General features: G+C 45.4%; 3 protein-coding genes across 3 annotated transcripts; 1 reads left to right on the plus strand and 2 right to left on the minus strand.

The window, feature by feature from the left end:
* Positions 1-281: 281 nt before the first annotated feature.
* Positions 282-15,128, plus strand: LOC311504606 (zinc finger CCHC domain-containing protein 24-like). Its single transcript, XM_084567798.1, has 4 exons — positions 282-681; positions 1,943-2,143; positions 12,627-12,791; positions 14,217-15,128. The coding sequence occupies exons 1-4, from the start codon at positions 475-477 to the stop codon at positions 14,328-14,330; spliced, it is 687 nt and encodes a 228-aa protein (XP_084423924.1). The 5' UTR covers positions 282-474; the 3' UTR covers positions 14,331-15,128.
* A 908-nt stretch (positions 15,129-16,036) lies between these two features.
* Positions 16,037-20,501, minus strand: LOC311504648 (peptidyl-prolyl cis-trans isomerase A-like). Its single transcript, XM_084567858.1, has 6 exons — positions 20,271-20,501; positions 20,039-20,069; positions 18,830-18,918; positions 18,644-18,740; positions 18,069-18,144; positions 16,037-16,469 (listed from the first exon to the last, which is right to left on the minus strand). Exons 1-6 carry the CDS (start codon positions 20,421-20,423, stop codon positions 16,334-16,336), a joined length of 582 nt encoding a protein of 193 aa, XP_084423984.1. The 5' UTR covers positions 20,424-20,501; the 3' UTR covers positions 16,037-16,333.
* Positions 20,502-22,049: 1,548 nt separating this feature from the next.
* Positions 22,050-80,124, minus strand: LOC311504134 (zinc finger MIZ domain-containing protein 1-like). Its single transcript, XM_084567131.1, has 22 exons — positions 79,745-80,124; positions 62,188-62,307; positions 57,059-57,172; positions 53,491-53,596; positions 32,446-32,581; positions 31,952-32,066; positions 31,307-31,524; positions 31,006-31,207; positions 30,483-30,758; positions 30,229-30,411; positions 30,061-30,138; positions 29,812-29,980; positions 29,583-29,724; positions 28,388-28,598; positions 28,064-28,169; positions 27,801-27,961; positions 27,648-27,715; positions 27,490-27,558; positions 27,160-27,404; positions 26,896-27,059; positions 25,894-26,178; positions 22,050-25,806 (listed from the first exon to the last, which is right to left on the minus strand). The coding sequence occupies exons 2-22, from the start codon at positions 62,254-62,256 to the stop codon at positions 25,699-25,701; spliced, it is 3,225 nt and encodes a 1,074-aa protein (XP_084423257.1). The 5' UTR covers positions 62,257-62,307; positions 79,745-80,124; the 3' UTR covers positions 22,050-25,698.
* Positions 80,125-144,179: the final 64,055 nt, after the last annotated feature.

The following is a 144,179-nucleotide window of genomic DNA, read 5'->3' on the forward strand; positions in this document are numbered from 1 at the left end:
TAAGAAAATATAACATAACAACACAAAACAACATTTTTAGTCTGAAAGTATTATTATTTGTTGATTTGTTTATTTATTAAGTAAAAATACAAGGAAGTGTGTGTCTTTTTTAAACTAATATTACTTTTAATTAATAAAACTGTACAGTAAAGGTCCCTGCTGTTAAGAAAAGGTAAGATCCAAACTCGTGTTGGACCTCCTTTTTGCTGTGACGCAACCCAGAGTCCTGGAGCGGTAGCGCCGCTTCACTTCTCCAAGTGGCAGTCAGGCGTGTGCGCTTCAACCTTCCACTGTTCCCTCCCCCGCTGACTGTTGTCCCGTTAGTGGGGTCCTCCAGGGCTCCCCAAGTGAAAGCAAGGATCACACCCAAACAGCCGGAGGCAGGGGGATGACTGGAAGAAGTTGGGTTATCCAGAAAACCCGGCGGTTCTGACGGTGCTGTTCCAAGAGGCGCAGCAGTCCAAAACGAACAATATGATGTCCGCTATAGAGGCTGGTGTGTACCCACCTGCACAGCTGCTCAGCTGGGTCTATATGTCTTTGCAGGACACACAGAACAGCGCCTTTGATGGCTTCAAAGTCGACTCGGACACTTCTCCTCAGGACACGATCAGCTCCAAGCGCAGCGCAGCTGATCTCAGCTCCAACTATCTCAACAACTTCTTCCATCTGGGCAGTGAGGTAGAGTGCATGTGATGTTACGCTATCACGTAACATCACGATACTATTAATGAATCACACTTTGCATGGCAGTTTGCAATATCAAAGAAACTTTATGATTAAGGTTTTTTTTTGTCAAACTCTCTTTCCCAAAACGAACTGCTAATATTAAACTCACACATTTCACCCCGATTTATTTCTGTTGCCCATACAGTAAACCTCACCTGCATGCCTTCATTGGGTCGCACTGTGGTGACTGGGTAGTATATGAATATGTGTTTTGTACCCTGGTATAGTGCCTGAGTGTGTGCAGACTGTTCTGGTGTCAGTGTGCAGCTGGAGGAGGAACGGCAGGTTGAGAAAGACCTCTCACAAGCTTTTAAATATGTTAGAGTTCACCCTGGCTGGCCCCTGCACGGTCAGGGGAGTATGCACCGTTAACTCAGCGTGGTTTTGGTGTTGCTTAATTTGATACCGACCCACTGAATAAAAGCAGGAGAACTGGAAAGAGTCTATGCACGTACAAACACTTCCTCATTTTAAAAATGTGGCAATCTGTTGATATACATCAGCATCACACATGAAGGATATTTGCAGTTTGATGTGTCATGTAGAAGAATTCCCCTCTGCAATGAGCATCTGATCACAATTCGTTTCTTGTGATGCCTTCGGAGTAATCACACAGTGTCTTGAGGCTGCTCCTCTTGCTCGCCCCGCGGTGCCATAGCACCCGTCTCCTCCAGAAGCACAATGATGCTGATTATGTCGTGCCAGCAGGACCGGCTGGAAGAATGCAACGACAAAGGCATTTTGTTCTGTCGAGGAAATGGACACTATTGGTTTCACACAGTAAAGACTGCACATCTGCGGGAATCAAATACCGCTGGCCACTGTCAGAGGGACAAACAGGAGAATCAATCAGGGTGATGGACTGACGCTCCGTGTGAAATGCTCCTTCATTGTAGTCGCAACAGTAAACCTTCTGTGTTGTTGTACAATGAGAGATATGCTTTTGTGGAGATGAAACTAATGAGTAATTTATTAGTCTGTTATCTGTGAGGCGAAAACACCAAACATATGCACTTTCTCTTTTTTAATATCACCGGAAATTGAATTTCTCTGGATTTTGGACACATCGGACTATTGGGGACATCACGTTGGCTAGTTTCAGACTTTTAATGAAAAATAATGGTTAGCCGCAGCCCTACGTTTGTGCATGACGGCCTCTGCTGTATCTCTCTCCCTCATTGTTCCATTGCCAGTGACTTATTTCCTCTGACAGGACTTGAACAACAACTTCTACAAGAGGTCCTCACCCTACGGATCCTTCAACAACATCGTGGACGGCCTGAGCTCACTGGCGGACCATTTCTCCGACCTCTCCCTCTCCCCCGAGGCGCGCAAGCCCAGCAAAAGGCCGCCTCCCAACTACCTGTGTCATCTCTGCTTCAACAAAGGACACTACATCAGAGACTGCCCTCAGGTGAGCCAGTCGGCGACGCTGCACGTCAGTCACGAACAGATCCACAACAGTATAAACCGAAGCAGCTGTGCAATATGTGGGCCATCTGAGCTGTCTGTCAAATGTAGGAAAGCTGTCTTAAAAAAAGATAAACTTGTAAAGTGAATAATTGATTGATTTGCTAAGATTTATCATCAAAACCACACGCTTTCTCACATTTTTGGCATTTAACTGAACTTAAACTTTTAATTCCAGGCTAGAATATTATGTTTGTATAATGTTTTTTTTTTCCAGTATGAAATAGATTCCTCAGCACATATTTGAATTAGATGTACCACCGCAGGCTGGTAATGAGCAGCAGATGCCAGATTGGATCATGGAGCTGGCCTTAATGAAAGATGATAGGTCTCTCTGGGGAACGAGGCATGGCCTCTACTCCAAACATGAAAGAAATATTGCCAGCGCTTTATGTGCAGCTGTGGTTCCCCGTTGATCACGTTCAGAGGGAAATGCCTGACATTTGTTAGGTGTAATGGAAATAATTAAATGACTGATGGGCAGGATGTGTCCGAGAAGAGAGGCAGCAGAGTGGAGGAATTCAAACTGGTCGGTCAAAGTCTTCCTGCTGCAAAACTGGAACATTCATAGATAATTTCAAAGATTATAAAGCTGTTTGATCAATCACTTTCCAGTCTTTGTCAAGTTGCAGTATAGAATATGTCAGGAAATCCAATCAAAGAGTGTCAAACTTCATCCAAGACATCGGTAGTTGTGGGTGCAAAAGATCAAGAGATCATCCTTATTTCTGATTTTAAGATTCCCAATCCAGGAGAAGATTGGTATAAATCTTGCATTTGGACTGTGCATAATGTAGCTGGAGCCAGCATCCTGCTAACATGCCTTAGCATAAAGCCTGGAATGGGAAGATAGTCAGTCCAGCACTGTCCAAAGATGCACAACTGACACAGTAATAGTTGCACTTAAAGTTTTGCAAGGATTAAATAAATTATCTATAATTTCTAAGATTTGCTACCTTTGGACAGAGGCGTGCTTGCTCTTTCCCATTTTGTCATGCTAAGCTAAAGCTCCTGGCTCTAGTTAGCCAATTTATTTTGGAAGTGATGTGAAACTTTTTGATCTGGGCAGAACAGCGAAAAAGCAAGTTTTCCCCAAAACCATTCATTTCACTCAAGAACACCGAGCGGCCTTTTCCTCCCCCTTCTTTTCCACATTTCCTCTGTTCTCGCCCCCTGAAAGCTCTTCACCTCCATCACTGGCAGAGCAGAGGAGATCGGGGCAGCTCAGCATAGAACACAGAGCGTGAAGGAATGTGAGGAATGTGGACAAAATATTCTCCCGTGAGCTTATAGCTCTTAACACTTTCACATCTGAGCGCACCTGGCAACTGCTGCAGAGACGTTAGGCGTGGCTTTTGCATCATTAGTTTCAGAAATGCATTCTGGATGAAAACGTACAAAAGAAGTCCTCAGGCATTTGGACGGCCAGCAAAGACAAGGACTCTGAAGGTGCCCTGTGGTATCTGCAATATTTCCTTTGAAGTTTATAAATTGCAAATTGGCAGTGAGATGTTTCGGCACATTCTCCAAAACTTTGTGGTGGACATTTAAGATTTTGTCCTTCCCAAGACCACTGCTGAAAGGCACTTATTAGTGTGTGTTAGTACGTTCCTGAACGATTCAGGAAGGAGTCCTTTTCATACACTCATGTTCACTTCCCCTACCCCGATTAGTTCTTTTTTGTTTTTTTTTTCTTCTCAAATCCTCAGTCTGACCCTGGACTGGGAATAGATCGATAGACTGATTGATAATTTGTCACGCAAGAGCCTAAGGACTGAGTGACCAAGTTGGTGAGTGACTCAATGGTGTATTTTGAGTGCCAATCTTTAAGCAGAGTCTATTTCATTTACACCAATCAGTAAGTGTTCTGCTGGGAAACTTTTGGACCTGGCATTCATTCATGTGGATGTTACTTAGACATGTAGCACCCACCTAGACCAGACCAGGCACCCCCAATGACGCTCCTTGATGGTAGCAGCCATCCCCAGCAGGATGCAGCCTGACACACAAAAACGGTTTAGGAACAACTCAAAAAAACATGAAGAACAGCACAAGGTGTTGGCCTGGCCTCCAAATTCACCAGATCCCAAACTGATAAAGCATCTTGGGATGATCCACAGATGCCCCTCCCCTCAACCCATAGTACCCAAAGGCCCCCACTAACAACATTTTGTTTGCCAGACACCGCAGGACACCCTCAGAAGGCCCATGTCCATTCTCTGATGAGTCACAACTGTTTTGGAGGCACAAGGGAGACCTACGCAATATTAGGAAGGTGGTCATAATGTTATGACTGATGGTGTATAATCATACCAAAGACAGCACATTGTTTTCACTTGTGATACAAGTCACAAGTGGATCTTATAAAGGCTCAAAGTAATGCACTGCAAAATGAAAGCTGCTTCTTACGGAGTGATATAACCTGTCTTATTACCAGAAACAAGTTCCTTTGGAGGCTGTCATAGCCGATTGGTTTTCTGTGAAGCTGCAGTGGACTGGAATCAAAGAAAGTCACAGCTCAGATAGATGAGAAAAGAAGCTCACAGGAAGTAGGGGCCTTTAACAGCATCCTTCTCTGAGCGTAATGGGGCCCACGTCAACTCTAAGAGTCCGATTTTCTGATAAAGAGACACTCGATACCGCAGTAGAGCCCTGACATGATGAAAAATAGTAAATCAGGAAAAGTACCAGACCTACGTAAAGATAAACTATCCACAGAGTTCTCAACATGTCAGAGAGTTGGGTTATTAGGAGCTTTAGATGTCAGTGGATTATTATATGATAGCTATGATTCTTTGCAGCCACACCCCTTAGAAATGTGCAAAATCTGGAAACCATTTATGCGCCTGGATCTTTTTAGAAAGATGATGTCAGATTTCATCATGTGTTGCTAATGTTTCAGACCCAAAGCAATGATGGCTACGAGCTGTCATCGCGACAAAAGGTCTCTTCAGCCGAAGCCGAGATGAACGCACTTCTGAAGCTGTAGCTAATGAACAAACTGCTTTTTGTTCTTGTTGGCAGGAATCTGAGGCATTTTTACACGGACAAGACAGCTGAAATTCATAAAATTCATACTTATGGTACACGTTTGATGTTGCTGAACAGAAAAGTGACTATTTTGGATTGAACAAGAGTGTTAAGCTGAAAAACTTTGCACTTTTTCAACCAAATATGTTGCATATGTTGCAAAGTTCAACACCTTTCACCTCTTAACCCCAACACTTTAATGACCCCTTGCCAATTAAGTAGCTGAACCCGGCTACTGTAAAGGGAATACACAAGTGCTGACAGTAACTGGGTGTATGGTAGGAAGGGCTTGGGATAAATAAGGAGAGCATTGTTTCTGCAGAAGGCCTGTGGAACCGAGGGTCAGGAAGTCAGCCTGTATTGTTCGAACAGCTCCGCTTGGCTGGAGTCATCTCTCGCTCTCTCAGCTTCCCTGTCTGTCTGTGCAGAGAAGCCACTATTTGAACGGCCAGTGAGCAGTTGCCCAGAGATGACTGCAGCCACAGCGTGTTTTTGGAAACGCTTGGTTGTACAGGAAGTGGGTGTATGTCTTTACAGTTACAGTTTAATCATGTCTGAATGGAGGGGAAAAGTCTGCTTTGATGATTACTTTTGGACAGGGGAACTTGGGATAGTGACCGGGATTACAGGAGGAATTCCTCAATTTTGATTTGGTCTTTAAAAGTAAACATCGATATTTTTAGTTTTTATAGTCTTGAGGTACCAAACCCTGCCCCTAAATTTTGGTTTGTTGTTTCTAAACATATTTGTTTTGTATAAATTAAACAGACAAGAAATAAATGGTTAATTGTGAGCTTCTGAAATGTTGGTAGGTAGATTTCTTTACCTTTGTGGAGGCAGGTTAGCCGTTTCCTCCTTTTTCTAGACTTTGTTTTGGGCTTAGTTAGCTGGTTGCTAGCTGGCTGCTAGCTGTAGCTTCATAAAAACATGAAAGGGATATCAGACAGTTCAGAAACAAGCGCTCAATAGTCATTTCCTGTCATGTTTCCAACCTACTAATTTTAGCCAAAACTACTTGACATTTGAGTTTAGTACCGCTAGCTGTAGCTTCATATTTTGCATAGAAACATGAAAGGCATGTCAGACAGTTCAGAAACAAGCATTCAGTAGTCATTTCCTGTCATGTTTCCTACCTACTAATGTCAGCTAGGTTATGTTTAAGATAATGTCAAGTAACAATTGTGAACACCTAACGTTTGTAGTTTGTTTTGAGTTTTGATAGCCGGCTGCTTGCTATAGCTTCATATTTTGCATAGAAACATGAAAGGCATGTCAGACAGTTCAGAAATAAGTGCTCAATAGTCATTTCCTGACATGTTTCCAACCTACTAATGTTAGCCAAAACTACCTGACATTTTAAGCTAATGTCAAGTAACAATTGTGAACACCTAACTTTTGTAGTTTGCGTTGAGTTTAGCTATCGTGCTGCTAGCTGTAGCTTCATAGTTTGCATAGAAACATGAAAGGCATGTCAGACAGTTCAGAAACAAGCGCTCAATAGTCATTTCCTGTCATGTTTCCTACCTGTTAATGTTAGCCAGGCTATGTTGACACTTTAAGCTAATGTCAAGTAACAATTGTGAACACCTTACTCTTGTAGTTTGTGTTGAGTTTAGCTAGCCGGCTGCTAGCTGTAGCTTCATAGTTTGCATAGAAGCATGAAAGGCATGTCAGACAGTTCAGAAACAAGCGCTCAATAGTCATTTCCTGACATGTTTCCTACCTGCTAATGTTAGCCAAAGCTACATTGACATTGTAAGCTAAGTAACATTTGCGAATGCCTAAACTCTGTAGTCATTTCCCAAAAGACCAGGCGTTGAGCGTAAAATAATTGAGCATTTCTGCAAATCTCTTTACTTTTTTTTTGCAGGTCAGAAACACAAAAAAATACATTTCTACAGTTTAAAGTTTTAAGTGAGTCTTTGAGCATTTTTGGAAATAAGCTGTGGTTGAGAAGATAAATGCCACTCACATACACATGAAGATACAGCAACAGTAGCTTAGCAGACAGGAATAGTGGTAGTGGTTAACAGCTTGCTTGCTCATAAAAGTGATCAACAGTCTACTTTCGCTAGAGATTAATTTGTTTGGCTGATGTTTGATTTCACGGCTTAGAAGTTTTTTTAACCTTATTATACTCCTGTCAAATAGTGCCATCTGCTTTGTTTTGGACTGAACACCGTACTTCCATTCAGGTGGAATATTTCACAGCCCAGCGTGTAACTGGAGAATCTCATGCAACACTATATGATCACTGTCACTCTGGTCCTTTTGTTTTCACTGCTGATAAGTGTCTTATCTGTCGACATTATGCTTGCCTGTTGCCTTTGGCTGAAACATCTGCAGAGGAGGACGAGCAAGATAGAGGAAACCCTGGAATGTGGAGCAGATAGACTCCCTCTGATAAGCAGCGTCTGTCATCTGCCCAGCGCTGATGAACATATAGGAAAGAATGCTGTAGGGCTTTTGCTAGGTTGCATGTTTAAAATATGAAATCACTTTTGTTTTTCCAGGAGGTTTGGGTCACGTTAGGTTACAGTTTTTCCGGCTCCTACGACATATGCTCGGAGGAAAATAGTTAGCCTTAACAAATAGCCTTAGTTGGACGTTACTCCATCCGAAGTTGGGAATATTTTGCTGTTCCACTTCTTGTTTGTCCGCCAGCCCACCTGCCCCTGTCATTCACTCTTTGTGAAACACAACACCAGTTTACAGCTGTTTATGTCGTCAGTTTCAGCTTAGAGCTCAGCCGGTCTCTGGATCGAGCAGACTTCTCACTGATAGATTATCCTCCTCCTATGAAAGCAGAACCGTGTGACAAATAGACGCAAAAAAAACAAAAGCATAACGTCTGTGAACGTGTGTGTGGGAGTCATCCTGCCAGTTTAAAGGCTCTGTGGGCTCAGTGGGAGTGATGGATCGGAAATCTGAAAAAGCCACGTAAGAAAAATATAAAAACAATCATCTGCTCTTTCGGCCTCCGCTTGTTTGTCTCTAATCACATTTATTTTGGAGTTAGGGGGAAAGCCAATCCACTCGGTGTTTCAGATGTGGAAGATTTGCAGGGAGGCTGCAAAGAAGAATCACAGCTTTGTGCTGTATCTGCATGAAGGAGTCATTTGATATCTGGATGGAGCATTTGGCCCTGATTTGTCCTGGAATAGAGGAAGCAGCATTGTGTAAAACATAGCTTCCAGGGAGCGTTTCGCATTTTGTTTCTTTTAAAAAACATCCCAGCTTTGCGGTTTTGTGCTTATCATTGTGGTGAAGCCAGTAGAGAAGTTCCATCTACACTTAAACACTCAAACAGAAATGCTGAGTTTAGCACAGTGAGAGCAGCCATGTGAGAACAAAATAGCAGCCCCTGCATTCATACAGAAGAATTGTGATTTGTCTAAACAGCATTAATACTTCAGATTGTGATGCAGAAGTTGAAATATTTTAAGGGAGGACTTGCTTGTATGTTGTAGAAGCAACAATTTACTTCATAAAAATCATTTTTATTTCCAGAACATGTTCAATTAAACTTGCTATTTGCTCCATTGCAGCTGTGTGCAAACCCAACATCCAGATTTACTCGTACGCTGTGATTCATTTCAAATTATGGCAAAGAACCCTAACTTTGAATTAGCAGATGCTTATTAAAGTCGAAACCAATTCACTCTAATGCGTTCAAGTAGCTTGTTTTCCCCAATAAACACCCCAAAAAGCAAATGAGTATTTTTTACAGTGATATAAAATATAAAATAGAGAAAAAAGCAAATTTTTGGTATTTTTACTGCACAAAATAATAAGTACCTAGTGCCGACGATTAACCAGCTACTCCTTTAACTCCTCTCCGCGTGCAGTGACAAAGCTCCTTCTAAACAAATCGAACGCTCTCTCTCTCTCTTTAAGGAGCATGTGTTGTTTTTAAACCCCGCTGGATGTAATTGAGTGCACGAGATAATGCAAACTCACTTAAGTCGCCATCGGAGTCTTTAAAAACACGGGGGAGCTGTTGCTGCGGACTTCAGTCCAGGCATTAATGTGTTGTTTTGCTTTGCTAACAGCTGGGCTTCTCCGTGAGGCCTGATACAAATTAAACCCAGGGAAGTAAAGAGAGAGGGAGAGAGAGAGCTGTGGGTTTGTTAGTGTGGAGTAATTGACCACATGGTGTCCAGTGGGTTTGGTGTTACTGTGTTCTCCACCATGAAGGTCTCATGGGGGGTATTGGAGCCGGGGGGGGGAATGCGGGAGAGAGAAAGGAGAGCCGGGGGTGAGGATTTGGAGCAGTCCATTGTTTATCCTGATGGTTTCCAGATGATGGCAGAGGGAGGCAGCCACCTCCTGGGCCTCACTCACCAGGCTACTAGGATCTGGGCCAAGCTTATCTGCTGCCTAAAACATCGCTCTGTGCTCTCCGGGTCTAAATCAAATTATAAAACCTAAGCAACAAGATTCGGATGGGTTAGGTTGCACCACACCTAATGAGTGATTTTAAAATCTACTTATCTTAAAACAAAACACTCTCGCTCGTAGTTTCAATCTGCAGAAAGTCAAACACAAATGTTGTGCTCAACAAGCAGCCCTTGACCAATTCCAAGACATCACAGCTTCATGTTACTGGAGCTTCATGCAAGGAATTGTTGGTGTGCATGGATTTTTAGACCGATGGATGTTATGTTTGGGGATTACATCCACGGTTCCTTGAGGATGCGCTCTAGCGATTTATAGCAATCCTCAGACATTTTCTCCTCATGTCATCGCATTTGTAAAACCGGCTTCCGGGCGAAAAGCTGGTAAGCCGTGTAAAATGTAAATACAAACAGAAAACAACGATTTGCAAATTATTTAAACCTTGTGTTTAATTGAAAAATGACACAGAGGGCAACATATAAAAAATTGAAACTCAACTCCGAACTGCAAGATTAGCAACCAGGCAGAAGTTGACCCTCCTTCAAAAAGTTAGCAACTGAATATCAGAACATGTTGCTATAAAACTTGTATATACCGTTCAGCTTTAATAGTTCAATCACAAGTTACCCACGCCATGTTCACTGATGTACCCCAGTACCGTCACACATGTTGGCTATGGACCCCTGTCTTGATCTCCTCTTTAACCACGAGGATGCAGGGTCTAGGGTTCCCTCGTTTCCTTAGCCCCATCTTACACAAACTCAGGTTGAGATCAAACCGCAGCATTTCAGGATCTGTGTATTTACTTTCTTTTCTTTGCACGGTGGAGCTTTAACTTTGCGGTGACAGACTGGCATCTTCACAAAGGATCGCGTCTGTTTTTAATGCAGAGGCGCCCGAGGGCCTGAAGATCACAACGATGCAGTTTGTCTCTGGCATCCAGAGATTTCTGCGGTTTTGTCTGAATCTTTTAATAATATTATTTATGTAGATAATGAAACTCACAAATTTGACGTCGACAAACATTATTGTTAAACTGCTGAACATTTCACACACAGTCTTTACTAATGAATGACTCTCTGGGACTGACAAATGTTGCCAGTGAGGTGTTCCAGCAGGTGATTTTTATTGCAATACGCAACTTTTCCAGTGCTTTTTTAAACCGGTAGCTGAAATCAAATTTAAAATGAGCATATATATTATTAAGAAGCAATAACCAATCTCAGTTTAAACATTTGTTTTGAAGTGTTTTCAAGGTTTTAAATTAGGATTACAACCAGTCTTATGCTTATGAGTCAACACCTGAACAGAAATCACCATCACTTTTAACACTAAACGCAAATGGCTGCATACTAAAACATACACAGTGGTGGTGAACAGGGTGAAAATAAGTAAATGGTAGCGTTTGGCTCAAAGAACTGCTGCGTGACTTGGCTGCACCTTATTAACTGGAGTAGCACAGACTATCTCAAGTTGCAGATGAAACACAGCTAATCCATGTTCAATTTTCACATATTGTTTTAGGATTGATTGGAAAAAATATTTGACATTCCCACGGTGTGTGTCCCACATACAGATGGGCCCGATGACGGATTTGCGCTTCATTTCTGCTTACACTCAAACTTTCCACCTTTCCCACAGAGCGTCCGTTCACCATCAGGTCAAAAGTGTGACTTTCATTTGTCGGTTGTCACGTCTTTGATGGCACCGATGGAAACTCACACAGCGCGCCGTGCCCCTCGCTGCCCCCGGTCGGGCTCCGGGCTTTTGAGCCGTTTGTTTTGCTTGCTCTGAAGAGTCAAAGCTGTTTCCGCCCTCAGGAAGACGATGATCTGTCTGCTCCTGCCCTATAGGCGCTTGACAAAGACGCTGCCGTCGCCAGTGACCTCCCACAGTGCCTCGCGGTGGCTAAGTGATGCTAACACAGGCCTCAAAGTGCTTTGCGATGGCCTCAAACAGTCTCTGGCGGGATCTCAAACATGCTTTGTTACACAGATGTAGCTCTGGAAGTGAATAAAATGATCTGTTAGCAGTTTGGATCCTGACATATGTTCCTCCTATGGAATCAAAACAAGGTTTGATGAGGACCACTCTCGTGGTGAAGGGAGATCCAGTCTTAACTTTAACTTGGCCTACTTTTCAAGGTGTTTCTAATTTAAACCACTCTCATTGAGATGATTTCTCTTTTTGTGTGTGTGTGTGTGTGATGGGTTTAGGATTTTGTCATGTTACACTAGTGCAGAGTTCATCTGGGTTTTATTTCCTCCCCGCTAAGATCTTTGTGTCCTGATTGGTAGGTTGGGGCCAGCTGGGAGGGATGACTGAGAGCCTGAGGTATTTGTCCTGTAGCAGTGAGGCCTCTCCCATTGCCCCCCCCCCCCCCCCCCCCAACACAACCCCCACCACCACCCCACAGGCTGGGGCCTCCTTTATGGTCCCCTGGGAACACAGCTGGAGTGAGGGAGTTCATTTATAACGGGAAAGCTGAGACTCCTTCTTCTCAAACAAATAAATTACACCAAAGAGTCGCCGTATATTCTAACATCCTAGGAGTTAAAAAGGTTGCTATAGCACCGAGGGTCTTCCTGCACCATCCCTCTACAACTAGTTTAGATAAGCTTAGTGTCATGTGAAGCTCACTCTTCCTGAATTGTCAGAATTTATCAAGCGTCAAAGCAAATGATTTGTTTTTCTATAGCTTGCATCGACAAACCGTAAGTAATCGTCCCACTCCTGAGACTTTTCTACTCCATAAACCCGACTCTTCTGGCCACCAACCGGGCTGCTATCACTTCCCGCACTAATCACACAGCTTTGAATTGGCCACCGTCCAAAGGAACCAAATAGGTCAGTCGGTCTGCTCCAGGTTAAAAGTGGTGAGAGGCAAAAGCCAAAATGTTTGCAGAGCTGTTGAGGTGCACGCATTCAGACATGTCTCACTCGGGCTCGCACACAAAGTCAGCGTATTAACTATCGGCGTGCTGTGAATTTCTGCCCAGGCTCGACCGAAAGGCGAAGGCCTGACCCCGTACCAGGGAAAGAAGAGGTGCTTCGGCGAATATAAGTGCCCCAAATGCAAGAGGAAGTGGATGAGCGGGAACTCCTGGGCCAACATGGGACAGGAATGCATCAAGTGCCACATCAACGTGTATCCTCACAAGCAGGTAACGGCACACCTGAAAAACAAAAAAGGCTGCTTCAGATCAAACCTCATCCTATGGAGGTTTTAAAACGTGGCTGCGCTCATTGTTTTAAAGCTACTCCTCATAGATAAACACTGCTTCACTGCACACAACGCTGCAGTTAACTAACTCGTGCATTCTGCATGCTCTAACAGCAGCGTCAACAACCACTTCGGCTTTGTATGACTGCAAAAGAGATATGCTGTTGTGCATAAAATGTTTCCTCGTGGACACAAAAAACAGCAGGAATTTTAATTTCAAGTCATCTTATTTGACGTCCCCTCATATTTAAATGCAGCTGGTTACAGAGCGTATTTGCTGTCAACCTATGAACACACCAACTTAGATGAAATGTCCACGTAACAGCTGGAACTCTTAGTGTTCTCTGCACATCTGTGGATTCAACAATGTCTTTCATTTCAGTTCAAATGACATTATTATTGACTGTGTTAACAGAAGGGTTGAAGTCAAAATATTGTGCAGCCGTGATGTAAACCAAGGGGCGTCAAACTCATCTTAGCTCAGGGGGGCCACACACAGCCCAGTTTGAGTTCAAGGGGGCCGGGCCAGTAACATCAGAGCACAATAACCTATAAATAACTACAACTCCAGATGTTTCCGTTTGTTTTAGTGCGAACAAGCACAAGTATAAAACACTGTAGAAAAAACCTGAAATATTTTAAGATCCATAGTTTAGTTCTGGGTCTCAGTGTCGTTAGTGCAACCACAAGTGGATAAATTAGGAATAGGTGACAATTCTTTATGAAAAACTGCAGTTAATGTCTTCTATATTCATCCCGCGGGACAGATTGGACCCTCTGGCTGGCCGGTTTTGACCCCACGGGCCTTATGTTTGACACCCCTGGCATACACCCTGTAAATTTTACCTCCCATGTACGGAGGACTGCAAATGCAGCAATCAGAAATAAATACACAAATACATAAATATGACATTAAAAGCAACAATATAATATTTTTTATATATAGACATTTAATAAGTATAATTTATAAAATGCACCATAAATAAATGTTTCTGTTTTTTCCTTGTGTATTTATTTAAATTTGTATTTCTTTCTTTCTTTCTTTTTTTTATTTTGCCACCTTTGGTCCTCCATATATTTAAATGTTTGATGTTCTCTGCAGGACCTGGAAAGTAATTCTTGTGGAAAAATACAGATCATGAATAAACAGAGTCAAGAACGTTAACCTCCTGATAACATTTCTTATTTATATCTATGTTTCTGTGTATTGTACTGTACTTTTATGGTATGAATTTGGCCGTTGGTTGCTGTTGCAAGTCAAATTGCCCAAATTGGGACAATAAAGACTTTCTAATCTAATCTAATCTAATCTGATCTGATCTCCACATGTGGCGCTGTGGGTTAATTCTCAGCTTCTTTGTTCCAGAGACCTCTGGAGAAACCAGACGGCCTGGATGTGTCCGACCAGAGCAAGGAGCATCCACAGCACCTCTGCGAAAAGTGCAAAGTCCTCGGCTACTACTGCCGCAGAGTGCAATAACACACTCTGGCATGCTCCTCCAAAGAGTATCAAAAACAAACAAACAAAAGGGACAGCTATATTTTAGATAAGAAACAGTTACTGTACTGTAATGCATCTAACCGTTTATTCTCATGAAGCATCCTCTCTTGACACTGTGACTCTCAGTAATAAGGAATGGACAAGGTCTCTGAGCTTTTCCATCTCTTCTAAGTTACTCAGTTATCAGTATGTGAATATTCATTTGAACCAAGTCTCTTACCAACTGTGAATTATTTGCTTTTTTTCGCTCCGTGTCCGTCTTCCCCTCCAGCACGTCGGACAACGAGGACTTTCCAGATGAAGATTTTACATGTTTGTATATTTCAGAAATAACTTAAATGTTTGTTGTTTTTTTTGTTTTGTCTGTATAAAATATGCAAAGTCTTTACTAAGAAGGTTATGCAGTATTAATGTGTACCTGCGTTATTATCAGTACAGGGCGGGTACAACATTTTTTTAAGAATATATTTTGTAAGCCATACTGTTTGCGTTGAATATTACACTTTGTGAAGGAAGGAATATATTAGACGACTAACATTTAATCTTTATATACGGTGTACTACAATTTGTTGTGAAAGTTTGTCATTCCAAAGGTTTTAGGTTTTATAATATGGTATTTTTTTTATATAACAGACTCACCAAAGTGCTTTTTTTATGGGTCATGATGTCTCGTATTTAACACGAGACAAGAAAATAAATGAAAATCTGAATGTACCAGGGTTCGTGAAGAATTAAGTGGAAGGTTGCGTGTTGATTTTGAAGGTATTTTCTTCACTGGGTCGCTTGCGAGGCCCTCAAGGCTTCTCTTTAAGACGAGTGAAATGCATATTAATGTGCCTTTATTCGAATAACCTAAATGGATCCCTTTCTCTTAAAATGTTTTTGCATTAAAATGCGTTTAAACAAGGTGTTGATGATTTTGTGTTGGCAGCATGGCAATCACAAATTTAAATAATCCAGACGTTAATCCACAACAGAAATAGTTACGTCTCTTGGTATCTTCTTATATATACTCTATGGATTTTACCGTTAACTCTGCCGCACACTGACCCCGTTCAGGAGCATTAGACCTCCCTTTGGATGGACTTCAGCAAAAATACACAAGACTCGGGTCATTAGTCAAACCAGGCTGATGAGGAAAGCAGGAGGAGACGGGAAATATGACCAACCGCCCATCTCATTCCACAGCTGCAGATAAAACATTTCCACTGTGGAGCAGTGATGGGAAGTTTACTGAGAGCCGGCTCTTTCGCCACAGCTCCTAAATAAGAGTCGGCTCTTTCGGCTCCCGAACGGCTCTTTATTTAGTTTATCGTTTATAGACTAAAATTTTAGCCCAACACAGCAAATACATATGTTTTATGTGTTGATAAGTCCTTTTGCATTCAATGTTTTTTGTGAGAATCGTAATATTTATCTCATTTGGTGCAGTTATTCTGTTAAAAAAGCATTCTTACTTCTAATCCACACAAGAAAAAACAGAATCAAACTCAATAAACAAACGGTACAAATGTCCTGTGATTGGCCACATGGCATGCCCATCGAAACAGAGTTCTGTAATACATCTAACCAAGTAAAAGGAAGAAATATAGTGGGGAACCGGCTCTCACTCGATATGAATCGGCTCTTTTGTGTATGTCACATCACTACAACACAGGCGAGAAAGAAAACACAAGAACAAGCTCTCATATTTAGAAAAACGTACTTTATTTTTTTGCAAATAAATGCCCCATTCACAATTTAATATTATTATTATTAGGACAACTTCACATTATCTAGCATATCACAGTTAAGTGCATTAGTTGAAACCTGATGCTTGTTTTGAAATGAAACTGAATTGGTGTATGGCTCTCAGATGATCTATCGTAACTAAAGAGAGGTAGCACTCTGCACCACGACTGAACAAAGAGCCTCTTTCAGCCTCGACTCTTTTACTGAAATTACAGCAGGAGATGAGACCGTGTCCACCCCGCTCCTCAGTCCTACTTGAGCTCTCCACAGTCTGTGACAGTGATCTTCTTGGAGGTCCGCCCAGTCCGTGAACCGAAAGACTCCACTCTCCTGATCACGTCCATTCCCTCCTTCACGCTGCCAAAGACAACATGCTTGCCATCCAGCCTAAATGAAAAGGAAGAAGAGGTTTGTTGTAATATCACTGCCTAAGAATGTGACATGATCCATGTTTGACTTACAACTTCTTCTTTTTCTTTTTTTTAACCGAGTGGTGCCACCATTTCGGATCCACTTCTGTTTTTTTTTTTTTAAGGCCCTTGACACAGTTCTGCTTTCACTTAAGAGTTTTTATTCCAAGCAAGAAGCACAAAAACAAGGAACATGGGGCATGAAATGGGACGCTATTAAAACAATAATTTTAAAATAATCTACACCGATCAGGCATAACATTATGACCACCTTCCGAAAAATGGTGCCCTTGTGCCTCTAAAACAGTTGTGACTCATCAGAGAATGGACATGGGCCTACTGAGGGTGTCCTGTGGTGTCTGGAAACAGAATGTTATTAGTGGGGGGTCTTTGAGGGGAGGGGCCTCTGTGGATCATCCCACAGATACTTGATCAGTTTGGGATCTAGTGAATTTGGAGGCCAGGTGCTGTTTTCCATGTTTTTTTTTTTTTAGTTGTTCCTAAAGTGTTTTTGTGTGCGTGTCTGTGTCAGGCTGCATCCTGCTGGGGATGGCTGCTGCCATCAAGGAGTGTCATTGCTATGGGGTGGGGGTGCCTGGTCTGGTCTAAGTGGGGGCTACATGTCTAAGTAACATCCACACATCACCACATATTAGTCGAAATCTGAAGTCATACAACCCAAAGTGGTCATAATGTTGTGGCTGATCGGTGTACATCAAAAGCACTACATTAAAAGGCAATAACACAGTTCACCTTGGACATTTATTTTTACTATAATGTTTATTTTGGTTGTAAAACTGAGGTGAGTGAGGAAACCTCTGTTGCACCTGGACCATAAAATTAAATTACTGCACATCCTGCACAATGGTCAAGTGAATATGCATCATAAAATGCATTAAGCTGTATTAATAGTACTTACTGCTTGAGTCTGACGCTGGAAAAATCAAATACTGTTGATAGCGCTTAACGTCCTTGGTGCAAAAAATGTCTTAAGTGTGCGACTTTTCAACTGATAAATAACGTTTAACTTCGAAACACAGCTAAACTCGTCAATGACGCGTTTCACCCAAAGAGCTGGTCGGCAACGGTGGAGGAGAAACAGATTCAGGCTGTTGCTGACAAGCTAATAAAAGGTCACCGTGTGTTCACAGTTTGTGAAATCGTGTAAGCAGAGATGTTGTCAGTTCTGTCAGACTCAAGTCGTATTTCTAATCTATAAGCTACGGTTTAGATAAAAACTTAAAACTGAGAGAAGCACTCTGAAAATGAAGTCACGGAGGCTCTGACTGCAAAAACAGCTGGAGCCAACCCTTATACTCCCACAGCCTTCATGTTTGCAAAGTCTAAACCGCAAACTGCTCCGAGCACGACTGAGGAAAAATCTTTAGTTATGTTTTCTTGTCCTTTTTGTACGGTAACTCATGTGTTACAGTTCTCTCTCTCCCTCCCTCCCTCCCTCTCTCTTTGGACATGTTTGCTTGTGAGACAGCCAATTAATACACAAATATATCAAGAGATGACTCGGTTCTGCGAAGAGGAACATTAACTCATGTTGGTGATGTCTGTCAGTACCTACCACTCTGTTTTGATGGTGCAGATGAAGAACTGGGATCCGTTGGTGTTGGGTCCAGCATTGGCCATAGACAAGATACCTGCAGTGCGACACATTCAGATTCACTTAGTTTAAACTAACAAGACATGAATGTAGAAAGATGTTTTAATGAGTCACACATCTACGCAGCTAAATTTGCAAATTCGAACATGTTGGCAAATGTTGGGGGAGGCTCGAAGCACATTTGCAAAATGCTGCCACCTGGTGGCAAAAAGCAAGCGAGACCAGTCGTCTTACATGCTGCATTGTGTTAGCTTACAAAAAAGATTATTCATAACCTTTACATGGTTCTTCAAAGAGCATAAAATATTTAGCTGACAGTATTTATGATGCAATTTGCTGAAACCCTGCCTGTCGGTAAATCTGACTTGACCTAAATTTATGGAGGAAAATCCATTCAGTAACATTCCTGTGACATTGTAGAACACTTTTATATCCTTGTCTGGACTAAACATCTGAAAATCCATGAGAAAAAATAAATAAACAACCAGTGCAGCATTGCTTTCTCTCTTCATAATGCACCAGAGGAGGGTATTTACCGGGTCCGGTGTGCTTCAGTTTGAAGTTCTCGTCGGGAAACATCCTTCCATAGATCGACTTCCCTCCAGTTCCGTTGTGGTTTGTGAAATCTCCACCCTGAAAAACACATCACTGGAGTGAAACAGGAGCTGGACGACGGAGCGATGAAACACAGAGAGGGAGAGGACGCAGAGAGGAAAGCCTACCTGGCACATGAACTGAGGGATCACCCTGTGGAAGATGGATCCCTTGTAACCGAAGCCGTTCTCCCCGGTGCACAGAGCTCTGAAGTTTTCTGCAGGGAAAGATTAAGTTTCAGTCCTTTTTTTTGTCTTTTGAACAACGTAAGGCTGCCTCCTACGCACCTAATTACTCTTCAAGTTACTTCTTGCTTTAGTTATTTTTTTTTTTAAATGTGTACTCTGAAAAGCCTTTAGGTACAGGATGGGGTGTATCTGTGGATGACTCATAACAGGTGTCACTCTGTGTTTTCTGCCTTTTATGCTAGTGGAGAAAGGCAGGAAGTAATGTGGCGAGAGTGAAGGTCCGAGCCACTGCAGCGAGGACCATAGCCTCAGTTTACAGGGTGTCCCGAGAGCTCACCTGTTTCAGGGGGTGCCCCATATTGGAGGAGGAGGAGAAGGAGGAGGAGTATTTACCAGATCCCGTGTGCTTCTGTTCAATTTATCGCATAATTGTCGGAGTCCTGTTTTTAACGTTAACAGCAGGCAGAAAAAAAGAAACGGCCCGTCAGAGGGTCCAATCTGGCCCCACGGGATGAATTCGCAAAAGAAGAGAAGAAGCAGGAGGAGAAGAAGGAAGGAGGAAGAGAGAAAAGAGGATGAGGAAAAGGAGATGGGGAAGTAAGAGTGGACAGAGGAGGAGGAGAAGAACGTGGAGGGGGAAGACGAAGATGAGAAAGAAGGAAAAAGGACAATGAGGAAGAGGAGGAAGTCTGAAAATTTAATTTTAAATAAAACTGGCATCTGTTGCTGATTGGTCCATAACACAAACCAGAGAGACTCAGAACTAAACTGTAGATGGCAGCAATTCTTAAAAAATGTCAGATTCTTCTTAAAATATTTTTTCAACATTTTCATAATGTTCTTCTTTGCACTAAAACAATTAAAAATATATGGAATAGTCATTATTTATAGGTTATTATATTTCTGTTATTGAGATAAACTGGGCTGTATGTGGCCCCTGAACTAAAACCAGTTTAACACGAATTAAGGCTCAAGATAATAGTATTTTACAGTTAAATAAGGAATTTATTGTCATTATTTAGTCAAAATGAATTCAGTGAACTACTCTCAGATGTATTAAAGTTGTTAGGTGTGATAAGATGAGCTGTTGTCTCAGCTTTTTTTTAAAAAAAATTTCCGGTGTCTGAAGAAAAAGAAAGAAAAACTCACCTGCGGTTTTTGGTACAGTTTCTGCGTCGAGCTGCAAAAGAAAAAGAAAAGAAAAGAAAAAGCCTGAGGGTCAAAGTTTGGAACAAGTTGTTCTCTGGATAAAATGACTCAACACCTGTCTAAACTAATGCATTTCTTCTCACTCATTAAAATGCAAATATTAATACACTGAAAATAAAAAACATGTGGATAGTTTCTTTATTATTATTATTATTATTATTTATCTTCTCACCTCAAAGGTGACTCTGCCGAGCGGCTCGCTGTCTGCAGCAATGTCAAAGTAAACCGTGGGGTTCTTGTTTGCTGCCGCGGGGCCGCTGCTGTACATACGAGCTGCTGTAAACGCTAGAGAACATAACTTAATCCTGTTTGTTAAAATTAACATCTTGACCGAACTACTGCTGCCTCTGTCACTCTCTGTATAGGTCAACAACCAGAGATAAACTCACGCTTACATACCACATGAAAACCAGGAAGTTGTTTTAAACAACCGGAAGTAGTTGTTCCGAGGTGCTCTCGCGAGATTACACGAGATTTCAAGAAACCGCATTCAGTCCGTTTAAAGATGTTTTTCTTCTCTTACTAGATTTTATAAATATATTTTCTAGATTAAGATTTTCTCTTAGAGTTGTTAAACTCTTTGTATTTTTTTTAATGCCGAAATCTCTCTAAATATGTTAATATATATTTATATTTATGTGTGATTTATTTGTGCTCCCACTGTTTACTTCTTCACAGCCATCATTTAATCAGTATTGGGACTTTTGTTCTTCATTAGTTTGACTTTACATCTATTTTGTCTCCATGTTTGCTTCTAATTTAGTTTCAGTTAGTTTGCTGAAACTGTCGTTGCAGAGGGGGATTGCTTGTTTGAAAAAGTTTAGTATGTATTAGTTTTATATCATGGGGCAAGACTTGAGATAAAGAGACCGTCCCTGATTGTATCCAAAAGTCACAAATTTAATCCCTTCATCTGAACCTACATGTTGGACGCTCATCATTTCTCTAGTTTGCTATGATGCAAACATTTCGCTCCATGGAGAGGTAGTGAAAAGAACACGCCTTGGTTGACAGGCTAGACATTGTGATATAAAGCTGTGGGAGTTACAGCTGTTTAAACTGTGTATGTGTCATAATCTGTCATAATCTGACTGAACTGGGTAGTGAAAGTCACTCCTCTTACCTCAATGGTGAAAGTGTGGAAACTGGATATTGTGGAGTATGTTTTGGCCTGTTTAGTTCACCTGTGTTTCATTCATCATCATTATAACCCAGAACCTTCTTGTTGTGAAGCAACAGTGCATAAAAACCACCAGACGTCATTCCAAAGAGCAATTTGATGTCTGGTTCTCAGTCATCCAGGTCATAGTTTAACCAAAAAAAAAAAAAGCTGAAAGAAAAGTAACTGGACTTGGTAGAGTTTCTTCATGATGTTTCATCCAAGCAGCTTCTGAAACTGGTGGAGAGTTGGGGTTTAAAACAGGAACATCTCCGGGTGTTACACATCTGAAACTCGAATGTATAGGGTTAGAGGTAGATACTGACCTGTATAGCTGGAGGAGACGGGTTCAGGGTCTAGTTGTGTGAGTTTCTGATGGGTAGCGCCCACAGATGTTCCTTTTAAACCCCAACTCCTCCACCAGTCCTTTAGAACTGAAGAGGCTACTTGGATGAAACGTTGTGCCCTTGTTTCAACATTCATTCATTCATCTTCTGTAACTCCTTGTCCTGTGAAGGGTCGCGGGGGTCCCTTCCCAGCTGTCATCAGGCAAGAGGCGGGGTCCACCCTGGACAGGTCTCCAGTCTATCTCAGGGCTAACACAGAGAGACAGACAACCATTCACACTCACACCTACGACCAATTTAGAATCACCAATGAACCTAACCAGCATGTCTTTGGACGGTGGGAGGAAGCTGGAGTACCTGGAGAGAACCCATGCAGACAGAGGGAGGCATCAGTGCTAACCACCACGCAACTGTGCCGCCCCGTTTCAGCTTTGCCTCGACATTTCAAAGTTTCATTTCTCCTTCTGCAGGAGTCATTGGCCTCGTCCTCACTGCGAGACTTCGACGCGAGCGCACAAAAGACAAAAAGCACGGTGACGTACAGGTATCATCTGAATACATATTTATTAGATAAATATTAGGTTGTCACATCGTCTAACTACATACAGTTCTGCAAGACTAAAAATCACAATTAGTTCCTTTATTTTCTGACCAGCTTAGAATATGAAATGATTGTACATACAATGTACAAACATAGAGACAATGGCCACATTGCATGAATCACCTTAGATTGTATCATGGTTTCCACCTGTTCATGATATCAAAAAAATTGTACAAACTATGGATTTGGTTACAATCTTACGGACCTCCCGCCGCCCTCCTTCCCTCCCTCCCTCCCTCTCTCCCTCCATCACCTCTGAGCGATTTTCTTTGTAACCTTTGTTATTTTTTGTTTTTCTTTCACCTTTTTTCTTTTTATTAAGCTTTAGCACCTCGGAGTATGCAGGTGACAGACTAGAACACTTAGGCTAAATATTACATGGAAAACATAGCTGTCCCAGTTCCCCCTAACAGAAGAGGTGAAAGTATATTACAGAAGGGAGGGAGGGAGGGAGGGAGATAAGGAGGGGGGGACGAAATGCTGAGAGATACCCACAGACACTAGCTAACGAGTTTCATTTTCCATATTCAGCCACTTCCAGTAGAGGGGTTGCAAGCTTTTTATTATTCTGAAGAAACAATGCACATTCCCAGGGAAAATGAATACATTTCTGTTCACATGTCTCTATATTAATTTACATATATACAGGCATCCTTGGGACGTTTCACCTAGCCTCACCCTCTACAACTTTTCCAGGCCAGACTGATGAACGAGCCCGTCCTCTCTGTGTTTTTTTAATTTCTTATTTTTCTTTATTTTTTTTTATTTTTATTATTATTATTATTTTTAAACAACATCCCCAAGAGAAATGGCCCTTTATTCTGATTGTGCAACTACAGATTTTGGGGGGAGGGGGTGCTGCCTTATACCTTATACGCCAAATTGTCTCTCTTGAAAGCAGAAACACGAAATGATAACGACTTCCATGGGATTGATGGAAAGTTTCAGTTCAGAAACAAAAGAAAATTAAAAAGAAATTGGAAAATGTGGCAGTGTGTTTTGATTGGATGTGACTTAATTACATGTCAGTGCTCTGGAAAGGAACAAAACGATTCCTTAGAATTAATGCGTACATAAAATCAGGGCGGTAAATTCAGCGCAGTGAAAGAAATTGGATTTCTAGCCTTACAGATTAATAATAAGAGAAGAAAAACAGTACAAAATAATTTACCCAAATAAAAACTAAAACAAAACAAAAAAAGGGGATAAAAATGTATATGGTCTCGTGCTTTTTCTTTTTTTTTTCTTTCTTTTTTTTAAAAAAGCCGCTTTTTTTCTTTAACAAAAATATAAACAATAGCATGAATTTCTTTAAAATACGGTTTGTGATACATCTTTAAAATACCACCGACGATTAGCAACGACTATGATATTCACACAGGTCACTGATCACACTGAAAGACGGATCGCAGATGAAATTAAAAATAATAAATTCATGAGTAGACAGCGTTGATCGTTCTCAATCGATGCAGCGATTCGGCGTGAGAGAAAGAAAGAAAGAAAGAAGGGTATTGCTTTAAACTGAAACCGTGTGTCACCTCGTGGCTGGTGTGAGGAAAAAGAAGAGAACAGAACAAAAAGAAAAGTGACCAGAGAGCACGACGACCTGCAAGGAAATAGCTTATGAGACGCTCGGTTCTCCCCCCGTCCCTCCCCTCCTGCTGCGGTGAGGAGGCGAGACAGCTGGTTACAAACAAAGTCAGTGGTCAGATGGGAGCTTGTGTGTGTGTGTGTGTGTGTGTGTGTTAGGTCGGACGACTAATGATATCGAAAGGACAAACATTATCGAGATGATACAAAAATATTCACAATGATATTTACAGTACAATAGGCATTTCTTAAAAAATAATACATTTGCATACTGAACAGCACTCTCCTCGAAAAACAGATGTGGCAAAAAAAACAAAAACAAAGTCTGCACCAATACTGCTTTAAAAACCACTTCTTCTTCTTGAACAGCAGTGATGAATAAACTGTTCCCTGTCCTCCCCGATATCTTTACACATGCACGCACACACACGCACACACACACACACACTCGCACTCTTGCACAGGACCAGGCAAACATTTCAAAATTCTTCCAACTTTGGTGAGCAGTTTCCCAAAAAAAAAAAGGTTTGTGTGATAGTTTAATTCTGCAGCAACGACGACAAAAACAAAAAGAAAATAAACATAATAAAACATAACACAGCATATCCGGCGGATGCAAAACGAACCGCCGGTTATCCCTTCACTGTTAGTGTTAAATAAAATCATACTAAATCTGACAGAACTCCAAAAAACATCTGTGGAAACAGCAACTGATAAAAACCACACTATCATCTTCTTCTTTTTTTTTTTTGTTTTTGTTGTTTTTTCTCCTCTAACCACTTGGAACAGCACTAGACGAGGGCTTGGCACACATGCACTTTGTAGACTACTTTAACAGCACATCATTTAACAGGGAGAGAGATGCAACTTTGCAAAAAAAGGGCCCCGACGCGAGCGACGCCAAGGCCCGTGCGGGTGCAGGTGGCGCGGAAGGAGGAAGTAGGAAGTAGGAAGGAAGGTGGGAAGCGATCGATGCAGCAGGATCGTCACGGGAACCGTCGCGTTGTACCTTTCGTTTGCCGTTAAAACCCCCTCGGTAACTAAACGATAACCAGAAGAACAGATACGCTCTTCTTGTTGCGCGGTATAAATGCGTTTTTTGTTGCGCTGGGGCCAAAATCGTCTCCGATTCAGCGGTCAACCCCGCCGTCTGAAAAGGGTCGACGTCTCTTTTTGACAAAAATATGTATATAGCACAATTGTAGACAAAGTGGAAGCCGATAATTCCTAAAAATCTTTTTTTTTGTTGTTAAAATCGAGGCAGAAGATGTTGTTTTTTTTATTTCTCTTATAAAAACAGACAAACTGATTTATTTCTTTTGACTGATTTTCTGTTTTTGCATCGCCAGAATCTCTTGTGCTTTTAAATGATGTGTGGTGGTGGAGGTGGTGGAGGTGGTGGTGGTGGACGTAACGGTGCGACTAACCGGACCAGTCGGGGGGAATGGAGCTGTGACACCAGGAAGCTGTGGCCTCTCAGACTGGAATAACACACAACTGGCCAGATAGCGCAGGTTTCTTCTCGAAAAAGGAAACAAAACACGGATAAAAAAAAAAATAATAATAATAACAATAAAATGCTACAACACGTTCCTAGTGAGCACACGTACATGTGTGTGGCGTAAAAAAAAACAAAACAAAAAACTGTATAGCTGCACAGTTCAAAGGTGGTGCCGCGGGGGTGAGGGGGGGGCGAGGCACCCGCGCCATCCCGCCGCGTCTTTTGAGTTTGAACCTCTTTCAGTCAATCTGCGCTGGCGAGTGAAAACTGTACAAGAGGAAGAAGAGAAAGGGAGTGCATCTTTGTGTTTATCAAGTACTGAGCGACCGGCCGCCTTGGGTTCTCGGGGAAAAACTGCGGGCAGTCGGGAAAAAAAAACAGTTTCTGTGTGTCTGAGTCTCCTCAGTTGTTTTCGAAGAGCGATAGAAGGTCGTCGTTGCTATTGCTGGGGAGGTCCGGGGGGTCCAGGTACGACAACAGTTCATCTGGGTTAGCCAGCTCTGGAAGAAGCTGCAAGACAGAAAGATATCACGGATAAGAATATGACGACTAGTTGTCACGTGTGTTACATGTTTGAATTCCTTTATCAGGACTTACGTCTAAAGACGGTTCGGGCATGTCCGACCCTGCTTGGGGGTCCAAACTGCTGGAGGGGTTGAAGGCCAGGTCGCTGTGGGGGTGGTTGTTGGGGCCAGGCTGCTGCTGCTGCTGTTGTTGCTGCTGCTGTTGCTGCTGCTGTTGAGGAGGTGGAACTTGTCTTGAGGGCTGAGGAGGCCCGCTGTGGTGTAGCTGCTGCCCTGATTGACTCCCAGGGTGCGGAGACGGATGTAAACTCTGCTGCAACGGCCCATGCGACTGGTCATTGCCGGCAGAATGAGGTATCTGTAGAGAGACGGGTAAAATATTAGGACGCAAGCTCTTAACTGTAGGAAAAAAGTGTTTATGCCAATTAATGCAACATCTTCTAGTTTCTTAAATGAATGGAGAAGATTGATATCACTCTCTCTATGTGACCCAGTAGTTAGTTCAGCTAAGCTAAACAGCTAGCAACCAGCAGAGACTGCAAACAGTTTGTTACCCACGTTTGGACAAAGCAAGGCTGTATATACACGATCAGGCATAACATTATGACCACCTTCCTAATATTGCGTGGGTCTCCAAAACAGTTGTGACTCATCAGAGAATGGACATGGGCCTTCTGAGGGTGTCCTGTGGTGTTTGGCAACAAAATGTTGTTATTTGGGGAGCCTTTGAGGGGAGGGGCCTCTGTGGATCATCCCACAGATACTTGATCAGTTTGGGATCTATTGAATTTCGAGGCCAGGTCAACACCTTGTGCTGTTCTTCATGTTTTTTTGAGTCGTTCCTTAAGTGTTTTTGTGTGTGCATCTTTATGGCAATGGCTGCTGCCATCAAAGAGTGTCATTGCTATGGGGTGGGGGTGTCTGGTCTGGTCTAGGTGGGTGCTACATGTCTAAGTAACATCCACCCTAATGAATGCCAGGTCCAAAAGTTTCCCAGCAGAACATTGGATTGTCACAAAAAAAGTGTCACAAAACCAAAAAGGACATTTTGAAATAACGCAACCAGAGAACTCACTGAGTCGGGCATGTTGTGGGACAGTGGCTTGTCTTGTGCCATCATGCTGTTGGGCATGTCGGGTGGATGAGACAGCTGGGGGCCGTGCATGAAATCATTCATCGACGTCCCACCGGGGGTGCTGTGAGGGAAGTCAAAGGTCCCGTGCCCCTGGTAACTGTTGCCTGGGCAAAGAAATAAAAACTTTCAATACGTGTGTACATCGCTCACAGTGATTTTACTTTTATTTTAAATGTTTATTCAGATGTTTGGACGGTTTACTACCTTGGCTGCCGTATTCGCTGCTGTTGCCCCCTTGCCCAGAAGGTAGCGACGGGTACGGCGACGGTCCCGGCCCGAGCTGTGCTATCATCTCCATCACGTTTGGCATGATCATCTGGCTGGGACTCATCGTCTTAAACCTCTTGGCCAGCGGTCCATCTGGATCCTCCTTGATGTGGATGTCAGACTTGATGGCCACAGGCCGCCAACTACACGTCGGGTCGATTGTGACCTCCTCAAATTCCGAGCTGGTGCAAATATGGATGAAATCGAATTGTTAAAATATGAGGAAATACATATGCATTTTAAATTATTTTGTTTTTCAATACTTACTTTTGAATGGCATTCAGGATTCCCCACATATACTGGTCCACTTCGAGTCCTTCTAATAATGCTGTTTTACTGCAGGAGGAGAGAGATTTAGCTTTAAAGGAAACAGCTTAAAAATGAAACAACAAAGTGGACTGCAGCCACAACTAGACTAGACTTACTTGCATACAGGACATCGCCACGTCCCCCGCTCACAGTTCAGTTGTAAATATGATTCCAAATCAAAACACTGCAAGGACAAGAAAATGAGTCAAACTTGTTATCCGGTGAGTGTTTTTAAAGGTTTTCTACGTGCAAAGGCTTTGGGTCGTCACCTGAACGTGTTTGCAGTCGTGGCCTCTTGCAGGAAGCTGTATTCGCCGGAAGGTGATCGGACATTTGAGGGAAACCTTGATGGCCGTCTGCTCCACTCCGTCCTCTCCGTTGAGCGTGGCGTTACCAGACGACGCCGCTACGCTGCTGAAGTTCCTCTTAACTGCAAGCGGAGGAGAAAGAGCCGGGGTGAGTGAGTGAGCAAGAACTCGGAGAACAAACAGTCGGCACGTCAGGGAGCATAACGTGACTCTTATGTGAATACCTTTGGTGATGCAGTGCTCTGCAGGCAGAAGCCTCTTCTTCAGTAATCCCTGGAGCACAGAGCGAACCGAGGGCCTGTGGACCAGCTGCAGCACAAACAAGTGCGACTGCAAGAAAAAAAACATCGCTGTCACAAACGTCATCCTCCTATCTGAATGCATTACGTACCGTTTCATCATGTGCACCGTGACACATCCTGCTTTTATTTCCCTACGAGCTTCAGCATTAAATCTGATCTGGAACCTTTTGCATACACATTTTATTTTTGTGTCTGGAGATTTGTGTAAACCTCTTTTCATTAGTTCAGGAGATTTGTGTTACTCACACAGCAGCAGGCGGTGACCGTGATCTGGATCGTGTTCCGTCCCGGCTGGCACACGTGTTTCAAGTGCAGGGGTTTGTGGGAGGTCTTGTTGTCGCCCCGCTCGATGGTGAGCGGCGTGGCATTCACGCTGACTTGCACCGACGCCGGCCAGTTGGTGTTCATCTGACGGTCTTCGTGGTGGTAGCACTTGAACTGCAGCTCCAGGTCCGACCTGCACGGACAAGCAAAGAGAGAACGTAAAGTGTTAAGGAGCTATGTTGAGTGGCTTCAGTCTTTCTTATGGTTTCAGACGTAAAAGAGATCTAGCGGCAGGAGGCTCAGTTTAGGACTTGGAAAAATCTCTTTATATTCTGGGATGCCGTAGGATGCCAGTGTCATGCTTGACCGAAGGAAATAATCTAAATCAGAATACGTATGCACTGATGACCTTCTCCGAGTTACCAGGGTAGAGAGCTTTGCAAAGATTAAAATGAACTCAAGAACTAAAGGAGTTTTAGGTGAAGCTGGATTCCACTGGGCCTGTTCAGACCCTGATCTGGGCTATCCGATCGCAAGTGACCGGCTTTAGGTACAGACCTGGCAGATCCAATCTCAGTTTTGCACTCTGTATACAAATAAACCCCGACGTCACTTGGGGCGCAGTGGAATATTTAAACAGCTGGTGGTTTTTTTCCTGAATGAATGAGTTAAACTCATTAATACGACTCAGCACGCCAAAAGACTGCGACCCGGACCACCTCCAAATGTGGTCAGAGATCGGATCTCTCCGGTGTGATCTCAATGTGTCCTGTCACACCTGTCTGTTACGTGACCATATCTGATTGTGGCTGAGAAAGACCATAAAGATATTAGTTATATCTGATGGGGTTCCTGGGATCAGTTAAACAAGGGTGTTAATGTCGAGGAAAATATTACTGTGGCGTTTTTGACCAAACAGAACCAAGAGAATCAACAGGAAAAGAAAGAATCTTTCTGGCACAAAACATCTACACTCCAATGTCTGAAACCATAAAAAAAGATCAATACGAGAAGCGCTTGGGTTCCTGGACAAGCTCCTGCTGGCTTAAAAAGCCACGGAGTGTATTATTTGTGGAGACCTGAACCACTTTCCAATGTGAAATTCCAGCTGCTTCGAGAGACCTGAAAGAAACTTTGAAAGTGATGCCTCAGGGGGGGTGAAAGAAAAATGTCTTACCTCCACATGAGTGTCTGGTGCACAGAGGGCCGTAAGTGGAAGACGTGGTTGCTGACAGCCAGGTTATGCTCTAGCCTGAAGGGCTCTAGGACTACGCCGTCCCGCACTGGGAAGGTCAGGCGCAGCTCCTCGTTGTGGTTGGCTACGTTAGGGAAGAAGAGACGATTAAAATCTTAAAAAGGTTTTGAAACTTACTATTGTTTTGTTTTTTGTTTTTTTAGGTGCTGACCTGGAGGTGGAGGGAGAGCTGTGATATTTGGTTTGATGTCAGGTGGGAAGGGTGGCTTCACGTCCTGGTTTGGCGACAGGTACGGAGGGATATTACTTCCTGGGGTCATTGGAGGGGTGGGGTTGCCTGGCACTGGGGAGTGAGGGTAGTTACCCACCGGTCTGGGAGGCTATAAATAGAAGACAAGCGGTTAGTAAATCAAACAATGTTCGCACCATAAACTGCACATTTATGAGCAAATCAACTTACCCCATTCATATTCCCCTGGTTGTACGGATATCCACTCCCAGAGAAGTTATTTGTTTGGCCATTAAAAGGTGGCTCTTGCTGTAATTTGATAAAACAAACTAAAATAAATATGCCACCCCTGCAATTAAGCATATTTATTATTTATAGTCGGCGGTTTTCACACTGCACCTTATAGTACTGGCCCATGGCACCACTGGGTGGCGGGTATTGGCCCTGCAGCTGCTGTCCTGGCATCCTCTGGCCGGGGTAGTTTGGTGACGGCAGCGGCCTGGAGGCATTGGGTGTGGGGTACTGCCCCTGCTGGTTAGGGAACTGGTTGTTTGGTCCATACTGCTGTCCGCCATAGTTTGGCTGTGAATGAAGAGTTTATATGTAACCTACAGCAAAGGAGCGACGAAGTGTTTGAACTGGTGACCACTCACCTCTCCTGGGTACGGTCTTTTAATGCCCTGCATGCCCATGCCCTGAGGCCGGGGCCCTGCGTAGCCTTGCTGCGGCATCCTTTGGCCGTGGGCCGCGAAAGGCGGCATGCCTTGTCCCCTGGGTTGGTTCATCCCCATCGGGGGCCCGCTCATGTTGGATGCGTTCATGCCTGTGCCCATGTTCCCAGGGAGCGATGGTGGGCCGCGGGGTCCCGACTGGTTCATGAACTGGCTGTTGTACGCCTGGTTTGGTCCCATCTGGAAAGAGGAACTCATCTGGAAGACAAAATGGGTTCAATCGGTCATCTCAGACATGACACTGAAATTAACCTTTTACAGATCACAAAAAAAAAAAAGGTTATAACATACAAAAAATTGTGGTGACTAATCATTCCCCCTTTACAATGATTTAGTAGTACTACGGTATTTGCCCATGGTATGCTTCTATGAACACAGAACTAACTCATAAGCTGTGTGTAACATGCACAGACGTTAAGTACACCAGTTGTTTGCCTCGTCTTACCGGTCCGTATTGGTTCATGTCTTTGTTCTGCGTTTCCTGCAGGGCCGCTACAGTTGCCGTGGCAGTTGCGGTCGCAGTGGCAGCAGCGGCAGCGACAGCGGCGGCGGCGGCAGCAGCGGCAGGCTGGGTGAAGTCCGAGGGAGGACGGGAGTGTGGAGGGATGCCCATTCCACCAGGTCCGGAGTTGGGTCCTCCGGGGTAACTAGAACAATAAGGAACGGGGAATTTAAATGACTGCACTGTAGGAGGAAGTAGCTTTTTACATTTTTTTCAACCATTTCAAAGACAGTGATCCACTTACTTGCCACCAAAGCCTCCTCCAGCGTGGTAGTTGTGTCGCCCGTACATGCCCTGCTGCATGTAGGCCTGATTGGAGTTGCCTTTGTTGGGGAACTGCTGCTGCGGGCCAGGGAACTGAGGAGAGTTCATACCCGGATTGTTACCGGACATCCCCGAGCCTATAGGGTTTCCCCCAGGGTTCATGGGATTGTTGTTGTTGGCCATGGGATTCCCCAACACCTGTTGGACGTGGACACGGAGAATCAGAATACAGGTCTCTGAGACGAGACTGAAAAAAGAAGGGTTTTCCAAGAACTGACAAAGGAAATATGTGACAAAATATCGCCACTTCAAATGCTGCTCACACTTTGCTAGACACCGATGACATGCTTTGTCACGCACACACAAGAACAAGCACGGACGGAACAAACACACAAAAAAAAACAAATTACATTAGTTTGCATTCTGATAAAAGTGTTTTCGTGGCAACAGATGCCAACGCTGTTAACGCATTCCTGAATTAAAATGTTCTTTCCACCGTTAAAGGTAAAGCAAAACATTTGACATACGGTTTCCTTTAGACGTTTTCCTTTAAAGGTATGGCTATCAATAAAACCCACCGACATAAATACACACTTTTTCTCCTCAGACAGGTAGGAGACCTCACCTGGCTCTGTGAAGTGTTGGTCACGCCCCACACGGTGGTCACCACTGACACTGAACCCGGAGGCTGATTGGTGTTTTGCTGCCAGGGAACTGAGTCGTAGGGAAAAGACCCATCTCTGCAGGCGAAGGACAAAAGCAAACGTATTGTTCCGAGAATACAGTCACAGAAAGTATATTTACTTTGGCTGAAAAATAAGGAAAGACTGGTTTCACTGATTATAAAAAGAAATGCATGTTCTTCCTCTTCCTTGAATTGCACACACTGTATTTATTAAGTCTATGTACAAAGGGCTGAGGCACTGTTTGTCACTATTGACTGTGCTACAAGCAGTTTGTCTGGCAGTTTGTCTAGCCGCTGATCCACAAGGAACACTGGGCTTCCCGTGGAGACGAAGGGCTTTCCCCAAGGGCCCGGCCTGTCTGTTCACACAACCCAACACACACACAAACACGCCTCGCGCGCAAGCCAAAAAGCACAGCAGTGCGAACACTGACCCGTGCGAGAGGCCGGGCTTCATGGAGCTCATGGGGGGCTGCATGGGCACTTTTCCCGGAGGCTCGTTCTGCCTGTTCTTCTGGTGACGGAGGAGGAGGAGTCGTCCCAGCTCCTCGCACCACGAGGACAGGAGGGCTGGAGAGAGAGAGAGAGAGAGAGAGAGAGAGCAGAGGAAGAGGAAGAGCAGAGGAGAGCTGTCAGACACCTGTAATAATAATAAAATGCAGAGGTAACCGAAATCCTACAAAAGCTGTTTATGTGAGAGGAAGAAGGCTGATATGAGACGACAAACAGGAACAGAAAACTCTGGAGCAAAACTGGACGTAAAATTGAAAAAGCAATGGCAAAACGAATGGTGCGTTAAAAAATAAATGTGCAGAACACCCCGTGAGAAAGTCCTGTGCAAGGTTCCTCCAAAACAGAACAACGTGCCACTCAATGTGTTAAAAAGAAATGCTTGCAACACTGCAAATCATGTTTTTGTTTAGAAGAAGAGTTTAAAGCTCGTTTTAATGTCTTCCCTTAGGATAAATGACTCATTTTATGGATTTGTTAACGATGCTGCTCACTTATAATCAAACATATTTCACATATAGAGACGAGGAACAGAACCGCGCCGGTTAAATGAACTGCGCAGCTTATTTTTATCCACACTTTCACTCATGCACACACAGTCACACCTGTACGTCACTGCGTAGATGGTCAAATTGCACGCATTTATCCTGCTATTTATATCTTTTTATTTCCCTAAATAGATTTTAAAGCTGAGATTCGAAGTGCAAACGAAAGGCCGGACCTTTATTCTGCAAGAGAACCTCAAACGTAAGACGTCAGTGCAGCTCACGGCCACTAGGGTTCAGTCTGGGCCTGCAGATGGACTCCCGAGTCCTTTCCCCTTCTCCCCCCCTTCCACCAACCCATCTACCTACCTACCAACCAGCCCTACCTACCGCTCAGTTAGGTAGCTACCACAGAGCGCGTTTGATCGAATCATATGCTTTTCATCTGCAGCGCATGTGTTTGCGCTGTGCCAACTACAAAAGGCTCGCTTTTCCCTTTTTCTCTCCCTCTCACTTCCTCCTGCCTCCTTGCAGCCTGTCTCTGCGGCGTCAGAAGGAGAAAGGGAATGTGGATTCAATCAAAGAGCAGGGCAGCCACCTCCTCTTATGATTCACAGCACTTCCAGGCTGAGCAAGGAGCGGGAGGGAGGGGGAGGGAGGGAGGGAGGGGTGGATGGGTGGGTGGGTAGAAACAGAGCGCGCTCGGTGATTTCAGCTGCGGTTTGTGCAAAAAAAAAGAAAAAAAAAGAAAAAAAAAGAAAAAGCCACGTCAATATGACAGCAGACAGTGCAGGCTGTCCTCGCAGGCAGATCCACCCTGCTGCCACATGCTAGGATGGGCCGCCACATATTACACACTCATACACACGCAAGGCAAGAGAGAGAGAGGGAGAGAGAGAGGGAGAGAGAAAGAGAGGGAGAGTGAGTCAGAGAGAGAGAGGAGACATCAGGCTAATGGGGCTGATAGGAGGGAGGAACAAACAAAAGCTCCCGATTCTCATCACACAACATGGCAACCGGAGATCTGACCACACATGGCTGCTTGCGGACAGAGTGCAAGCTTCCTGACACATGCACACAAACACACACACACACGAGGAAACACGGCGCGACCCGGCTTTGCAGGAACACACACACGCACGTATGACGTCCGCGCGGGTGGGGGGAAATAAATAGGACGCAACACGCCGAATTTCCGAGGACAAAACTGGATTTCTGCGTCGACACACAAACACACACCTTCTCCTCTCAGAGCACTGCACCCCAAAAGGCACCTCCTCTCCTTTCATTTGAACACTGAGCACACCAGCCTCGCTCTGTGTAAAGATGAGGGCTGGAATACAAAAGACATGTACAGATGGTGCCAGCAGTCTCCCTGCCTCTCCCTCTCCCTCTCCTCTCCCTCACCCCCCTCCCTCTCCTTTAAAAGCAGCACGGGGCTCAGGCACAGAGGCAGCTGGGTTTTTCCTCCTTCCCACCCGCTCTTGCTCCCTCTCTTTTTCTCTCCTCCTCCTCCCTCCTCCTCCTCCCCCCCGCTCTCTTCCTCCCTCCCTCCTGTTCTTGGCGAGGCAGGTGCCAGGAGACAGGCTGTGCTGTTCCTCCAGAGAATTGATCTGACTTCACCACGGCCGTGCTTTGCCTGGCAGAAAAGGCCGCTCAGGTGCACTTCCACCGAAAAAAACAATCCCACTCACAGGTAAATGTACAGATCTGTAAGCTACTTTTAATTAAATACAACGGGATCCGAGCGTGGCTAATAGGTTTACGAGTTCCACACCTACTGCTAGAATGTCCTGCAGTGTTTTAACAGATCCCTCCCTCTCCTCAGACCCCCTTCTGATGGAGAGAGTTTTCAATTCAAGGGCCTGGCGACCAGCCAGCATGTTACAGCTCAATTAGGTCCCATTATTCTCTTCCAACAAGGGGTAACTTGCACTTCTTCTATGTTGATAAACATGTCTCCGCAATTTATCCCCTAGCTGTGCCACCGCAAGGCCGCCTGGCTAATCGGGGACATCGGTATCCTCGTTTCACACCGATAGCAGCGGCCGCAGGACAAAAACAGCAACAGTGTCGAGCCGAGCAGGGAAATGGCAATGCACCGGCTATCTGAGAGAGAGAGAGAGAGAGAGAGAGAAAAATAGAGGGAAGCACCAGCGCTGCCACTTAGAGAAGAATTATAGCACCCCGTCATTAGATGGAGGGCTTATCGCCACTTAAAATTACCACCTCCACTGAGCACCGACCTGTTTAAGGAGAGGCCCTGTCATTGACTCAGAGGATAAACTTCAGGTTTCACATGACAGCAGGAGGGACGGCCAAACCCGTTACTACTCTGAGTCTCTAACTACTCCTGCACCCAAACACGTCTTGGGACGGTGCAGATGACAAACACAAAAGGGATTACTGTTTCTCTTCACCACTCCTCCCACAGACGGCCCTCCAATAGACTCATATGCTCGCAGAGAGGAGCCAAATCTGGAGATAATCGTCTCAGGTGTAGCACTTCCAAGTCTCAAAGAGCCTTCTGGAGTGAATCAAACTGTCGTTTTGTGCTGCACAGCATCTTTCTGCCATGTTTACATTGGTCTCCCCGAGCAGAGGAGGCTATCCTATTTGCCTTGTAGATAGCCCCAGGGGCCCGGTCTGAGCCTGAGCCGTATTGATATTCTGGTGCTCAGCTGCCCGGCCTGATGGTCAGCCACGGCGAGGGGCGGCGAATGCATCTGCTGGGACGAGATGGGTGGTTCAGGAGGAGCAGGGTCTGCAGCTTCCAGCTTCGCTCGCCGTCATAAAGCCCCCGGGAGACATGACAAATGACACGGACTGCATCCCTGACAGTTGTTCAATGCTCTTTCCAATGATAGTGCCCCCCACCCGCCCCCACCCTGCTTTCCACCACACATACAGACAGGCGGCGCAGAGATATACTGTCCTGATTAAAGAGTTTGTTTCAGTCTCTTTGTTTGCCATCCCAACAGAAAAAAACAAAACGATAAGGGTCAGCTGGAAGTGAGTGGAATTTCATTTGTGCTGCTCATAATGTAATTTATTAAATAAATTATTAATACTCCAGGGCATCTTTTAGTCAGATTCTAGTGGTTTCGCTGAAGAGTTTTCAATGGATTTACTGTCAACAAGCCGATAACAGCAGCCGTGTACGGCGTTACGCATATAGGCCGAGTAGCTGCACTGTAGCTGGCGTGCACCTCCTCAAAAAATGACTATCTGTCAGGGATGTGGAGAACTAAAGTGGAAGCAGCACATCTAAGAAAAAACCTCATTCAGAATCCGACCGCGGCTCATTTCATGTTTTTACTTTACTGGTTTTCTTATGAGCTAGAAAAAGCAATCGTGGCTCAACAGAAATAAGAAACTGCAATCACCACCACTGCAAATGTTCTGCAAAATAACACCACCTTACCCATTGTCACTCAAATCATAAAGTAACTCAAAGCAATGTAAACATGGTTATTGTGATGACCTGATGTGACTTCTTAAAGGGGAACTACTGTTTTTTACAACCAGGACCTTATTTTGGCATAAAATACAATCATTTACTCGCCCATAGAACTTTTGAATCATCGTTCGAGAGATATTTAGATCTGCGTATATCCATATAGTGGGAGTGACTGGGGCACCGAAACACAGCCTCTACTCTAAATAACCCGCGACGGTCGGCTTGTTTACCTGTAATTAGCTACTGCTATGGTTCGTTCACAACCACAGAACCTCAAAAAACTAGCAATAGCAAGTTACGGGTAAACAAGCCGACCGTCGCAGGTGCGCGGCGCTCAGAGATGACATCATCCAGGTCAGAAGACATCACCCGGGGCCTGTAGGTCTATCTACAGACCCCGGATGATGACAACAGGTAACTCCGGACTCCACGGGGAATAGCACTAGCGTATCATAACAAAATATTGGTGAAATGAACGAGTTTCACGGCAGATAATGCGTTATTTAGAGGCTGCGTTTCGGTGCCCCATTCACTCCCACTATATGGATATACGCAGATCTAAATATCTCCCGAACGACTACAAATATCACAAAAGTTATATGGGTGAGTGAACGATCGTATTTTATGCTAGAAATAAGGTCCAGGTTGTAAAAAATAGTAGTTCCCCTTTAATAAGAGGTCGGTGGTACAAATCCCATGCTGACTGCAGCTATCGACACCACACTCAACTCAACTTACCAAAGGATACAGTCTCTGCTAACTGAATTTTCTGCAGATTATCCAAAGACACAGGGAAAGTTTATCAAGAAAGACTGCAAAACTTTGAGCAGGACAAGGAACCGGGAATGAACCAAAACCACAATGAACAGGAACAAAGTATTACAGGAAGGGGAACAACCTTAGAAGTATTGACATGAATGGCTGCCACTACAAAGGTCACCCCTACGCTTGCTGCCTCCTCCAAAACATTTTCCTCTTCTCTTTGTCTTTTTTCCCCCCCATTCACTGGCAGAACACTGCAGGGGAGGCAGCAGGTAAGGCAGATGCCAAGAGCTCTTATGATCCTCGTTCCCCTTCCCTCCCTTCCTCCCCTCCCTCCCTCCCTCTCTCTCTGCTCTGCATCTAACAGACACCTGCTCCCTTGTCAACCCCGGGCTCCCACCTGGCATCGCCCTGCAACGCTTGGTCACCAACGTCCCGTCATCGCATCGCAGCCCCATCCTAGGCAGCACTCTTCCTCACTTATTCCCACACTAACTGTAACAACCAAGTCCAATTTTTTATTTTTTTTCCCCACTGTTAGCCCGTCGCGAAGAATCATGACCCCCAAACGGCTTGTTTGAAGACATTTAGCCAAAAGCGCTGAAAGGAGAACAAAGACCATGAGCAAACTAACAAGAACAGCTCTAGTGGGCTGCACTCTTTAGTTTCTGAGGGAGCTCTATTCACATTCGGCTCCCCCCACCTCTCCCTTTCCTCCCTCCTCTCTGTCTCTGCCCAGAAAGGTCTGAATGGACACAAGCCTCCTGCAGGCCAAAGTCAATTAAAATAAGAGAGAGTCTAGGGAGCCCCGGTATCCCTGGTTACTGAAAGCACCTAAAGAGGGGCCATGCAAAACATTTCGTTTTAGCCAAAGAATTCCTCCTTCTTAGGTTTCCTAGAACTGTAAAATTCAGGGGTTTCCCTCGTGATATATGGAAAAGCAGCCGCTGTGACATTGCTCATGAACGTCCAGTCGGTGCCAAGCGATCCAGGACGCACCGTAAATCATCTCCCACTAGGGCCCGACACGTACGCGGTCACCGCCGAGCCATGGGTGCCCGCCCGGCAGCCATCAGGCCTCTCTTTGTCTCCGCACAGATGCCACGAATTATTCATCGATGCCAATTTGATAATGAAATGGAGGCGACATGTCCGTCACGCAGGCTTTTTTCTTCTTTCTTTCAAACGTATAACAGGTTACGGACCTGTCAACTCGTGACATGTCAGAGTCGTGTTACCCGTTCATCCATGTCGGGATAATTAGGTGAAAAGCTCACAGGTGCACCGCCTTAAACACCCGGAGATGGAAGCAAATTCAAACTAGACGTTGTTAAAACTAAGTGTGAAAAGCCAACTTCATTTGAGGAGTTTCTCAGATTTTGAAGCTCAGTTTGGGAATGGGAAAGATGTGTGAAGTGGTTGTACATGAATGTCGTGGCAGCAAATGTGTAATATAAGCAGATAAGCAGCGATTTAATTTGGTGAAATGCATCTTTAGCTGAAAGACAAAAAAAAAACTAAAACAGAAAACACAATGAGAGTTTAGCAGTGCAACAGCAGCTGTATTGCAGATTGAAAGCATTAGTGCTAATAGTTATAAAACACCCCGTCCATTTAGGCCAGACAACAGCCTCCTGTCGGCACCTCATCTTTGTCTGCTGCTCTTTTTACATTATTTCCTCTGTTGCTCTCTCTCTCTCTCTCTCTCTCTCTCTCTGGGAAGTCAGTGATATTGGAGTCTTGTCAATGAGTACTTAGGCCCGTTGCCTCACGGGGAGCCAGACTTGCTGGCTAGGTTTTATGGCCCATTTCAGAGCGGCCCCGGCTTAAATACAGCCTCCTGCTGGCCACATGGCCACAATGTCGTGCCATGTCCATCCGGCGAAGAGAAGCGACCGGGCGGGAGGGGGAGGGGTGGGGAGGTTGGTTGGTTGGTCTTGCGCCAAAAAGGTTTTGCTGCAGCCACAAGCATATGTGGAGGCAAGCGGCACGAGGAGAAAAAGAAAATACCACAGATTTTATGTTTCTGGGTACATCCTGTGCATCCTTTAACTTCCCACCCATGCTGCTGCTGCTGTGACGACATCCACATAGTAAAAGTTCACAATGAAAATATCCAAGATGCAAATGTATACCTATATCCATGATAAATGCAGGAATCTTGCACTAAATCGATAGTGCCAAACACATTTATCTTCAGATAAAATCTGTGCAGCCAGATCTCGGATCAGGATTATATATTTTTTTTAAAAGAAGAAATCCATTTAGTACTAACTGAATGCCAACTGGAACAAGACACGTTATATGCTACAATCTCGAGATGATTTATGCAGATCTCATCACTGTGACTGTCACTTCATGGTTATGGTTACACAAGAGCCAACCTTCCTCTAAGCAGGCTAGTGTTTTAAAAAAAAAAAGATAATCCCTCTTGGCAGATGCAACAAATCTCTTCATTAAAAGCAGGCCATGCCATTCAGTGCCTCCGTAAGGTGGAAATCTATAGCATCTCGTCCCCCCCATGCTGAGAATTAATTCCTGGCGCATTAAAGCCAAACACATCCCCAGACCAACATTCAATCAACAGTCTGTTACTGTATGTCGAAGACATTAAGCTGATTGGGAACAAAACTCCTTCCAAAGCCTACATCTTTATGTCTTAGTTCAGGAGCTAAGGTCTGGTGGGTCAAAGTGTCTTGGGTCAAGTGCTTTATTTTGTGTCTTCACTAGAAATGATGCGTACTTCATTTCACAGCTTATGATTTTGCAAAACATGCCACTGAGTTTTAGTTCTGTATTTTTCCCCGTGCCAAGAAACCAGCCACTTCCATTCATTTAAAACTGTAAAAAGGATTGCAATCAAGAAAATGTACATATAAGTTTGTACTTTTTTAGTTTTTCTAAAAAAAACTTGTCTTGGTGTGATTAATATGAAAGAACTGAAGTGTCTAGACTGTACAGAAATGGGTGGAAATCAATGGAAATATACATATGCAAGAAACCTAAAATGATATACACCTAAAACAATGTATATATGATTTTTAAATTACAGATTTATACCTGTATTTCATAAGACAGGTATGACCCTTCAAAAATTAAAAAATTAAACACAATCTTCTACATTTGACAAAAGAAATCATCGCAGAAATTCAAAATTTTATGAGTACCGACCCCTTCCCCTGACCAAACGGCCCCAACGCACCACGTTCTTAACCATACACATCTCCGACCAGATTATCAGATGAGCCGACCTGCAAAGAAGCAGCTTACAGGAGCCAGACTGTTTCCCCAAGCAACAGGCTGCTATTAACAAAGGCCCGGCCCTAAGCCCCTCGTCTACAACGACACTAATTAGACGTGGAGCAGATGTGCCCGGAGAAGTGCCCACCTCGGGGTGCTGGGCAGGGCCGGTAGTGTCGCGGCTGCGTGCGCTGGCGGCTGATTCACCTGTGACCTTTTCACAGTGGGCCCGGGGTCAAAGCCTCTTTAGTTATACAGTAGAAAGAGACACTGGAGGAACCTGGGTCGTGTCCTGGCACCCCTCTAGGCTCATTAGAGGCATCCATATGTGCAGCAGCTCAGGATTTGAATAAACACTCCAAATATGGAAACAATGAAACTTGAACCTGATCCAAGCCGAGATTAATCTGATCCTGAACGTATCTTGAAGATAATGTGATTTCTTTCGTATCTGAGTTCATATCATTACCTTAAATTACATCCCTGAAGCAGACATTCTGTTTTAATATTTGAAGATGTATGTATTTGGTTTTACACACTCTAGTTTGCGTTTTGTTCACATACAGATAATTAAATCGACACCATATTCAAATAATATCTGCCGTTTTTTGTTGAAGTTTTCATTATATTAGCCTAATCTAAGCTACGTTCACAACTCCCACAAACTGCCGCTTAACAAAAGTGAGAAAGCAACGGTATAATTAACAAACAAGAGAGCAAGAGATAAACTGATGACTGGATTGCATGAGCAGCCGAAGGAATGTGAAAAGTGAATCATGAACGCAGGCAAGATGGTAAAACGACATGTGTGACATGCTTCGTACCGTAAAACTCTGGACAGACAACACAACAGCAGCCATGTAGCCATTTCCTAAATGACAAAAACTCAAAAAAAAAAAAAGCACATCTGATGATCAATCCACGTGAGATGGAGCATGACTGGTTGGTCGGTTGATTGGATTCAGCCAGTGTGTTATGAGTTTCCTGTGCAGCACTTGGACAAAACAGCGAGTACCTGAGTCAGACTGACACCTCCTGCAGCAGTTGGTTTCTGTAGGGTTCAAATTTTTACATTTTACTGTACTTTACAAACACTTCTATAGGATATGCATGAAATGACAGACATTTGAATCGCTCCCTCTTTCGAGCACAAACCTTTTGGGCGACTGGGATGTTGGAGAAACACCAGGTTGTAAGAGGAGGGAAGAAGATGAGGGGAAATCTACATTTGAAGTAAGCAAAATTATGGAGATTTCTGTCGCTCGCGCCGTCGCCATTCCGCACTACACACACTAAAAAGACACGTGCAGTCAAGAGTGTGTATGTGTGCAGAAGTGGCGGGAGATAATTCTTAATGAAGCTCCACTGATAGCTCTGCAGCACACAAAAAAGTCACAGATTAATGCCCCTTTAATGTGCTGCTCTTCTAATTTAATATTTGCTAATTGTCTCTAGACCAGTTACAGTACAAAATACTTTTATCCACGCTCTGAAAGGTATCCACTCACTCCGCTGAGAAGGAGAAAAGGCTTTTATTTCGTCTCTTTAGTATGTTACTCGTTCTGCTCTAGATACAGGTCAACTTTCCAAATCTCAGCACTCTTCAAGATTCAAGAGTCAAAGAGTTTATTGTCATGTGCACAGCATGGAAACACGTTTCCCTGCACAATGAAATTCTTCTTTGCCGTCCACACAAATGCCAAACAATAAAAAATCTTAAAACTAGAGTATAAAAATGTAGAATATGACTGAAAAAGACTGAAAAAGATAAAAAATTTCGACTGTAGGCCTGATCACAAGTTAAGATCAAATAACACTGGTTGTACTATTAGGTAAAAGAATAACAAGTGCAAATAAAATTAAGGGATTGCATCACAAGTAAAATGGGCTGTTGCAACTGCTGCAAGTCTATAAAGCAATTTTTTTTGTTTTTTTAATCCAAAAGTTGATCAGCTTTCGCAAACCTCATTTTACACTATCCTCAGGTAAATCAAAACATGCTATTTGGAGTTTATTAATATAAAAAATGAATCACTCGTGATCCAGTAGCAAGCAGCAACCTCAAATGCTGACAAATTCAAGTGACGTTAACGTGTAGTTCATCTAATGGCCACTAGAGGCCAAAAGCGAGTCAATTCCAATAGACCCCGTCCCACCAACAACCTAATTTTCTCATACATGGTAACCGTACAGCTGTTTAAATTATATCAGAGCATAAATGATGCATAATTAAGAGCGTGGTCACCTTGCATCAAGGTCAACTGATCACCTCAGCTTTACTAACACTACACCTCTTCTTTTTTTGTAGTTAAGCCTCATTTAAGGTAGTGCGGGACTAGATGCCGTAACCTACGCACAAAGTCTAAGCCGGTGTGAGCCATTAATACTTGTACGCTCATCAGTTGGACTCTCTGTAAAACTGAGACGTGTCTTTTTTGCCAGTCGGGTGAATTTATGTTTCTACTTCCTGCTTCACTTTCAACAATGGTGACTGAAACTTTTGCCAAAATTTCGACGGAGACGAGTCGTACAAATGTTTGTATGTCCACAACCTCTTCAGTTAATCTTTCCTTCATGTGTTCCATCTTTATTGATCCAAATTAATCAATTCGAAAATTGCGGAGATTGAGAAGCAGCCGGAAATACTAAAGCAGAAACACGCTACTACCAAGTAGACCAATGACAACTCTTGCAGTTTGCGTCGCCGCGATAGTTACATTTCTGGGGAGGTGAACGTCGGGCTACGGCGTTAGGGTCTGCGTAGGGTCTGGGCTGTCGCTGTAACTATAAACCACCTATTAATCAGAGTCACGTACTTCCAAGTTGGCGGCGGGCGGTGCCACGTGCAATGAGCTTCAAAACCTTCAGAAATTCTATGGGTGGCGTCACAAAGGGTTCATATACAGTAAAGATCCACCACTCTGACTGGTTGGTAGTATGTCGGCTCTGACACCTGTCATATTTAAACGCCAATTTTGCAGTCTGAAAACCAGATTGATATGCTTAGATTGATATGTTTGATACTCAACATGCTTATTATCTTAGTTGTGTCATAGAAAAGGAAGCTGGAAGCTGGTTGGTTTGTTCCAACAGTTCTTACATAATATCCCAAACTATAACAGCCGCTCTTTGTCTTCTCCTTATCTTCAACCACAATCCAGCGACTGATCTTCAGAGGATTCAGTTTATCAATGTGATCAAAGTCCCGTTTCGTGTTTGACTGGTCGATCACAATACAACAAGAGGCGTAAACAAGCTACACACCGCAATAACCAACAGTTGATGTTCTCTCGTTAAAGCAACACGAAAAAGTTATTTTGATTCGGGACTTTATCGAGAAACCTCAAAGAAAAAAGGTCAGTGCAATTTCACAGCTTGGCGAGGGGGAGAAAAAAAAAAACATGTTCGACACAGAGAACAAGAGATTCACTGAAGCTGACAAAACAACAGTAATGAATAGTTGGAACTGTGGAGTAGTGCTGCACAGCCAGCCAGACAAATCTCCACCAACACCGCCTGTTGCAAAAACCTCTTTTGTCTTAGCATGTTGGGAAACGTCCCATGGACACATTTTAGGAAAAATGATTTGACTAATTGCCCAAACCAGGACTTTACTGTACAGCAGCACAAAAGCCCTCCTTAGAGGAGAGAAAGCAGAGCGAACAATAAACAATGAAAGATCCCAGAATTTAATTCTCTGGTGGGGTCAATAGGAGAAATAATTACCAGCTGACTCTCTCTATTAACAGAAACTTAACTAAACTGGTGGCACAGAAGAAAAAAGTCATAAAAAATTATCTTTGGAAACACTAAAAACCATCTCTGATGTACACCGATCAGGCATAACATTATGACCACCTTCCTAATATTGTGTAGGTCTCCCTTGTGCCTCCAAAACAGTTGTGACTCATCAAGAGAATGGACATGGGCCTTCTGAGGGTGTCCTGTAGTGTCTGGCAACATAATGTTGTTAGTGGGGGGTCTTTGGGTCCTATGGGTTGGGGGGAGGGACCTCTGTGGATTGATCAGTTTGGGATCTAGTGAATTTGGAGGCCAGGTCAACACCTTGTGCTGTTCTTCATGTTTTTTTGAGTTGTTCCTAACAGTTTTTTTGTGGCTGCATCCTGCTGGGGATGGCTGCTGCCATCAAGGAGTGTCATTGCTATGGGGTTGGGTGGGGGTGCCTGGTCTGGTCTAGGTGGGTGCTACATGTCTACAAGTAACATGAGGCACCTGCTCCAGAAGTTTCCCAGCAGAACATTGTATTGTCACAAGAGGGCTCGATGTTATTTAGAGTTTCTTCTTTGCTATCTACTTCTCTTGTCAGTGGTCATAATGTTATGTTGTTATAATGTTATTATTCAAGGGTGGAGAGGAGGATTCTGGGAAGTTTCTTTGGAAACTTGGATGTCTTGTTTTAACAGACTGATAACCAGTGGAATCCACTAATGAAGGACAAGCCATAGTCTGATACACAAAAGACGGAAATCCTTCTTTGAGCTTAACCAAAACAGAGGCTTATTAGCTTCTAGTTGCGGTCTACTTCTACAACTGTTGCTTCTCTTTAAAACACAAAAAGCTTCATCTGGACGCACTGAATTCCTCCATGTCCATGGGTATCTGTGTGTCCCTGCAGTGAGCCTCGTCTGGTGGGCACCGAAGGGAGCGTGTGCGATAAACTGCCAAGTTGTCTTGTGGAAAAACGCAGCCTCAAGTAGGTCAAAGCAACTCAGAGAGAGATAATCAAGGCCACTTTGACCCCTTCTGTGTGAGCTATAAGTGGGTCAAACGCAGCAGTCAGCTGTTGCAACTCTATCATGAGGGGCGCTGCGAGGCACTCGTCATACTGTCAGAGCCCATTCCGTTAGTTTAAGACATGGCAGGGTGCCTGCCTTCACCCACCAATGCAGGAATCAGCGCTCTATCTGCCCCTCGAGGGGTGAAATAATGTGAAGTCCCTCTCAGCAGCAGCAGCAGCAGCAGCAGCAGATCCACCACCTTCTCTCTTGTCACTGAATACACCCCCTGCAAACACAGCCCCTCTTTATCTGTTGTCTCCTCCTTTTGACAGCTCACAGCTTTGCAGCCCTGTCCTATTCACTGTGGCAAAGACTCCTCCTCAGCCACAACACCCCCCCTTCCTCCTCCTTCCTCCTTCCTCCTTCCTCCTCCTCCTCCTCCCCTCCACGTCCAAAATGCCACCCGCATTTCAACCAACTCCGGCAATGTCCCTGCTCATTTCTCACTCTTCACTAAACAGAAAAAATGGAAACTCATGTGTCTCGAAAACACTTCTGAGCGCGAATCTGCAACAGCAGAACAAAGGCGATACAGGGCAGCCTTAATCTCTGCACTACTGAAGCCGGTAGCTATTTTAAAGCTCTTTCTGTGTCTCTCTCTCTCTCTCTCTCTCTCCATCCCTCCCACCTTTCTCCCTTCTCTATAACATTCTCTCCCCCCCCCCCCCCCACCCTCTTCGTTTTGCTCGGTGTCTTAGGGCAGCAGCTTCTCTCTGTTTTCCTCTCCTCTCTCCCTGCGTGTCCAGTGACTGACTGCACAATACACATCAATTATTCATGGCTGCTCTCTCTCTCTCTCTCTCCGTTTCGCAGGCAAAACCAATCACAGATGGAGTCATTGCTAATGGGCTCCTGCTGTACTTGCCACCGGCTTCTTTGCACTCAAGCAACAAATACCCCAGAGACAATGAGGAGGAAAAACAGGGATAAGCTGTTTAAAAAAAAAAAAAAAAAAGGAAACTTCACACAGCAGCAGCACAGCAACAGCCGGGAGGAGAAGAGGACGGCACACGGTTTGTGGTCAGAGAAGAAGAGGAGGAAGACAGGTAGGTATCGTCACAAATAATTTACCAAAACTAGGAGCCGGCTTCTGCTGCAGGAAGGGGTTAAAGACAGAGAGAGAGGGGGGAGAGAGGGGGGAGACAGAGAGCGAGAGAGAGAGAGAGAGAGAGCGAGAAGGGGGGGTGGGAGGACAGGCAGAGAAGGAGAGAGAGAGAGAGAGAACCAAATGCTTATCTCCTCACCTCGGATGTATGCAGCTGTTATTGATGTATCTTCTTTTTCTGTCTAGTGATCCATTGCTTGCTCTCCCAATACACACATCACACAGAAGCAGCCACAGCCACTTCGCCAGAAGGGAGAGAGAGGAGGGAGGGAGGGGAGGGGAGGGGAGGGGAGGCAAGGGGAGGGGAGGGGAGGAGAGGAGAGGGGGAAAAAAATGCAGGCAGCTCACATTTCAAACTTGCAAAGGGGGGTGGTGCCTAATGTGCTAGACAGCCTGTGTCTTGGCCCGGGTCCAGAGCAACGAGTTAAAGAAGCCTCAATCAATTCAGCTGAAGCGGCGTTCGTCACGAGCACTGCAACGTCCCGCCGCCGACAAGTGGCAAACAGGGGCGGTTCAGGTGGAGCACTGGATTCAGACCTCGTCTCCGCATACAGTCGACTTAATCCATCAAACTAGTCATTGTAATTAAGGGGCACCGGGGGAGGAGGAGGAGGAGGAGGAGGAGGAGGGGAGGAGGGTGTTGTGGCTTCCTGATGCGCAGAGGGTTGGCATCAGAGAGGGAGGGGCCAATTAGACCACATTTGTCTTTTAGCACACATGAGCCCCGGTAAGCTTTTGGATAAATAATTACACACCTATAAAACATGTAAACTGTGGGTGGACACGCCACCTGAGGCAGCGGCCTCTGCCGTCATCCGCAAATAAAAATACTTGCACTCACCGGCGGCGAACCGTTTCAGGTGTCACATTAGTGCGGCTGATCTGCGGCTAAAATACAACAATGAGCGCTTAATTGGAGGCGTAAGGGACAATGAAAATCAGCTTTAATATGCAAACAACCAGTTTTGCTGCACAGTAGATTACGGAGCCATATGGAGCGGCGCGAGATGCAACCAAATCGCCTCCTGCTGCCACAGACATAATAACTGCAACAGCTACAATGGAGGAAGGACAGAGACACTCAGCAGCTCTTATCTCTGCTCCGTATTTGCTCTTCTGGTATTTACTATCGGCTAAGTGAGCGGCGGGTGACTTACAGCCCTGCACCCCTGCTGCAAGTTAACACATCAATCATGGTTGGCCGGAAGACTTCATGTGGAGTGATCATAAAGAGTAAAAAAAACACACACACACACACACACACACACAAATTGCCCAGAGTGGATGGATTTATAGTTCCTGGGACACTATTTTTGAGAATAAGGTGCACATACTTTGACATGCACACTGAGGACTTCATGCAAAGTGGTGGTTTCATCTTAAATTCCTCCTGAGACTAAAAAAAGTTCCCAGAAAAACAGAACACTGATTTGGATTTTGGGGAGAAATGTGCAGAATAAAGTGAATGTTTAAATTCAGAGCAGCTTTAAATACATTAATACAAAAACTATAACTGCTAACTTCAATAAAATGGTGAAGAGAAGTAGAATAAAATCCACATTACTGTTTTTTAAAATTCCATCTGAGACTCAAACGTTCCCCAAGACACAGAAAGCTGAATTGCATTCTGTGTGAAATCCAACTAAATATTTACATTTTAATGTTCTGGCACAGCTTTGAATACATTAATAGAAAAGTAGTACAAAATTATCTCTGTGATTTCGGGGTGCGTTTTTACTTTTTCAAGACTTTTGTTTGATTTGCAGCACGTCCTTCATAATTATTAAGCGACAAGAGGCAGAAAAACTCTTCTGTAACCGCTTGTGCACCCTGGACAGGTCTCCAGTCTAGGCTAACACACACCTACGGGCAATTTACAATCACCAATGAACCTAACCAGCATGTCGTTGGACGGTGGGAGGAAGCCGGAGTACGTGGAGAGAACCCACACAGACACAAACTCCACACAGAAAGGCCCCAGCCGGCAGATGGATTCAAACCCGGAACCTTCTTGCTGGGAGGAATCAGCGCTAACCACCACACCACACCACTGTGCCGCCCCTCTCATCACATCATGTTTTTTGATGCCAAAAAGTGTAAAATGTCCACAGACATGCAGCGGAGTGAAGCAGAGAGTTGCAGAGACATAACCATGGATAGTAAATTTGAGTTTGCTTATCCCGTGCAAATGCGCCACATGAAACACAGACGTAGGGGAGGCATTTCTGAATCACATGACGTCCCCAGGTAAAACTAATCCCGTGCAAATAAGGCTTAAGAAAAAGTTTCCAATGATTTCCAATGATGAATATTAAATACGAGTTTACATGAGTCTTATTTAGACTCTGTTGGACTGAAATACTGGCTACATGAAGAACCATGTCTGTGTGTGGTGGCTTTCACAAATGAAGCTTCCAGTTCTGTCTTAAAACTACCTTTAAGTTTAATGTTCATTTCTTAAATATATTCTACAGCTGAGTCTTCTCAAACTCAAACAAGATCTCCAACGAGGATCTTAGCCTTCTGTGTTATTCTCTATTTAGGAAAAGCCGCAGCTAAACTATGTGTTGAAGTGAAGACACAGACGGAGAAAAAAAACAAAAACATTTTGGTGTGGGAAGCTCTGGAAGGTGAAATTATAGCCCATCACGGGCCTGTGTGTGTGTGTGTGTGTGTGTGTGTGTCCGACCTCTGTGCTGTGTGTATAAGACCTTTCCAAAGCTCACCGACAACACATCTGCCCTCTGTGTCTTCAAACGCTGCTTCACTGGAAGGCACCGTGAAAAGCTGCTGTGTATGATCTGCACTTGAAGCTACAGTTTAGAGGAATCTTACGATTTGAAATAACATTTAATTTCTAGCTCTCAGATAATTCTCCTCTTGCCATGAGATTAATATTTACTTAATAACGTGCATGTTGTATTCACATTTTGGGTCGTTTTAACAGAACTGTTGATAGCGATCCTAAACTCTAGATGCAGTATTAAGCAGATGGCCACACAGCCTCGTCTTCATCTATGCTCCCCTCCTACACTGGCCGCTGCTTCGTCATGCATGAACCGGTTATCAAACTGAGAGACCACCTCTCGAAGTCCCAACTTAAAAACACCCACATTAAAAAGCGACATCTCATCATAACTGTCTTTTTTTTCTGGCACAAGAATAAATCTCATCTTATTAGACTTATATTTGCTTCATGTTGTGTATTCTGACCTCACCTCTTAATTCTGTTTCATCATCATGCCGACTAGTCACTGATCACGTGACAATAACAACATGGACGCCTCCTAGACGACAGGTGAGGAGCCCAGCGGGTCGTTGCAGCAAACTAGCAGCGGTTCATCAAGTGTGTGGAAATACTTCAACTAAAGATGAAGCCCATTCTACCGTGACATGTCAGTCCTGAAAAAGTACTACTGCAATGCATCTGAAAAGGCTAATGCTAACGCTAGCAGAGGAATGGTCCAAATCCTCTGGACAGCAGTCAGTTAACAACTTCACCAAACGTCCCGTGGCAACAGAGAGAAGGAGGCTGCACATCAACTATTAGATAAAGTTGTTAGACCTTTAGCTGCAGAAAGACTTCGGAGAAATACCTATTAAATGCTATTGATGGTGCTGAGTTGCTGCCTGTTTTATACAGGCTATACATATCTGCAGCTCACAGTATGTAGTAGTGCATGAGCTGTCTGTTCAGGTCAAGAATCTAGATTTAATTGCTGCAAACCTTTACTTTTTACTGGGTTTTTATTAGTGACGTCATCAGAGACTGGTTGGTGTCGACTTGACTGTCATCACATAATAGTCGACTATAAAAAATCTGAAGTTGTGCACCCCGTACATGGCAATACAACAAACAAACAAACAAACTTCCGCTTCTTCGTACTTAAACTGGTTAGAAAACCAACAACCGATCTTACACTCAATCATGTTAACTCATTCGAGATCATTTTTGACAACTGAACTTCTTAAACTTAATATTTTGTACTCGCTCACTGTGATACGTCACTGTTTTTTCTGTCTGCACCTGTGGCATGTCTTTCTAGTTTTGGGCTGTTTTTTTTATAAAATTGCCTCCAAGTGGCTTCGACTACTGAAGGCGAAACATTTTTAGATGTATTAAGCAGATTTGCCGCACAGCCTTGTCTTTATCTACAGCAGCAAACACAACACAACGAAGCCTCCCACACTGGCTGCAGCTTCCTCATGCTCGCACTGGTTGGAAAAACCGAGAAACCACCTTTTGACGTCCCCCCCCCCCCCCCATGTTAAAAACGCCCACCTTCAAAACCAACAAAACAAGACGGAACAAAAGGAACAAAGTCTCATTTGTTTAGATATTTTGTGTCACGCCAACACCGGTAACTACAGCCCACAATGCCTCCTGATCATACTTGAAAACTGTGTAAAACGAGTGTGGCGACAAACCCGACCTGGCGAGAGCGGGGAGCCGAAGCCCCCCCTCCGGCTAATTATCTGGTGAATAGCTGGTTTACCGGGACGTTTGTTACATGAAAGAATGAACGGCTGGAGGAGTTGAAAAACTTCTCTCCACTTGTAAGCTGGTGCCTCATTTTGCTCTTTAGAGCAGAGGAATTCCAAGAGCTCGCTGAGGCGCAAACGATTGGGAATGTGCCACTTTGACCCTCTCGCGGGGGAAAAAAAAATCGTGATTAAGCATTTTGTCGACGCTCTCCGGGCCAGAGTGAACCACCTTAGTCGTGCGGGAGGGGGCTGACACAGATGAAACAGACCTAACGGGGGCTTGTAGTGTACGACGTGACGGCTAAGAGAGAGGCCCTGATGAGTTTATCCGCACCGAGCGAGTGATCTCCCGGCTTTGAAGTCGCCACCGCTACACGTGCGTAGCTTTGCCCCGCAGTAAGACAGTCCAAGTAATCACAGATTAATAGAGCAGGCTAATCCCATTCACAAAGAGGTCACTACGAGCAGACAGACGCCCCTCCCCCGGCTCTGCTCCACCATTGTGGGTCACTTGCAAAGAGGCAAAAAGGACGACAACTGCCCGACCCCATCCCCCGCCCTCCTCCTCGAGTACATCCATTAAAGAGATCAGTAGTACAACTCCATTTCCAGTCTTGTGCAGCAAGAACTTCTAAACTAACTGATAAAAGATGCATCTCGCTGCTGTCGTTAAGACCGAGGTCTATTTCTTTTTTCCCCCTGCGTGAAAAATGAACAAACTGACGCCTTAGATTGTTGGAGGCGTTGCATGATTAATCAATTTGTCAACGCTACAACCCCTTTCAGCTGTAAGTTGACTACGAACATTGATTTCCTACTGCTGCAATCAGCTCTGCCTCCAACCACCACTCCTCGGTTCAATTTTCCACCATGTTCAGAGGAAGGAATCGAGATGACATAACGGAAATGTAATAGCCTGACCACGCCGCGCGTCGGAGCCAAGACAAGTTAGGCCCGGTTAAAACGGGACGACAAATCTGATTTACTTATTAGCGCTCGTCCACTGATCTGATCCCTGCTGGGGCGGACGGCCTTTTAACAGATATTTCTGAGCAAATTGCAAAATTAGGCGGTGCCTGAGCGGGCCAGCAGTCATGAGATGAGGCTGGGACAATTATTGTTGCTTTGATAAGACTTGGGGTTTGGCCAGTAGAAGAAATGAGGAACATAACAATAAAAATCTTGTTATAATAAAGAGATTTGATCAAATTCTGGAAAAAGCAAATGGCAAAGGACACAAAATTCAATCCAACACAGACTTCACCTCTTCCCGTATCTGTTCTCTAGGCAGATATGATCTTTTCAGATTCCTTCTTCGCCCAAAAGTCTCCCCAGCTCACACTGACTCGCCTGTCTTCGGTTTTGGATGGCTGACCTGCTGCTGCCGCCATCCCGGCCCCATCATGTGACTCGCTCCCTTCCTCTGTCGCTCGGCAACGGCCCCGCTGGAAGTCAGGGAGCGGGCCCTGCCCCTGGGGCCCTGTGGGAGTGTCCTTTAAGAGTCATCTCCCTTGGCTGCCAGAGAGGGCTTTCTCTCCGCTTTAACAGCCTCCTCGACTGGGGCCTCCCCTTCTAAAGCTTCAGGGAGCGTTTGCAGGAGAATGCCTCTGCAATGGTTTCCACTCTCTCGCCCTCTCAATAGGCCTTTTCCTCTCGAAATACATGCATCTACAGGTACATAATTGTCCATGAAATGTACTTTGGGATGCTGCCTAGACTAGGAGTTCTTGTTGGTTTCCAAATGACTACTGTTGCAGGAAATTATTCAGACACAGAATCAATTGGCAATCTTATCTAAGCCCATAAAGAAGGCCCTGAGATTTGATTTAGCATTAAGTAGAATTAGAACATTTGGCGGCGCAAACTTAATTGCAGGCGGAGAACGACTCCACACCCATCGCTGACATAACAGCGGCATTGCATGATTTGAAGCCTCCCATAAAACCGTGGAAGCTGTAAATCAAAAAAAAAAAAAAAACACGAGTGAAAATTCAAACAATATGTGGCTCCGGCTTTCATGTCCTGGTCGACTTAAGAGAGCTCAGTGGAGTTGCCCGGTGCACAGAAGCAATTGCACAAGCCCGCTTTTCCTCATAACCCAAGACAGGTGGAAACCACAAATCACAAACTGCGAAAGAGCACAAAATACTTCTGTTATCTCCTGACGTCACTGACAGCCCGTACAACGTTTAACAGTCGACCCAGCAATCCATCACTCCGCCGCGATGATGGAGCCGCATGAAAACTAGTCATCGCTGATACTGTAGGCTTTATCCCCATGTGACAAATGGAATATTCTCCGTTGCGCAGTTTATCTAAAACCAGAGCGAAGAAAACAAATGGAGCAGTAGCACTCCGAGGAAGTTTGAAGAAAAGGGAGGTTAAACCGATATTATAGGGTAATGTTCCACTGGATTTAGGCTAATCCTCGTCTAATCATTGATAAATAATGATGTTATAACGTGGAATGTTCCCTAAAACACAGTTTTCTTAGAGTAGCTACAGTCTTTTGGCGGCGGGTGGTTATTCGGGCGGGGGAAAGCTGCCAAGAACGCGGACATAAACTTTGTGTCCGAGCAGGCCAGCATGGCCAGATGGCCCCGAGATGGCGGTTGAGAAAACTCTGGTCTTACCTGCTGATTTTGGAGTGAACTTGTCCCTGTTGGCAGCGCACACGGCCAGGAGCCGGTAGCCCAGGTCCAAGTCGAAGCCCTGCTGCGCTGCTACGCGGCTGACCACCTGAAACACAACGACAGCAAAGCGGCACAGAGTCAGGGCAATGTCAGACGGGTTGTTATATTACAGTTTATTTTTGCCCTTAAGCCTGGTAATGAATGAGGGCTTTACTGCAGAAATTGGTACTTCATTACATCTTTAACAGACAAAAACCCTTAGTCTACTCAATTGAGATGTTTACCATTTTAATTCCCAATTAAACAATTAAATAAAATTATATTATCAGCTTTATAACGTGGAAAAAAACTGCTGAGGCTACAGAAAAATATTTAAAATTGAAATTTACCATCTGCATCGTAGTTTTCTAACATAGATCAACATACCAACATACAAAAAATACCTTTTTTATTCACTTAAAGTGCAGTAGTTGATGAAAAAACATCCTGCTTCCTGACAAATAAAATATATTATCGCATCTATGCATCACTTTAAAAAATACCTACAGAATACCAGTAGATGAGTTGTTCAGAGGACTTTCCCACACGAGAGAACTTTGGCCTCCTCAACGATCGAGTTCAACATAAAGGCTAAACTCGCAACAAGTTTATCAGTTCCATATGAGTCGGTGGCCAGCGAGCTGTGGAGAAAATGAGGCCTCCAGTGCTGCGATGCCCACTGAGAGGAAACATTAAGAGAAACTTCAGCGTGCCACGGGAGGCGATGTAAATCACCCTTACGTCCCGCATGCTGCTTTGATTTACCATCGCCATTATCAGCTCAAAGAGAGAGCCGCTGAAATCATTTAGAGCTATAGGACACGCTAAGGCCTGTGTGGATAAACCGGCCCCAGCAGACCCAGATTCTCCTCCCTGCTTGGATTTTCATAGCCGCGAACCCGCTGTCACACTCCAAACTTCGAGACAAGCCCCGAGGTAGCACAGCTGAACACTGCTGCCTGCACCGTATCATTATCTTCCGTAAGTATAGTCTCGACGTGACACCAAAACGGAGTATGTATATGTGGCCTTTATTTATAGGAATCCCCCGTTAAGGAGAAGAAATATGAGCATACGCCGCCTAATTAGAATCTAAACTTGCGAGGGACACTTTGCTAAATGGTAATTTTAGCGTGAGGATTTACGAAAAGCAGTTCTAATTTCAGGGCTTTAATTGCACACAGTCACTGGGGCTGCGGTGCGGATCGTCTACCATGAGGCAAACACGTGTCTTCACATTCAACACATGTATTAGATCCAATCGTCTCGGCGCGCTTTTGCAAAACGCGGCGGGAAAATTACTACAAAACTGTAAAACAAAACAAGTTAACATAATTTAACAGTGTGGTGTTCACAATCAGTGGCCTCATCTTTTCATTACACCTTTGCGTTGTCTACATTATGTTACCTACTTCTTAGCTTGCTAAATTGTTAGCCTCTTTCTAAACATCAAGAGTTGCCTAGTAGCTGTGCAGCTGGGCAGGTTTGAGGATATACACACTGTAGGGATGAGCTAATGCTAATGGTAAGATGCTAACATGCCTAAATTAGGAATAAATAACAGAAGAAGTGAGGACTGTTCACCTGGAGGTTGTAACTCACACATTTTAAGACTGGACTGATTGAAGAGCCCAAGAAAATTAGCGTGCTAGAGTGAAAGCCTATTATAAAATCTACTTCAATCAGACTTGTTTTTGTATTAGGCTTATTGAAAAAAGAAAATCACAATCACTTACCTTGAAAGAAGTGTAACAACGCATGAAACACAGGGTCTCAATATTATTTATATTGAAATAATGAAAATAAATGAAATTGAATCATTAGAAAATTGTGATTGAATGATTTGAATTATTATTTTTTTTTTTTACGGTGTAAATACTGCATACAATTAAGCCTCCTGGTGAAACTCCAGGTATAATTAAACACTTATTAACTCATTAACTCAGATTAATTAAAAGTCAGCTTTGTTTTGAGGACACATTTAGTTATTTTAATGCTTTTAAAGTTGAATAAATAGTTGTGATTACTCCACCTGCGCCACTGCAAATTTCTTTAAAAGGACTGAACATCTTTACTGTCTGTAGAAGATAATTTTTTGCAGTGTATCACCTTAAAATGCCAGTGTTGAGGTACAAACATTCAGGCAATGGGGTGAAGTGTTTACCATTACAGTGTGAGACTGGGTAATTTCACAATCACATCAGATTCTCTGTGCTCTCTCCCCGCGTGGTTCACGCTAAGGTCTATACAACCCATAAACCAAAAGGAAAAGCCTTGAGATTTTCACGGCAGGAAACAAATTGAATTGGCGAAATGGAGGAAGAGGCACCTGCTGCTGCACATTAAAGCAGTAACACAAACAATCACTTGAATGGAGGGATGTGTCACAGCGGTTTCGCTGTGGTGCTCAAGAACAAATCTCTCGGGTTTCTTCACCCGCCGCAGCCTCGACTCGCTCGGCGAGGAAACAAATTGCACCAAACAGGAGCTATACGTGTCTCTTATCCAATGCTGGAGGCAAGTGTGTTAAAGCACAGTATGGCCCAGGGTGACAGGTGAGTGACACCTCCACAGTCCATCCATTGTTCTCTCTCACTGTCTGTTCTTCCTCTTGGCCCAAAATATGGAAAAGACAGACGGTGTTTCCTTATTTTTAATGGCATACACTGTAAAACATATGTCAAGTAAGCTACAAATAAACAAACCATTCAAAGATGGTTCATTAGCCTGGTATGTTACAAAGCACATATACAAAACAGGGTCAAATCAAGAGTCATATGTTCTTAGCATAATTAGCTATTTGTGTTTGTAGCATTTAACTTTGTTATCTTACATGCTAACCACCTTGGAGTCTATGTTTCAACTACGACATTTAACACAGGAACGTCTAAATGAACAGCTTCAATTAACGTAGCTAACCACATTTGCTAAATGGTTGAAGCTTTTCTTGCTAACAACAAACCAAACATATTAATTTCACCCGTTTTTGTTGAAAATGGAGAAAAGTGGAGAGGCTGATTAGTCGTGGTCTGAGTAGTTTGTTTGGATAGTTAGCTAGCTGCTAACCATTCAAGCTTAGGCTACATGGGTTAGCGTTTGATCCACCAAAGAGGCCAATGGTGGGATATTCCTTTAAATATACACTGAGCTTGATATTTACTTGGTGAATATTAATATGAAATAAATAAACTACCTGTAAACTACCTCCTGTGACACCATTTACTTTCTTGGGAGCACTGATTGCTTTGTGATTTGAGGACATTGGCTGCGCTGAGTTCATGAGGCCCACCACGAGCTGTAACTGAAATCACTGAAAGGAGGGCAAAATGCTTTTTTTATTTCCCAGTGACCTCAGTGAAGATCAGGCTGCTAAACACTACTTCTCTCGCACCCCCGAGGGAGTGACGCAAAGAGCCGACGCAGCAGTTGTTTTGGCGTCTCTTTCCTCGCCCTTGAACTTCTGAGCGCGAGACCGCGGAGGGGCGGGACAGGGGGACAGGGGGACGGGGGCTCGCGACTGGCGACTCACCGTTAGGCATCCCATCAGGCTTTGCTCGAAGGGGCGCTGGAAGGCTCGGGGATCGCCACACCAGTCCAGCAGCTCGGTCGCTGCGGTTTGGAAATTTGCTGGATTTTGTAAGTGCTGGAGAGAAAAACAGAAAAGATTGGAAAGGTGTTGAGATTAAATCAATACCCATTCATTTAAAATTAAAAAAAAAATAGCAATATTGTTGTAGATTATCCAAAATGAATGCATGCATGCACACAAAACAGAGACAATGCGCTGACATTTAAACTCTTCAAGCTGATGCTGTCATTATTAGCATTAGCATAAGTAATTCTAATGCATTTGCACATCTTTAATCTCTTGATTGTCTTTATTTATAAGATTTTGAATCAGATTTAATAAAACATTTAGTGACTTGAAAATAAAAGTTTATGCTTTTTATGAAATTCCCTAAATTTTGATGTGATTAATTATGTTGTTCTGTTTAAACTATCAACTTATATCCCAGTTAGATTCTCCCCACATTTCTGTGCCACTGGGTGCAATAAATCTCCCTGCACGGCTGCATGAATAGACGAGGAAGCCCTCGTTTTCACCTGCGGGCCCCGAGCCGTGCTTTGACTTTATCTGACAACGGGCTCCTTGACCTACAGGCGCCCCTTTATGGCTTTCATTCCCCCTACCGGAGCCAGCAGCCCGGCTCGCCAACCCTGCTGTCTGCCTTGCAACTGGAAAACTGGACCAGACTCTCAGACTGTCGGTCATCTCTCCTCTAAAAGCTTTCAAACCTCAATCCAAAATCACTTTATACAGAGTGGAGCAGACGCACCACCTTCCGCTCCCGCAGTAATCTGTTGCCTTTGGAGAGATTATGCACACGAGCCTTTGTAGTGCACTTGTACAAAACAGGAACAAATGGACTCCCACTCCACGGCATCAAAGGTAAATAGAGTGGTTTGTCAGCTTAAAGTGAATGGCTGCCTTCTTAATACGTCTGTGTGCTTTGATTTCACTGTCAGAGAGGGAAGAAGAAGAGGAAGTGACAGCGGTACAGTCGCTGCCTCTCACTGCTTTATTCTTGCTTGCTCTTTAGGGGGCAGCAGAGGTCAGGATTTGATAAGGCAGCTTTCATATCAATTTACAAAGCTGCCGTTTGACAAGGAGTGGATGAAGCCAGGCTTGTTTATTTCATACTCTGTCCAAGACTGTTCCCCGCTCATGTCTTTGTTGGGGGGGGGCGGGCAGGGACCAAAGCGAGACGTGTTGGGGTTGCAGAGCATGTGAATTCTGCGGGTGAATAAAGTCTCCTGGAGAAAACACATGCATCCACAGATGCTAAATTTAGATGAGTCTGGAAGCTAGACAGCACACGCAATCAGAGCACCAAGGATGGAAAGGGGGAGGAAAAGGGGGAGGGAGGTAGAATATGTAGAAAAAAAAAAAAAAAAAAAAACACCAGCGCCACTTGGGCTTGAAGTGATTACTGTTCTTTGCACTCAGAACAATTGGTCCCACCAGTGTGGCTGTCACACGGAGAGCTTGGCACTGCCACGCCACAGATGTTCCCCTTTCTCCGGCCAAAACCCACCAATCAAACCTAAACTAGTGGCCAAGAGACTCCTCACGCTCCCCTATCCCCCGTCCCCTGGGTGAGAACGGTCCTCCAACATTTACACTCTAGTTAAAGCTCGGCCACGTTCGAGGGGGAAACAAAGACAGACGGGGACGGGGAAAAAAGCTTCTCCTCAGACACTATCAGCCTCTGCGGTCCTGTCTACGAACGACTTGATCTGCACATCTGCAGCAAGACCGAAACGCGACGGCACGCGCAATCTGGCAACTCTCTCCCCCATTCAAAATCACACGCTTTTGGGTTTTTTTGACACCGCTGCTGTTCTACATTCGCCGGAGCCCCTGAGTCCTGAAAACATGTTAATGAAGACAATTAACCCTGGAAAGAAACACAGTGGCACAGACGACGCAAGAGCAGCAGCAGGAGAAACAGCAGCAGCAGTAAAGAGAGAGAGAGAGAGAGAGAGAGAGAGAGAGAGAGAGAGAGAGAGAGAGAGAGAGAGGGCTGTCCTCCAGTTTATCTTGAAATATTGATGCTTAAGAGTCTGAGGAAGTGCTCCTGCAGCGAGAGGACAGTTCATAGCTTCCGCCAAACCCCTGTATGTATCAATGAGAGGAGAGTCTGACAGCAAGCTGGCTTCCCCGCCGTGACTTGAAAATACTGCCTCGGAAACAGGCACCAGCTGAATCAGGAAACTCATCTTCCCCAAAAGTGTAACTCTAGGACAAACTGAGAAGCTATGTGGTGGTGGAGGTGGTGGGGGGAATCAGATAACTGGGTTTATATATCATTTTTTTAAGCATCCTTATCTGCTTTGAGGTTAAACAAGTGGCTTTTTTTGGCATTTTTGCTGAATCAATGGCTAAAATACTTGTTCACTTATCAGTTTAAAAGCACGGCTAAATTAATTTTGTAAGCTGAAACCAGAGTAACTATCCACTCGACAAGAACAAAGCCGCATTTAGAGTGATTTTATAAAGAAATAAAGCCATGTTTGGTGCAGATATCGCTCAAAAAAACAATTTTACAACATGCCAGTGATTCAAAAATTACCCCGGCAATGATTTTCTGATTTAACTTTCAACCCGCGATTCAATCAGGTTGACGGTTTCCAATTTCCTCCACTTTATCATCGGCAGCTCGGCAGTAATTCATCATTTGAGCAACAAAATCAATTTGTTCCCCTGTCCGCTCGCACTGGCTGGGAGTATTCACGCAGACATGTCGCATCTCCCGGAAAACAACAACACAATGGACGGGGCTTCATTTATATTCCCAGACTCCCGGGTTCCTCGCTCGCCTTTTTTTTTTTTTTTTTCGAGATGCCAAAAAATTTCAGCTTGCGCACACTTTCAATTAAAGCAAACAGCTGGATTGGTTTACAATATTTCCTTAATTATTTTAATAGCTTGGATATTGGACAATGGGGAGCAGGGGGAGAAGATAGTGAGTTAATTGTTCTGATCTCCCCTGATGATCATCTTTGTGTGCGGGGAGGAGAATAGACGGTCGGCTGAATGGGCTCGCTGCTAGTCTAATTGGCAGGACATAAATGGTATTTATTATGCGGGCCTTCCAAACCCTGATTGTCTGCGGCACAAAGCTGCCTCTATTAGCAGGGTGCTGGCTCTTACTGGTTGGTTTGAAATGACCCGACGCTTAACCATTTATTAGATGGACTGAAGGCCTCCTTGTATGCCATGGATCTCTCTAATTGGCATGTTTACCCATGTGCTGCTTCCCCGGGCGCTAACATTGGGACGTATTTGTTTTAATTTTTTTGCCTCGCGGGGGTTAATGCATTTAACCCCACAATATTTGAATTGCGCAAACTATTCTTTCACAGATGCAAGTTCTTTATTCCTGCCGTTCCTTGAACTTTCTTTGCAGAGCTGCTACTAGCAAGTTAGTGCATTAACAGAATCCACCTTCTCTTCCTTTACAACTAGAGGAGTGGATGTTGAATTATTTAACACCCTGCTGTGGAGAAGGTAACCAGACTGAAGAGCGAGAGTGTTTACCTCTCTCTACTTTATTACTTAAGAAGATCAAAGCTCGTCTATACGCGCCGGGGCTTCCCTCTATTCGCTCTTCAGCCCCGTGCCTCACCTTGTCTCTATCCCATACAAAGCTGAGAACACCCCATAACAATTTGCCACTTTTGTGTTGAAGGCCCGTGCATTGTCCCACGTTTGGCCTCGCGATGCACCTTTCAGGGAGGCGGACCTCAGCGCGGAGCCCGGAAACAAAAACAGGCCGTCAGCTCTAAGATGAGATCAAAAGGAGAGCCCCGGTAGCCCCAGGTTACGCAAGCATGTCTGTTTTAATTCTAGCAGGAGACTCGTCCCGCGGTAAACGTAAGTGGCGAGGGGGGGAGGACAAAAGGAGTCGCTCGGGAGTCAGCAGCGGTGGTGGAGAAAAGAAGACGGGCGACGGTGGTGGGGGGGAGGGAGGGGAGCTGTTGCTCTTTGACCCCGTAACCTGAGTCACACCAGAGGCCTGATAATAGAGCCGAAGCGATTAGTCACTTTACCGTGGCCAACAATGATTGTGAAGCTTGTGTTCAAACCCAGAAGAGGAACCGACCGAGAGCGTTGTTTTCTCAGTCAACAGCAAATAGACAAATATAGCCAGAAAACCAACAAACAGCTGGATGACCGTGTATTTTTCCTTCTTTCTTTCTTTCTTTCTTTCTGGAGCTGAGATAGTAAAAGTCATTATCTTGAAGGGCTGAATGTATATTTGTCTCAACTTGCAGCCAAGTGGGTTCTGTCTAAACTGTAGTTAAAGGGAGAAACTGTGGATTCCTGTGGTTTAGGACGGCTCAGGGTTGTCAACAACAAAAGAAAGAAAATCTCAAGCATGTACTCAAAATGACAATAAAATAGGAGTGCGAAATAACGAAACACACACACCGATCAAGTATAACATTATGACCACCGTCCTTCCTAATATTGTGTAGGTCTCCCTTGTCCCTCCAAAACAGTTCATCAGAGAATGGACATGGGCCTTCTGAGGGTGTCCTGTGGTGTTGTTAGTGGGGACATTTGAGGGGAGGGGCCTCTGTGGATCATCACACAGATACTTGATCAGTTTGGGAACTAGTGAATTTGGAGGCCAGGTCAACATCTTGCGCTGTTCTTCATGTTTTTTTCTTTTGAGTCGTTCCTAAAGTGTTTTTGGCTGCTGCCATCAAGAAGTGTCATTGCTATGGGGTGGGGGTGCCTGGTCTGGTCTGGTCTAGGTGGGTGCTACATGTCTAAGTAACATCCACATCAATGAATGCCAGGTCCAAAAGTTTACCAGCAGAACACTGCGTTGTCACAAGATGGTCAATGTTATTTACTTCTCCTGTCAGTGGTTTTAATGTTGTGGCTGTTCGGTGTATAACAGAATAGAATAGAATAGGATAGAATAGGAAAAGGGCATAACAACAAGACCATTTACCAAACATATAGAGGCAAAATATTTATATAAATCTACTGTTAATTTCCAAGAATAAACGTAATCCTGACATAAATCTGCAATATAACATCAAAGTTTAATCCGGCAACTATCTTAACCCAGTGTGTCTCACCTGTTTGATACACTGCAGACGGTCATTGGTCTGCTGTATGTGTCTGTCCATCGACGGAATCGAGTTCATGTTGATTGTCCCTCTCTGGCCTCTACCTGCCGGCCATTAAACTGGAGAGCTCTGCAACAGAAACACAGACAAGTGTGTTAAGGCTCACCTCTACAGCAAAGGAAGCTGCCAATCCCGTCACCGCCAGGATATTGCTGTGATGTGTGTGTGTGTGTGTGTGTGTGTGTGTGTGTGTGTGTGTGTGTGTGCACTGTGTGTGTGTGTGTGTGCTGTGAGCTAAGCAGGGAGATATTGATTTGGCAGGTGACAAGCACCTCAGAGAGCCCAAAGGATGACATTCCTCTCAGCTCCTGTGACACCCTTAACAAGCCCTGGCGGTCGCCCTGAACGCCGCCGCGCACCTTTGGAGAGGACACGCCGGACTGAGACAGGATGTCTGACCGTGTTTAAAGCACCTCGGGGTGAAAATGAACAGAGGTGGAGGGACACACACACACACACATACACACACACACGTGTTGTACAGAGCCTCTCAGTCTGTCAGCATTACCTCAGAGAGCTGCATGAAGCCCTTCCATCCTGGCCTGTGAGAACATTAACTTGGCATGTGGTTCGCTGTTTACATTACTTAGCCATTATGTAATCTTTGGTTAACAATTATCTGTACCCTGGGCCCAGACATGCTCCACATTTCATTCCCCCTCCTCCTCCTCCTCCTCCTCCTCCCTCCCTCCCTCCCTCCACTCTCCTGCTACATAAGAGTTCCTCTAACAAAACCCCTTACAGCGCACTATTGATTTTGGAGCAGCAGCTTATGGAAAACCTTTTTCTCTCCCTCTTTTTTTTTTTCCCCTATCTGAGAGAATAATTTTTCACAGACGGCAAACAATAGGGGCAGTGATTTGACGTACTACATAGCATTATCACAAGTTGAAAAGTATTACAAGCCGCATTAAAGGTTATCAATTTTGCCTCGGGGAGGGGTTGGTGGTGGGGGGGTTCTGATTTAATGTTGCATTCAGTGTCAAATAAATATTACAACACGGTTGTCGGCTATAACTCACAGTGACCTGCAGTTTGAAGCCGAGCGAATTAATAAGCATATTTATCTAAAAACCGCCCTCCCCCCCCACCTCCCCCCCCTTTATCTCCTCCCTGCCTCAATCATCCCTTCCTGCGACTGCTGGGGACGTCTCCTCCTGCGTCGCATCATCTCTCACTAAAACACCTCCCTCAGACCCGTCCCTCCCCACGCCATCTTTCTCCATTACCATCGCACAGTGAGAAATTTCACTGCACAAAGTACCTGTGAGATGAGGGAGAAGAGGGAGGGAGGGAGGGAGAAGAGAGAGAGAGAGAGGAGGCACAGCATCCTGCACCACACTGATAATGCTCACTTAGGGGTCTCTAGCTGGATTTAACGGCAGGGCCGGTAATCTACTCCACTAGACGGCTAAAGAGCTTTTATGCTACCTATTGGAGCTGCTCATGCCTGTACTTGAGAGGAGAGAAGGGCACGCTGGTGCATTCCTCTCCATAAATTAGAAAGCTCATAAAGAAAAAGAGACGTCCGAGGATTTTTATTTATTTATTTATGTTTTCTTCCCCCCGACCAACCGCTCCGGCTCTCTTTGCAGATGGAAAGCATTTGTTTGTTGACATTTCCGGCGTGTCTCACATGTGCGACTTCAGGGGAGGTCTGGGATCAGGAGTTTGAACACCTCTGTGAAGTGGCTGGCTCTCGGCTTCACGTATATATTATAAAGTCCACGGATGGATTTTAAATCTGAAAGGCATTTTTTTTTTTATGACCCTTATCATAATTGGGAGAAAAGCCTCTTCAGGTGATGACACATGTTCATGCATTAACTTTATATATCCTCCTAAATACCAGGCAAATTCACCAATCTTTGTAAGTTAATTGTAAGATATCATATAACCGATGGACGACATGTTCCTTAATGAGAAAGAGAAAGGTACCAAAGCCCCACCCCTTCACATTTGGTATCAGTGAAAAGCCCTAAATGTCCAAAAGGAGTCAACTCAGTAGTATGAGATATTCAGGTTCACAAATGTCCTGCACAGAGGACAAATTTGAACTACTGGTAGCCAGGAGGATATATATATATATATATATATATATACAGATATATGTCCTGTTCTCTGTGGATGGAGAGCTGATCCTCGGCCAGGGCGGCCCCCGGACCACCGTGCCCCTAAGCCACCAGCAGGTGTCTCCCTGGCCCTTCAAAGGCCTGGCTAGTGGCACAAAGGAGGCGGAGCGGTGTTGCTTTAAGCCTTTACAAGCTCTACAAATCCTCAGCTGCTGCTTCCTAACAGGGCCCACTCAGCCCGGCACTGCCTGTCTGACCTTGTGGTTATTGATGAGCGAGTCGACCTGCTCTCTCTCTCTCTCTCTCTCTCTTCCCTCGGCTCTCTCCCTCTCTCTCTCCCTCTCCCTTGTTCTCTCTCTATGTCATCTCTCTTACCTCCAACAGTGAGTTAAAATGAGGGGAAAGAAAAGGTTGGGCTGCCATTCACCGCCTCTGCTTCTTCTGTTAAACACACGTTGCAACAATGCCTCTCGCCTTCCCGCCCCGTGACGCCTGTGTCCACATATTTACATTTATTATTATTTATTATTTTTGCAAGTTAATTAATTAAAAAAAAAAAGGGAGCAATTTAGCTTTCAGATGTCCACATGTTCCAACTGAACACTGCTCCTTTCTAGCCGATTTGAAGACTGAAACCCATGATGCTGAGGAGATGCGACAACAAATGCAATTATGAGCATGCCCCCATTTACACGCCCTCCTCTATCGTACAGATGCTATCGTTTAGCATTTCCTCTGTGCCACTACCTTATGTGATCTTATTTGCCCTGATTCAGATACACCAGAGAACCCCCCGCCCTCGACGCTTTTGAGTGCGTGTGAGGAGGAGAGAGAGGTGGGGAGGGGGGGGACCGGTGCAGGGATGTGTCCTTAGTCGAGCTTAATTTACTGCAAATTGCACGGCAGGCGTTACACAACAAGTTGAGAGCTGTGGATTCCAGCACAACAAAAGACACACGGAGGGGAGGAGGGGGGTGGGGTGGAGAGGAGAGGAGAGGAGAGGGACCCGCTTTCCTTTCCTATTCAAGGGGGAGCTAAAATATATGTATTGAGTGGGAGCTGTAATAAAACGAAACGGGTGAGGAGATGCAGGCCCGGGAACAAATATGAAAGGCAGTGGAGTATGGCGGCAAGGCGATGGAGCACCACCGGAGGATTGGATGAAATTATCTCTTTATAATCAGGGGGCTTCTGCATGGCTGCCTCCTCCATTGCCCAGTGACAGATGAGGCCTACCTCTTCAAATGGGCTTTTCACAGTGCTATCAGCCCACCTCTAGGGTAAAACAATGTTTTTCTTCCCCTCTGCACCACTACTTTAAAGCTTTGTTTCCACGCCGCACCCCCGCGGAGAGACAGGGTTCACGTTTGTCCCGTTGTGTGATCGCGTTACATAAGTCCACCTCGAAAAGATTTAATTTGATGACTGGGAGAAGATGCTAAAGCGGAGCATTATCTCCGGTAACTAAGGCGGGTTTGCCTTTTTGAACTGTCACAGTTCGGAATCCAAACATTATTTCAGACACCCCCCCCCCCCCAAAAAAAAAAAAACACCCCACCAACCCCGCATCTTCAAAGAGAGTTTCCAGCCTGTTAACGCAACGCAGGCAACGCGCCTCCGCTCTGCAGGATGAAAACAGTCGGAGGGGGAGAAGAGTAGACAATGATTAGCTTTATCCCGCCATCACAGCAGAACAAATGGATCATGAACCCTTCTCCCGCTTTACACCGTCTCTCGGCTGAGCCGTCGAGGCGCAGGGAAGTGGTAAACAGATTTAATTTATTCATATAAATGGCTTGTGAACCAAAACAGCCTCGGCTACTCAGGGGCCAGGGCGCGGCGGCGTTGGTAAAGGATGTTATCGCACTTCTGAATTTTTGCAGTTTCGGCCTTCGCGTCTGATGAGTACCCGGAGGGATGGCCGGGATCTGGAAACAATGGCGGCGACGTCGCGAGAAAGTTTGACAAGAAAGAGAAATGAGACGGTTTCAAGGTTACTTAAAAACACCTGAAGGTAATAGAAATGTGTGCGCTGCATGAATTAAGAGTTTGCCTCCAAATAAGTTTCGCTGTACAAGATTTTCTTTCCTGCCACGTTTGAATGCACCGTAGACGGGGAGCGTGTCATGCTGGCCGCCGTCCCGACCACACACACACAGATCTTCCCACCTTCCCTTGAGTGCTGGACCGGCATCATGATACCATAACAACACCCTCAGTCACTCCTAATGTGCTTTACAACAACACTACAGGCAAGGTGTTACACCTCCGCAGAGCAGTGTGAAACACCCCCGTCAACCACACACACACACACACACACACACACTAATCGAAAGCTACTAAGCTAAGCACTGCTGACACTATTAAAACAGAACAAGGTGGCCCGAGTGAAGGAATCAGCATCGCTCTCGCGACTTATGGGGACGCCGCTCAAGGTGATCGCGTCCCCGCGAGTCATCTATTGTAGGTGAATTAGGCAATAAAGGACTAATCTGCGCCATCATTGACTAGGGCTCGGCTGTTTGCAGCACTTGCTTAGGGGTGATAAAGATGAGGGAGGAGGAGGAGGAGGAGGAGGAAGAGAAGGAGGAGGGGGGGAGGAAGCATCTCTTCACCCTCGTGATTTTAATGAGCTCTGATTCCAAGATATGTCTTGTTTTCTTCCGACTGTCGGCCGAGGCCCGGCGCAAAAAGCTCCCCTTTAATTATCTCAACATTGTAGAGACGTCGGCTTCTCGCTCCGATGGGATGGGGAGGGTGTGTGTGTGTGTGGGGGGGGGTGTTTTAGTTTGGAGAGGGCACCTCCAGGACTCCAGGTGTCTGCCTGGTCCTCCGCCTGGTAAGTGGCCAGGCAGGCAGCGAGGACAAAGCGGCGTTTGTTCGGCGGAGGGAAAAGCAGAGGGGATGGAAATGTGTACGAAACGGTGCAGCTTCCATTGTTGCTTTACAGAATGTGCCATAATCCCCGGCAGGCTCCATCCAGAGCTGGCACGGAGGATAATATGAGCTGCCTCCTGCCTGTCCCACCTCCCTTGCTCTACCTCCCCTCCCCTCAGCCCTTCACCAGCACCTCCCTCCTCCTCCTCCTCCTCCCTTCCCCCCGTTTCTCTGCTGCACACACATATGGACTCGCAGCCACTTGAGTGCACGCACGCTCTCACACCTCCCCACATGGCTCCTTAACAGGCTTGGGAATGGATTTCTTTTATTTAATGTGGTTTGGTCTGCAGCTCCAGAGGCAACCGTGAGCGAGGGCGGGCTCGCAGTTGTGCCACTCACTCTGTCGCACACACACACAGAAATCCGAAGGAGCCCTGCTGCGTTGGTCGCTGTTCACTGATCTCTCCTTCTTTCCCTCTGTCTTTCTTTCTCTAACTCACTGCACTCCCTCTCTCTCCCTCTCTCCCTCTCATGCAGACCCATATTCACGCTCTCCCTCCCTCTTTGCCCTCTCACTCCCTTTTTTTATTTTTTCACATAAGCAAGCCTCCTGGATTCCTGCGGGAGCCCCACGTTCAGTACACAGAAATTGTTCAGCCATCAGGCACATCTGCAGCATGATTAGAAAAGCAAAGGGAGCATGGTGGTGGTGTTGTTGGTGGAAGCCCCCTCCACCTCCCCTCCCCTCCCCTCCCCTCCCCTCCATCCCCAGAAGAAGAAAACAGAGGTTCGGGATCATAAAGGGGGCCTAAGCAATATCTCCTCTCTAACCAAGTGTAACGTTTCACCAAGTCTCTGAGACCGATCCCCGCCTGCGCTTTTAAAAAAAAAAAAAAAAAAAAGGACAAAGGCATATGAGGGCCAGGCTCTCCATCATCAAGCCCCCACCCACCCTCCAGCTTGCCCCGGCTCCAAGGAGAGGGGAGCCACATGCAAACATGAGGAGCATCACGGTGGTTTCTCTCCCTCTCGTTTGCCTTCCTCCAAACAGCCACTCTTTTAATTTCCTTCCACCCTCACGCTAATAGCAGAGAGAGCAGGGAGGAGGAGGAGGAGGAGGAGGAGGAGGTGGGGGTCAATTCCCCTGGGGCACTGGAGGCAGCACAGATGAGCCACATGACTGTGCGGGCCCCCCACCAAATGCAGAGCGGCGCGAGGCTAACAGCTAGCCGACTAGCCGCTCGCTCGCTCGCTCGCTGCCAAGCTCCAATCTTTCTCCTCCCGCAATCCTCCAGGAATTTTGAAAGGCGTGTGAAGATGATGATGATGATGAAACCGGTGAGCCGAAGTGTAAACCTGCAGCTATTGTTGCTGAGGTGCATTCGCTTTCACAGAGAAAAGAGGCTGCTGCCCTCACCCTGGGCCCCCCTGAAACATTTTGTCTTAAAAATTGCCTTTGATTACGAGCACAGAGGAAAAGTCAAAGAGGCATTTTATTTCCATTTCGGTGAGTGATATTGTTGCCGTGCACTGCTTCAGAACAATTTCAGCGAAAGACCACCCCCCCCCCCTCCTCCAGCCCCACCGCCCCACCACCACCTCTTCTCTTTTTCTATTCTCAGTTTTTTCCTCCCTGCCAGTCTCACGGTTTATTATGCATTCAGCTCATGTGTCCCTCCGGTGAGTGCCTGTTCATTTTCCACATACCATGCTTAATCCGGCCAGCTAAAACTTTGAAATAGCGGGAGCCGCAGACGCAGCCGCTACCCAAGAGGAGCCATTATGAGGTCTGGGGGGGGGGGGGGGGGGGGGGAGAGAGAGAGAGACTGATAGCGCTGGGGGGAGGAGTGACAGGCGAGAGGCAAGATACATGGGAAGGAATTCAAAGAAGGCTGAGAGCACAACACGAGGCTGTGCGTTAAGAGTAGTAGTGATAAGTTGTGTGCATTTGTTGGCTTGTGTGTGTTGGGTGGGGTGGGGTTGTTGGTGTAGGGGCAGGGGCAAGGGCGGTGGGGGGGGGGGGGAGGTGGAGAACCTTCTTGTCTCCATTGTGCAGGTGACCTTTGGCCTTTTTGTGACTTTGAGTGAATGGGAGGAGAGAAACAGGGAGAGTGAGAGGGTTTAAATAGTGCATGAGCTCAACCTGCGCCGACACTGATGGACAGCGGCAACGTGAGCTTCCTCCGTTTCACCGAGGAAGCACGTGAAGACACGCAACGCGCAACTGCCCCGACTCGTAACGACCTCAGGAACGTCTCCATTTAACCGTTTGACCTGCAGACTTTCTCCAAGTGAAGAAGATCAACGAGGCAAATCTAACGCGACTGATTTTTAATCTTTGTGAATCTTTATTTATCAGTTTAATAGAAGATATGCAGTGTTTCCCCTACCATTTCGTCCCCCTTGAAGTTCAAGTTAATTTTATTTTCTATATAGTGCCAGATAACAACAGAAGTAGAAAGATAGAAATAAGTACAGGTTCAAGATACAGGTGTACATCCTGTGACAGGCCATAAAAGATGAGAATATAAAATCCAAATATATAACACTTATAGGGAATACACATTATAAGAAATCCAGACCACAAAATAAAAGATGCAAGGTGCTGCATAAGTCTGCTTCGTGTAACTCCAAAAAAGTTCCTAAGAGCTCAAGCCGTCTTCCATTTTGCCTTTCAATCTACGGAGCATGGCTTCTTAGGATGCCGCCTCCACCACTGCATCCAACCACTCCCTCAGATTAGGAGATACGGCCGTTTTCCACCGTCTTAAAATCATTCCCGCCACGATAACAGAAAACGTTCTTTTATAGATACATTCGGTAATTGAGACCTGTCCCCTAGTGGACACATACCAGGGGTCAGGAGGACTGTTGAGCCAGACCATTCACTCAGGAAGTCCACAACTTTGACCCAACATGGAGCCACTAATGTACACTCCTGTTTTACATTTCCAACACTTATTGTTCAGCAGTTTCAGTCTATGTAATCTCACAGGGATATGGTAATATCTGTGTATAATCTTCCCTTACATACTTCCTGCAGCCTGCCAGCATATCCAGCCATTTCTCCTGTGCAATATTTGATCCTAGGTCCCTCTGCCACAACAGCTTCACATTGGTGGACTCCCCACTTTACTGAAAAATGTGTTAGTTTATAAAATTGTGAAGCTGCGTAGACATAAATTGTCCATTTTCGTATAGATCTCCTATGGTCTATACCTGTTATTAAAGAGCCCCGCCCCCTTAGAAGCCGCAAACCTATGGGAAACACTGATATGCAAGAAATCTATAACAGATATGATCCATGATTCATGTTCGAACTTTCAAATGTAAGCAACATCACCTGACCGGCTCATGAAAATCAATTATTTTCATACCCTCATATCCTGAATGGGCTGATCCTTGCGTTAACAGCTTGCTAGTATCTACAGCCACTGGTCCCTCCGGGGAGAAGCCTCTCATTCCACAAATGTGCTCAATTAAAAAGAGCAGAGTGCTTAGAGAGGGCCAGCGAGAGGCCATTCCCTGCGCCTGTTTGATCTGGATTTCCTAATTGGTCAATGACAACACATTACCAGACGGGACGGGCGGACGCTTGATCCGAAGAGAGGAGCTTTTGACTGCTGCGTTTTCGACCTCTATTCCCCTCCCTATCCCCCCCCTCCACCATTGCTATCCTACACGCCCCCTCCGTGACCAGGCGGAGTGCGTCCGAGTGTGTCTGTATGTTAAAGGGGGGGAGCGATGGGGGTCGGCCGTGCGGCGGGAGGGAGGGTTGGGGAGAGGGGGGTTGATTTAGAGGTTAGGCAGCGCTAAATCTGTGTCACAAATCTTGTCCACGGAGGGCACGCAAGCGGCGGCGGATCCCGTGCGAAACCTCCACCCCTCCGCCGCCGCCGCCGCCTCCCCTCCTCTGGCGCACGCACCTTGCCGCTCGCTCTGCTCTAATTTGCCAAAGATTGCAGGCTGCCATGTTTTGATTGCCTTTGTGTAAATGAATCGGGAAGCCTCTCATCTCACGTGCAGCTGTGAAGAATGCCAATGTGTCAGGGGGAGAAAGAGGAGATTCTCCAGCAGGAGGAGGGAGGGAGGGAAAGAGGGAGGGAGGGGGGTGGACTTAGTAGAGTCTTCAATCGAAGAAACGCTGGAGACATTTATTCTTCTTTCTCTCCCTGAACTATTCCACTCGGCGTACCTTATTTTTCACCCTCCCCTCCCTCCTTTTTTTTTTGTGTGTGTGTGTGGCCCTCTTTCAGTCATTAAAAAAAAACCAAGAGGAAGCCAGAGGGCATGAGAGTACGATGCGGATCACGTGTTTGCAGAACAGTATGTCTCATTTTATATAATCTTACAGAGTGCTATAAATAGCGTCAGATGAATATTGAATGCTGGGACAGGGGTGGCGGGTTGCAGGCATTACGCAATTCAGGACTTATGCCACACGAAGCGATTGCATTTCACACAAACATCACACATGATCTTTCAACGACAGCTCCGGCTAACAATCCCTACGATGTGAGGAATCGCCCATCCGAGGTTTATATCCTCATCCCGCCATAAATAAGCTTTGTCTGACCTTTCACCGAATGATTATTTAATTCATTATTAACAAGGAAGAATTTGGGGCATTTTAATCAGCATTTAGGTGACGGTGCAGCTTCCCGCTCAAAGACAGGCATATTGTTCCGGGGTGTAATTTAGCAACAGCCCCGTCTCTGGCTGCTGGCAAACAACGGAGCTCCACATCATCCGTCAGAGAAGTTGAGGTAGCCTGACAGGTGAACATAAACAAAGCTGCCTGCAGTAGCATTTCTAGGAGTGTATGGGACACACACACACAAATAGCTAAAGACAAACACACAAACAGACAGATAGAGCGAGAGAGAGGGAGGGAAGGAAGGTGAGAGAGGCTGCAACACACCCAGGGAGAGAAAGAGGCTGGATCAGAAAGGAGGGAGGAAATGAATGCCGCAAGAAGTGGAAAAAGCTGAGAAATTCTGTATCCTCCTGTTTCAGTCCCCGAAAACTGCTGAACCATCAGCAATTACAGGCTGGCTGGGTCATGAATCTATCTCTCTCTCTCTCTCTATCTGCAGCGGCGGCGTGCTCGCTCTCTCTGCTGGGTGATGCTGCAGAGATGTGCAGGCCCCGGTCACCTGGCCAAGCAGACCAGAAAAAAAACAAAACAACGACTATCATTAAGACGCGAATGTGCAAATCGCATCGACACTTTGCATCTCCCTTCTTCGCCGCGGCCGCCAAGTTCACGCTGTCGGCATCGAGGCCGATATGCAAAGCAGGTGTTTTCACAGACGCACAGGTGATCCACGAGCAGCAGACCAAACAGGCCGTCACGGGGGACACGGTGCAAGAAGCAGCCGTGGGACAAAGGAGAAGAGAGGGGTGGCAGTGGTCGTGGGGGCGCGGGAGGAGGTGGGGGGGGGGGCACATGCGCACACGTCGGGACACAAGTAAAAAGTGCTGAACATATAATTAGCTAATCCGGTGGAAAGCGCAGATAGGCAGTAGCTTAATTAAAATGATTAATTAAGAGCAATAAAAAAAAAAAAAAATTCTTTCCAAAACGGCTGTCTATAATTACAAGTGACTCCTCTTCCTCCTCCGTGTGGCAGTGGGCTTTTAATATGTAAGCACGTTTGCATGTGAATGCGTTTGTGTGTGTGCGCACACGTGATTGGCGTGTCCCAGCGAGAGGGAGGGAAGGAGGGAGGGAGGGAAGTCAGTTTCTGAGGCTCATTCAGCGTTAGGATCCTCGGCTAATGAGATTAGTCAATAATGGATTGAAAGCAAGCATGACACAATGGCCAGAGAGGCTGTCCTGTCAGCGACACATCCTCCACCGGTCGATAGTTGCACACACACACACACACACACACACACACACACACACACACTCACACTTAGAAACATATCCAAACAACAGGCCTCCCCCTTTTTAACATACAAATTGTGTTATAATATCGAGCGGCACCTTTTCCGAGACGGTGCTACGTGCCTCGCAGGCCGCGTACAATTCCCCGGGATTTAAATTCAAATTGGGTGCATATCTGGTCTTGATCTACAGAAAAATGGATATTGTGGACGTCACGCGGAGCCCTCCAAAAGCCCGAGATCTCTTTCATCACATGAATGAATGCTTCGCGGAGAACACAAGAGAGAAAAGAGTCCCGCTAGATCTACGACGGCGGAGAAGTCTGAGCCCCAGGAAGGACAAACAAGTCTTGAGAGTTGAGAACTCTTCTCTTCTCAGATAAACAAAGACATGAAACGGGCTTTAAAGGCCAGCTACAGCGCAAACAGAGCTCCTTTTCAAACGTGTGAACAACCTGTTTGCAAGGGTAAAATAAACCTCGCACAAACACGACACAGCGAGCGGCTGCAACTGTGCAGAACCTTGATGAATTAGCAATAGCGAGGCTTACGGAGGGGGGAAAAAAGGGGGGGGGGGGATTGAAAGTAACACTCAATCGCTTGTTTGTATTTGTGTTGACAATACGGATTCTGCTGTATTCAGAGCGGCTCTGAATGACACACAGCAGTCGATAAACATAATTCAGATGGAGGAGGGGGGTCTATTTTGTTGCGCTCCTTGACTTTTTTAGTTGCAGTCTACTTTACCCTGTAATAATCCATAGTACAAGGTTTTTGGAGCTTCATGCAGCCTGCAGACAGAACTGAGGGCTTACAAACTCATGCACGTGTTTAGAGCATAGACTGTATATAAAGGTGTACGGCGGAATAGCTGCTCAAAAGTGAAGCCAAAGCAAGTAGAGCTCCCCCTGGTGGCTGGCTGCAGTATGGATCATAAGCTCCACCCCCTCCATGTTAGTGGGCGGGACTTGGGCCAAACTAAAACACTAAAATACACTTCAAATATAGTTTTTAATGGATTGTTTCAGTCATTTTAGGTAGTTTATACAATACTGATGCATACTCAAGTCTTAATTTTTCTGATAGGTTTCATTTTTGTTAGTTATTTGACTCTATAGAAACAGGATGTGACATCATGATGACGACCAGGTGCCACGTCGACTGCTCCGTGAGAGTTTGAAAAAATAAATAAGCACAGTGTGTAATCCAACATTTCTTCTAGAGCAGAGCGTAGTATTAATTAAACGAAAACGCGAATGAGTCCGACGGAAGTGTGGGCGGGGCATCGATATCGCGGCTCCTCGTGGCGCCACTCTCGGACTATACTGCTCAGACTCTGTCTTCAAACTCGCAAGATGCCGCCCACCTGTATCCCCGGGAAAATAGCGTTAGCTTGGCCAATTCAAGGAAGTGGGCATGCATTGTCCATATTTATATACAGTCTATGCTTTAGACTTTTATTCATGGGTTATGTGTGTTTTTTTATGATTTTCTACATAAATACCAGAGCTGAACATTAAGGCAGTGAAGGATATTAATCTTTTGAGTCAATGTTATCTCTCATACTGGTGCATTAGAGCAATTTGCATCTCACAGAAGCAATTTGTTCGCAATCTGTAATCTGTTAAATCGACGTAATCATATATAAATGCAAGAAACAGTTATGAAAACAACATATACTTATGTTTGTTTATATCAGACCCTCTTGTATCCAGTGATATTAAGACTGGTTGTGTGGCACCGCGGTGTGTTGGTGCTCCTGTCAACCAGCCTCCCTGGCTGGAGTCAGCGCCGCACCACCAAAGGTCAACCCCCTGATAATTTGTTTTACCGCTGCCCCCATCACCGACCAAACACAGGGCGTCGTATCAGGTAAACCAATTATTATCTGACATGAATCGGAGAGCACAGAGGTCCCGCACGAGCACATCCTCTATTATTAGCGAAACGTCTCTCTGCAAAAAAAAAAGGCACCTTGTCCCCCGGATTCCCAGCGTGTCTTTGCCGCCACTTACCAGCTGCCAAGTGACTCATTTACCTGCAATGTGCAATCCTGTGTGGGATTTAAAGGTAATTTAACGTACATTCAGACAGGAAAATGAATTAAGTGCTGCCGTTTCCCCTCTCTCCCGTTTTACCTCCCTCTTTTTCTGTCTCAGAAGCATAAACAGGAGTCAAAACGGAGAGCTTTCTCCTGCTTAGTATTCAGCTGTAACTCTCCTGGGTGGACGGCATGCTGTGTAGACAATCTGCATTTTGATTGGTGTACACTGGAAGAATCCGCACGGCTCTTTAAAAGGCGATACGTCGGAAAACAACGCAGGACGGTCACTTATAAAAAACGGATTTCTAAGAATGTTTAGTGGACTATTCCGTGTAGTCGCAAATAATATGGTGAGATTTATCTTGTTTCATTAACTAGAACGGGAGCTGACACAAGGATATGATGTGAAACTGATCATTTGTTGCGCCGCCGTGACTGCGCCGGCCAACATGGAAATGCCAGCGATATATAACCCTCTCAGAGAGCCATTTGTACAATCTCTCCATTAGGAGCCACTTTGTTCCTGTAGCCCCTCTGGCCTCAAACCAGGCTTCAGCCTCCGATGGCTGTAGCCATGGCAACTGCCTTCATTGTACACTTGCAAATAATGAAGACAATGTGTTTTCCATTTAGATGAGTTTTTTTTTTTTTAGAGCACAAAGATATGGAGAGTCCATTCTGACTGTTTCATTAAGGGGGCTTAATAACATGATTCCTCGCGCTGGATGAAACTGTACGAGCTGAATCGCAGATTAAATTGGCCGGGTGGGACACGAGTCAATGCCGATGATCACAATTTGATATCATGTTTGGCAACCGAACTTGTAAAAGTTGTTTTGTTTTTTTTGTTATTTTTCTTCCGTAGCCTCGGCGGACTCGAGTGTTGTGGGGAGAAGCAACAGAAAGTGGAGAAGAGCCTCGGGCAGTGAATTTAGTATCTTGATCACACGGAGCAAAAACAAAGAGTACAAGAAAAGTCAAGCAAATGGAAAGAGAGGAGAGCTGGCTGGTGTTTAATACCCTTGTGATTCTATTTGACTTTTAACGGTTGTAGGTGTTTTGGAACGTCAACATGAGCAGCTGCTCAGCTACATGATACACAAATCAGCCACAACATTAAAACCACTGACACGTGAAGTAAATAACATTGATCATCTTGTGACAATTCAAAGTTCTGCTGGGAAACTTTTGGACCTGGCATTCATTCGACTTGTAGCACCCACCTAGACCAGACCAGACCAGACACCCCCACCCCATAGCAACGACACTCCTTGATGGCAGCAGCCAAAAACGATTTACGAACAACTCAAAAAAACATGAAGAACACTGCAAGGTGTTGACCTGGCCTCCAGATTCACTAGATCCCAAACTGATCAAGTATCTGTGGGATGATCCACGAAGGCCCCTCCCCTCAAAGCCCCCCTTCCACCACAGGACACCCTCAGAAGGCCCATGTCCATTCTCTGATGAGTCATAACCACAATATTAGGAAGGTGGTCATAATGTTATGCCTGATACATTTGTTCGTCAATTAAGAATTCAAAACATGGTAATTGCTGTAATTTCTTTGCAGCCTGTTTCATCATCGGTTTGTTTTTGGCCTTATTACAGAAACGTTTCCAAAGATCAAGAATCAAAGACTCCAGCTATGAAATATGAGCGAAGCTGCGACGAGCAAGCATCGCTCCTTAACAGAGCCGTTTTAAAAATAAACATCGACGAGTAGAACCGATAGAACCGAGCTTAAAAAAGCGGCGCGAGCTCGTGAGCGAGCGTGGAAGGAATGGAAAGAACTCGAGGGGCAGGAGTCTCCTTTCCACTGTTTATAGGGAAAACTCCCCGTAAGCAGAGCCAGCTTTCCGTGCCAAAATTAATTCAAGAGTTTTACAAATCACTAGACAGGAAACACGGTGTTGTTCTCCACTTCCACTACTTCTTCTCTTTTTTTTTTTTCTTTTCGCAAGCCCAGTAAACACTCTTTTGATTTGCTGCGCTGTTTGCTCGCGAGGAGGAAAACACACAGACCAGATAGTTACTCTAATTCCTTGATGACAAGAGTTTATCTTGCAGAGGGGGAGAGCGTTTCATAGAGCGCGGCGTGTTGCCTCGCGCGGGGTTCGTGTTCAACACAGAAACCCTGTAAAGACTATTGACTTGGAGGAGTCGCTGTCAATAAGAATCCTATGATTTCTATTCTTTCCTGCTGCCGAGGTTTGTGAATGTGCAGTCTGGGGACTCCTGCTTCCCTGACAACACAACAGTAACCTTTATGAAATAAATATTACAAAAACAAGGGCACCACAATACCACTTCAGAGCGGGTTTGTTGCTACAACAAACAAAGCAGTGAGCTCTGGTGCTCTCGTGCGCGCGGGGGCCACGGCGCACCGTGATTGATATACAAGAGATAAAACGCTGTTTGACTCCTGAATCCGCCCTCCAATCACACGCTCTCTGTGACGCACTCGCGGCACGCTATCTCCGCCGCACATGGCCCCCGCGCTGCTGATAAGGCGGGGGCCGAGCCGCTCGTATCTAGCACTTCTGGAAGAGTTTCTTCTTGAATAAATGAGCCGCTCTCGCAAAATCTGTGCTCGCAGTGCAGAGACACTCGGCGGAGTTGTCGGTGGCGCAATCAGCGGCGCGATCGAGAATCTATGAACTGTTCTTTATGGTCCAGAAAGTGTAAGACCATTAATCAATTAGAAGAAAAAGTTACTGGCTCGACTTCAGCTGCTACCGGTGGTGGGCTGTGTCTCTGCTGGCCTAAACTCTATCAAAATCACTCACTTACATTTTAAATCTTACCAAATTATTCCCAACAGCCTCTTCTTTTCATTTTAAGGCTTGTCTGTCTCTCTGCTGCGTTGATTCCTGCGATGTAACTTTGCATTAGAGCTTTTATGCAATCATATTTCTACCGTCACATGTTTTCCAGAGTCAAAGAAGTCTGCCTGGGCCTCCACAATTAAAACTGCAGGCGGCTGAAGCTTGAAAAACATCGTAATGACGTTGTTCGCTTAACCAATCACGTTTCAAGTTCGTATTCTTAGGCCTTCTCTGTGGAGGGTCAAACAGCCGCTCCGTTTAAGCCAAGCTAGCGGTTCATGTGTTGCGAGCTGCGCAGCGTTAACGTTTTGACGGCTAGTTTTTATACCCACGATGGCAGAAGGAGGAGAGGCTATCGATTTGGTTGCAGATCTTCTCAAAAAGACAAGAAGGAAAAGCTGGATATTGTGAGGAAATACCGCCCAATCCTGGAGCTAGCTAGCCTGACCCAGCCGGGGAAACTTTCAGGACAGCGACTATGAGCGCTATGAGGAGAACTCTAAGTTGTTTCTTGAGTTCTGGTGAGTAAAATAAATTATATTACGTCTTTTATGTGTATTTTCGCCATTTTAGTGTGTCGACATTGACGCTTCTGCTGGATTTGACGTACGTAGCGCTGGTGTGCAGCTGCAGTGGATAGTTCCGAGTGCGCTTCTTGCTTCAGCAATGGCATTCATCTTGCTATATGAGACACGATGCAACGTCCTGTTCTACTGCTTGTCCGTATGTCGTTGATGGTTTCTACAGCAGTGACGTCTTAACGATCGTATTGTCGCAGGGCAAAATGCACGGCCTGCCACTGCCTGCTACCAAGGTGCATGGAGGAGGAAAATAAACTGTAGGGAAGGTCAAGACTCCTGCAGCACTTGTGGCAAATGTGTGAGTATGGCTTCGCAAAAGGTCCCAATAAAATGTTGAATGAATAAACTGCACTCTTATAACTTTTGTTGCCGTTTTCTGTCAATTTCTAGACGTGCTATTAATTTATTAAGTCAAACAGACTGATCAATAATGAAAATAATGCCTATTTGTGGCCAAATTTGAACCTCGAGTGCTGTGAAACTGTAGAAGGCCCACTTCAGCCCGTAGCTGCTCATTACCTGCTGATTGTGAAGCAGCACAAGGAGTTTTTTTTCTTGTGGAGGGCTCGTATGATTGGTGCACTTCAGCTCAATACGCCGCATGTATTTTTAATGAGACAAGGCTTCTCGATGGAGGGGAGATTGCCGGCATGGCTGGCGATGCATTACGTCTCAACTGGGTATTTGAGAAATCTTTCACCCTTCATGTTTTGAAGTGATCGCAAATAATGAATTAGCTCTCAGCCATTTGTGGTCCCACTGCATTAAAGGGAATCTCTTCAGGAATCGTCTGGCCCACCGTGACGGACGACTGCATTGTTGGACACTTTTAACTGCAGTCTCTTAGCTCCCTGTGGAGATGTAAGTAAGTCATTTGTCACTTTGTAGTGGCACTGAGCACATCCTTACGTGGCCGGCACACAGGCTCGGCTAATGCTCCTTATTTGCTCTCAATGCCACGCGCGCACGCTAAAAAGCACAAACACTTTTAAAGCACTTTAGAGAGTGTGACACAAGAGGACACCGCGCAGCTAAAGGTTAAAGAAAGCACAACAAATATGAAGACTGCAGGAGAATTTTGATTAATGCTAGCGCTCTGCCACACACTCGGAGGTACACACACACATATTCCCAAACCACCGCCAGAGAGGGACAGAGGCTGCAGCGAGCCTCTAAGAGACCACCAGGTGTGACCTATTCATTATTTACCAGCAGAGGCAGGCTAGCAGCATCTGCACGCTGTGCACAACCGTTCCTTTTTGTAGGAGGGATGTGTCGGGATCAGATGAGCGAGGGCACCTTTGTTGATAGACATCTGTGTTCACGCGCCGCCCGTTTGTCGCTCTTGATTCCACTCGTTCAGAGCAGCGCTGGGCTTTATTAGGAGGTAAAATACAACAAATGACAGTTATTATTTCTCTTAATTAAAGACAAATTCATGTGTCTCTCCATGTGTTTACCTTCTGGGAGTTTAATGTGATGATTAATATGCTACCTCCCTTAAAGAGGAGGAATATGACTTTTGTTTAATTAGAGTTGAGGACTGTAATTCAGTGTTTTCATGTGTTAAATTTTGAACGATAGAAGACTATTAGAAAAGGAAAATTGGGTGATTTTAAAACTAATTTTTACCTATTTAGTGGCAGGCAAGCTAACACGTTGGCCAGTCTATTACTGAGTACGATTAGAGTTCATTGGGTGTTGTGTTTATTAGCACCTTGTAAATGTACGCATGTTCAGTATCCACCATGTTTAATAGCCAGTCAATAAATGTCTGTTTTATGTCACTGAAGTTTAATTTGAACCAAAGAGCAGTGGCGTGCAATAAAACCTGAACAAAGAGCTTCAAGACGCTCAAGTCTTTCAGATTGAAATGAATATTTTAATCGTTCTTAGACGTTAGAAGTTAGACTTTTTTCCCCCACTATTAACATATTAACACACAGTGGTGTGGTGGTTAGCACTGATGCCTCACAGCAAGAAAGTTCTTCCTTTGTCTACATGTGGGTTCGATCAGCCACAACATTAAAACCACTGACAGGAGAAGTAAATAACACTGACCATCTTGTGACAATTCAATGTTCTGCTGGGAAACTTCTGGACCTGGCATTCATTGGTGTGGATGTTACTTAGACATGTAGCACCCACCTAGACCAGACCAGACCAGGCCCCCCCACCCCATAGCAATGACGCTCCTTGATAGCAGCAGCCACAAAAACGCTTTAGGAACAACTAAAAAAAACATGAAGAACAGCACAAGGTGTTGACCTGGCCTCCAAATTCACTAGATCCCAAACTGATCAAGTATCTGTGGGATGATCCACAGAGGCCCCTCCCCTCAAAGACCCCCCCCCCCCCCCCACCCCCACTAACAACATTCTGTTGCCAGACACCACAGGACACCCTCAGAAGGCCCATGTCCATTCTCTGATGAGTCACAACTGTTTTTTTAGGCACAAGGGAGACCTACACAATATTAGGAATATTGGTCATAATGTTACGCCAGATCGGTGTATGTATATAATAGAATTAATGCAGCTTTAAAGGACACAAAAATCCTCTTCAAAGCGAAAGGTGAAGAGGAGGTCAAGCTGGGTCACGGCGCTCCACTTTGCATGAACACAGTACTCAGATTAAAAACACCTACAGATGCACTGATCTCATCTCAGAGCAGAGGGAGCTCGGGAAAGGTCGCCGGCTGCGTATTACGGCGGACGGCGGAGGACGTGGAACGATGACAGATGGGGAAATAAGCCCGATGTCAATAAGAAAACTGCACGGCGGGGATCGCGTTAAATCAGTGATCACTTACATACGCCGCGTACCACCACACGGAAGATAAGAGCCCTTAAGTGGAGCTATTTTAACGGCTTAGGTGAGACAAGCAGGCCGCCTTCCTACGAATGATTTATCCAATCTTGTGTATACTCCATTCTCTTATTTTCTTTTATCTTCCTCATAACCACAACCCCGGGGGAGATAAATAGCCCTTCTATGGACAACTTGGCACAGGTTCACACACATCAAGGGTCATTAAAGCGCCTGACAAAAGCTTTTTTTTTATTTTAATGAATTTGTGTATAAGAGTTCAGCCTCTTCTGGTTGAGACGGGAGTGTGTGTGTGTGCGTGTGTGTGTGAGCTGCAGTGTGTGAAGGAGCCCGGTTTCATTTCTTCTTGTAACACCCTAATGACTTTATTGTTTCATTCTTATCCAGCCTCCAGAAGCTATTACCATATAAACACCTGTGTTATCAAAGCACCGCAAACAATTTCCTGGATAATTTAACAAAGATGCGATTGTTGATTCGGTATGAGGTGTTGTGACTTACGAGTGCGCGCGTGCATTTCTTTTTTTTTTTTTTTACTATATTTTATTATTTTTTTTGGGAGATATCTATTTTCTCGGTGTGCGTTTGCGCGTGAATGTTTTGGAGATATCTATTTTCCGCGTGGGCGTTTGTCTCTGAGTGCATTTAGCGATATCCATTTCGTGTTCGTGTGTGGAGCTTAAACCTGCTGGAACCTGGCTACAGCCGGCCACTTCTGAGCTCCAGTCGTGGAGGGAAACATATTGTCTGAGTGATCCATAAATGGAGGCTGCTTTGGGTGAAGAGGGGACGGACTGAATGTTCTGCATCGCCATCATGCTTCATGCAATCTGTATCAAAACCCTGGGTGAGGCGGACAAAAAGGGAACGCTTGCATAACGCAGGAGCCTGATGTTACCCTGCAGAATTGGACCTCTCTACTACCCTCTCCTCCTCCTCCCCATTTCTGTCTTTGACTCTCCCCCTCTTCTGCCTCCCCCTCCCTCCCTCCCTCCCCTCTCAGTCACAGGGACTGGATTGTTCTGCCGGGGCTTGGCAGAGGCTGCGGATGGGAAAAGTGCAGGGGAGGCAGCTAACACTTCCTGCCTCCCTGAATCAGAGAGTTAACCTTCACCGAGGGCACAATGGCTTCTCGTTAGCGAAACCACCCCACATGCAGGCAGCCTGTCACCAGCCGTGTTCCTGTTCGCTGACCCCTTTTTGTGTTTCCCTGTCCTCTCTTGAGCTTCACGTCCGACCGCAGCTGCACCTCAGATGTGCACAATGTAGAGGGTATACAGTAGAAATAAAAGGAACACTTTTAGCCGAACTGGAGGACACGCGGATGTCGCATATTTAGCAAAAGCGAAGAGAGATTTTTGGACGCATGTGCAAAGGAGATTTTACACGAACACATTAAAGCACATCTATAGATCTTGTGTAGTGCTATTACACATGTAAAATAAAGTTTTATAAAAGTTTGCGTCTCCAGAGGAATCCGTAAACTAGAGGTGTGGATAGCTCGAGGCTACATTAGCTAAAACTAGCACAAGAAACCAAGTAAAAAGTTGGATTTAAACTTGCATTGTGGGTAATGTAGGCAAATTATCTTCGGTGCTGCCGCATTGATTTATATCCGTCCATCATGAACGTGAAAATGTTGGATACGTTACAGGTTTGTACCTCCAAAAATATCCGAGAAAAGTTCATTGCTAGTTACATTTGGAGCCATATCACACTAGTCCAAACACTTTTCAGCGTCAGCGGTATAAATAAGCACACTTGAAGCCGTAGTTTTGTCTTTAATTGAACCGAATTTGTGGATAAAATCTACAAGGACTTCAGATTAGTATTTTAAGAACTTAATTTCAGTTGGAAATATATGGATTTTACTTCACGAAGGTCTAAACATTTGATTCTTTGCGTTGTGAACTGGTGTCCTTTGTTTTTGGATTAGTATCAGTGGCATCTGGAAATCTAGTTTATCTTCATTCGTGGTGTCAAACACGTGCACGCTAGGCATAGTCGCACAGATGATTCATCTTTGAGTCAAACGTTCTGACAATAGCAAGTAAAAAGTAAATATGCACGTGTATTCAAACGTCTGTCATTTTATAAATCAAAAATGAATCAGTTAAACCAAAAACAAACGTCCTACAGGTTAACTGATAACCATTAGCTGAAGCTCTTTTCGCGTACGAGCCGATTTACGACGAACAAACAGTCCACTGTACATTTCACGGGGGCGGCGACACACACACACACACACACACACACACATAACCTCGCGGTGCTACCACGGCACAAACAGGCCTGACATCACCCTCCCCGCCACTATAAAGAGGTGGATTCATGCTTGAGAATGCACTGGAGATAAGGAGCACAAAAAAAACAACAACATGCGGGCCAAAAAGAGACGACAGGAAACAAAGCTGAATATGTAGAAAAAACGAAAATACGATGGAAAACAGTTGAGGTAAATGGTAAAAAAAAAAGCGAGAAGGACAACAACAAAAAAACAAGAATAAAGAAGGCTACCCTAAGAGAAAATAAAGCATTGATTTTGCACGCTGCCCTGTCTACGGCAGAGGACTCCGATCAATAGGCTCAAGTAATACTCTGCACAAGTTTAATGCCTGAGCTGTACAGAGGCAGACGAGTGCTCTGTCTGGAAATTATTCCTTTTTCTTATGGCACGGCTGTAAACTAAAGCGTCTAAATCTGCTTAAAGAAGCAGCCCGGCGGTCACGGCTGACCGAGGCCGGAGCGAGCTGGGCAGGCGGACCGCCGCGTGAATCAATGGAGGAGGCTACACGTGTTAGCCACTTTGTAGGATCATCAGGACAGGAAAGCGAGAGGCGAGGATGGAGGAGGGCGAAGGGGGGAGTGTCTGTGAGGAGGTCAGGCCATCAGGAGAAAGAGAGAGAGAAGGAGAGAGGGTCATGTTGCCGAGCAGCAGCTGACCAGAGAGATGACCTCCAGCTAAAGTCGTGACCTTTGACACCGAGCGCCACGAAAAAAAGGCCGGCGATCCAGATACCGTCGCTCTCTGCAAATGGAGGCCGCTGCAAGATAAGCATCGGAGGGCTTTGAAGCAGTCGCCGACAACCACACGCTGAAGCCTGCGCAGAGGGATCCGCCGCCTTTTGACATCGTGAACGACCATACTAATGAGGCAACAACTGCAGCATGCGGGGAATCTGAGGAACTGAAGGAAAAAAAATAAAATAAAAACAAAACAAAAAACTGTTCCTCCTCTTTCATTTCCTGGCTGCTCGCTTTTCCTTTTAAGGCGCCTCCGAAGTCAGGGAGAAAAAAAAAACCTCCCGCGCCACCTGTAACACGTTAAAAAGCGTTGACCCGAAGATTTGAACACTCATTAAAGCCTTTTTTTTTTTAAAGTGGAGAATTCTCCGAGATCCCCTCTCTTAGATGTTTCCCTCTGCGTGTCGACCAAATGTATATCAAGTTCAGGAAATTAGCCAGTTCCTGTCGGGGAAAAGAGAAAGAGAGGCTGAGGGAGTCCTGTGTGTCGGTGCAACTCGCTTTTTACTACGCCGCTTCTCAGGCCTCTATTACATCCTGAGGACGAAACCACACGGGCTCAAAGCTAAACTGTGTGTTAGCGCAGGATAATTAAAATTCAGGTAAAACAAACTAAAAACACCAAGCTGCCTGCTTTAAAACGGTATAGGTGAGCTTTCAAAGTAAATATCAAATGAACGCGGAACGACATCTCAGCACCTTATAAACGCATGGAGATTCCTTCAGGTTAGCTCTGTGCAAATAATGTGGCCATTAGGTTATTTAATATCCTCTGGATAAATTGCTTCAGGACCCCTGAGATACAACCGGTGTCCACGCATCAGGAACCAATCAAAGGTCCTTCCTAGTTATGGCGAAGACTCTGCCAGGCTTGAAGCAACGACGTGTCCCCGGGGAAATAGAGAAAGGCCAAATAATCAAAGTCAATCCGCCACTTCCTGCCCTTTTATCGGCGCAGAGCATCTCAAAAGGCCCAGTTCTGGAGAAACCGCGACGAGGATCCTCGCGTTATCAAATTTCAGGATTACCCCTTCGGACCGACGGAGCGAACTCGCCCACCGAGCGGCCGCATGAATGACAACACCACCGCCGCTAGACTCGGCTCGGCATGTCACACAACTGTGACCCCCGACGCAGTCACAAGCCAGACGCACACGGTTGCGGTTGTAGCGTTGGTTGAAACACTAACCCCGCTGTTTCCATTCCACTCTTCCAACAGACAACTGCCCCGGCAGCATGTGGTGCAAAGCGCTTTCTCATGCATGAATGAGCAACACACACACACACACACGTGGGCACAAAAACAAGTTAATGTGAGAAAATGTAAGTTGTTTACAGAATTTTCCATGGAAAATCCTCTCACCAAAAAAAAAAAAAAAAAAAAGGAAAGAGAACTGGCCAACTGGGCTTTAGAGCAGCGTGAATCTGCACAGTGTCTACTTCTGCTCTGCTGACCGGCAGGCGTCGAGGCAGACCTTTGCATGCTGCAGCTGAAATTAGGTTAGGAGAAGTCATTTGTCTTTTGTGGAGGCAGAGCGAAGAAAAAAAAAAAAAAAAAAAACGGAGGCTAAAGAGGCCAGATTGAGCAGGAAGGCGGTAAAGGGGAAGGAGTTCATGCAGACTAACATCTGTGATATTTCTTCACTTCATACTCGCTGCCCCCCTCCTCCATCCCCCCTTGCCTTGGGTGTGCCAAATGCTAAGGTGGGGCTTACAAAAACAGTAAGTGTGAGGGGATTTTTTTATTTTTTTTTGGTAAGTGTTGTGAATGTTGCTTCCACTGGTGGCCATGTGCCGCCTCGACATTTCAATCAAACCTCAGCTGTATCGGTGATATCGAAGTCAAAGAAATTGCGCGCTGGACGATGGAAGATGTCACAACTATCCCGAGTCAGAAGCAACTAATTAACGAGAAGCTCATACTGAGTCTAGCTCATTATTAAAGAGTATATTAACTTTGGTTTCTAAGCCCGACACCACAAAAAATATTTCCAGGTGATGGTGAAGAGATTCATTTAAATGCCTTGTTTCAGGTAAGATAGAAACTAGCTGGTGATTTTGCGGCCTCATATGGCCATTTTCAGCAACGCAATTGTTGTATTGTATCGGTATTGTAAATATTAGTGCAGTCATATACACCGATCAGCCACAACATTAAAACCACGGACAGTAGAAGTCAGTAACATTGACCGTCTTGTGATAATTCAATGTTCTGCTGGGAAACTTTTGGACCTGGCACTCATTCATTCATGTGGATGTTACTTAGACATGTAGCACCCACCTAGACCAGACCAGACCAGGCACCCCCACCCCATAGCAATGACACTCCTTAATGGCAGCAGCCAAAAACGCTTTAGGAACAACTCAAAAAAACATGAAGAACAGCACAAGGTGTTGACCTGGCCTCCAAATTCACTAGATCCCAAACTGATCAAGTATCTGTGGGAGGCCCCTCCCCTCAAAGGCCCCCCAGTAACAACATCCTGTTGCCAGACACCACAGGACACCCTCAGAAGGCCCATGTCCATTCTCTGGTGAGTCCCAACTGTTTTGGAGGCACAAGGGAGACCTACGCAATATTAGGAAGGTGGTCATGATGTTATGCTTGATCTGTGTATAACCGCAAGACAAGAGCTAAAGACAAGAAGGTCTTACTGTAACAGGGAATTCGTCCAAGATGTAGATGGTAGATGTAATCATGTTATAGTTATCTGTACCTACACAAAGACCTGACGCGTGCACATTTACAAATCAGATTTGAAGTAACTCATTGAGAAATGTTCTGCCCTTAGGCTTTAGTTTCTCTCGCTCGGTTGCCAATTTTGAAAGCCACCAAAAGCAACTGTTGTTTCAAAAGAAAAAAGCAAGAGGCGGAGGGCTAGCACTGATAACCGAGCTGCACATAACCTGTAATTTTGCCTCCGCGGCAAGTCGCCGCCGAGCTGTTTGTGAAATGGCTCATTAAGGATGCTAACATGCTACCTAGCATAGCGTGCTAGCGGCCCATCCCTCTACTGTGTGTGTGTGTTTGTGGGGGTGGGTGGGGGTAGCGTCACTTCACTGCATCGGTTCATTATCCGAGGAGCCTCCTCCCCGGGATAAAGCTCAACCACAGGACGCCCCGGCTTGCTCGAACAGATACTCGCGGCTTGTCGGGCTTGCCCCGCTTCACCTCGGATCCATGACAAACACACACACAGGTAACACGCAAACGCAACGCTGCTCTCTGCTCTTATCAAATCACCCATTGACAGGGGTGGAAGGTGGAAGGTGGAGCGGGGGCGGGGGTGGGGGTAGGGGGGGAGGTTTCTTACAGTAGAGGCAACGGGAAGGGAGGGCTTTCGCAACACTTCTGTAAAAACGTGAAGAGGCAAATGAATACGAGTCGGTTGCGCGTGGCAGGGTGACGGATTCTCGATTCACCTGACAATTAAAATTACAACATTAAACCCATTTTACCTGTTTAAAAAAAAAAAAAAAGCTAAATTTAAAAAGCTTAAACCTCATCCATACAGGCTTGAACCTTGAATTAAGGGAGAATGAACCAGAACTGATTCATTATCTAATCTCCACTACTAATTCGGGGCTAAATAGATGATATTCCTCTGGTTAATATTTGTTTCTATATGAACCCCTCCCCTCCCCACCTCACCCACCCCCTCATACTCCCATGTTTGCTTTGGGGTGCACTATTCGGCTGCTGCCACCTTGTTCCCGTGTCTGGAAACATTATTTGTCTGCTGGCTCAGATGGTGCCTCCTGTCTCCAAGACGAGACCACCCCTCCTCTTTCTCTCTCTCTCTCTTTCTGCGTAAGCTCTTGTGCACCCCCCTCCCTCCCTCCCTTCCTCCCCCTCCCTCTCTCTCCCCACCACCACCACCACCATCATGGTTGGACCCAACCCCACGGAGGGGGCTGAATTTAATAAAGGCTCCCTCAGCCACATGCTAAAAAGGTATGCAAATGTGCAGGTCCTTCTGTTTTCTGTTGCCCCCCCCCTAAATCCAACTGACTGCTCTTCTCTCTAAGCCAAAGCCAAACACACACACACACACACACACAGAGAGAGAGGGAGAGAGAAAGAGGGTTCGGGTGTTTGTTTTTCAGAGGAATGGATTATTTTGTTAGGACCGCTCCTGGGTATTTGATCTGAAAAGCTATTACGATGATTGCGATTAGAATTAATTACATTATGAGCTACAGGAGTTGTGAAAGAGGTACTTGATGTGCTTCCTTGTAGGGAGAGGAATCATTAAAGAGCGCGCACACACACACACACACACACACGTCCAATAATTCCTCGAGAGCGGCGAGATGAAATTAATAGTGCCACAAAAATTGGTCACCTCAAGGCCGCCGCTAATAAATAAAATAATAAAAATTAAACACCCTTACATATGTTTGCTGTATAAAAACCGGAAAAGAAAAAAAAAAAACAATATTGACTTCTCCTGCCGTCTGTGGCAGCTCCTCCTCCTCCTCCGTGTATCAGTGATCCCTATCTAATACAAAGGGCCCAGCCTTTGCATGGCTACCATGATGACCCGTGTTCACGAGGAGGTGAGAGCTGATCATTTTGTTCCGATGTAGTGAGCCGTGACAGGCAGCAGTGCGGGAAGGAGGTTGGGGGGGGAGAGGGAGGAAGGGGATGGGATGGGGGGGGCTGCAGAGGGGAAGGAAGGCCACAGAGGGACCCACCAGAAGCAGCAGAGAGCCCGGCCAGACTGAGGGGACCAGCCTTTCCTGCTGCTTCCTTCCCGTGCTCTTGGCCAGCTGAGCAATCAGGTCACCTCTCTTTCCCGTGTCGCTTCTGGTCAATTGTTCTCCTCCCTCTCCCTCTCTCTCTCTCTCTCTCTTCTCTCTTTCCCTCGTTCTCTCCCTCCTCTCCTCCCAGTGCCACAGCCTGCAGCTGTTGCGGCTGATGTCATTTTTTGATAGGATTTTTTTGTCTGTGCCTGCTTGTTGGTTGCTGCCTCCCTGCCTAAACAAATGCAAACACGGCGAGGGCTCATTTAAGCCGCGAACATGAGGATCTTTCATGTGGGACACATGGAGGAGGAGGAGGAGGAGGAGGTGGAGAGGGAGGTGGAGGAGGAGGAGGAGGAGGAGCGATCACAAACGCTGCTCTCATGCAAACCGGAGACGATATGCAAATTCCGATGTGTTCCTTTGAGTTCTTCCTGGTATCATTATGAAAAGAAGCCTTCGCCGTATGCAACAGCACAAGAGCACACCGGGGGGAATTCAACCACTTTAAAAATAAAATCCCCATTCATGCTAGCACATTCCCGACGTTCACTCTTGACCCGCGCATTAGCCGAGGCCAAGGAACTGAACGGAAAGTACACAAGCGCGCCCTTTTGACCTCCTCCAGCCGCCGCCGCCGCCGCTGCACGGAGCACGGCTCGTCCCCCCGCGCCGAATATCTGCTCGTACCGCAAGCGGAGATGAATCTGTGCCGAGCCACATTTACAAAACAATATCAAGGCTTCGGTCCTGGGGGCGTTTTAGGAAAAAATCCACTGGAGAAACTAATACATCGCTCCCTTCCAGCTACGAAGAGAGATGATGCTAGCTGACAGTTAATTCCCAGCTTTGATTCACTCCAACGTGAAAAAACACAAAAAAAAAAAAAAAGAGGAGAGAGTGCGCCGGAGACTTTATGTCAGAGGCAGATTAGATCACGTCTCGGCTTGTTCAAAAACTACCAATATTTACATTATTGGCTCAAATGGCATCCAAATGAGTGCATCATACCCCCATGCAGGACAGAACAGGGCATGCCTGCAGATTTGGCACATTCTCCGAGACAGGGAGAGAGAGAGGGAGGGAGAGAGATGAACACGATATTCAGTCTTTCTTCTTTTGTGGTAATGTATCTTAAAAATGAGCAATCTCACGAGATTGAGCGGATTCAAGAAGCAACAATGCGCTGGAAGCCGAGAAGATGATAAATAAGAATCCCGTCTGTACGTGAGGCAATGTGACGCAACTGTATGCTGACCTTGAAATAACTGCCACTTATGAAAAGCTGTTTTGGTATGAGAGACACCGATTATAGCCCATTTCTAGGCCAGCACATAATCAGTGTCCAAGTTCCAAATCAATGACCTACTTCCAAACACACACACACACACACACATATATATATCCAGTGCACACACGCTCCGAGGCAAACTCTCTTTTTAACAGCTTAGCGCGGAGAAAGACGGAAATCAAATCGAGCCGGGGCGCTTTTGTTTTGATCCGAAAACGCATCTCCAGCGCAGATATTTGGAAAACCCAAAACGAGGGCGGCGCGATTTCGTAACAGCCGGCGGAGCGCGAGCGGCCGAGGCCCCTGCGCCTGTGTTATTTTGACACTGGCTGGCAGCGAAGGGTGCGCCGGGGTCACGGGGGGTGCCGGCGCTTTACCAGCGCGAGCGGCGGCTCAGATGTGACCTGGATAAAGTGGAGGAACGGTCGGCGGCGACTTCCACGGGCCCCCGCGCCGCGAGGAAACGTGAGTGGCGGCTCGGTTGGTGAGGTCAGGACTGCACAGACCGCAGCCCCAGCATGCCGGTCCTTAATGCAGTGTGGGCTATTTACAGAAACACCCCCTCTCCCCTCCTCCTCCTCCTTCACCCAGTGCCTCTACAACCCCCTCAAGCAGATCAACCACCACACAGCTTCATGTTCCATGCAGCCATGCAGACAGATGGAAGAAGACTCCTCAGAGCATCCAGCTTTGTCCTCTATAACCAGGAAATACTCCTCCTCCTCCACCTCCTCCTCCACCCTCAACACGTCTCCCGACTGTATTTCTCTAAATGAGATCTTGTTTGACCCGTGGACACAAACATTCAGCATGAGGCAGAGAAGACAGGGAGGCTAAATGAGCTGTCCATACATACACATGCTGCTGTCATGTGGAACCGCCCCAGACAGGCTGCAGGCTGATGACAGAGCCAGACCGGCAGCCATGATTTAACGAATGGAGGACACTGGGTTACAAAGCGCTTCCTCTCGCAAGGCTTCCCTCTTAAAAATGGGTCGGTTCACCCAAATGACAAAAAGCATATTTTCTCACTTAACGAGCCGAACTCACATGGACACCGAAGCGGAAAGCCTTTTCCTCAGAATCTTTTGGTGTTAAACGCATTCCAGCGTTCAACCAAAGCTAAATTGAGGCTCGAGTGCCCTGATTTGGACAAATCAGGAGTTTTTCTTCCAAAAGTCACAATCTTAATTAGATGGTTTTGATTTTATTTCCTCAGTTTAGACTACACGTCTCGGAGATTTCTGCCGCCGCAAACCTCACTTGTGAACCAGACTGCCGCTGTTGGAGCTTTAGAAAGTAGCTTGCACGGCCGTAAGCCAAAAAGTTCCAGCGAGAAAATTAAGTTTCTAAAGTAGGCAGCACCGAATCTCTGGACAGGATCAAGACGCAAGGTTGTGGTTAGCTTAAAGAAATAGATTTTGCTGATTTGGACTTGGGCGGAATAGTGGATTCAAGGTTCAAATACATGTGTGTGGAGTCTGCATGTTCTCCCTGTGTCTGCGTGGGTTCGTTCCAGGTACTTCGGCTTCCTCCCGCCGTCCAGAGACATGACTGGTGATTCTAAATTGGCCGTAGGTGTGAGTGTGAATGGTTGTCTGTGTCTCTGTGTTAGCCCTGCGATAGACCGGAGACCTGTGCAGGGTGTACCCCGCCTCTCGCCCCAATGACAGCTGGGATAGGCTCCAGCCCAGCCGCGAACCTCCACAGCACAAGCAGCTACACAAAGTGAATGATTTAAACTTTGATTCATAAATTCCTCTGCAACTTGCTCGCCTTATAACTGCTGCCAAAGAAGTTTGTAGATCATCCTGATGTGTTTTTATGAAAGGATTTCAAATTTATTCTTATTTTTATTCTTGCGTAAGAAAGATATTCTTTTTACAACCTGTACCGAAAAAAACCCTCGCTACCAGAAGTGTGAAAATACGTTCCAGCGGTTGAACCAAACCCTTAAAAACCACGTCGCGTCATTTTTTTTTTTTAGCCACTTCTCTGCAAGGTGTGATAGACGTCACACGGATTCTGCAAGCCGAGTAAAAACATCCACATAATTGCTGGTATGTGGTTTGTACTTTGTCCTGCTGAACCATCAAGAAGGAGCCCCGGGGCTGTTACATATTTTGATGCAATCCTCCGTGTCTGTGTGTGGTGTTGCAGCCTGCCGTTTCTCTGGAGAACATTGATCCGGCATAATGACTTTTGTGGAGGATAGAAAAAAAAAAAGGAGGAGAAAAAAAAAAAACACTCTTTCCACAATGGACAGCCTTGTCTTGTGCCATACTTGTTATCAGGTTTAGACAACACAGGAACAGAAGATGAACACGGCAGCGAGTACGCTAATCCTTCCCCCCTTTTTTTTTTTATTTTCCTCTCCCCCTGCAAGGTACATCAGGTTTTGTCACTGAATCAGGGCAAAAACCCATTATATGCTGAAATGATATATAAACAAATCAATTTTTCCCCGTTCACGCATGGTTTCACAAAACTATTCCTCAAGCCCAGAGGAACAGGCGCAAAATTAGTTTGGCTGAGCGAAACCGAACGAGGGGAACCGCGTGGGAAAGCGATGGTGAAATCAGTTTATTTATTTTTTAATCAATGAAAAGGCGTTAGGAGTTAACTATTCACTCTGGTTTTATCGCTGGACACTAAATGAACGACTTCCTTTTTCTTTCTTCGCCGGACTCCAGAAAGGTTAAACGGGTATATCCTGCTGACCCCGCTCCCCCAGTTCAACTAAAAACATGACCTTCTTCTCTGGAGCGGTCAACTCAAGGAGTAAAAAAAAGTTCAAGCCGATAGGAGCGAGCTGCCGCGGCTGCGTTTTCAAGCGTTTCGTCCGAATTTAAAAGCAATTTAGAGATGGCAGAAAAGTGGCGCGGAAGAATTCGAGAGCATTAAGGGCCGCTGTCCCGCCCAGGGCATTGTCGCCTCACAAAGACCTCAAAGCGCTGTTTGTGGTGTAAAAAAGCAGAACAAATGGGGATTACAATATTTGAGGAAATAGAGTCTTTCAGTTGACCTACATCCCCCACAGAGACTCCAAATTATAATCCCGGCGTACATGTTCGGCTATTGAATTTTTTAGATTCTGTATCAAGAACCGTGAAATTGTGTTAGATGGCAAATAAAAAAAAAAAGAGGAGATTTAGAGGCTAAAGATAGTGACAGCACTTTACTTTACATGTGGAGGCTGAAATGCCCAGCGCATGATTTTCAGTTTAGATCCCAACATCTGTATTGACGGTATTAACGCTCTAGCTCCGTGGACGGACTGAGGAATCCAGCTGTGAGCTTTAAAAAAAATTTAAAAAAAGGCCACATTAAATAATTCTTTAGCAGCACACTCCAAGGCTCTGATTATTCGTTGAACCCTGCACTTTTAACACTTCAAATCAATTAGTGCGGCGCGCACACAAGCAGATTGCAACCGGTTAAATCGAATAATGATTTAATGCACGGGCATCCTCCAGTAATCACACACAAACAGCTTCCATTAATGGCTTTAGTGATGGTGGTGGTGGTGTAGTTTTTTTTGTTTGTTTTTTTTGTGGATTCTGCGTTGTTATTATTATTTTAGTGCACCACCGTTCTTCTTCCGTTCTCTTTGTTATTTGTTGTAAATAACAGACGAACGTGAGGAGATTTTTAAAAAAAGCAGAAGTGCAAATTAAAGTCACACTTCCTTCTGTTTTTCTCGACCACTGTACGTTAGCAGTAACCACGTGTGTGTGTAGGAGAGACGCACAGTTTCATTTAATAGTTAACTAGCAGGTATTCGAGCTTAAAAGCGTAACGGACGGTTGTGACTTTACATCGGTTTAGGATCGCTGCTTTAATTTAGCTTTAATTTCTTATTAATTCTGCCTTGTTTTAAGCCTCATGGCAACAAGTCTCCATAGGACTTGTAATCATTGTGCTGTTATTGTGTAAACTAGTGTGCGACAGAGAGAAAAAGAAAGAAAGAGAAAGGGAGAGAGGGAGTGTGTGTTTCTGCGTCTGTATGTTTACGAAGCCTCAGGAAATACCAGGCGCTGACTCTCCAGCTCTTCAGGCCCATGTGACTGGAAACACACAGGCCAGATTGTTTGCATGTTTGCTTGTGAGTGTGTGTGTGTGTGTGTGTGTGTTTGGGGGGGGGGGGTTAGGCGATAAGAACATTTGGTTAGCAAGAATTATCAAAGCAAAGACCCGGGCGTCTGATGCTCACCCGCACGCTGTAGGTGAAGTCCGGTTTGGCCGCTTGGCTTAAAGTTTTCCGGCCCATGACGCCCCCCTCGTACCGATCCGCCGCGACTAGCCTCGCTAGCCGGCTCTCGCCACATTAGCATAACGCAACCAGAGTCGGTAACCTCGCTGCTGCTCGCCGCTGTTTACAGCAAACGCACACGACAAGCTGTGTTTTATCTTTTCCCGCATGTCTCTAATATATCAAATCATCACCGGATCTATTTATTCACTGTGTTTACAGTTTCACGTCGAGCGTTATATAAGAAACCATTAATTCAATTTCATGTCAATCTTTCGTGTGACTTTCTGGAAGCTGAATGAGCGCAAAAGTTGTCACCCGAGCTTAAGAGGACGCCAAAAAGCATAAAAAAAAAAAAAACTATAAGCCACATAAGCCCCGTTTCCTCCTTTTCTAAGAACATTTCTAATAAGTCTTGTTAAAGGTCAGTCAAACCCGGCGACTGATAATTACTACTCAACCTTTTCCACAAACTGTAAAGGCTAAACAGTGGTGGCAGAGATGTAAATATTAGGAGGAAAAGCTCTAATCTCTCATTTCCTCGTATAATAAATATTTATTTGTGGATGTCGACAGGAAACAAAGTATTGTAGACAGCACTGAATGAGAGACTAAGGTTATTGGATATGTAAGACAAACAGGTGATGAAATCCGGACGCTGACGTTAAATGCTCACACACATCGTTCTCGTTGTACGTTTGTACCTTGCATGCAGAGATCTGTCCGGCATGTCTTTTGAACATTTTCCCCTTTGACAGTCTCACATCACCATTAATCTCTCCAATAGATGCCATTACAGATGTCATTAAACGGGGTGTCCGGCAAAAAGGCGCGAGCGGCCGGTCTGAATAATTAAGCCGTCCCGTTTCCTGCTGCGGGGACTCTTCTGATCAGAGCTCAGCCCGGTAACACGCTCTGTTATGATTGGCCAAAGCGAGGTCAGTGTCTTAAGAGACCTCGCTCTAATATCCAGCAGCAATTAGTGGCTGCTGCGCAGGTGCTGCAAGTGTTATTGTGTGAGGAGAGGTGGGTGGAGGAGGGGTCGGGGGGGTGAGAATGGCCGCAGGTAAGGGATTTAATGTTGTGTTTCGGCAGGCGGGCAAAACGGAGCACAAAGACAACTGGTTATCCGGTGGTGATCACATGGCTACATGGGGAAAAACTAGGAAGGGTTATAAAAACTCAAGTTATAAAACATAAACCGCCGGAGCAGCGTACAATTGTTTCATTATCCTCCTTTCCTGAATTCTTGAAATTTCAATTTATTTTCAGATGCTGAGACCGGGTTGACCTTTCCACAACGAGCTGTCTCCAGGAGACGCACTGTGGTGACCATTCATTGTAAGATTGACTTTTAGCATGGACGAACAGATGCTTCAGTTTCAGACGCCTACATATACATAGATATACACCGATCAGCCACAACATTAAAACCACTGACAGGAGAAGTAAATAACATTGACCATCTTCTGACCATATAATGTTCTGCTGGGAAACTTTTGGCATTGGTGTGGATGTTACTTAGACATGTAGCACCCACCTAGACCAGACCAGACCAGGCACCCCCACCCCCACCCCATAGCAATGACACTCCTTGATGGCAGCAGCCAAAAACGTCTTAGGAACAACTCAGAAAAACATGAAGAACAGCACAAGGTGTTGACCTGGCCTCCAAACTGACGATCTCAAACTGATCAAGTATCTGTGGGATGATTCACAGAGGCCCCTCACCTCAAAGGCCCCCCCCACTAACAACATCCTGTTGCCTGACACCACAGGACACCCTCAGAAGGCCCATGTCCGTTCTCTGATGAGTCAAAACTGTTTTGGAGACAACAAGGGAGATCTTTATAATATTAAGAAGGTGGTCATAATGATATTCCTTGGTTTATTCTTAAAGGGCTAGTGTGTAACATTTAGTGGCATTTAATGATTACATATTGGGCGGCTGTGGCTCAGGTGGTAGAGCAGGTGGTCAATTAATCGTAGGGTTATAGGTTCAGTCCCTGGCCAACCGAAGGCACGACCAAAGTGTCCTGAACCAGAATTTGCTCCCAGTGGCCGGCAAGCACTTTGTACAGCAGCTTTCACCACTGGTTTGAGTGCGAATGAATGAGAAACATTGTGTACCGCATATAATTGGAGACCCCTTCCTTCACCCCTTCCTTTTTTATTTTTGTTTGTCTGTTCTGGGCTACTGTAGAAACATGGCGGACTCCTTAGAAGACGACGACCTGCGCCCTATGCAGTCATAAAGGATTCATTCAACAGCCGTGGCAAGACGCACCATGTGAGGATGGGGTTGAAACCGACCATTCCCACTGGAATAAAAAAAAAAAAAAGAAACAATGAAGGAAAACACACAGTCCTAGAAAAGACCACTGTCTCCATCCAAACACGGCGGCAACAAAGGAGTCAAACAGAAAGTTCCAGTCAGAGAGACGGACGCCGAACGAGCTCGCCGTCGACTCCCCATGAGTCAATCCATTGTGAGGAGCACAGCGCACAAGTCGAGCTCCCAGTGAATCAGAGCAGTCAGCTGCCATCCGCCACCTCGAGGCACAGGGCCAGTCTAGCACAGGACCACAGACATGTGACCAGCTGTCTCACACAACCGCGCTTACTGTACGGGAGACGGGGGAGACACTGACAGCGAGCTCTCAGATAGAGGCCTCTTTAATGTATTGCCTTCAAAAACATGTTTGAACAGGGTTTCTCAGTTTATGCAGCTCACACAGATAATATACTGCCATGATATAGGGGCAACGGCAGCAGGTGTTTGTAAATCTATAGATAACTGTGACTTGTGATTTACAGTCTGCTGTCAGGAGGGTGCAGTGACATCAATACTGCAGCGGGAGTTTGTCTGAGGCCTCGGCGAGGACACCGAAATATCCCCCCACCCCACCCCGCCCCTCGTCCAGTGTCAAGCGATACGCGGCACTACACGTGCAGCTGTCTAAATATTACTTCTCCTCCTCTTCATCTTGCCATTCCTCTGTTCCGCCTTTTCTGTCCCCCCGCTAGCCGAGCAGAGATGAGTTAAGGTGGGACAAATGTTTCGAGCGGCGCAACTGGGGATGTCCGCATTTGGTGCGCCGTTGTCATGTCAACGGTTTGATGGGAGCAGGGCTGGGAATAGCTCACCTACCGCGGTCCAACTTTTCAGCTATAACCGGCCCGCGCACCTGTGCTCCCGATTATCTCGTAGCTCACCGCAATTAGATTATTGCAAAAGTAAATAACATTTTCCACGAGGCACCGCACCACCAAGCCACCGCTGTATCGCCGGGTGCAATTAGGCGTTTAATGCGGTTTATATAGGAAGCAAGGCTAAAGCTAATCTCATAAAAAAAGGACAAACAGAGCCATTAAAAGTCCTCTGCTCTTTACTTCATTACTGGCTCAGCTTGCTCTCCTTATGCAAAGAGTCCCCAGGTGCATGAATGTTTCATGGCCACCCTGCTGCCTGCTCCTCTCTGCTCAGATTCAGCCTTTCTCCCTCCTCCCTCAGGAAGCACAAACTCCGCTGTCAATTGCACTCACTTACACTCTGCTACCGTCATCATCAGCCATTAGAGAGGGTTGGATGGGGGGGGGGGGGGGGGGGATAGGCGGCACATAAGACAGCTGTTTTGCCTTGATGACTCAATCATCCCCTTCAGTGGGATTAGCATCAGTATCATCATCCTCATCACCGCCTTTGATCTCAAAAATTACCAAACAAGTCTGAAATTGACGCCTATCAGCCCGCCTGATGAATTCCTCAATTTTCAAAAAAAAAAATTTAAAAAAAATGATCTGACTTTCATTGTGCAACAGTCAATCATCCTGCATGCTTGAGGACATAAACCGATAACTATCAAAAGGATCAAATGCCTCTGAAAGAACCGCATTTCATTCAATTTCACACTTTAGAAGGTGACAAACTGCTGTATGCCTGAAAAACTGTAAATACAAAAATATCAGCCCTAGATCAATACTACTCAATATAAAGCTGGTGCCAGGAGGAAGTCAGCTTGGCAGTAAAAAAATATATAAAATCCATCTATCCCTTACTCTAAATATTTCAATTTGTGTATTGATCACACAAATAAGACTTTGCATTATAGTGGATCAATAAAAAAATGGCTTCGATCTTCTCATCTAACTGTAAGTAAGAATGCACACTCTCTCTTTATAATGTCTTTGCTTCAGAGCAGGGGAATCAAGATAGATGTGAATAAAACACAAACTTTTAGCTCCGTTTTTGGTCTCCTCCAGCAACTGATGGAAATTCGTGTCTCTTAAAGGGAAACTACTGCTTTTTACAACCTGGACCTTATTTCTGGCATAAAATACAATCGTTTACTCACCCATATAACTTTTGTGTAATTTGCAGTCTTTGGGAGATAATTAGATCAGCGTATATCCATATAGTGGGAGTGACTGGGGCACCGAAACGCAACCTCTAAATAACGCATTATCTGCAGCGAAACTCGTTCATTTCACCAATATTTTGTTATCTTACGCTAATGCTATTCCTCATTGAGTCTGGAGTATCCTGTTATCATCATCCGGATGATGTCTTCTGACCTGGATGATGTTATCTATGAGCGTCACGCACAAACGTGAATTCTGCTGAATATTTTTCCGATTCTGAGGTTGCGGACGAACCATAGCAGTAGCTATCTACAGACCCCGGACGATGTAACAGGTAACTCCGGACTCAACGGGGAATAGCACTAGCGTACGACAACAAAATATTGGTGAAATGAACGAGTTTCGCGGCAGATAATGTGTTATTTAGAGGCTGTGTTTTCGGTGCCCCAGTCACTCCCACTATATGGATATACGTTGATTTAATTTTCTCCCAACTGACTACAAATGACACCAAAGTTATATGGTTGAGTAAACGATTGTATTTTATGCCAGAAATAAGGTCCAGGTTGTAAAAAAACAGTAGTTCCCCTTTAAGCTGCTAAATGCTCCACAATATACATCGCTAGTTGCTCACTTTATTGTCTGCCATATGACGACAGTAAACAGGCAGCGTAGAGTGGATTTTTAGAGCTTATTAGATAAAAAAAAAAAAAAAAGACTAAATAGTGCACCTAATATTTCTGTAAAGCTCAGTTAAGTGGACAAATATATGCTTAGATTCCATGAATGTGGCACGACGCCTTTCACTTTAAAAATAACGTATTCATTTGACAAACTTCTTAAAATATCACTCCTGGCCTTGAGCTACTTTATATACCGTTGAATGCATTGAATAATCTGAAAAGCAACAAAATTAATTTACCTCAACTGCATCGAATAGGATCTGGGTTTACATTTGTCATCCTACTGTAAATACATCTTCAAATGGGGCCACATGAATGGCAGTCAGATCAGCTGATGTGCTAAATCAAATCAAGGCCCCCCAAGCGCTGCCGCTACCGTCGTTTCATTCGCTTCACACAGACATATTACAAGTAGAGCATTTACATTCAGAAGCCAACAACATGTCAATGCCAAGTGTTCTTAAACTATATTACGGCTTGTCATTAATTAATTTGCTGGCTGTGAAGCGTAGCTCATTCAGGCTATTCATCACAAGCAGGAAATTGACAAGTTGTCCGTGGATGCCGTGTCAAAGGGACATCGGCTTTTAATTTTCCATGAAAGGAACTGAGCGCTAGTCCACTTGTTCAATGCTCTCCATTGTTTGTCCAGTGTTTTTGTTTGAGCGGAACCAGGTAGATAGATGTAAAGGACGATTCAACGGGGGTCACAAAGCAGTGGGGGAAGTTCATGTCGGAGTGCTGTCGTTGCTCAACGGCTTCCTCCCGGTTTACGTCAGCTAAGACCATCAGAGCAGGCAGAGGAGAACATCTGGCCTGAACGCACAGGCACTTTGTTTGTCACCCTTGTCAATCAGACACGATCTGTCACTGATATATTACCAGCGGCTTGCATCGCCTCTGAAGTCTCTGTTTGGGGTGCAGCGTTTGTCTATGAGAAAGTGGAGATGGCTCCAAATCTATTTTTAGTCCGGTACACTGAGTTCTGCCTCTGTGTAATGCCGCTCTGTTCCTAGGACAGGCAGCCGGGTCGTCAGCAGCAACAGAGAGCACCGCGATGGCTCCGGCTGTGCTCTCTGACCTTGACCCTCCGCCTCCTACATCAGTGGGAGAGACTTACAAGATTCCTGGGCGGCAGTTTAGGGGAGGCTATCTGCAAAAAGGAGACGCTTTCCTGACGGACGCCGTGTTCATCCACTTCTTTTTCTCTCCAGTGACTAATGGGCTAATAATTCAACTGTCACTCTGGCGTGTTATCTCGCGCCGTCTCAGGGGAATACCACCCCGGAACATCGCCGCCACAGAGTCAGCCCTAAAAAAAACAGCAGATTCACCCAAGATTCCCAAACTCGCTTTTTAAACGGAAGACGCTTTTAAAAATAAAGTTAATGAGAAGCAAAGAAGTCGGGCAAAGAAAAACAGCCCTCGAAGTTCAAGTTATTGAGAAAACTCCCCCGAAAGATAAGACGATAGATGGATCTCAACCACGCTGCGAGAATGAAACCTTGCTCAGGTACTATCTCGTCATGCTCAGTTACTCACCAGTGCTGTACCGGAAAACCATCTATCTGCTAATCTGATACACACAAACAATGGACCTTTGAGTAATGTTGACAGAAAACCTTGAAGTGCAAAATCCTTGGGTAATAGTTTACCATTAATACATTGTTCAGTTCACTCCACAAGGTTTCTTATTGAGAAACTGTTTGTTAAAGTAAGTTGGTTACATGGTTCTAGACGCCGCCACAGACCGGCTGGTTATATGAATTTTAGAAAACTCACATGGCCCGTCTGCGGTCTAATCACTGAAGCCACTGTTTGCGTAGAAACAGGCTTTTAAAAAGAGGACGTCCCTCTCAGATTCTAGGGGAAGTAAAGTTGTTTTGAACCACGCTGTTGGCACTGATGGTTCAGATAACCAAAGCAAATATTCACTCTCCATGGCTGCTGCACGGGAAATATCTTGTCATGTCACATCATGCAAGTTTGTTTCTCTTATCCTGAGGAATAAACGGCGCTACCGTGCAACAAAGCAGACCACAAAGAACTGCATTGCTACTTGCTTTGTTTATTTCTTACTAAACACGGTGCTGCTCCCCCGAAAAGATTGTCAATACAAAGATTACATAAATTATCAATGAGGTCATTTGCAGATTTTTTACAATGTATGTTGTTTTATGTTTACATGTTTTCAAAAGGTGCATTTGTATCATTTCATTTGTGTCTAATAACTAAATAATATTTCTGTTTGGGACGGTTATAAAAGTGCCTGCCGCGACAGCTAATTAGCTATGTTAGCATCTTCCATTTTGTACACTCAAAACAGGATAATCGGAAGCCTTTTTACACGAAGCGCTGTGTTGTTGACGTCTTATAATCTAAAAGATAAATAACACAAATGCCATACTTGTCAAATTGTTACGTCGTAAGCCTCACATGTTTAAAAGTATTCATATGTCTGGACTAACTATGGAGGGGGGGGGGGGGGAGGGGCGGGGTTTATGACCTATACTGCAGCCAGACACCAGGGGGAGCTCTACTTGCTTCAGCTCCACTTTTGAGAAGCTGTCATGTCGTCCACTTTTTATACGGTCTATGGTGTGCCCAAAAAAAATTGCATGTCTGTGAACAGTTTACACCAAATTTAGATTACAATAACAAAACAGACATTTTAAATTGCCCTTTAACATGAACACTTTCCTCGTTTCCACTGTACACGCATTATTTATTTTTTACTAAACATGGTGCTGGTTCCCCCGAAAAGATTGTCAACACAAAAGATTACAGATCTTCTTCCTTTCCAGGCCCTTTCATCTCCCACCAACTTTGTTGTTTGTAAGCATAAAGTCAAGCGCTTGTCTGTAATTTCTGTTTTCACACAGTAAATAGAACATAAAAAGATCAAGTCGTGAATGTTGCCCTGTTTTATCTGAGCGACACTCTCATTAAAGTTTCAACGTATTTTTTTGCTGAAATCAAAGCTCACAAAAGCGAAGTTTCAACCCCACGATTCAAGAGTGTTTTCCCACAACTGTTAACAGTTTTAAAGGGTAAGTTCATACACTTCCCTTAGAGCACCTGCTCCAGGAAACACCCGCGTGCAGACACTGCTACGGCCTCGTCACACTTATCACTTTAACAACCCGTCATTCAGAGCTCAGGGATAAACAATAAAGCCTTTCTGCTCTGTCATGTGCTTGTTTAATACAGTACTTCCACTTGACTTAACACCAGCCAGAGAAACAAGGGAGTTTTGATTGTGCCTGGGTGTGAAAACTGTTGCAAAGCATTAATTTGTCAAAATGCCTCTCTGTTATTATGTTCAACAAAAATCTCTTCAGGATAAGGGTTCACTCCAACAAGTGCTGATTATCCTCCTAATAGGCTTGAATGTTTTTGAAGCCCGAAGTTAAGTGGCAGGCTCTGCTCCCTTTGTTTTGCCTGAGCAGAGCAGAGGGGGGGGAGGCGGTGGACATGTGCGCGGAGGCAGGGGCTCCGAGGCCAGGCCCTCTATCCTTCCTGTTCGGTTACCAGAGGCCTCTCACTTATCAGTTCCAGATCTCACAAGAACAGAGAGAAAGAGAGACCACTGACAGGAAGGGGATTTTTTTTTTGCCCCTCACCCTCCCCACCACCCTCTTTTTCCTTTAGCAAAGTTAACAGAATGTCTGCACCTTCACATTTCACAGGGGAAAGCAGTGACTCATTAGGGCTTACACCGACCGGCACAGCAGAGAAAACCTGGCAACATTCAAACATAAGTGAAACTGGGTGTCAGAGCTGCTTTGTGGTCAATTAATTGATTTGCCGAACGGAAAATGTGTTATTCGTGCAGCAAAAAGACACCAGCCATCGATTGTGGCGGCTCAGATGAGAGCATTTTAAAGACCACATTATGTTATTTTTTATGGAAATGGAGGAAAAATAACAGATTAACGGATAAATGTTATAATAATCTTTATGTCTTGAACTGTAGTCTCTGACATCAATCACAATCTTTATGTGAGAATGTTGCTTTTGACTCTCGCTGCCTCTGCATCAAACCACGGGCTATATTTTCCCTCTCCGCAGAGGCAGCAACGAGAGGAAAAAGTCTGTCAGTGAGAGTGAGCGAGAAAGAGAAAGAGAAAGAGAGAGGGACTGTGAAGCACTCATGTCATGTCCCTGCTCTCATGTCGCATCCCCCCTCCGTTTCACTTGCTATCACTGTCTACCTCGCCTGACATTTCCACAATAATCACTTTGGTTTATCCCACTCAGCTGTGTGGCAGGCAGATGTTTGTCGCGGGGGCACCGTATTTCTCAGCGTTCACGCTGCTCTAATCAAGATTAACCACTCTTATCTATGCAGAATGTGTGCGTGTGTGTCCTGGATGTCCTAATTCCTAATCCATAGCTATATTGTATAATACAGTGGACAAACCAATTACATTCCCTTCCCACGACATAACTGAGCACTAAGCTACACGTTGCATGAGGATATGACCCGGTGGCTCCCCCGATGAAGAGGATAGTCGTGACCTTTTTGCCTGCGCTCATGTGTGCGGAACACAAGCACTTTGTTACTCAGGTCCCTGCAGGAGCTCCTGATGAAACCAACATGTTCTGCGAGGAGAGGCGATGACGGCCACACACAAACCGCTGCCCTCGTGTTTACCAAAGGCGTCGGGAGTAAAGCGGAGGACGGCACATGTCAGAGAAAAACTTTGTGGCAATTAAATCACTGCAGTGACAGGGGAGGCTAATATCCGTTTCCCGTAACAAGCTTTCTTTGATTCCAGCTGTGTAATGTCACCCCTCCCCTCCAAAATATAATCACAGCATTGCAGTATTGTGGTTAATTACGAACGTCCCTACAAAGCTAGCATATCTCAGGGATTCAAAAAAAAACAAACTTGTGCGCACACATAATTGCTTGGTGTTGCTCTCAAATGATTTAACTGTTGCACATAAATGACTAATCCTCCCGCTACAATTTACACCTCAGACAGTCGTTTGGTTTGCTCATTTCAAGTTGGAATGACGTGGATGACAAGCACAGGCTGATGAGCGTCACCGGTTTCTGAATGACGTCGTTGTCAAAAGGAAAACAAAGCATCGATCAGAGGAGCGGACAGATGTCGATGTTAGCTTACAAGTCAGAAGACAGAACTGGTACATTTCCCAGGTTTGAGTTTGGGCTACCTACATCCGCCATGTTTTTGTGTATATGCTTTCAGACTTGTGTGGCTGTTCATGTGAGCTTTCCCCAATTATTCCAAAATCAAAAAGGATGCACATGTAAACACTACTGTTGTCATCTACGTTTTAACATGAACGTTTTAACAAGCTAGGTATTGAAGTTTATTAACAAATTAGCATGCCAATAAGTTATGCTAGCTGTTACGCGTATCAGTCATCATTGCGCTAACTAGCTTTCTAGCTACCAGTGATGTCATTAGCTCATTTTCTCCAACATATATGGTTCAAACGATGTTTTTGTCTCATAACTAAACAAACTTCCTCTTTGAGGTGGCTAAAAGGTGCGAGGGCTAATAAGCTATGCTAGCATTTTCCATTTTGGACTCAAATACAGTACTTTTTTGTGTGAATAGTGTGAACATGAAGCATGCTCATGTTTGAAAGTATTCCTATGTCATGGCTGTTAATCAGCATGATGTCACATCCTGTTTCTATAGCGTTAAAAAACTAAACATACATCAGGTTTTTATAAACTATGACAAAAACCATCCTTAATTATTATTTTTTGTGTACTTTAGTGTTTTAGTTTGGCCCAAGTCCCACCCACTAACATAAAGGGGGCGGGGTTTAATGAGCTATACTGCAACAAGACACCAGGGGGAGCTCTACTTCCTCCGGCTGCACTTTCGAGGAGCTATCATGTCATCCATTTTTTATACAGTCTATGGTGGGCACTGTTTAAAACCCCTGACACCTGCAGGGCTCTGTACGTCCCACTTTAAATAAAAGAAAAATCAAATAACTAACCTGTGTTGTTTTCAATCCTTGATTCGTCACCACTACGGACCCCCCCACCCATTCACACACCAGGAGGAGAAACACTCCAGCGCCTCACGTCGTCTGCCCCTGAGGAAAATCACAGGAAGACAAGAAAATACATCAATCACCGCTACATCATTCCACAAATCTCCAAACACTGAGTTATTACATTTGCATTTTTTTTCTAGTTTTTTTTTTTTTTGCCCCGAAAATCAAGCTCACTCAATGATTTCGCTTCTCACAGATTCCTTTGGGCTTTCAGTGGCTTCCATCTGCGCCCCGGTTAACACGATACACTTCCTCCCTGCAAGGATGAGCTCCTTCACGCTCTCGTGCCCATGAAGGACGAATCAAAGGAGCAGCCGATACTTCTTCACATGATCGGCGTGGCATCGTAAACATCCGCCGCACAGCAAGTTCACCGCCGTGGCACATTCACAATTCACTCCCCGGCCGACGGATAAGCCTATTAAGACAGGCCTTAGCACTTCGCCTGGATGGCGGGGCTCGCGCTCAGTCCCTTGGAAATGCCCAATCAGGTACTGGTGAGGTGAATGTTTGTGAAAGTATCACATATAATCCAGGTTAAGGAATTAATCAACCAACACGGCGCTGATTTTAAACGGCAAGATAGAATAAAGTGACAGTTCACAAACGTGTCTTGTTCATGTTCGCTCAAACGTACAGAGGGTTTAATTTTCCTCAATGAATTAAACAGTGTAAGCAGTTATAATTACTAGCATAATAATCATGGGCTAGCTTTAACAAACACGGATGAGTGGATATCTTATATATGTTGAGGCTAATGAGCGTCGAATTTATTTTAGTTCAACAAAACCTCAAATGTAAAGAAAAGAAAGTCAGGGTTATTATGTACTATTTTTGAACCAAGAGCCTAGTTAAAGGGGAACTACAGTTTTACACAACCTGGACTTTATTTCTGGCATAAAATATGATAATTTATTCACCCATATAACTTGTATATAAATGTATATAAATTGTGTAACTTGTAGTCCTTCGGGAGATATTTAGATCTGCGTATAGCCATACAGTGGGAGTGACTGGGGCACCGAAACGCAGCCTCTAAATAACGCATTATTTGCCACGAAACTCGTTCATTTCACCAATACTTTGTTATGATATGCTAGTGCTATTCCCCGTTGAGTCTAGAGTTACCTGTTATCATCATCCGGGGTGTGCAGATTGACCTACAGACCCCGGGTTGATGTCTCCTGACCTGGATGATGTCATCTCTGAGCGCTGCGCGCACCCATGACGGTCGGCTTGTTTACCTGTAATTTGCTACTGCTATGGGTCGTCCACAACCGCAGAATTGGAAAAATATTCAGCCATTTTGCAAAAAACTAGCAAAAAGAGTTTTGCGGCAGATAATGCGTTATTTAGAGGCTGCATTTCGGTGCCCCATTCACTCCCACTATATTTCTAAACGCAGATCTAAATATCTCCCGAAGGACTACATATTACACAAAAGTTATATGGGTGAGTAAATTATCGTATTTTACGCCAGAAATAAAGTCCACGTTGTAAAAAACTGTAGTTCCCCTTTAAGGAAGTATTTATAAATACTTTTAAAGTAGCAGGACATTCTGTCACGCACTTAGTGTTTCCTTATACTCCCCCTCTCTCTCTCTTGCCTCTGTTGATAAAAAAAATGAGTTTATTTTTACTCCTTAAATATTGAGCAGTGAAATTTCCAAGCTTTGTGATTATGTGCGCTTGGGAGTGTGTTACAAATCCTTTCAGAGTATCGTTTTCATCAGGCGTCTGCTTGGTGACACACGGCATGCTGGCCATTTCAGTCCCCAAACTAGAACTCATGCTTTGGTTGACAGGACAAGGTTAATGCTCCAAATATAAAAACTGCCTCACCACAAGGTGTATTTTCACACTCGGTGAGAGGAGGCGGTCCCCTTGCGCTTTGCACTTTTTTAATCCTTCTTTTTTTTTTTTTTTATGATTGGAAGATTTTTCAGGCAGAATTTCTCCCCTGCTGGAAGTGCAGCTCTCTGAAAAGAGAAAGTGGAGGAGCGCTGGGGGCTCAATGGGTCAGGAGTGGAGGAGGAGGAGGGGGCTGACGCCGGGTGCCTCCTTTTTAAAGCCAGATTCTCCCCAGATACCTCTGTGCTATTCATCAACAGCTTTTCCAGGGCTGTGAAAAATCAATGCGCTCTGCACTGCAAACAGTTCATAATGACGGGGGATGGAGGGGAGGGAGGGCTAAAAAAAAAAAAAAAAAAAAAGCTCAACTGCAACAGAATTGATTTGTTTAAGTACAATAACACGGCTCTGCAGCGCGGCGAGGAGGAGGCTCGAGCGCCCAGACAAAGACTGACTGGCAGTATGAAACCACAAGCAGTAATTGATAAACTGCTGGCAAAGTGCAATGCTGAAATACAGAAGCCTGTTATCTAATTAAAGGAGTTTTTCTCCAAATTACCACCTGACAGAGGAAAACACACACAGTCTCAAGTGACTGGATGTATTTTCTTTCACCGAGTAAACTCCCAGTAAACACTATAATAGGAAGAGATAATCACAATTTTAACAAGTGTCGGGTGCATCGTGTTTAATCAGATGAATGTCTAACGTCAAACTCAAGTTATCGATAATTTAAAGATGTTTTTATCCACATATATGCTCTAATTATTATTATTATTATTAGGAGTAGTAGTAGTACTTTTAGATTGGAATCAGTGTCTCTCAATCCAGTTCATAGGACATGCAGCGATGGTTGGATGTTGCATAAAGTCATCATGATGTTTTTAAGACGACACCAGGTTTCTGCTAGGGGGAGAGAGAAAAAAAAAAAAGCTTTCACAAGGTGAGATTTTCCTCCTGATACTGCAAAAACCAGAAGCCCGGAGTAAATTGTGTCAAGACAGGCCAGCACAATAAAACATTTCTCCCTGCCGCTTTTAAGCCAGCCACAGAGGTGCATTTATCATTGTTATTATTCCTTCAGAGAGGCCCTCCCAGGTTTAATTGGGTCCTCATGGAGTCAAAATCCCCGTTGTTGCTGCAGCCGCTGGAGCTGGACAGGCTCATTCCCCCCCAACCCCCCCACCCCCACCCCAAGTCAGCAGCGGGTTTTCCTGGCTGCGTGAAGAACAGTCATTCTGTGCAAAGTGGCCGTGAAACCCGCCGGTGAGTCGGAAGGGGGCGGTGGGAGACGGACGCCACCCGCCAAGCTCGGACAATGGCACGAGAGGGACACCTGGGGAGAAACCCTCACCTGGCTCCGCTCTCGACGCTGCGAGGAGAGCTCTCGAGAGCCACAGGGTGTCCGTCCACCCAGCCAGCTCTCGGGGGGCTATTATATCCAGAGGGGCCACATTTGCATTTTAACCGGTGAATACACCAGGATTTGAATGTATATAGACATGAAGCATGTGTACAAAGGTCTTGAAAACAATTAGCCAACGTGAGAGAGCAGCTCAGAGATATAAACATTACTAACGATCGCGTTGTATGTTGAGTTAAATTAAAAACGACCCCCAAATCACCGTTTCCCTTTACATTTCCTTTGGAGTTCAGCGGGAAGGAGCCATTTTAATCACACTATTATGTTCCTCAGTAAATGCCATCCCTGAAACCTTTGACCTCCCGTTCACCTCCCTCTTGCAGCGCTGCTTTTCCACTTGCCGTTGCCTTGGCACAGAAGTCACGATGCCTCCTTTAGGCTGCTTCCTGTTGTTGATATTCTCAAGACGTGCCAGATCAACTGAGATACGCATCTCCGCTTTTCAAAAGGCGCCTGACACTCGAAGTCGGAGGAGGGATGACAAACGCAGGGATGACAGTCGAGATGTTTGTAATGATTTTCAGCAGAGAAGCAGATAAAAAAAATAAAAAAAAAACACGAAAACATGGCAGCGTTCATGACGCCTCGAAGCCCGTCTGCTTACATATAAAGTCATGAGGTGATTATACACCAAATGCAGTAACACTTTAATTGGGTTATTTTAGTGGAATTAAGAGTAAAGGTCGATATTTTCAAATCACATGTTTTATAAAGACCACAGTTAACTGCAACTAATGAGTCATTTACTACTTTAATGCTTGAGTATTGTTTAATGCCTGGACACCACAAACCAATCTAAGACTACCAGCGACAAACACCAACAGTGGGGGGGCCTATTGGGTCCTATGGGTTGAGGGGATCATCTGTGTGGATCATCCCACAGATACTTGATCAGTTTGGGATCCAGTGAATTTGGAGGCCAGGTCAACACCTTGTGCTGTTCTTCATCGTTTTTTTTTTAGTCGTTCGTTAAGTTCCTAATGGTTGCTGCCATCAAGGAGTGTCACTGCTATGGGGTGGGGGTGCTTGGTCTGGTCTAGGTGGGTGCTACATGTCTAAGTAACATCCAGGTCCAACACTGAAGATGTTGATCAAAGTTATTCACTTCTCCTGATACACACTGTATGCTTGGTGAAGCTGGGGTCTTTACTCACACTAGAGTTGGTTATTATTACTCATATAACCAGCGGCTCCAAATTGCATGAAACCAACTTTAAATACCTCTGTTTTTCTAGTTCCAAAGAGTGAGCCTATGCTCATGAGCCCTGCATGAATTGATGGCTTCAATATTGTTCTTCCTCCTACTGCTGCTGCGCTCTCTCTTTCTATATATATATAGTATATCTTGTTTCAAAGGCTGGAACCATGCTTATTAGTTTGTCTACAATTGATTCATTCTAGAGGATCAAGTGAAAATATTTATGTGATGGCGTGTTCTGGTGAGATGAAGACCCCTTCTTGACTGTGTCCTTCCTCTTTTTTCTTCTCGGGCGCTAGCTGAACCGCCAATCAAAGTGACTCCCGTCTGAAAAGCTGCCACCAGAGGTCCAACTAGCGGCCAGGGTGCAGTACACGACTCCGAAACCAGGGCCGCAGATGTTTATTGACATCAGCTAAAAATCAGCAAGCCGGCTTGGTGTGCCATGTTACCTGGTTTTAATCTGGAAGTTTTGTAAAGTACCAAATGGTGCTGATTGGGATTTAATAGCATGGCAATAAGTGGTGCGAAAACTGATTTAATGTTTCCCCTAGGTTTACGGCTTTGACGGCGCAGGTGTTTAGACCGGGGGGCTTTATTGTGTCCATGCATCTCGGGGCGGAACTCCGACCTCCTGTGCGATATGGAAAGCAGAACTATAATTGGTAGGGGAAACACTGTAAGGTAACTAATAAATAAACAGTTAAAAATTGTTTCGAGCAAGTAAATTATTGAGTACGCGGAGAACAACACATCGGGGAGTGTTGTAGTCTATAACTTTATAGGAGTGAGGTTGTTAAGACTGACAGAGGAGGGACCGAACGTTTCCCCAACACACATACTGCCACTCTCAGAGGTCCTCCATATGGCCTGAATGCATTAGACGGAGCCACATGTTGTTATGGGCCGAAGCCATCAACATGAAGTGCCTCGCTGCATTGAACGAGCGCCGCGGCGATGATTACAGGTTTAGCGATAATGGTTTTTACCATGATACATTTAGAGGGCACGAGACACCAGCTCAGTTAGCTCTCCAATCTTCACTCTGTACTGATTAACACAAACGCCGGCGCCTAGTTAACCACCGCCGCTGTAATTATGCCCACACACACACTCAAACACACACACACACAAACCCCTACAATACACAAGGGCGAACACACTCCAATGCAAAAAAGGTGTATACGCGTTGTGTGCCGCCGGATCGGCATCGCAGCAACTTCCAATTATGCATCTTATTTATCCAAATGCAGGTAATTTACTTCCTGCTGTGCATAACTTCCCGACGTATTTGCCCTCTGGCATCAGTCCTTTGCGTTGCAGTTCATCTTAACAAACTGATCCCAAAAGGCTTTTCTTACCTCAGCTCGGAGTCATTTTAAAGGTTCATTATAAGGATGTAGATCGTGCAGCTCTGGAGAATTTGTTTGGTTTTTGAACACGCCAACCTAAACGACTACTCAGATGAGAGAGAGTGTACACATGGGAAGACGTGAGCAGCCGAGCCACCGAAAAACCACGAAAACTGAAAAGCTGCAGCGAGCACTGTAGCTCCTGGCTGCACCAGGAAGTCAGTGTGTTGAGCTGTGGTGAATATTTACAACAGACGCTTTGGGTTAATAATTTCAGTTAAGGTCTTGGTACACCAAAATGGCACAGTGTGGTTCAGAGGAACGCTGTTGCGAAGTGCACCGATCAGGCATAACATTATGACCACGTTCCTGATATTGTGCAGGTCTCCCTTGTGCCTCCAAAACAGTTGTGACTCATCCGAGAATGGACATGGGCCTTCTGAGGGTGTCCTGTGGTGTCTGGCAACAGAATGCGGTTAGTGGGGAGGGCCTTGGGTCCTGTGGGTTGAGGGGAGGTTTGGGATCTAGTGAATTTGGAGGCCAGTGTCTGGTCTGGTCTAGGTGGGTGCTACATGTCTAAGTAACATCCACACCAGTGAATGCCAGGTCACAAAATTGTCAATGAATTGTCACAAGATGCTCAATGTCTCTGTGAAGGTTCTCAGTCATCCAGGTCATGGTATATCCAAAAAAGTTCAAAAAAAGGCAACTGGACTTGTAGATTTTTAGAGAAGACATTTCACCACTCATCCGAGTAGCTTCTTCAGTTCTAGGGGACTGGTGGGAAGTTTGAGGTTTAAATACTAGAACTAGAACTGAAGAAGCTACTCGGATGAGTGGTGAAACGTCTTCTCTAAAAATCTACAAGTCCAGTTGCCTTTTTTTGAACCTTTTTTGGATACAAGATGCTCAATGTTTCTCACTTTTCCAGTCAGTGGTTTTAATGTTACGGCTGTTCAGCGTATACGACACTGTACGCCTGGTGAAGCTGGGGTGTTTACTCACACTAGAGTTGGTTATTATTACTCATATAACCAGCGGCTCCAAATTGCATGAAACCAACTTTAAATACCTCTGTTTTTCTGGTTCCAAAGAGTGAGCCTATGCTCCTGAGTCCTGCATAAATTGATGGCTTCAATATTGTTCCTCCTCCTACTGCTCTCTCTCTCTATAGTATATCTTGTTTCAAAGGCTGGAGCAGCCCAAGAGGGTGCTTGTATTTTTCTTCCTTTGTTTCCAGTCTTTCTCTATCAGAGCGAGAAGGTGGTAGCAACTCCCACGAGGGAGATAGAGATAGAGGTGCAGGCTTCTGTCGGAGTGCTAAAGCAAAGAAACGCAGCACCGTCTGACCACGGACATAAAAATTATGCCCCCCCACCCACCGCCACCCGCGCCACCCTTACCTACCCCTGCTCAGTCGGGGCTTCATCTGCAAAACAAACTGTGTGCCCTGCAGCCAGAGATACCTCTTTGGTGAAAGACTTTTATAACGCCAAGTAAAACAGAAAAACATTCGCATCGTCCAGCCAGTCGCAAAAGGCGAGGTGGGTGTAATAAGCGCCTCTATTTGCATTTTCAGCCCCGTTCTCCATCTCCCTCCCTCATCCGCTCCTTCCTCCGTCTCATAATAAGGAAAAAGGAAAAGCAATGTGGGAGAAGAAAGGGGGGAGTAGCGGACATATACACAGAGGAATCCAGGGAGGAAAAAGAGAGCACATTACTATTGGGAGGGGAAAATGATTAAAGGCTGTGATGAACACAATCTGCTGGCTCCAGAGGAAAGGGGAAGGAATTTCCAGAGCCAATAAGTGAAGCATCACGAGGAGACCTGCCTCTCCCTGCTATTCAGCCGTGACCATGCTGGCTGAAGCACATTTTACATCCGCCCTTTTACCCCAGTTGATGGCATGCGAGTTAAATCGTTTGCAGGTCTAGAATCTCGATTCCGCCTCCTAATTAATTAATACTGCAGATTTCATACAGACGTGTAAATGCGCGACTGTGATTGTTGCCGGTAACCAGGTAGAACGGTGTTAAGACGACTCGGTTGCAGGGGGCTCTCGAGGCAAAGCGGGGCGAAGAGAAACAGCAACATCAATAATGAAGCGAAGGAGACGGGGGGAAGAAAACAAAGCCGTTCATAACAAATGGGAAAACAGGCAGAGCGTCTCATTGCGAGAACGCTAACGACAATCAATTAGCAATTCCTCATGATCTTGGGTGCGTCGGAGTATAAGGTGTCTTAATGAGTCCCATTTCCATTAGCTGCTCGACTCGAGAGGCGCGAGGAGGAGACTGCTTCCACCGGCTCCTCCATCTCAATGGCTAATGACTGCGAGAGTGGATTACTCCATCAATTCCTCGCTTCTCTTTGTTTATCCCCCGCGTAAATAATGGTCAACCATTACTATGCATTAAGCGGGCCACTCTGCACGGAGCGAGCGAGAGGGAGAAAAGAGGCATCCTCCAGTGATCTCCAGGAAATCTGCTAATGCCAGCCATGTGGTGGCAAACGGGGGGGGGGGGGGGGGGGGGGGCACAGGCGTCTAATGCTTGAGGAGTATGTGGCTGGTTTTCAGTCAGAGGTATGACTGGAGTAAATGTGGGTGTAAAATTCTCATAAACAGCTCATCGAGTCAAACATCTTGCCTTAAAGGGTCGGTCCAATCGAATATAGATGACCCACTAAGATGAATTTGCAAGCCACTTTGCCACGCTTTTATTGTTTAGCAAACGCTACGGGCCACAGGAAGTCACAAAGTCTGAATAGTGAGGAGGCTGACGTGGTTCTCGATGAGTTGATCTGAGATGGTGTAGTTCTTGAGGCCTACGGTGATCAGGCATAACATTATGACCACCTTCCTAATATTGCGTAGGTCTCCAAAACAGTTGGGACTCATCAGAGAATGGACATGGGTCTTCTGAGGGTGTCCTGTGGTGTCTGGTAGCAGGATGTTGTCAGTGGAGGGTCTTTGAGGGGAGGGGCCTCTGTGGATCATCCCACAGATACTTGATCAGTTTGGGATCTAGTGAATTTGGAGGCCAGGTCAACACCTTGTGCTGTTCTTCATGTTTTTTTTTTTTTTGTTGTTGTTCCTAAAGCATTTTTTCTGTTTGTGTGCCTGTGTCAGGCTACATCCTGGGGTGTTGTCATTGCTATGGGGTGGGGGGTGCCTGGTCTGGTCTAGGTGGGTGCTACATGTCTAAGTAACATCCACACCAATGAATGCCAGGTCCAAAGGTTTCCCAGCAGAACATTGAGTTGTCGCAAGATGTCCACATCTCAAAACATCAAAACCACGTGTCAGTGGTTTTAATGTTTTGGCTGATCGGTGTACGTTGGTGTATTTATGATTGAAGCCTTTGACACCTTTAATGGATATTATGCTCTGAGCAACAGTTTTGTTATTAAATGTGAACGAGCTGATTCCTCAAGAAGGTCCATTGTGCAACTCAGATCAGGTTCATGGAAGCAAGCATTAAACGTAATACATCTTCTTGTCACTTAAGGAAGAGTATTAGTGATTCAAAAGGGTAAATCGATACTCCAGAGAAGACTTTATCTGAGTCATATGACTGAAGAAATACCCCGTTGTTGCAGCAGTGTTTTCCCCCCCTAACTGCACCAATCAATATTTTACCCAAGCCTCCATCACTCCATATCTATTTTGCTCTCTCTCTCTCTCTCTCTCTCTCTCTCTAGTTTCCCTCGTGTGACAGCGCCGGACAGGATAAAAATTAAACGCATCAGCAGAAAAACACACAAGTGGAAATGATCTCGCCGCTCCGGCCCGCCCGGGTCATGAATTCAGCTTACCGCGCTCATTGCGGGCTACTGCTATTAGTCTTAATAGCCGCGGTGACAACCCGCCTTGAGAGGAGACGGGCTCTGCTTCGCGGGGATAAACCGGGGGGACAGGTGATTCTCATCTGCGGTCTCTTCGCGTGTCGTGGCGAAGGTAAAACGCCGGCTGAGGAATGTCCGGCCGGTTATTGGAGCGCAGCAGAAGCAGAGGCAGGTCGTGGCGTACGACGTAGACACATGTTTTTACGCATCAATCCAGGGCAAAATGAAGAACTGATGATCACATTCAAGCTAGTGGTAGTTTATGAAGATTATAAAACCTAGCTTAGCTTAATTAGCTTCATTCAATCATTCATCTTCTGTAATTGCTTGTCCTTTGGAGGGTCGTGGACTGGCCGGAGCCTACCCTGGACAGGTCGCCAGTCTATATGAGAGTTTTAGCCTCTTTCAGCGTATTGTTTTGGTTGCTACTACCTTGCAGCAGCAGTTAGCTTTGATTCAGCTAACTGGAGAGATGAAATACTAACGAATATAGTTTGTATTACATCGCACTTGTCCTCTAGTGGAGATTAAAGCCACCGCTTTGCAGGATTAAAGGGTAAAAACAATCCGTGGCTGCGAGATGAAATATTCGAGGGACCAAGACGCGTATGTGGCATAATGTCTTACTGAGAAAAAAAGATTTTTTTCCCCTCCTTCTCTACTAAAAGGTTACTTGCTGCAGCCTATCGAGGAGCCGTGCTGCGCTGCCATTGAATGGGCCTCGCAGCAGCCTGGGCCGGTGGCCGAGGAGATGGAGATGGAGCGGCGAAGTGAAAGCGTTAAGTTAGATCGCTCACAAAGTGGAAAACCACATGAAGGAGGCACATACAATAACATAAGAAGCCGGCCTGCATCGACACCCTCGCGGAACAGAACAGAAAAAAAAGCTGAATGGATCCTCGCTGGCCTTTAACGTGAAGGAAAAAAAAATAAACTACACAAATGTCAGGCAGAATGCTTTCCCATGAGCCGGAGCACAAACGGCCGAGCTTGTGACTGGGACCATGTCAACATGTTAGACTGTTTAGACGAGGGGGAGGGAGGAATTACTTTGATCCACTTTGAAGCATGTCTTCCTTTACAGCTGAGAGCCTGGTTTAGACTCGTGCATCCACTCTGTGGCTGTGCTCAGGCTAACTTGTAACCACAGAGCACCATTTATTATTGGCAAGATTAAAAGGATTCGGCTGTAGTAAAAGCTCCAAACTGCAAAGAGAGGTCGCGGAGCTGTGGCAAGCTCCTACCACTGCCGAGAGATGACACCGTTCTATAAACACGAGGCGCGGAGATGTTGGGCAGAGCAGGTTGTAGCTGCAGATCTGAGCGCGGAACAATGGAAGCCTGCGCCGATTTGTGGCCCGAAACAATGGCAGGATGACATGGAGCCTGAGAGAGAGGCACACGCACACACACACACACACACATAGACACACACATAGACACGGAGCAGCAGGATCCACGCTGCAGACAGGGGAGGCAGCTTTCACAGAGCAACGCTGCCAAAATACATCTCCCCGTCTTCCTTTTTCCTCTCCCAACATCTTTTATGTGTTCTGGCACCTCTGGCAACTCGTAAGTCAAAAGCGAACAGTCAAACTTTGAGCGCGGCCTCGTGGAGTGAAACGAGCCAGTCGCCGCCGAAAACAATCGAGCTAAATAAAGCTTCGGCGGGAGGGTGCCGATAGTTTCCAACCCGAACGTGGCGCAGATTTTTGAGCAACTTTTAGGAACTGTTAGCAAAGGAAAATGTAAAAAAAAAAAAGAACAAGAATCTATAAAATGCAAATACAGGTGACTCGAGATGAAGGCTTGGTGGCGCTGATTCGCCGGGAACAACAGTTGGCACGCAGAAAATTATGAGAATTTAATTTTGTATTAAGCTACTAAAAAAGAAATGAAGCATGCATCTTTAAAAAGTACTGAAAGTACACTGAACTAACTAAGTGAAAGGAAGTAAAAAAATACAATAAACTCTAGCTAAATAATACTCTAACTAATAAAATACTTTAAAAAATGGCAGCACTAAATACAGGAGGTAATGAAATCTCTTGTCTCCCACACGCCACTGAAGGCGCTCAAAGTGCCCTTCATTATTAATGTCCTCAGAGCAGGATTTGAAGCAGCTTTGCTTCTCTTATCAATCATTCATCTGCTTTCCATTGAACACACTCCCCGACTCTCCAGTGTCAAATCAGACTTGAAGTGGCTGAAGAACCACCAATCTGAGCTCTCGCTTTAATTAAACAAGGCTACCGTGAGCCTCGAAACACCTGCTCGCAAAACGATCGGCAACGCTACACAAATGCGGAGAGGAGAGGCGGGGAGGCGGGGAGGGGGAGGGGGGGTCCTGAATAAGCTGTAGTCTTTCAATCATTCAATACATGACACTCTCATAAATTAGGAATGGGATGTCAGAATCTATTTGTGCTGACTTGCGCTATGCTTTTGAAAACAACACTGAGAACTGTAGAAGCTACTTTTTTTTTTTTTTTTTAAGTAAAAAAAGAAAAGATGAAATGTGCGTGTTCAGCTCAGGCTGCTGCCTTCCTCCTCACCTTCCCACCTTGCTCTCTGCCTAAACAAGATCCCATTTCGCCGTACTGCAGCCGGCGTTTGGCTAACAGCAAACATAATCAAACTTTGTGGTCTGTCTCTCGGCGGAGCTGAATTGAAAGCATATCGTGCGGAGTTCTTCAGCGGCAATCTCCAATTACCTTCTGCGTGCAAGTGTTCACCGCTCTGGAACTTTTCCATTTCATCAACGCACCCAAGCTGCCCCCCGTCCAACGCCAACAACCGGCGGCGGCGGCGGCGGCGGCAGCGGTGGCAGCAGCACAGCCGACTGTGTCATCCGTGCACGACGGTGGGGAGGAGGGAGGAGGGGGGGGCTTCAAAGCGGCAGAGAATTCCTCGTTTTGTCTGGGGGGGAAAAGATTCATGTCTATACAAACCACAGGTGCAGCGAGGTTTTTTTTGCAAAGCCGCCACGGCGCGAAAAGGAGGGGCAGCAGGGTAGCGCTCATCTCCCCCCGCGGCTATCGCAATTATTCGGCGGGTCAACGTTCCCATAGTCTCATTAAGAAATGAAACAGTGGAGGTTAGAAATCTCTCCCTGTCGCCTGCAGGAAATGTTTCAGCTCGCCGCCACTGATGCAATCCGGCCCTCACAATGGATCTGGCGAACGAGAATGAGGGATTATTTGATGCAACTTCAATTTCAGGAGCCAATTCAGCCTGAGCGATCAATACTAATCAAGAGGGTGATGACAGGAGATGAAACTCCCTGTGCATCGTCCAGAAGCTCCAAAAAAATGTCCAAACTGAAGTCATTTTTTCTTTTGTTTAACATTTAACATACACACCTATCAGCCACAACATTATGACCACTGACAGGATGGGTTAATAACATCTTGTGACAATTCAGTGTTATTCTGGGAAACTTTTGGACCTGGAATTCATTCATGTGGATGTTACTTAGACATGTAGCACCCACCTAGACCAGACCAGACCAGCCCCCCACCCCCCCTCCCCATAGCAATGACACTCCCCAGCAGGATGCAGCCTGACACAGGCACACACACAAAAACGCTTTAGGAACAGCACAAGGTGTTGACCTGGCCTCCAAATTCATGGATCAAGTATCTGTGGGATGATCCACAGAGGCCCCTCCCCTCAAAGACCCCCCCCACTAACAACATCCTGTTGCCAGACACCACAGGACACCCTCAGAAGGCCCATGTCCATTCTCTGATGAGTCACAACTGTTTTGGAGGCACAAGGGAGACCTGCACAATATTAGGAAGGTGGTCATAATGTTATGGCTGATGGGCGTATGTTTAAAGTTAAACAATATATATATGGCGCAGTGTTATAGGCATAAAATGTGAAGATTGGCTCCAGTTTAGAGGCTACAACACTTGTTTTATACCACTTTTAAATCACAAAACACCACTTTTTGTAGTGAAACACTATAAAGTAGTTATATATAATAACAAATTAAACTGAATTAAAATGTAAATGCAGGGATTAAAAGGCCTTCTGTGCGTCTGCGCTCCTTTATTTAAGCCAGCGATCTGAATTCTTCCTCCTCCACTCTCCGTAGCTCATTGCAAATTACTTATCTACAGCGCTAACCGTGTTGACAACATCGAGCCGAGTCCAGCCTGCAGAGGGTGCCTTTCATCTGAGGCAAGAAAACAACAAAGAGCGCGAGCGTTTCATGTTAACAGGAAACATATATTTAATGAGACAACCACTGCAATCTCCGCTGCCGCGCTAAGTGAGTCTGACCCCACACCGCAGCTCGCCAGCCAAACGGCAGTCGAGGCGGCGGTCTAGACGGGGGGCCGAGCGGCAGCGGGGGCCTCCCGAAAAGCTCTTGTAATGCACAAGGAATTTGGTGCGGTTTCCTCAGAGCAGAGGGGAAACGCGTGAGCGGGAGTAAAGAGGGGGCGAGAACCCCACAGAGGTCAGAGCGCGTCCCGGGAGGTGTCGGCGGAGAGTAAATGGGCATGACTGCAGCGCACGGGGTTATACCCGCTCTCCTCCTCCTTCCTCCTCCTCCTCCTCTTCTTCTTCTTTTTCGTGGGGCGCCTTCACCGACTCATCCCAGAGCACCTCAGAGCGAGAAGCAAGCACAGCTCTGCATGCAAAATTGGAGCAGGAAACGACAACTCCAGGAGAAATCTCCAGCTTATTTGAAAACAAATGAAAATAAAAAAATGTGACGTGATGGAGGATCTCTCAGAGATGAGCTGCACGTCGAAGGCTGGAGCTCGCTCGACGGCAACGGAGGCGGCTGCTGCTGCTGCCGGTTTCCTGCACGGCTGGTTGAAGGCTGACACCGGCATAAAGGCCCATGAATATTCAGCGACCAAGTAAATGAGGCAGATAGCTCTTGACATGTTTAACATCCACCTTTGGCACCTTCTCCCCACAAAGCCAACAAGGTGAAGCAGCAGAACAAATATGTCGGCTGTTGGTGGGCGGCAACGATCCCCGCTGATGAATTGGACGCTTTCCGAGACAAAGAGAATGAGTTTAAGTGGGCGAGCTGCCTCAAAATAAGCCGGACTTGGGAAAAAAAAACAAAAAAAACAATCTGATATTCTCGGCGGGATTTGAGCTGCTAAAGTGCTGCTTTGTTTTGTGACTGGCATTAAAATAAAAATTGCGGCGTGATACCTTGCAATACGCTGACATTTCCATTCTTAGAAAAACATGTTTCCCCCAACTATAATCCCTGCTGGTATCAAAATGTTTGCTCTCTAAATATTTACCAACCCAGAGTCACATCTAAAGCCTAACACAGGCACCTTGAGACTTCCTTTTTTTTTTTTTTTCACTCCAAGTGTTGTGTCCCAAAGGAAATGCACTGAAAGCACTACAGACTATCTTGCAAGCGGGTAAACTATCTGACGCACTCCTCCGACACCTCAAACGGCTCAGAGAAAGAGAGAAATATCTGCCGCTAACAAACGGCGCCTCTTGGAAGTCGCATGTCGACACGAGCGAGGATTCATTTCTGTTTTTTACACACGCGGCTTTAACGCCAAAAAAAGGGAGCCCGTAGTAAATGTATTACTCGGATAGGCAAAGTAATGTAAATATTGACTCTTTGATAGTATCCGCCAAGCTTATCCAGGAGACCTGACAGGATAAAGCCATTTAACATCTGCTCAGTACTATTCCAGGTGAAGGAAGTAAAGGAATAAGCTGCAGGCTTTTTGGTTTTTGAAAGGTGTTGAAAGGTGGATCTAAGAAGTTGCTTCCGACTTGTCGTAGCCGTCTCTAAATCTTACCGAATGGATGCTGAATTCGTGCTTCGACAACAGGCCATTTATCTAATCTTAACTTTCGTGGGACGCGTCTGAGCCAACGACCAATGGGAGCGACTGACACGCTCAAAACTTAACCACACTATGAAATGTTATCGAGAGGCTGGATCAGGGGGTAAACCCAGACGAAATAGCGTGGTATTTTCTTGTCAAATAGAGATTGGTGACGACAAGAAGAGATGTTTCTTGCCTCTGGGTGGAAAATAGGCAACAACATCCACCAGCAACCAACTGTCAGCTGGGCTTTACTCTCCTGATCCACCACGCCAACTTCATCCTATTGAAGGAGCTGTGGAGTAGTGGTCACAGAAGCAGCTTTGGCGCCGAAGGGTCACAGTTTGCATCGCTCCTCAAAGGAGATGAAGCCTTTCCTGTCAAATCTAATTGTTATGATTACCTCCTAATATTGTGTAGGTCTCCAAAACAGTTGGGAGTCATCAGAGAATGGACATGGGCCTTCCGAGGGTGTCCTCTGGTGGGGGCCTTTGGGTCCTATGTGTTGAGGGAAGGGTCCTCTGTGGATCATCCCACAGATACTTGATCAGTTTGGGATCTAGTGAATTTGGAGGCCAGGTCAACACCTTGTGATGTTCTTCACGTTTTTTTTTGAGTTGAGTGTCTGTGTCAGGCTGCATCCTTCTGGGGATGGCTACTGCCATCAAGGAGTGTCATTGCTATGGGGTGGGGGGTACCTGGTCTGGTCTAGGTGGGTGCTACATGTCTAAGTAACATCCACACCAATGAATGCCAGGTCCACAAGTTTCCCAGCAGAACACTGAATTGTCGCAAGATGGTCGATGTTATTCACTTCCCCTGTCAGTGGTTTTAATGTTGTGGCGGATTGGTTTATACTTAAATGTCAAAGGTGTCTGACAGAAGCATTTTTCAAGCCCAGACTTATGGAACTCCAGCTTCTCAACTCTGAACTTCTCGACTCTGGAGTTGAAACTAAAATGTTCAATCCCAACGAGCCATCCTGATTTGTGTTACAGCCGTATGTTGAAAAATATTCTCTCCAACGTTAAGATATTTCTATCATCCATCTTCACGGAGTTGGTGACAGATTATTACTTAAACACAAAGGGGCCACGGACTGAGAGGTTGGCGCCACTGAACGAGTCACACTCCCGTCCCCTAACCTCCTCTTGCCCCACCGCCACCGCCACCGCCACCACCCCACCCACTGCTCAGTGCTCCCTGCCTCCTGATAAGCTGGTTTGCCAGGCTTGCCAGTGCCGCTGATGGCTCCGTTTGCACAAGCGCTCCATTGTTGCCGTGCAGAGTGGACAACTGCACTTTGGACCTTTCAGTGGGGAAAGCCTTTTATTGTGTTTCCCTTAAGGGCATCCACTGTGGTTTATCAGCAACCTGCCAACCGCACACACTTTTTTAAACACTGCATTAAGGATATCCAAGGATGGAAAACATAAACAGAAGCGGCTGCATATCCTGTGCTGCTGCTGCTGCTGCTATTAAGTACAGTACAGTCAGTTCGCCTGGCTGCCGATTTTTCCGCCGCTTTAAAAAAAAGGAAAAGACTCATAAAAAGGCGGCTGAGTTATCTGTGTTGCTGGAACCAAAAAGATCCGCTGCCGGCTGACCTTTTCCACAAAGCTGTATTAAACATAATAGTTTGGGCCTAGTTAAGTGATTGCAATTTATGAGTCAATTCAGCTCGATTCAGTATTGGATGACAAACGGTTACGTCCGCGGAGTTAAGCTTAGGTACACGAAAATAAGCCCGGCACACAAACGCGGGGCTTTATCAAACTTAACAATCAGCTCAGTGTCTGTCTGCTGCGAGTCTGGCTCAGCGGAGGGCCGAAGTGAATTTTAAAAATGCATGTCAGGAGTAGAAGAAGCAGGGGTAGAAGGAGAGGTTGCATATTAAATACACCGATATCCTTTTTTTAATTATTTTTTTTTAGCTATTAAGCTAAAAAATTGACGTGTATCGAATAGATGCTGCGTCTGACTGTGGTCAACTGGCCAGATCTATTAAGCGTATCAAATCCATTTCCCCCCCGAGTGCGCCGACCATGCGTCAAAATGAGACATTTTCAATTTTAGCCCCCTTAAGGTCCGAGAGATTTCTTCATCCCGCCGTAGAGCGAGCTGCTTACCCTGCAGAAAACAGGCCGCGCCGCGTCTCTAAGCGCGGCCCAGGCCTTTAAATTAGCCCCGGCAACAGTCCACATATTTGACTCAGCGCGCAGCCAGAGTTAGCAAGAGTTACATGACTTTCAGGCATCCAGCTCGAGACTATAAAGAAACAATGCAGCCTACTTTGCACACTCCTCACTGCTCTCTTTGCAGCCACATCCTCTTGGATTTTATGACTCTGGTTAAAATGCAACCATTAAATATTCATGTGCGAGGGCTTTCACCCGTGAAGCAGCTTCCCCCTTCTCTCCCTCTCCCTCTCTCTGTCTCTCTCTCTCTCTCTTTTTCTTTCCGAGCTTTAGAGAAAGTGAGAAACTTTTTGATTTTAACTGACAGGAGCTAAATATTAAAAAAAAGAAAAAAAGAAAAAAGAAGCAGCAGCTCTGGGAGTTCAGCTAAGTGTGGACTACTCCTCTCCAATATCCTCCTCCTCCTCCTCCTCCTCCTCCTCGGCTGATACGAGCCTTGCCTTCTCGCCTTTTATCCTGATTGTTCTTATAATTTCACACCGTAGTGCGACTTGTAGCGTAAAATAACACGACAAATAACAACTGAACAATGATATTATGGGTGACAATCAAACCAAAGAGTTCTCTCCGGGTACTCCAGCTTCCTCCCACCGTCCAAAGACATGCTGGTTATGTAGGTGTGAATGCGAGTGTGAATGGTTGTCTGTCTCTCTGTGTTAGCCCTGAGATGGACTGGCGACCTGTCCAGGGTGTACCCCACCTCTCGCCCGATGACAGCTGGGATAGGCTCCAGCAGACCCCGCGACCCTTAACAGGAACAAGCGGTTACAGAAGAAGAACGAATGGATGAATCGAACCAAAGAGAATAGCCTGTTCAACCCACGTGCATCATAAACTATATCTTTGGAACATTCACGCATCTTCTCTAAACCACTTGTCCTCTGGAGGGTCGCGGGGGTGGCCCTACTGGGCGAGAGGCAGGGTACACGCCAGTCTATCGCAGGCCAATTTAGAACCGCCAGTTCACACAACGAGCATGTCTTTGGACGGTGGGAGGAAGGAGAGAACCCACGCAGACACAGGGAGAACATGCAAACTCCACACAGAAAGGCCCCAGTCGGCTGATGGATTAGAACCCAGAACCTTCTTGCTGTGAGGCATCAGTGCCAACCACCACGCCGCCGCGCCGCCCTAATTTTTCACTTGTTGTCTCTATTTTTTTTTTTTATGCAAAACTACTCCTACCAGCTGCAAAACTTCCATTCTTTCCGTTCCTGCAGAAATCCGTAACACACAGCGAGCGAGAGCGTCCACACAGAAATTAAAATGATGTCTTCGGGTACAGACAGCGGCATAAATGAATCCGAAATGTGATTTTTGCTGCAGTGGACATTAGGGAAATGTTCAAGGCTTTATTTGGGTAGATGTTATTCGCATACAAATCGGAGGGTGCAACATTCGGGGCTTCTCCAAACAAGCGATTTTCTAGACAAATGAAGCAACTGCTTCAGACATGTCGGGCTTACATGTCTTTGTGCTCGAGGCGGCATGAACGCATGTACGACAACCCGAAGTTGATTTAACCGCTGAACATTCGCGAGGGGAGAGTGAAATGAGACCTAACAATGGTATTGTTGTTCCGAGAGCGGTGGAAGTGCAGGCGGCGTGAAAAGTTCATCCGCTCTGAACTAATCTTTTTTTTTTTTTTTTTTTTTTAGTGATCTGGGAGTAACGATTCGTGCCACTCACTAATGAATGCAGGGGCGAACTAATCATTAGGATATTTATGAAGAATACTGCGTCGGGTAGGAGCCGCCACAAGCAAGCGTACGGTCCATCACTATCTGGAGTGTGTGCAGAACCGATTACTCTCTCATCCGTCACCAGTGTCTCTTGTTTCAGCACAGAGCAGCTGATTGAGACGAACCAAAAGGGGATTTTGCTGTAATAGTTTGAAGGAAGCCGCTCGCCAGAAACAGAGCCGAACTTTCCATCGCCGCCTTTGATCCCAGACAAATAAGAAAACAAAAAGTGGAGGATGGCTTGAGGAACATGAAGGCTTTCTGAGGCATTCTTCCACTTTTGGACAGCCGCCCGCTCTTTTGAAAAAGGAAAAGAACGGGGGGGGGGATGGAGTTTTCTTCAAAGCAAACGCCGGCAACGTTACTCATTCTCTCTCCCGCCCCCCCATCACCCAATTAAAATTGATTGAAAACATCCAGGAAACACTGTCTGGCTAATATCATGATCGCCTGTCACAAACAAACAAACACAGCGATCACATGGACACAGAAAAATAAATAAAAACTAAAATCCCTCCCCGTGCCTTTTGAGTTCATAACCAGCATTTAATCTGCCGTAATGATTTACAATATGACAAGTCGGGCAAAATTTACTGTGACAGATTGAATGGAGCCCAACATAAATATAATTACAGCTCACATGATGTTCCCCGCCGCCCTCCTCCGAAAGGAAGTGCAGCACAAAGACGACGGAGGATACGCGGCCTCTGGTAATTTGCTCTTTTTTAAGTTTGCTCCGTAACGTCGGGCGAACAAGTAAAGAAAGAAAGGAGTTTTGAGCCGTTATCAGCGCTTAAAGCAGCATGAACTGAGGCACCGAACTCCCGACGTGGCTTCTGACCTCCAGCGCAGGAGGCAAAAAACCACACAGCGGCACGTACGGCAATCCTTCAAGCTGCACCTACCGGGGAGCACATTACAAGGATGGATGCTTTTAAACAGCCATGAACCATTTTCAACAGACAATTAAATGGCAACTGTTTGGATAATCGCCTAATTGTTTAAGTTAGGGGGGTGAAACCTTTGGCAGGTTTTCTTATTTCCTTTGATTTGACTGTAACACGACTTCATTTTCACAGTTTTGTGGCATTTTATGGACAAAAGCACAGCAGCAGCATCTTAGAGATGTGTCTAAAGTCACCATATTAGTCTTAAAATACATATTTGTTTTACAACTAAGGAAAGAATATAAACTTCTTTATGCTATTCTAGGGATGCACCGAAGTTTTTGGGCCAAAAACCGAAAATGCACTTTCGGGCCATTTTCGGCCAAAACTTGCTGCGGTTGTTGCTTCCACGTCTTGTTTCGGCAATAAAAATCCCAAAATTTTTGGGCGAAAATCAAAAAAATGCATTTTTGGGCCATTTTTGGCCGAAAATTTATCGCTGAAACAGGATGTTGTGATGATGCAAGCAACAACCGCAGCACTTTTTGTCCGAAAATGGCCCGAAAGTGCATTTTTGGTTTTTGGCCCAAAAATTTCGGTGCATCCCTACTCTGTTCCTTTAAAAATTTGCGTTTGCATTAAAATATAGTGAAAAAAATGAAGAATAATGTTGAATTCTGCACCAGAATTAAGATATATCTGAAGATAGTTGTATTAAAATGCTTCCGTGAACTGAGGAAACAAATCTTCTGCACAAACACACTGAGAGCATAGAATTGTGTGGGGGTGAAATAACCAAGACAAGTGTAAAAAGTCAAAACAGTAGCTAACAAAGTAGCGTAGCAGCCAGATTTCCTTCACTTCTCTGTGAGAAGTGGCAACGCATAGGGGTAATGCTCCAAAAGAGACCCAGCGTGGGCCTTCGCCACCCTCCTCTCCTCTCCCCTCCCCTCCCCTCCACACTAGCCCCTCATGGCCAGCCCAGATTAGGTTTCACATTCCTACCTCACAAATAACGCACACACACCGACACACACACAAGAGGAGGAGATGGAGATGGAGAGCGGCAACGAGAGGCAGACACTTTTGTTGAGACACTTCTGACCTCAGACTATTTCATCTCGCTGACGATGTTTACACCATGAGTCAAGAACAAGGATATCTTCTCTCTTGTTCTTCATCCAAGATGTGAGGGATCAACACCCCCCACCTCCCCCTCCCTTCCCTTCCTCCCTCCCTCCCACTCCCACTTCCATCACCCTTCATGCTAATGTAACACACATTAGTGAAACCAGCCGCACACTGTGTACAGCCATGGTGACACGAAGGATGCTGGGCCCTCGGGTGAGCCATCTCCCCCTCCCTCCCTTCCTCCCTCCATCCCTTTCTCTCTCCCTCCCTCCCTCCCTCCCTCCCTCCACATGCCAGGCAGGCACATCACGGGCGCAGCCTCGCACCACAGCGTCTGTGACTCAAACATGCCCTCCTTTTAGAGCAGATGGGCAAAAATAGCGTCCACTGTCAACATTTTTGTAAGCCGAGGGACCCGTTGGGCCACACACCGTTTGCCAAGAAGATGTAGGGGTGCAATATATATGTGTGTGTGTGTGTGTGTGTGTGTGTGTGTGTGTGTGTGTGCAAAAATAATCTGGTCACTTACAGCTTTTCCCTGTTTGATACTAACAAAGTGAGAACACCCTGTTGTTTGGAAAGAGCTTATGCAATCTGCACCTATAAATAGGGGTGTGAAGCGTGTCTGCATATGGGTCTCGCTGTGTGTTTACATCCAGACGGCACTGCCCAATTAATTAGCCTCCATCAGCAGCAGCCATCGCCGCTATCAGAGATATCAGCAGAGATATATACGCCATTTAAAAATAAATAAATAAATAAATAAATAATCTATTGTCTTGTCCTGTTCACTTCCAGGAGCCGCCCCTGAGGATGGGACCGACGCCGGACGCCCAACGAGAGGACATAAGGAAACAGACAGGAAGTGTTTACAGAAGGGTTATTTAAAGTCGCCACCGTCCCGGCAGCTACGAGCCATATTTTTGGACACCTACAGCTCTCGTCGCGCGGAAACTCGCATCCTGAAATCCAAGGCCAACTGTTAACCTGGCTCAGATTTAACTTTATTTTTAAGTTTGGAATAAATTAAGCTACTCGGTCTAAATCATCCAGGACAGTACATAAATGGATAAAGGAGATTGTCAGTGTTGCTGGGACATAAGAAGAAAGCCGATGAGATGACCTGTGCCCGAGCGTAGTATCAAAAGTGTAAACTGAAGCATTTAATTTGCTGCTTTTCATTTCTGGTGTAAATGCTTCGACACTACAATTCCCATCATGCTTTGGGGCTGCAAAACTATGTGAATAAGCATTGACTTGACCAGGTTTGCAAACATGCAAGGAGTTTGTTTTCTGCATTTAACCTAATCATTTGCACACAAACAGTAGTGAGCACTCTTACACTACAATTCCCATCATGCTTTGGGTGAGACAAACCACTCTGCATAGCTACGTGAATAATTTGACCAGGTTTGCACACATGCAGGGAGTTTGTTCTTTGCATTTAACCTAGTCATTTGCACACAAACAATAGTGAGCACTTCTTGGAGCAGTGTGCAGCCAGGTGTGTTATTTCAGGGGGGGCTCATTGCCTTGCTCAAGGGCACTTTGGTCGCGAATATAACTTGGATACGAACCAATGAGCCTTGACGTACAGGATGTACGTTTGACGTTGGGACGGAAATGCTGTCGGAAGTTAGCCGTGGGCTACACCTGAGCCCAGTTCTTCAGTCTGTATTTGTTACTTACTTTGCGGAAAATCTGCGCCATGAAATGTCACTCTGCGTTAGCAACTAGCAGCGTCTGTTTACACTGAAGACAACAACCCCCTGCATGACTCATTCATAAAAATACAGAGTGTTTCCTGGTAATTTTCCTGTTATTTCTAATGAGATTTATGCAGGATTTTCAACAGGAACACCACTTGAGAGTAAGATCCAGGAAACAGGGAGGACCGTTTCCAACCCAAAAAGCATCGCTTGGCTGTTAAGGGTTAATGTATTCCACCCTATCTGGCGCTCAAGACTTCTCCCGTGGTCTTCTTTCACTGCCCACAGCTGTCACGTCAGTGTATCAGCTCTGGTCTGTGATGCATGCCTCGCACCTGGGTAACCGACCGCACACAGACACCATGTTAGCATGAGGGTACAGTGTAAGCCGACACGCAGGCTGTGGGTGTGGTGTCACTGCTGTCTGCACTTCATCATCAGCAAAGACTGGGATTTGGAGAAATGAACGCGATCAGGTCGCAAAAGAGGCAGAAAATAAATAAAAATCACGTTAAATGAATGATTCGGTTAAAGCTCCAGTGATTGCGGAGACATGTGAACGGAGAGGATTAGTCAATTAAACAGCTGATCGACAGCTGTAACCAAATTTTCTCCGTTTTATGCAATTGTGAAATTAATATCTTTGGTTTTGGACTGTTGGTTGAACACAACAAGCAATTTGAAGACCTCACATTAGGCAATCTGTGAAAGTCATTTCTACTTATTTTCCGTTTTATGAACTCAACAGATTCATCAGGAAAAAGAGGCTGATAAATTAAATTAATAAACGAGCTTCTGAGCGGCATCATCAGCGGGATGCGTGCACAGACGTGGGGGTGGGGGGGTAGGGTGGGGGAAATAATCCAAAATGACCTAAAACGAGAGCTTACGAGGAGATCAACGTGAAAAGTTGTTTTTAATGCCTAAAACTGCACCAAGCGTAAATTACAATAATGAGTGGAAAACGTTCATTATTCCAAGAAGGGCGCATATTAACTCCAGTCGGATTTTTTTTTTTTTTTTTTATGAAAGCTGCAGATGGTTTCGCACAGTTCACGCTGCTACTCCGAGACAGGAAAGTGCATATTGCTGACATTTGTCGGGCTCTGTGTTCGACGCCTGCTTTCGCTTCTGTTTGGGAATCACGACAGCTGATAGAGGAGCAGACTGACGGCTTTGGTGGAATATGTAACGCATGTATTGGCATTTATTAGGGGTGATGTCATGTGTGAGGTCTTTGCAGAACATCTGGCGTGTATCCAGTGTCTGGTATATTTAGAGGAATATTCACACGTTCGCGCCAACAAACACAAACGCGCGGTATGTCATTTCTGCCACTAGGGGTCAACCGGTGTTGCGTCTAGAAGCCACAGAGGCTAACAGTTTAGCAAGCTAAGGAACAAGAGATTTGAAAGTGACGCAAGTAGCTAACGTTACATAATACTAGCTGACACAATGCTAATCAACCATCACGCTCGCTGATGACGCTGTGTTTCAAAGTTTGATCCGTGTCAGGTTTAGCCATGGAAATTCGTTATAATCAAATAGCACCCGACATAATGTTAGCTCAATTGCTAGTTTAGGTCAGATGAGTGGATTTAACCATGTAATTGACGTTATGTGGAGAATTCAGTCATGAGATTAAGGGCTGTACAGACTAGTCGGTTTATCGACTTCACTGCTTTTTCGTGACGCTTTAAGCATCACGTTACTGATCATGTGACAATAACAACATGGACGCTTCCGAAATCACAGGCGAGGAGCCGCAAACTAGCAAACTAGCAAACTAGCAGCGGTTCATCAAGTGTGTGGAAATACTTACTACCCATACTACCGTGACATATCAGTCCTGAAATACAACAAAAGTACTACAGCAACGCACATTCATTTAAAAAGGCATCTAACGCTAGCAGAAAGAACTTCACCAAACGTCCTGCGGTAACAGAGAGGAGGAGGCTGAACGTCAACAATTTGATCACGTTATGAGACCTTTAGCTGCAGCAAACGGAGAAGACTTCAAAGAAATACCCTGCTACACTATCCCATCTAACAAAACGCTGTGGAGTACTGTTAAATGCTATTGATGGTGCTGAGGTGCTGCCTGTTTTTATACAGGCTATACATATCTGCAGCTCACAGTATGAAGCGCATGAGCTGTCTGTTCTGTGTCAAGAATATATATTTCATTGCTGCAAACCATTACTTTTTACTGTATTTTTATTAGTGGCGGTAACAAGAGACTAGTCTGTGTCGACTTTAAAAAAAATCTACGTGGGATAGCCGGGAAAAATACCAAAAAAATAACTTTATGAGCGCTGTTGTGATGCTATAACATTACTCCACGCAACTGGAGAATGTGTAGGGGGTAGTTACAGATTTCTTTGGGTTTGAACACTGTTAGAAACCTTAGGGAAAACATATCTCTTCAAGTTAACAAACTATAACATTAGTTGTTTTAAGAAAATCTCCTTGTGGACATGCTACGTACTATTCCTTTAACTTTCCAGCTGCTTTCCTCCTGCTAGTCTCTTTGTTTTGAAGTCAGCAGGACGTGTTTTTCACCCACACACATTGTAGGACTGTGAACCAGAAGGTGACGACAGTTGTTGGGCTGTCAATCAAATTAAACGAAACCACACCCGAGGAGGCCCGAAGATGCAAATTTATCAGTTTTTTTTTTTTTTTTTTTTTTTGGGTGTTAAACTGTCACGAATATTTAAAGAAGGGAACACCGTGAGAATGAACGCCATGAAGCCCTCGCCACTTCGGGTCATCTCAGGCTCTACCGCGGCAACTATGCAAAGGAGAACATGCAAAACAATATTTCAATACAAGGCCTCTCGTGTGTCGACACATGAAGGAGAACACGTTGGGGATTTTATCTACTTGCGTTTTGACATCTCTTATAGGGAATTTGGAAGCGTCTGACATTTGCGTTTGGGAGCGAACGGGGGTGAGGAGGTGAGGGGTAGGCGGAGGGAGGGGAGGGGGGGGTGCGCTCGGGAAAGAGATTACCCCCAGACCTTTTCTTTGAGAGAACGAGAGAATGGGGGAAGGACGTTCCCTGTGTATTAGTAAATCCCAGTTAATTTTCCCTGTCAGAGAACAATGAGATATGGACCCCCGCGGGCTCTGTTGAATGTAATTCCACCACTTGTTCAGAATCACCTTCATTACTCATCAGAGGTGTGGATCTCTCTCTCTAAAAAAAAAAAAGAAAAATCCTCTGGAGCGCACACTCGACACTGTGATGCTTCAGCAGAGCCCCTCAGGAGCCTTCCCAGCGCCCATTTTTTTTTCCTGATGGTGAGATTACACCTCTTGGGTCGTTTTCAAATTTTGAGAGTAGCAGCCGGTTTCTCAAATTTAGGAGGGGTTTAGTTCGCCTGCTGCTATGTGACACTATCGCATTCTGCAAGATTTGGAGGGAGGGTGGAGGAGGTTGCTTGGCTTTCGGACCCTGTTTAATTTGAAAGTTTTCGGAGGAGCCGGGTGTTGTGTCGTGATTCAGAGCCTTTCATTTACACTCTGCGACGCGGCGGCGCGCTACGTCATCGTCTGCGTATGCCTTTCACAGCGTGTCACGCTCGCGCACGAGCCGCCGACTGCTTGGGGGGGGAGTGCGCCTGGAGAGCTCCAATTATATCCAACGCGGGATAAGACTCGCAGATTGGATCCATTTTTGTTTGTTTGTTTGTTTGTTTGTTTGTTCATAACCATCCTGCTGCACTCTAATTTCGGAATTCCAAAACCCTGCTGACAACAACAAACATGTAATCAGCGCATTAGTAGATTTTAACTGCATTTTAATTCTGGTTCATGTTAAGCACATGCAGGCACTAACTTGGGTTAAGCACATTTTGCAAAGAAGTGAATCTGTACGCTACAAATAATGATCATTTTCATGATCAATTAATTGTTTAAGATGCCAGAAAATGCTGTTTAAAAACCTACAGATATTAAAGTTACATATAAATAAAAAAGTGAAAAGCTCAGTTGCATTTTAAGTTTAATTTGCTAATCAATTACCGGTGCTTCAGTTTTACATTTAACCCTATCCGTGTCCACGAGCGCAAATAACTTCACGTTAATTAAACGATCCCCTTTCTGCCATCGGGCCAAAATGACGGTATTCCAACCTATTAATCAGGACATGTGTGTGTTTTCTGTGCCGGCAAACTTCCCCTCCAGCGCGGCTGCAGCTGTAAGAGGAGGCGGCCCCTATTGTTCGGACTAACAAGGGGCGCAGAGGTCACTCACATTTTCACAAGAGCTTTGCCAGAGGGGCTGGGGAAGCAACGGGCACGCCGGTCTGTTTGGTGTGGATCTACACTAAAGCTTTTTCTATAAAGTCGCATCATTCCCAGTCTATTATAGAGGGGGATAGATTAGATTAAGTGAGATTATGCGGAGAGGGGCTCCCTAAAAAGAGCAAAAATAACACACTCGGTACTTAGCAGGCGAGTCAACAGTGGGATTAAGCCAAAAGAACATGTTGAAATCCAATGCTAATATGCACAATGGTCATCCTTCCACAGGCTCAACACTGAAGTGGCCTCAAACGTTGTCACTTGTCACGGCGGCGACAAAAACCGAGGCTCGTTTGATCACGTTTTTGGCCGTAAATCTGAAATGAACATTCAATTTACCCAAAATATCCAAAACAAGAGCTATTTATTTTTTCCTCTTCTGTTTCCCCTCCTGCCGAGCCCTCTCTCTCTCTCTCTCTCTCTCACAGCGAGCACAGCCTGTACAATAACAACTCCTATCACCAATGCAACCAAAAATATGCACAAAGTGGTTGCACACTCTAACATGATTAAATGATGTGTGGTCTGGCGTCACTCCCGGCACCTCTCCCATCCCTCGCTCTCTGCTCCGTATCTCCTCTCCTGCACGCACGCACGCACAGATTCCCTTTCCCTGAGCCGTGTTTTCAAAATAGAAGCCTCGTATTAACAGTCAACAGACGAGCCGACAGGTACGGCCCCGAACGTTTGGCTCGGCGCGAGGACGTCCGATGCCGTGCGTTGGGCGTCGCGGGTCGTCACAAACGCACACATGAGGAATGCGGGATAACACGCTGGAGACAAATATGGTGGTCGGATTTCGCCGTTCTTGCTGCCGGAGGACAAATTCAGTCTGATCCCATATTTAAATAAAAGCAGCAGTATACAAATGCTAGCGAAGACGGTCAAGGTGGAGTTCATTTTGAGTACTTTAAACTGTTGGGTAGTGTGATCAGCGTTTCCCAGCTTAGGGTTCAAGACCCCGACAAAGAGTCGCAAGATAAATCCCAAGGGTCAGGAGGGAAACGACAGACGAGAAAGGAAGAAATAAATACTCTTGCTCTTTAGAAAGTCTTTCGGGCTCATTGTGAATGAGCTAAAGGCCAAAAAGAAAAACCCAGTATACCGTTGATATACTGTAAACTTTTGGACTTGGCACTGTTAGGGTCACAGGTTCAAATCCACTATACTTTCATGGTTGAAGTGCCCTTGACCAAGACACTTAAAAACTGTTCCCTGGGCAGCTTGTACGCCCTATTAGTGTTGAAATACACAAATACATACACCGATCAGGCATAACACTATGACCACCTTCCTAATATTGTGCAGGTCTCCCTTGTGCCTCATCAGAGAATGGACATGGGCCTTCTGAGGGTGTCCTGTGGTGTCTGGGAACATAATGTTGTCAGTGGGGGGGGCCTCTGTGGATCATCCCACAGATAGCTGATCAGTTTGGGATCTAGTGAATTGTGCCACATGCTCAAAGTGCCACACATGGGGATCGAATCGCTAACCGTCTTGGACAACCTGTTCTGCTAACTACCCCAAAATTGAGCTTAATTAAAGGTCCCACCGAGATTTGAACTCAGATCACTGGATTCAAAGTCCAGAGTGCTAACCATTCGCCATGGAACCACAGTGGTCCTATGAGTTGAGGTGAGGGAAGGTGCCTCCGTGGATCTAGTGAATTTGGAGGCCAGGTCAACACCTAATGCTGTTCTTCATGTTCTTTTTGAATTTTTTGTCATTGCTATGGGGTGGGGGTGCCTGGTCTGGTCTAGGTGGGTGCTACATATCAAAGTAACATCCACATAAATGAATGAATACCAGGTCCAAAAGTTTCCCAGCAAAACACACAGAATTGTCACAAGATGGTCAATGTTATTTAGCGAGACATTCGGCCAATAAAGCCGATTTAAACTTACATGGAAGTCTGACTACCTAAATGTGATGACCGATCAATCTTGATGTTGTTTTAATAGAAGTTACAAGACTAAAAAGCTGAAAAAAGGTAAAATTTAGGGCATTTGAAACCTTATTTGCAACCAAGTAGTAACTTTTAAAAAGTAGTGTAAGTACAGAACCCGTATTTTTCCTCTTAAAGGTGGCAGAGTGACTCAAAGCGCATTAGTCATAAACTCCCCAACCCTATTTACCCTAAACTATCTCACTGATAGAGATACTAAAATATCACTTAGGAGTTGTAATCGCCTACAAGTAACATGATAATAGGATTATTAGAAACTAAGTGGTGTTTGACACCGAGGTAAACCTCATGATTGAAACGCTCAGCGACACATTTGCTGTAAGCTCGCCCTGCACTCCCCTCGCCCTTTGAAAATAGACATACCAGCAGGGTGATTCATCCCAAGAGTTTATTCTTTTGAGCAAAGACAACACAAAAAGGACCTTGAGGGAAATCTACACAAACCTCCCACAGGCTCTGACCGCGGAGGAAGAGCAGCCGTTCGTTCGTTCGCTCGCTTTTTTTTTTTTTTTTCTCCTCCCGTTGGAGTGCTTAAGAGAGCTCTCGGTACTCAGGAGCTGCTCGCCCGCAAGTGGAATTCCCAAGCCGAATCAATAACATTATGACATTATACACCATCTAACAGCCCTGTTTACCAGCTACTTAAGCACACATTGTTGGTAAAAGGAGGCTTAGGCTGCAAACCTTTGGGACAATGTTTAGTTTAATGCAGATCAAAGAGGGCATGTCATATATCACGTCAAAGCTGTATTTACCGCTGAACTTTTTGGGTACAAAATGGCGATGTGTTGCGTGTCTTGGATTATTTTCAGACAAAAGGAGTATCAGATGCAATATTTCAGAAGGTGAGCAGCGCGGCCGGTCGAGACGCACCGGGTTCCCTCGCAGGGCTGGCCGGCAGTGCTGCTGGAGGTAATGAGGCCTCTTGTGTGTCCTCCCTGATCTGAGAGTTGAATAATTTCCCATGTGGCACGGCCATTTCCAGCTTCCGCCTTTGCTCTGACCCCGTCGGGTGGGTGGAAAGGCGAGAGCAAAAAAAAAAAAAAAAAAAAAAAAAACACGAAAAACTCCACCCTGCGCCGCTGACAACGTGTTGCCATTGTCAGTCCACACAGTGCCACATGCAGACCTCAGCCTGGCTGCGGTCCAGACACAAAGATTTACTCCAATGTCTGAAACATATCAGATTTCAAGATTTCAAATCAAACTTTTATTTCTCTTTTTGCAGATTTGCGAACAAGTTTCGTTCACTGATCTGCTTCCGAGACGGCTTGTCCTTTGTGCCTTTCGCCGTTTCTATTCTGTGTTGCAATACTGATGCTTTTTCACTGGTCAGTAGGAAACTGAGAGTTAATAAATGGTCTACTTCAGCAGCCAGACACACGTGCTGGGTTGCAGATCTCTGTTTCAATGTGTCTTTTGTCTGACGGCTGGTGTTTCAACATCCTCAACTTGAATAGAAGAAGGTCAGCCTGGTGGGGTCTGCCCCATGGTTATTCAGGAGCCCAACCTGGGGCCCCACAGAGGTGGGGTGACTGGGAAAGGAGGGGATGGGACAGAAAATCTCCTCCTCTGTCTGACACCCTCCTAATCTATGAAACCACTGGAAGTTTTATGTTCCCCAACACAAGCAGCGTTCAATCACACATGCCATCAAGTGCTTGCTCATAATAAATTTAAAAAAAAAGCAGCCTATGGAGGGATTTGGGTAAAAAGCAATCAAAAGAGCCAGATTCATCGGGGTGGTGTCTTCCACCGCGGATCCATCTGAAATCTTTTAAACAGTCGGAAAGCCTTGTGAGGCCGGGAGAGTGAAGGCACCAGCTACTAAAGCCAACAACACGCTTGGATTTCATGACAGAAATGTAAACAAACAACTCAAGTTTTACATGACCCCGCAGCAGCTGGGTCCAAAACTGTCTGCTGTGAAGGACAAATTCGGATGCTGGAGCAGCAGCAGCAGCAGCAGCAGCAGCTAAAAGCAGACACGGGGAGAATGAACTTTTTCAACAACATAACAAAAACAGGAAGAGCTCTCCTGGACATCTCAGCACAACAAGACACGAAACATCTGCAAGGTTTGTTTGCTTGCTCGGGATTCTTTTTTGGAAATAAAGAGAGCGTGCACATGACTGAAACTCTCCCTGATTGGAAATAGTTTGGAGGAACAGGGTGCGTAGTGTAGCTTACTTTTTTTTTTTTCCACTTGGCCATGCTGCTTTTTTTTGCTTCCTGGACAGATGTACAGCAAGTGAAAACGAACCCAGTTCTATATGAGAGCCCCCCACCACCACCACTCTCACCCTCCCCTCAATCCAAACTGGCTCCATATTCAGACAGCAGGAATTTTGGGGAGTCAACTTGTTAAACCCCTATGAAGCAGTAACGACCTCCAAGCAGCAGCAGCAAGCAAGAGACCCGCAGCCTGTGATGCTTTTAGATTTACCAGGATCATATGTGCACAAAGTTCAGAAATAAACGTGACATTCAATGAACAATCCGAGCACTGCGGTGGCCCGTTGTGTTCGTCCACAGTTATTCTGCAGCCTGCACGTATCACCTCGGGTCCCACAGCACCGTTAAACCCCACATCAGACAAACCATGTGCTTTGTGCGCATCAGAAGCTACAAAGGTAAAAGCCAAGACCTTCCTTGTAGACCTTACGCGCACACGGGCATGATTCATTCAGCGAGCAAAACGCACACGGGGGCTGCTACAATGTAGCCTCCAAGCTCCAACGCGTTGGAGATCAACCGCGGCATCTGTTACTAACGAAATGCACAACCTGCTTAACAGCCCGCCCGGTTCAGTCCCGACGGCACAGAAGCGGCGTGATAGTAAATAAAAAAGCTGCGGTTTATTATCACGGGCTCCGACGCGCTCCTCGGTGCCAGTTCAAGTGGTCACTCTATTGTTGAGAAACAATCTGAGCCAAAAGTGGAAACAAAACCTTCCCCGAGACAAGAGGCTCGCAAAAGCGCGACACTGGAAACAAGCAACGTTTAAGTTTGCGAGCGTACTCACCGGGTTATTACGCGGAGAAAGTCCTCGGTAATTTTTCGGCTCTTGTGTTTTTTAAATATCTTCCCCCCTCACGGCCACTGAGAATGGGCTCAGCGTCAGAGGGTGAGTAACTGAATAGACTCGGAGAGAGCGCAGTAAGTTGAAGTGTCAAATTACATTGGCTATTCTATTACCAAAGGGACCCATGCTCGGTGGCTGCTGACAAAATGTGTCGCGGATTTCCGTGCGCGGCGAAGGAGGCCGTCGGGGAGGTTGAGCCCGGAGCGGGGCCGGACTGTCGCTCGAGCTCAGCTGCCACCTGGTCCGAGCGTGGCACCAGAAACCCGGGTCCACCGCGCCGCGTGCACGTATTCTTCATACCGGGGGACGCTGAAAGACAAGACATTTGTGTCCCATTAAAACTGAACGAGTCCAGTGTCTCGCGATTGAGCAACTACTAAACATGAAATGCTTATTTATTGCATTAAAATATTAATAATGGTATTTAACAGCCTAATACGACTACAAATAGAATGTCGGATAAAATATGGACATTATTAAAATAATTATGCCATTAATTATTAAAATTAAAATGCCATAGCATGTCAATATTCTATGCATGTAATAATAGCGGCTAAAATAATAATAATAACACCAATAACCGGTTAATTATTAGCAACATACGCGCGCACGCCCTCCCACAAGCGCATTTTTACGCACAGGCGCGCTCGCTTCCGTGCCGCGTCCCTTCCCCGAGCCGACGCCACCCTCCGCGTTTTGCAGGTCGCCGCTCTCTGATGGAAAGCTCTGAATAACAAAGACATGTTTGAGAGCAGCAGCGGCATCAGCAGCAGCAGAGGCGGCAGAGGCAGCAGAGGCAGCAGCGGCGGCGGCGGCGGCAGGCTGGGCTGCGCGCTGACGTCAAGGAGCCACGGCTGTGCCAAGCAGCATCCAGACTCCCGTCCACCACCGCACGCACACACTTACACGCGTGTGTGTGTGTACACGTTGACCTGCTGCTGCGGCCCACTGCGGCCTGCTTGGAAGCAGCCCACGTCAAAAGTTAGAAACACACCGCCCCGCTGTGCTGTGACTGACTCTTCAAAGTTGGGGATGTGATCAGGGTCAAACTGGAGTTTTTCCCTCTCTTATATTAGAAGTAATCACACAGCACACACGCTCTGTCGCTGGCTCCTCTGAGCCCCATCTTTCTGGCCCGTGCCTCTGCCCCAGCTGTCTGGGTTTAGAGGGAGGGACGGGCTGCAACAATAGGGGCCATTTGTCCTGCTAAAAAGGTGACAGGAAGCATTGATTTCAGCCCGGCCCAAGCTTGTAAGCGTTCGTGAATTAGCTAATGTGAATGTTTCCCTCTAACGGAGATTGGAAAATTTTGGGTAATTGATTCAATCGCATCAGGATGCAGGGGCAAACTTTTTTTATTCCAGGATACCGGACCCTCATCAATTTTATTGAGTGTTTAATTGCAGTAAAGTCCTCTATTGTTCGATAGGTGATTGTTGCAAGGTGAACTATCCTCACAAATAGCTTCTTTATTATTAGAAAGCAAACTGGCAGACAAATAAAATAAAGCTATATATAAATCATTAACAATTTGCTTTTATCAAACCATGTCAGCTATATATATTTATATATATATATATTTAAGATAAAACCGAGCTGCAAAAACTGAAAACTGTAAAAACTGATTTTCTTTGCACAAGTTGGCCTCAAATAATAAATGATTATATCCAAAAATAATTGGATTATGTGGCAAAACGATAAGATTATAATCATGGCTATACTCCAAATGATGTGGCATAGAAGCTAAAACAGTTTAGATCTATATTTTCTCATTTCTCAGCTCATCTTTAGGCAGAAACCTCAAAACTATCACTCACTTAAGTGCTTGGAATTATGCTTATTCACCAATTTGCCACTTAAGAAACTGAAAGAACTACAAGGATGGGGTGGATTTCTTGCACGGTTAAACATCTGAGCCACCACCAGTACCTTAGCAGCAGCTAAAATTCATGCCGCATCAAAATATTTATTTCTCTGGATTACTAATTGACATAAAATCATCCCCGCAGCGTCGCACTGGGATGTCGTGAAAAGGGATCGACCTGCCAGACCTGTGATCACAGCGTCGTGACACCTCTCTCCGGAGATGGTGCGACGCGAGGAGGTGATGAACGCCAGCTAAAGACAGACACGCTGATCCAATTATAGAGGGGAGTTTTCCTTATCCAAAAACTGGGTCAAGGAGACGCAGTCACACACAGTCTGTTATTGAAATGCTTCATGAATTACATGCGAAGAGGTGTTCGGCGTCGCGGCGTCGTCCGACCGGAGTGCGACGTCAGATTTGCTCGATGTGCTTCGCCGGCAGCTGCGTGCCGGTCTGGTGGCTGACGCTGTCACGCCGCGGCGAGGCGTACACAGATTTGATTGCTGGCCTGTTCTGAATGGAGGTTCTGTGTTCCACTCATGTTGACTCTGGTTTCCTTCTCCTGTCAACAGCGGTGGATTAGATACTATAAAGCTTTAACCCTCGAGGAGGAACTACAGACAGACAGACTAACTTTCCTGATTTAAAGCTGCATAATTTTATGCATGGGGCATAATATAAGCCAATAATTCACCCTAATTGGTGGTTTGGTGTATTTTTCACACAATGTTTATGTGTTTGGCCTGTTTGTGTTGTGTCCCTTTAAGGGCTTGCTGCTGCATGCAAGCTAGCAGGGTCATGTTGTTGTTGTTGTTGTAGCAGCGTTGTTGACATTCACTTGTTAGTCCGGGAAATTAAACTACACACATGTCTACGTCTGGTTAAATGTTTGTTTTTTTTCTAATCAGTTTCCAGTTTCCAGCAAACAAGTGCTAACACGACTCTTAACATTCACGCTGGCGGCTCTGGAAAGCGTTTGCACAACAGGACTTGAAGCTAAACGCTAATGTCAACATGCTAACAATGGCGCAGGTTGACAGACACCATGATAGCATGGCTAAGTTTGGCTAATTGGTACAAAGGCAGCGTTGATGATCACGCAACAGAAAATGTAACCGACAACCCATCTGGTAATTGTCGACCTCGTCTTTGCACTATAGTTGAAAAGTCACCAAAGTCAGAAGTGGTAATTATTTAGGAACCATGACTATATGTACAAAACGTCACGGCAATCCTACGAACAGCTGTTGAGATATTTCAGTCTGGACCAAAGTCAAAGACTCAAGCTATCTTCATCTTCTTCTGTAACCGCTCGTCCCGTGAAGGGTCGCGGGGGGGAGCCTATCCCAGCTGTCATTGGGGCGAGAGGCGGGGTACACCCTGGATAGGTCAAATGCAGGGCTATCGCAGGGCTAACACAGAGAGACAGACAACCATTCACACTCACATGCAAGATAACATACAAAGATCAGCCACAACATTATGACCACTGACAGGAGAAGTGAACAATATTGACCATCTTGTGACAACTCAGTGTTCTGCTGGGAAACTTCTGGACCTGGCATTCATTGGTGTGGATGTTACTTAGACATGTAGCACCCACCTAGACCAGACCAGACACCCCCACCCCATAGCAATGATACTCCTTGATGGCAGCAGCCATCCCCAGCAGGATGCAGCCACAAAAAACACTTTAGGAACAAACATGAAGAACAGCACAAGGTGTTGACCTGGCCTCCAAATTCACTAGATCCCAAAATGATCAAGTATCTATGGGACGATCCACAGAGGCCCCTCCCCTCAAAGGCCCCCCCACTAACAACATCCTATACCCAGACACCATAGGACACCCTCAGAAGGCCCATGTCCATTCTCTGATGAGTCCCAACTGTTTTGGAGACACAAGGGAGACCTAAACAATATTAGGACATAGGTCATAATGTTATGCCTGATTGGTGTAGATTGATTTTGCAGTTCGATCAGATTCAAACAATATCATTATAACGTTCAGTCTGTTTTGTTCTGTTCAGTAAAAGTAGGCTGAGATTAAAAAAACTGATTTAAAGGTGAATAAATGTGTATTTTAGCAGTAAGACAGAATCTACTGTTCACCACGGATCAGCTGATGAGGATGACTGCTGACGGTTCAGTACACTCAGTTCAGCTCGGTGTTAAAGATTCATTTGATCATGGACAGAACATCCAGTCTAATAAAATTAGAAACCTGAATGCAAAGCCTGTGTGTGCCTCTCTTTTGTAATAACGCCATTTATGTCTTTTATACTTTGTCAGTCTCTTGTTCCAGTGATCTGTCCTCATTCGTCTTGATGATAAAGAAAAATGTCCACACTGTATGCATTCAGTTCAAGTCCTTCTTGAATGACGCGAGGCTGTCAGTTGCATTTAAATACGGAAACATTTCGAGCGCTAAAAAAAAAAATAAAAAAAAAAATCTGCTGTAAAAGCTGTGAGATGTTCATGCCGAACCCGTCTGCAAACTGTCAACATTCAAGTCGAAGCACTTGTTAAGGTTGGGGAACAGATTGTCGTCTCGGTAAATAATGTCAGCCGTGGTGAGACAAGACAGGACGTCTTGAACTTTTTCTGTATTTAACATGAACCACAATCTTTCCCGAGCCTTGACAACAGTATTTTCTTAGCTTGTAAAAAAGATAAAACACCGGATTCTGCTTACAAACTTAATTTCTGGGAGTATTTCTTTAAGGATATTTCAGTTAATGCCCCTGTTTGATTTTCTGGTTAGATGGCTGCCATAAAAAGGAGCCAAACATCCTGCTATTTCAGCTAATATTTTGCATTTCCACAATTTGTATTTCTCTTTTGAGGTGACAGATTTTTATTTATTTTTTTTTCCCAAGCGTCGCTGGTGCTGGATCCCCGGCACGTCCTGCTGCTCCTCACATAAAAACAGCACAATGCGATCTTTGAAAGCGTGGGCGGGGGAGATGTCTGTGTTTTCATTTACAGTTCCCACCTGGTTTATGAATGAACAACCGCCAGGCTCCAGAGACCAGCCCACATCCTCCTCAACCGACCAACCACTGGCTGTCTTCCAGTTGAAATGTGTTCTCAGCGCACACTTGGCTCCAGTGTGGACGGAGAGCTCTTGCCGCTCAGTGTGCATGTCCGAAAATACTCCCGAGGGCCTATTTAATGTTCAAGAGCTGTGTTGGCATATATCGTGCCACTTTCTTGAAAATAACTGCTGTAGACGATAAAATTGGGTTGCTTTCATTTTGCCGATCCCCTTTGCTTCTTGTCCCCCCCCCCAAACACTTGTGTTATTGGAGGTCCCTTGGATTATCTGTGACCTGGTGACAACACTGCAGGCTGAGCAGTGGGGACCGGTCAACAAATAGGAATGCAAAGGATGGAGGGAAACGGCAGGGCAATTAGGCATAGGAGGAGGGGGGAGGAAGAGGAGGAGGAGGAGGAGGAGGATGGAAGGCTTTGCAAACAGAGAGGACTATTGCACTCGATTTGACGAAAACACATGAGGGAAATGTGTTAAACCCCATTGATTCTCATTACAGCAGGAGAGGCAGGCGGGGAAAAGAAGAGACATACCTAGACAGGTTGTGGTGAAGCCTCCTGACAATTTCCTCCCCTTATTTTTTTCTTCAGACCTCTTCTTCTTTTTTTCTTTTTTTTTTTTGAGCAGCACCAGCAGAAAAGCTGGCTGCTGGCACCCCATGCTGCTCTGCTTTGGGGGAGCAGAGAGCCAATCAATGTGTGCTCACAAAGGGGGAAGAGCATTCAGAAAGCCAACTGTTCCCCGAGGCCACGGGCAATGAAGAAGTAGGGAGAGAGGCAGACAGTGCAGCAGGGAGAGAAAGAGGCGAGGGGGTTGACAACATGTTTCCTTTACTTCCATACACTGGGAGGAATAACATGATCACGGCAACACTGACACGTAGCAAAATACGCCACCGACAACAGTTCACTGCACACACACGCCGAGTGGTATTTAAAAGGAATCAGAAGCGGCAAA

This window comes from Chelon labrosus (assembly GCF_963514085.1).
Source record: "Chelon labrosus genome assembly, chromosome: 19".
Classification (NCBI taxonomy): domain Eukaryota; kingdom Metazoa; phylum Chordata; class Actinopteri; order Mugiliformes; family Mugilidae; genus Chelon; species Chelon labrosus.

Excerpts from the sequence above, each read along its gene's own strand:
- LOC311504648 (XM_084567858.1), bottom strand. The coding sequence starts at position 20,423 with ATGTTAATTTTAACAAACAGGATTAAGTTATGTTCTCTAGCGTTTACA. Across the intron at positions 18,145-18,643 it reads ACTGAAGCACACCGGACCCG|GTATCTTGTCTATGGCCAAT; the intron begins GTAAATACCCTC and ends GTCGCACTGCAG. Across the intron at positions 16,470-18,068 it reads TGCACCATCAAAACAGAGTG|GCTGGATGGCAAGCATGTTG; the intron begins GTAGGTACTGAC and ends CTTTTCATTTAG.
- LOC311504134 (XM_084567131.1), bottom strand. The coding sequence starts at position 62,256 with ATGAACTCGATTCCGTCGATGGACAGACACATACAGCAGACCAATGAC. Across the intron at positions 27,559-27,647 it reads TGGCGATGTCCTGTATGCAA|TAAAACAGCATTATTAGAAG; the intron begins GTAAGTCTAGTC and ends CTCCTCCTGCAG. Across the intron at positions 25,807-25,893 it reads TGCCCGAACCGTCTTTAGAC|CTTCTTCCAGAGCTGGCTAA; the intron begins GTAAGTCCTGAT and ends TCTGTCTTGCAG.
- LOC311504606 (XM_084567798.1), top strand. The coding sequence starts at position 475 with ATGATGTCCGCTATAGAGGCTGGTGTGTACCCACCTGCACAGCTGCTC. Across the intron at positions 682-1,942 it reads TCTTCCATCTGGGCAGTGAG|GACTTGAACAACAACTTCTA; the intron begins GTAGAGTGCATG and ends TTCCTCTGACAG. Across the intron at positions 12,792-14,216 it reads ACGTGTATCCTCACAAGCAG|AGACCTCTGGAGAAACCAGA; the intron begins GTAACGGCACAC and ends TCTTTGTTCCAG.